The sequence below is a fragment of the Seriola aureovittata genome, chromosome 17 (genome assembly GCF_021018895.1).
Source record: "Seriola aureovittata isolate HTS-2021-v1 ecotype China chromosome 17, ASM2101889v1, whole genome shotgun sequence".
Classification (NCBI taxonomy): domain Eukaryota; kingdom Metazoa; phylum Chordata; class Actinopteri; order Carangiformes; family Carangidae; genus Seriola; species Seriola aureovittata.
In genome coordinates this window covers 15964164-16108342 of record NC_079380.1, presented here as the reverse complement: position 1 = coordinate 16108342, position 144179 = coordinate 15964164, and the positions used below count along the sequence as shown (strand labels likewise).

The 144179-nt window shown below is 39.8% G+C and overlaps 9 protein-coding genes across 25 annotated transcripts; 4 read left to right on the top strand and 5 right to left on the bottom strand.

Moving 5' to 3' along the window:
- Positions 1 to 31385: 31385 nt before the first annotated feature.
- On the bottom strand, positions 31386 to 73728 carry spag9a (sperm associated antigen 9a). Of its 13 annotated transcripts, XM_056401242.1 has the most exons (33): positions 73237 to 73728; positions 69874 to 69994; positions 67510 to 67580; positions 67300 to 67388; positions 66906 to 67056; positions 64651 to 64740; positions 63266 to 63401; positions 62899 to 62992; positions 62696 to 62817; positions 62009 to 62020; positions 61465 to 61479; positions 61140 to 61197; positions 60851 to 61003; positions 60685 to 60736; positions 60408 to 60538; positions 60240 to 60296; positions 58784 to 58948; positions 58438 to 58567; positions 57798 to 57887; positions 57595 to 57702; positions 57249 to 57441; positions 56921 to 57136; positions 56533 to 56743; positions 55921 to 56037; positions 55492 to 55572; positions 55326 to 55393; positions 55074 to 55225; positions 54670 to 54841; positions 54275 to 54388; positions 52097 to 52273; positions 51436 to 51573; positions 51174 to 51271; positions 31386 to 31788 (listed from the first exon to the last, which is right to left on the bottom strand). In XM_056401242.1, the coding sequence occupies exons 1-33, from the start codon at positions 73534 to 73536 to the stop codon at positions 31780 to 31782; spliced, it is 3891 nt and encodes a 1296-aa protein (XP_056257217.1). In that variant the 5' UTR covers positions 73537 to 73728; the 3' UTR covers positions 31386 to 31779. The 13 variants fall into 13 exon arrangements, with proteins under 13 accessions (XP_056257217.1, XP_056257213.1, XP_056257214.1 ...); XM_056401238.1 differs by lacking the exon at positions 31386 to 31788 and having other exon boundaries at positions 48818 to 51271; XM_056401239.1 differs by lacking the exon at positions 31386 to 31788 and having other exon boundaries at positions 48818 to 51271; positions 55074 to 55222.
- Positions 73729 to 74033: 305 nt separating this feature from the next.
- On the bottom strand, positions 74034 to 77353 carry LOC130185198 (interferon-induced protein 44-like). Of its 2 annotated transcripts, XM_056401527.1 has the most exons (8): positions 77170 to 77350; positions 76438 to 76485; positions 76299 to 76332; positions 75842 to 76040; positions 75572 to 75724; positions 75254 to 75425; positions 75058 to 75158; positions 74034 to 74946 (listed from the first exon to the last, which is right to left on the bottom strand). In XM_056401527.1, exons 2-8 carry the CDS (start codon positions 76481 to 76483, stop codon positions 74785 to 74787), a joined length of 867 nt encoding a protein of 288 aa, XP_056257502.1. In that variant the 5' UTR covers positions 76484 to 76485; positions 77170 to 77350; the 3' UTR covers positions 74034 to 74784. The 2 variants fall into 2 exon arrangements, with proteins under 2 accessions (XP_056257502.1, XP_056257503.1); XM_056401528.1 differs by lacking the exon at positions 76438 to 76485 and having other exon boundaries at positions 77170 to 77353.
- An 8490-nt stretch (positions 77354 to 85843) lies between these two features.
- On the bottom strand, positions 85844 to 89003 carry LOC130185282 (interferon-induced protein 44-like). 3 transcript variants are annotated; one of them, XM_056401657.1, is made up of 8 exons: positions 88856 to 88990; positions 88295 to 88342; positions 88156 to 88189; positions 87699 to 87897; positions 87429 to 87581; positions 87112 to 87283; positions 86916 to 87016; positions 85844 to 86804 (listed from the first exon to the last, which is right to left on the bottom strand). In XM_056401657.1, exons 2-8 carry the CDS (start codon positions 88338 to 88340, stop codon positions 86643 to 86645), a joined length of 867 nt encoding a protein of 288 aa, XP_056257632.1. In that variant the 5' UTR covers positions 88341 to 88342; positions 88856 to 88990; the 3' UTR covers positions 85844 to 86642. The 3 variants fall into 3 exon arrangements, with proteins under 3 accessions (XP_056257632.1, XP_056257634.1, XP_056257635.1); XM_056401659.1 differs by having other exon boundaries at positions 88295 to 88390; positions 88856 to 88983; XM_056401660.1 differs by lacking the exon at positions 88295 to 88342 and having other exon boundaries at positions 88856 to 89003.
- Positions 89004 to 91836: 2833 nt separating this feature from the next.
- Positions 91837 to 95732, bottom strand: LOC130185407 (interferon-induced protein 44-like). Its single transcript, XM_056401878.1, has 8 exons — positions 95150 to 95732; positions 94872 to 94942; positions 94664 to 94703; positions 94272 to 94470; positions 93593 to 93742; positions 93104 to 93275; positions 92877 to 92977; positions 91837 to 92723 (listed from the first exon to the last, which is right to left on the bottom strand). Exons 2-8 carry the CDS (start codon positions 94879 to 94881, stop codon positions 92562 to 92564), a joined length of 834 nt encoding a protein of 277 aa, XP_056257853.1. The 5' UTR covers positions 94882 to 94942; positions 95150 to 95732; the 3' UTR covers positions 91837 to 92561.
- A 2641-nt stretch (positions 95733 to 98373) lies between these two features.
- LOC130185904 (cell death-inducing p53-target protein 1 homolog) lies at positions 98374 to 102935 on the bottom strand. 2 transcript variants are annotated; one of them, XM_056402657.1, is made up of 6 exons: positions 102917 to 102935; positions 102296 to 102336; positions 100349 to 100505; positions 100015 to 100056; positions 98939 to 99083; positions 98374 to 98750 (listed from the first exon to the last, which is right to left on the bottom strand). In XM_056402657.1, the coding sequence occupies exons 3-6, from the start codon at positions 100488 to 100490 to the stop codon at positions 98645 to 98647; spliced, it is 435 nt and encodes a 144-aa protein (XP_056258632.1). In that variant the 5' UTR covers positions 100491 to 100505; positions 102296 to 102336; positions 102917 to 102935; the 3' UTR covers positions 98374 to 98644. The 2 variants fall into 2 exon arrangements, with proteins under 2 accessions (XP_056258632.1, XP_056258631.1); XM_056402656.1 differs by lacking the exon at positions 102917 to 102935 and adding an exon at positions 102467 to 102648.
- A 3450-nt stretch (positions 102936 to 106385) lies between these two features.
- On the top strand, positions 106386 to 108686 carry LOC130185699 (myeloid-associated differentiation marker homolog). The gene is made up of 2 exons (XM_056402300.1): positions 106386 to 106628; positions 108028 to 108686. Exons 1-2 carry the CDS (start codon positions 106386 to 106388, stop codon positions 108604 to 108606), a joined length of 822 nt encoding a protein of 273 aa, XP_056258275.1. The 3' UTR covers positions 108607 to 108686.
- Positions 108687 to 112798: 4112 nt separating this feature from the next.
- Positions 112799 to 115995, top strand: LOC130185342 (myeloid-associated differentiation marker homolog). The gene is made up of 2 exons (XM_056401760.1): positions 112799 to 113400; positions 114014 to 115995. The coding sequence occupies exons 1-2, from the start codon at positions 113134 to 113136 to the stop codon at positions 114602 to 114604; spliced, it is 858 nt and encodes a 285-aa protein (XP_056257735.1). The 5' UTR covers positions 112799 to 113133; the 3' UTR covers positions 114605 to 115995.
- Positions 115996 to 116727: 732 nt separating this feature from the next.
- Positions 116728 to 118038, top strand: LOC130185669 (myeloid-associated differentiation marker-like). The gene has a single exon (XM_056402255.1). The coding sequence runs from the start codon at positions 116728 to 116730 to the stop codon at positions 117577 to 117579; it is 852 nt and encodes a 283-aa protein (XP_056258230.1). The 3' UTR covers positions 117580 to 118038.
- An 11438-nt stretch (positions 118039 to 129476) lies between these two features.
- LOC130185783 (somatostatin receptor type 5-like) lies at positions 129477 to 135700 on the top strand. Its single transcript, XM_056402431.1, has 4 exons — positions 129477 to 130004; positions 131557 to 132273; positions 132394 to 132738; positions 133367 to 135700. Exons 2-4 carry the CDS (start codon positions 131578 to 131580, stop codon positions 133439 to 133441), a joined length of 1116 nt encoding a protein of 371 aa, XP_056258406.1. The 5' UTR covers positions 129477 to 130004; positions 131557 to 131577; the 3' UTR covers positions 133442 to 135700.
- The last annotated feature ends 8479 nt before the right edge of the window (positions 135701 to 144179 follow it).

Below are 144179 nucleotides of genomic sequence, written 5' to 3'. Positions count from 1 at the left end.
AGGCATGAAAACGTCATAGTATAGTAACGCACAAAAACTCATAAAAACGACATAGTATAGTAAGGCATAAAAAGTCATAAAAACGACATAGTATAGTGAGGCATAAAAAGTCATAGTATGGTAAGGCATAAAAATGACATATTTTATTAAGGCATAAAAAGTCATAAAAACGTCATAGTATAGTAAGGCATAAAAAGTCATAGTATAGTAAGGCATAAAAACGATTTATTATGTCAAGGCACAAAAAGTCATGAAAACGTCATAGTATAGTAAGGCATAAAAAGTCATAGTATAGTAAGGCATAAAAACGACATATTATGTTAAGGCACAAAAAGTCATAAAAACGACATAGTATAGTGAGGCATAAAAAGTCATAGTATAGTAAGGCATAAATAGTCATAAAAACGACATAGTATAGTAAGGCATAAAAAGTCATAGTATAGTAAGGCATAAAAACGATTTATTATGTTAAGGCATAAAAAGTCATAAAAACTACATAGTATAGCAAGGCATAAAAAGACATAGTACAGTAAGGCATAAAAATGACATATTTTATTAAGGCATAAAAAGTCATAAAAACGTCATAGTATAGTAAGGCATAAAAAGTCATAGTATAGTAAGGCATAAAAACGATTTATTATGTTAAGGCACAAAAAGTCATGAAAACAACATAGTATAGTAAGGCATAAAAAGTCCAAAAATGTCATAGTATAGTAAGGCATAAAAAGTCATAGTATAGTAAGGCATAAAAACGATTTATTATGTTAAGGCACAAAAAGTCATAAAAACGACATAGTATAGTGAGGAATAAAAAGTCATAGTACAGTAAGGCATAAAAACGACATATTTTATTAAGGCATAAAAAGTTAAAAAAACATCATAGTATAGTAAGGCATAAAAAGTCATAAAAATGTCATAGTATAGTAAGGCATAAAAAGATATACTATAGTAAGGCATAAAAATGACATAGTATAGTAAGGCATGAAAACGTCATAGTATAGTAACGCACAAAATCTCATAAAAACGACATAGTATAGTAAGGCATAAAAAGTCATAAAAACGACATAGTATAGCAAGGCATAAAAAGACATAGTACAGTAAGGCATAAAAATGACATATTTTATTAAGGCATAAAAAGTCATAAAAACGTCATAGTATAGTAAGGCATAAAAAGTCATAGTATAGTAAGGCATAAAAACGACATATTATGTTAAGGCACAAAAAGTCATAAAAACGACATAGTATAGTGAGGCATAAAAAGTCATAGTATAGTAAGGCATAAAAAGTCATAAAAACGTCATAGTATAGTAAGGCATAAAAAGACATAGTATAGTAAGGCATAAAAATGACATATTATAGTAAGGCATGAAAACGTCATAATATAGTAACGCACAAAAACTCACAAAAACGACATATTATAGTAAGCCTTAAAAAGTAATAAAAACGACATAGTATAGCAAGGCATAAAAACGACATAATGTAGTAAGGCAAAAAAATGACATATTATAGTAAGGCATAAAAAGTTATAAAAACGACATAGTATAGTGAGGCATAAAAAGTCATGAAAACGACATAGTATAGTAAGGAACAAAAAGTCATAAAAACGTCATAGTATAGTAAAACATAAACACAACATAGTATAGTAAGGCATAAAAACTTAAAATATGAAATAGTATAGTGAGGCATTAAAACGACATATTATAGTAAGTCATAACAAGTTATAAAAAATGTCAAATCATAGTGAGGCACAAAAAGTCATAGTATAGTAGGGCATAAAAACGACATACTATAATGAGGCATAAAAAGTCTTAAAAATGTTATAGTATACTAAGGCATAAAATGTGTTAAAATTGTCATTGTATAAAAAGGCATAAGAAGTCATAAAAAAGGCATAATATTGTAAGGCGTAAAAAGTCATAGAGACATCATAGTATAGTGAGGCACAAAAAGTTACAAAAACGACATAGTATAGTAAGGCACAAAAAGTCATGAAAACGACATAGTATAGTAAGGCATAAAAAGTCATAAAAACGTCATAGTATAGTAAGGCATAAAAAGACATAGTACAATAAGGCATAAAAATGACATATTATAGTAAGGCATAAAAAGTCATAAAAACGACATAGTATAGTGAGGCATAAAAAGTCATAGTATGGTAAGGCATAAAAATGACATATTTTATTAAGGCATAAAAAGTCATAAAAACGACATAGTATAGTGAGGCATAAAAAGTCATAGTATAGTAAGGCATAAATAGTCATAAAAACGACATAGTATAGTAAGGCATAAAAAGATATACTATAGTAAGGCATAAAAATGACATAGTATAGTAAGGCATGAAAACGTCATAGTATAGTAACGCACAAAATCTCATAAAAACGACATAGTATAGTAAGGCATAAAAAGTCATAAAAACGACATAGTATAGCAAGGCATAAAAAGACATAGTACAGTAAGGCATAAAAATGACATATTTTATTAAGGCATAAAAAGTCATAAAAACGTCATAGTATAGTAAGGCATAAAAAGTCATAGTATAGTAAGGCATAAAAACGACATATTATGTTAAGGCACAAAAAGTCATAAAAACGACATAGTATAGTGAGGCATAAAAAGTCATAGTATAGTAAGGCATAAATAGTCATAAAAACGACATAGTATAGTAAGGCATAAAAAGATATACTATAGTAAGGCATAAAAATGACATAGTATAGTAAGGCATGAAAACGTCATAATATAGTAACGCACAAAAACTCACAAAAACGACATATTATAGTAAGCCTTAAAAAGTAATAAAAACGACATAGTATAGCAAGGCATAAAAACGACATAATGTAGTAAGGCAAAAAAATGACATATTATAGTAAGGCATAAAAAGTTATAAAAACGACATAGTATAGTGAGGCATAAAAAGTCATGAAAACGACATAGTATAGTAAGGAACAAAAAGTCATAAAAACGTCATAGTATAGTAAAACATAAACACAACATAGTATAGTAAGGCATAAAAACTTAAAATATGAAATAGTATAGTGAGGCATTAAAACGACATATTATAGTAAGTCATAACAAGTTATAAAAAATGTCAAATCATAGTGAGGCACAAAAAGTCATAGTATAGTAGGGCATAAAAACGACATACTATAATGAGGCATAAAAAGTCTTAAAAATGTTATAGTATACTAAGGCATAAAATGTGTTAAAATTGTCATTGTATAAAAAGGCATAAGAAGTCATAAAAAAGGCATAATATTGTAAGGCGTAAAAAGTCATAGAGACATCATAGTATAGTGAGGCACAAAAAGTTACAAAAACGACATAGTATAGTAAGGCACAAAAAGTCATGAAAACGACATAGTATAGTAAGGCATAAAAAGTCATAAAAACGTCATAGTATAGTAAGGCATAAAAAGACATAGTACAATAAGGCATAAAAATGACATATTATAGTAAGGCATAAAAAGTCATAAAAACGACATAGTATAGTGAGGCATAAAAAGTCATAGTATGGTAAGGCATAAAAATGACATATTTTATTAAGGCATAAAAAGTCATAAAAACGACATAGTATAGTGAGGCATAAAAAGTCATAGTATGGTAAGGCATAAAAATGACATATTTTATTAAGGCATAAAAAGTCATAAAAACGTCATAGTATAGTAAGGCATAAAAAGTCATAGTATAGTAAGGCATAAAAACGATTTATTATGTCAAGGCACAAAAAGTCATGAAAACGTCATAGTATAGTAAGGCATAAAAAGTCATAGTATAGTAAGGCATAAAAACGACATATTATGTTAAGGCACAAAAAGTCATAGTACAGTAAGGCATAAAAAGACATAGTATAGTGAGGCATAAAAAGTCATAGTATAGTAAGGCATAAATAGTCATAAAAACGACATAGTATAGTAAGGCATAAAAAGTCATAGTATAGTAAGGCATAAAAACGATTTATTATGTTAAGGCATAAAAAGTCATAAAAACTACATAGTATAGCAAGGCATAAAAAGACATAGTACAGTAAGGCATAAAAATGACATATTTTATTAAGGCATAAAAAGTCATAAAAACGTCATAGTATAGTAAGGCATAAAAAGTCATAGTATAGTAAGGCATAAAAACGATTTATTATGTTAAGGCACAAAAAGTCATGAAAACAACATAGTATAGTAAGGCATAAAAAGTCCAAAAATGTCATAGTATAGTAAGGCATAAAAAGTCATAGTATAGTAAGGCATAAAAACGATTTATTATGTTAAGGCACAAAAAGTCATAAAAACGACATAGTATAGTGAGGAATAAAAAGTCATAGTACAGTAAGGCATAAAAACGACATATTTTATTAAGGCATAAAAAGTAAAAAAAACATCATAGTATAGTAAGGGATAAAAAGTCATAAAAATGTCATAGTATAGTAAGGCATAAAAAGATATACTATAGTAAGGCATGAAAATGACATAGTATAGTAAGGCATGAAAACGTCATAGTATAGTAACGCACAAAATCTCATAAAAACGACATAGTATAGTAAGGCATAAAAAGTCATAAAAACGACATAGTATAGCAAGGCATAAAAAGACATAGTACAGTAAGGCATAAAAATGACATATTTTATTAAGGCATAAAAAGTCATAAAAACGTCATAGTATAGTAAGGCATAAAAAGTCATAGTATAGTAAGGCATAAAAACGACATATTATGTTAAGGCACAAAAAGTCATAAAAACGACATAGTATTGTGAGGCATAAAAAGTCATAGTATAGTAAGGCATAAATAGTCATAAAAACGACATAGTATAGTAAGGCATAAAAAGATATACTATAGTAAGGCATAAAAAGATATACTATAGTAAGGCATAAAAATGACATAGTATAGTAAGGCATGAAAACGTCATAATATAGTAACGCACAAAAACTCACAAAAACGACATATTATAGTAAGCCTTAAAAAGTAATAAAAACGACATAGTATAGCAAGGCATAAAAACGACATAATGTAGTAAGGCAAAAAAATGACATATTATAGTAAGGCATAAAAAGTTATAAAAACGACATAGTATAGTGAGGCATAAAAAGTCATGAAAACGACATAGTATAGTAAGGCATAAAAAGTCATGAAAACAAAATATTACATTAAGGCATAAAAAGTAATGAAAATGACAGTATAGTAAAGCATAAAAACGACGTAGTATAGGAAGGTATAAAAAGTCATAGTATAGTAAGGTATAAAAAGAACATAGTATAGTAAGCCTTAAAAAGTCACAAAAATGACATATTATAGTAAGGCATAAAAAGTCATTAAAAAGGACATAGTATAGTAAGGCATTAAAACAACATAGTAGAGTAAGCCTTAAAAAGTGTTAAAATCGTCATAGTATAGTAAGGCGCAAAAACTGACAAAACGACATTGTATAGTAAGGCATTAAAACGACATATTACAGTTAGGCATAAAAAGTCATAAAAAGGAAATAGTATAGTAAGGCATAAAAAGTCATAGTATAGTAGGGCATAAAAATGACATAGTGTTGTAAGGTATAAAAAGCTATAAAAACCACAGTATAGTGAAGCATAAAAAGTCATAGTATAGTAAGGCATAAAAAGTCGTAAAAACGACATTACATAGTAAGGCATAAAAAGTCATAGTATAGCAAGGCATAAAAAGTGTTGAAATCGTCATAGTATAGTAAGATACAAAAAGTCATAAAAACGACATAGTATAGTGAGACATAAAAAGTCATAAAAACGACATAGTATAGTGAGGCATAAAAAGTCATAGTACAGTAAGGCATAAAAACGACATATTTTGTTAAGGCATAAAAAGTCATAAAAACGACATAGTATAGTGAGGCATAAAAAGTCATAGTATAGTAAGGCATAAAAAGTCATAAAAACGACATAGTATAGTGAGGCATAAAAAGTCATAGTACAGTAAGGCATAAAAACGACATATTTTGTTAAGGCATAAAAAGTCATAAAAACGACATAGTATAGTGAGGCATAAAAAGTCATAGTATAGTAAGGCATAAAAAGTCATAAAAACGAAATAGTATAGTAAGGCATAAAAAGATATACTATAATAAGGCATAAAAACGACATATTATAGTAAGGCATAAAAGATTATAAAAACGACATACTTAGTGAGGCATAAAAAGTCATAGTACAGTAAGGCATAAAAATGACATATTTTATTATGGCATAAAAAGTCAAAAAATGTCATAGTATAGTAAGGCATAAAAATTCATAGTATAGTAAGGCATAAATAGTCATAAAAATGACATAGTATAGTAAGGCATGAAAACGTCATAGTATAGTAACGCACAAAACCTCATAAAAACGACATAGTATAGTAAGGCATAAAAAGTCATAAAAACGACAGAATAGTAAGGCATAAAAGGTCATAGTATAGTAAAGCATAAAAACGACATATTATAGTGAGCCTTAAAAAGTCATAAAAATGAAATAGTATAAATAGGCATAAAACTACATAATGTAGTAAGGAATAAAAAGTCATAGTATAGTAAGGCATAAACACAACATAGTATAATGAGGCATAAACAGTCCTAAAAACGACATAGTATAGTGAAGCATAAAAAGTCATGAAAACGACATAGTATAACAAGGCATAAAAACAAGATATTATAGTAAGGCATAAAAAGTCATAGTATAGTATGGCAAAAAAACGACAAAGTATAGTAAACCTTAAGAAGTCGTAAAAACGACATAGTATAGTAATGCTTAAAAAGTCATAGTATTTGATGCATAAAAACGACATAGTATATTAAGGCACAAAAACGACATAAATAGTCATAAAAAAGTCATAGTATAGGAAGGCATAAAAACGTCATAGTATAGGAAGGCATTAAAATTCATAAAAACGACAGTATAGTAAGGCACAAAAAGTCTTAAAAACATCATAGTACAGTAATGCATAAAAACTCATAAAAACGACATACTATAGTAAGGCATAAAAAGACATAGTATAGGAAGGCATAAAAATTCACAAAAACGACATAGTATAGTAAGGCATAAAAAGTCTTAAAAACATCATAGTACAGTAACGCATAAAAACTCATAAAAACAAAATAGTATTGTAAGGCATAAAAAGTTATAGAAACAACATAGTATAGTAAGGCATAAAAAGTGTTAAAATCGTCATAGTATAGTAAGGCACAAAAAGTCATAGTATAGTATGGCAAAAAAAACGACAAAGTATAGTAAGGCACAAAAACGACATATTATATTAAGGCATAAAAAGTCATAAAAACGTCATAGTATAGTAAGGCATAAAAATGTCAAAAAACATCATAGTTTAGTAAGGCATAAAAATGTCATAGTATGGTAAGGCATAAAAACATCATTGTATAGTAAGGCATAAAAAGTAATAGTATTGGAAGGCTAAAAATTCATATTATAGTAAGGCATTAAAAGGTCATATTATAGTAAGCTATAAGAACAACATAGTATAGTAAGGCATATAAAAGTCACACTATTTCAAGGAATGAAAAGTCATTGTATAGTAAGGAATAAAAATGGCATAGTATAGTAAAGCATAAAAATGTCAATAGTAACGTAAGGCATAAATAAATCATAATATAGTGAGGCATAAAAATGTCACATTATAGTAATTAGCCTCTTGTAGGGCATCAATATATCTAATCTAATGCTCTAATATGGCTTCACTCCAGACAGTGTGAATGAGTTCACTCAAATATTGGTAGGGACAATTCTATCCTACCAAAATATTGGTAGGGACATGCCCTACTGTCCATAAGCAAACCCACGTTTAATGGGAGAACATTTAAATTCCACATCCAAAGGTTAATCCCTGAGAACAAAATCCTCCACTAAAAATCATAGCTTTCCATTTATAGTATTAAAATGGTTTCTTGTTGTTGTTATTCATTATTTTTACCCTATGTTTACCAAGGATACTTAATTTCTACCATTTTTGAACATCTGAATGAACAATGCTGCTCACAAATCTCCTTAAGAGCCACCTGGAAGGTCTGTCACACAATTGTCAGGTCACATCAACACCCCCGCTACATGTAAAATATATAAATATACATGTAAAAGCAAACTCGAAACTAGCTTTGCCAGGTGAATAGGCACCCAGCAGCGAGGAGAAAATGGCTGCAGTTACAGCCCGTGGGAAAGGGAGCAAAATGAAAAAGAATCAAGGCAGTACATCATCATCACGATTATTGTGCGTGAATGTCCCCTATAGTGCGTTTTTGAGTCGGACTACAAATGTTCCCATGTTAATGCTTTCATGCGTGCGCCATGTGGCATGTTTTCACTGTTTCCACCTGTATCCATACTTGTCCCAGTTCATTAGGTACACCTAGCTAAAACTAATGAAATCTAATACAACAGCCCTGCAATAAAACCTGGCTTCATGAGAGTTGTAATGTTGAGTTTTTAGAGAGAAGTTTAACTTTATGGTCATTTGGGATGTTGTAGTTTGTGCTGCTTCTGAATTATATCATATTGCACAGAAAGGTTTTTCAAATATTTTGTCCACTTTCAATGATATAAATCAAGAGGATAAAATTACAGAAGCACCTCAGTAATGTAGTAAAATAATGCCAGCAGTCTTCCCTGCACTGCCTCTCTCTGTCTGTGTACCTCAAAGTAATAACTCAATTAAAAACGACTGAGCTGACTGGAACATACAATTCACCTCCACACAACCACACTGTGTTACAAGCGTGTTGACGTAACTCAGATCTGTTACAGCAGCTGCCCACGACAGAGCGATGCAGAGGGAGGGGAGAGACAGCAGCAGAGGGAAAAAAAAGCCAAATTTTCCTGATTGTCCTCAGTATTCTGCCACTCTGAGAGCCACATTTCTGTCACTTAAATTTCAAAGTGCCTCCTTCTGTCGTCTCGAGACCGTTGTTTGCCTTCACCTCGACACAAACAAAACTCCCATTGAGGCAGAGCGCACAAGTCTCCGGTGATGTCATGGTCACCATGGCAACTATTCTCACGGTGCCCCCCCTTCCTCCTCCCCTTCCCTTTCACCCTCTTTGATCCTTTAAATCTCGTCTGAGAGTGCTATTCCATTTGTCTGCCGAACTAATACGTTTTCCTGCAAACATATACGACACACTGTGTGACTGTAATGTTGCGAATACATCCAGAGTCAGAGTGACACAGTTTAAGGGACAGGATGAAATAGGCAAAGAGGCCTGGGTCACCGCCATACAGTTCAAAAGCTGAAAAACACTTTTATATCTGTTGCTCACATCCTGTCCAGCCGTGCATCGTGCTCACACAGGTGGCTACTCTACATACCGAAACCTCTTCATCTGAAATTCATTTAAGGGTCCTTTTCAAAATAAAGTGAATAGCAGTAAGAAGAGGGAGGAGGAGCAAAAAAAAGGAAGACAGCTGTTGTTTGGTATGCATTTGTCTTTTGATTTATGAGGGAGAGATGTGGTGGGGGACGTTGGCCTCTGAGATGGATGAGATAGATGAGTAGTGGTGATTGATGAGGGACTCAACAGTGATGAACACTGCACAAAAGCAATGAGAGAGAGAGAAGGGAGGCGGCTTCTACGGAGATATAAAGTTAAAATCTAGATGCACTCATTTTTCTCATGTTCAACATCAGAAACTTGATCCTGATCCACATCACCATTACCCATCCCCTACTGCCTGATCTGGGAGACAGTGACAGTGCACTCTGAGAGGGAAAGACCAGGCAGAGAGAAGGACAGGTAATGTTTTGAGCTGTACTCTACTCTACCCGTTGGATGTCTGCATATATGAATTATACATGATCAAGTTTTCTTTTTGTGCCTCACTTCACACAAAGCTGGAAATAATAAAGATTTACCATGATGACTTTTATTTGAAGTTTGGATATCCTTAAGAAGATATATTTGTGGTTTTAAGTATCAAAAATCATCTCAATGTAGTTTTACATTTCCTCTCTCAGGCTTCTCTCTAGTGCTCTAGTAACATCAGGTCAGTGAGCCAATCAGAAGAGAGGCTCTGAGCCTCTGTGTGTATTTCTCTGTGGACTGAGTGCTATACTTTCACAGTATTAATATAACACATAGATCTGTTTTACAATAAAAAAAAGACAATATATACAATAATACAATATGGGACATTTAAAGGAATAGTTAGACATTTTGGGAAACAAAAACTTTCTGATGAAGAGCTATATTAGAAGAGCAACACCACTGTACATTAAACTAAAACTAAGTTTGCAAAAATACTAGAAAACAAGGGGAAACAGCCAGCACGTCTCTGTCCAAAGGTAACACAATCTGCCTACCAGCAGGAAATAGTAGGGTACATAAGGGTGAATGTCATTCTTACACGTTGATTTTTGAACAGATTAAACAATCAAGTTGTAATGGTTTAATTAGTGAGCTGTGAGGTGCTGGGAGGTGGATTTTGTTGCTGCTGGACAGAGCCAGACTAGCTGTTCCCCTCTGTTTCCAGTGTTTGTGCCAAGCCAAGTTAACTGCTGCTGGCTCTAGCTTCATATTTAATGGACAGATATGAGAGGGGTGGCAGAGGAAGGGCGGCCTCGGGTAACTATGGTCCCAGATATGGTGTAACATCAACATTTGAAATCAATGTTACTTAAGATGTTTTCTGCAATGGCACACTTTCTGTGTTTAATAAAAAGGAGAAGCACTTTGAAAGCAGATTGGTGCAGGAAAAACCGTTCAGATCTTAAATGTCAGCAAAAATATAATAATAATATAATATATAATAAATGCCCTGCATTCACAATCTAATTTAAGTAAAAAATACCTAGGTATTATCAGGAATTAAGTTGAAAAATATTGATATATTGTTATATATTAGGCTATACATCATTAGATTATTGTTAGAGAGGGATTGAATAGAAGTATTCTTTACAACAACTTTTAACAACACTGTTGAGTTGTTTTATCGTAACAATGTGTCATATTTTGTGAGCTGATCAGATTTTTTGTGTACAATTTTAATCAGTAGTGAAACTACAACTGTCAAATAAATGTTGTGGCATAAAATGGGAAGTCTAAATCCACATAAAGTGGAAGCACTCAAGTGAGGTACAAGTACCTCAAATTTGCACTTTAGTACAGTGACGCAGTAAACGTACTAGTTTCCACCAGTGGTACCGATGAACACAAAAATTGGCCTTGTGGCTATTGTGACACGCACTTTTTATTTTATTTTAATGTCAGAAAGTGTTGAAAAGATTGAAGCTAACTTTTAAGAAAATTCACATGCATATGTACATATTAATATTGATAGCAAAACTTGATGTTTATATTGATGTAATGAATACATAAGCATGAACCAGATTTTAAAGAAAGGCTTGATCTAACTTTGATCAGATGGATCAGCTAAGAAAAAGAAAAAAGAATCATTTTTTACTGGCTGCAGTTTTGTTTCATCCAAAAAGTCAGTCAGGTCTCTGACGCTGCTTGTGCATGTCACGTCCCACTGTAGCTGATAGTAAGGACCTGCTGGCATTGATCCGGTTATTATGTAAGGGCACGGGTTTATTTTTAGAGAGCGTTATCAAGGGAACCGCCCACTGCTCTCCCCCACCTCCCCCCTAAGCTTGGGCTCGGTTGTGCTGGTTCCATCATGAGAACATATGGATTACATGCTATGTTGGCTTAAGCAGTGTAAGATATGGGACACTGTATATATATATATATATGTACACCTTTATTTAAGTTGTATCACGTGTTAACAGTCAATAACAGCAGTATGTAAGGGGAGTTGAGTTCTCTGATTCAGATGGATGAAATAACTGATATGTAAGGTGATGAATGCTCATCATTTATCCTTGTTTTGGTTGTTTTTTTTTGTCTTTTGTTTGTTTTGTTACCTGAAGCCTGGGTCATGGTGACTGCAGAGCGGTCATTCAGAGGCCAGGTCTCAGTGGCCGTCGTCAAATCCTGCTCATGTGTTACGTAACATACACTGACCTGGTTAACACTATTGTGCCACAACACACAATTATCCCACTGTACACATACTGTCGGTGCAGTATGTGCATTAAAACAGTTACAGGGGGATCAGAAGGGCAGCAAGAAAAGATTTGAGGAAGGCAGTTAGATGAGCTGTCATAACAGTAGACAGAATGAGAGACAAACGGACAGACTGACAGACAAACAGAGGAACAAATGGGGGGGGGGGCAGCGAAAACGCAGATGGTGAAAACAACACAAAAAGACCAAGCAGCGAAAAGGAACGCACACAGGAGAAATAAAGCATGATATACACAGAGTGAGAGGGAGGAAGGGAATCTGAACACACACAGAGAGGCAGAAAATTGAGGTGGCGGTCAGCCAAGGGTCATGTGAACAGAATTCAAAATCTGGTTATGAAAACCTCTGTTGCATTTTGATGCAGTTACAAAAAACATACAAGTTTATCCCTCACAGCTAAGTGCTTTAAAGCTGTCATAATATGGTGCCTTCGGATTAAACAACAGAGCTCACAACACCTAAGTGGTATGTTGAAGCTGCTCTGCATCCATCAGCTATACATTCCTAATTACAACCACGTTAGAAAACTGGCAATGAGAACAGTTTTGCTCGGTGTCCAAAACAATCCTGAAATTACACATGCCCAGTTGAGTTCAGCCATGCATGTCTCCCATTAGCCCCCCATTCTGCAGCCAGTGTTTCAGACAGAGTCTCGCAGCCTTTGATCAGCCCCCTGTCAAATGCCAGACCGAATGCCAGGACTGCCCAGCTGCCCCTCCTCTCACCACGCCGCTCAATGGTCTCCTTGTTCAGAGCTAGTGCCCTAGAAGTGAGGCTTCGTGGAAGCAGCATTTAAACTTGTTCCTTTGTGCATAAAAACGTGGATGGATGGATGGATGGATGGATGGATGGATGGATGGATGTGGAGGGGTGAGGGAGTGATGAAAGGTAACAAGCAAGCAAGCCAGTGGAGGAGAGGTCACTGGCGGATAGGTCCTTGTGAATAATCAGCGTGCATACAAACACTGCAAAGCACAAGCAGCAGCCACCGGAGATGGGACGAGAAACAGGAGAGGGGGGAGCAAGTGGAAAAATCATTATCTGAGCACCGAGGGCTGTTTCAGGTCAGGTTATTATTACTGGCAATAACAACTGAAAAGGCAGCGTGGAGGAAAGTGGAAATGTGCAGAAAGAAAGGTTGAGCCTTTTTGTTTTGTTTGTTTCTTTAGGAAGGTTTGTTTTGTAGTTCACTGGACTGCCACAAAGTGATTAGCATTTTATGAGTCAGTGCTATCTCTGCCACAGCTGACAAGCAGGAGAAGGGGAAGCGTCAGAATGGAGACGTATGAGACTTCTGTTGCCTATCAAATTGTGGAACAGCTTGGTATGTGAATGGGACAATGACAGGAGGGGGAAGAGGAGGAGAGAGGATGAGGCAAACATGTGGAGGAGGGAAATAGTCTTAGTATCTGTGACGCTGATGATGCCAGATATCTCTGTGCCTTTGGGAGTCAGTTCCGAACATTACGTTGTTTCTATTCTTGCATATCTGCATCCTGTGTGCAGGCTGCTGGATCTTATCATTATACTGCATGTATGTGTGTGTGTGTGTGTGTGTGTGTGTGTGTGTGTGCGTGTGTGTGTGTGTGTGCGTGCGTGTCCTGATCAGCAGGCTGTTTAATGATGCTTTATTGCAGAAATGCTGGAGAGGGATTTACATGAAGTGCACATGCCCAGGCAAACACATACACACACTGAATCTTAATGTTATAATTAAGCAAAAGCGACATGCTGTGCATATCAACATTTCAAGTAGAAAGAAACATCCCTGTTTGGGTAGTTTTGTTATATTTTTTGTTCTTTTTTTCACATCTGTGACATAATGTCTAGCTCAGGCAAAGGGAGTATTGAAGGCTTCAGGCTGGAATATAAGGAGCAATACAATGACAGAGTACCCTCAAGGACAATGGAGGGCCAGGAAAAAAATGTGTCTTACCTCCTAGTTACCCACACAAAAACACAAGAGCAGATACAATCAATACAAAATGGAACTTGGAGCTAAAAATATGTGTGGCCAAGCAGCTGCGAGGTGAAACATGAGCTCTGGAAATTAGAAAGGGGGTAACAATAAAGGTAGCATTTAGGGATCTGACAGCACAATCTCACATTACTGATGAACCAGGGCTCGATTTACACCTTGACATGCAGTACATGAACGAGCCTGATGCACCACTGAAATAAGGAACTCAAATTTCCTCGTAGCACTGTGTCAGATGAACCGGTATATAGACTGTGCTGTTATCAATCTGCTGTCATTGACGACTCAGTTGGGAAGACTATGAAATGTATTTCTATTTCTGTAACAAACATGCAGAGAGCAAAAGAGCAGAGATTCAGAGATTAGATTAAAAAACATATTATAATCTACCTATTTTAATGTAATTGGGGCAGTAAATCTATCCCAGCTTTTCCAGGATTTAATAAAAAAGCCTCCTCATTTATGTGGCACCATCTCTTGTATTTCATGTGCTGCATGCTGTCACATTTATCACTGAAATTGTCTCACTCCTCACTGCTGAAGAAAACAGTATTAGATATGAGCAAGCAGATTAAATTTCGATCTTTTATTACACTTTCCCCAATAATAACAGCAATTGATGTATATTGGACCAAAGATCCACATATGTTTACAGTACTTGGTATAACATGACTCTTTGTTGTACTGATTTATTTGTTATCTTATCAATATTGGATTGACAATGTTCATTGTGGCTGCTACTCTTCTGTAATTTCCATATACAGTAAATGATACATGCATGAATCAAAGCACAATTGTCAATCACATTATTTGCCATCTAATTATTTACCATAATGGTGTCTATTGTAAATTAAGGACTGCTATAATGGCATAAATGAACACACTGCACCGGTGTCAGAAGTACAAACATGTTCCCTCAAGATTAAACCAACTAAGAACTCTAACATTATTCTCCAATGCCGCAACTTTGAACTGGACTTTACTCAGTTATACTGTTTTCCATCAGTGATTTTGCTCCCCGCCTTGCTTCAGCTCTTTCATTTCTTTGGTCTCCCCAGAGTATTGCCCTCAGCCCCCACAGCTCATCCAGGATGCTGCAGCCTGCGTTTCCCTCAAGTGTGCAGGATGAAGTGGACCCTCCTGCACTTCATCCTCTGGCTGCATGATAGAGGCTCATCCCAGATTGTGAATGCTGGTGCGCAGAGGTGTTAGGGGAGCCTAATTTCCATGTAGTCCCTTTGCTCCACAGTCCAACCTTACAGTCCCTGTCCCTGCTCCCAGGCACTTACTTCATCCTCCATTGTGGGGATCTGGCGAGCTGTAACTACAATGCTCTAAATTTCTGGTTGTTATTTCTGCATCAAAAACTAATAACTTGATTCTTGTCCTCTCAGTCTACCTTTTAATGGATTTGTTTTTTGAAAAATAAACAAAAAACAAACAAACCTAAATGAGGCGATAAGAATTAAAGAAAAACTAAACAAAGTCTGCCGAAATTCTTTTATAAAATCACAAAAAATGCATTCGTTTTTAGTTTTAATATTTTGTCAGCTGCCTTATTTTGAAAGGGAAAAGAATCCATTCAGCATGAGCAGCTTGTGATCCACCATCAGTATATTATCAATACACTGATACCTGGCACGCACTTACAGAGAGGGTTTTCTATTGCATACACAACACAACGCCATCATAATCCAAATAAGCAGCACTATCAATATATAAAACAGCATGTACATGTGTCATATAAGATGATTTACCACTTAATTTGTACAAATAATGTTTTTTTCTGAGTGACATTAGCTTTTGATAGTCATGGACTCTATAGATACAGATTGTACTCTGTGAGCGATAATGAAGGATCTGCCTTTTCATTCCCGGGAAAGGAAGAGACTGTGAATAACACTTAAGGTAACCCCGGTTACAGCGACAGGTCTTGTGTTACCTTGTGAAGGGTCACATCAAACGAATCTTTTTCCACAGGGCTTTACGTGTTCAGCCGCTGAATGGTTGGGCTGAACATCACAGATGCTCTCGCAGCAAAAGGCTCAAGGAGAAATAATTCATGCAAAGAGAAGAAAAATCTATTCATTCTTGATGTTTTTCATGAGAAGAGTGGAACTACATGTGAATATATCTCATGCTGTTGATTTCAGGGGTGTAAAAACAACAGATTATATAGTTCTGTCTCTGAAAAACAACATCAAACTAGTGTTCGTTGAAAATGTCTAAAATGTCAACCTACACACCTTTCAAACAGCTGCTTTCAGTCAATTTAATTCAACTCTTTATACACGCACGCACGCACGCACACACACACCATGTATAACATGCCAAATGATAAAAATGAAAGCTGATGAAAGCGATGTTTGATGATGTTTAATACCAACACTCCAGTGTCCAAAGAGGGAGGATACTTGAAGTCCAAATAAGCTGCCCTGTACCATAATGGGTCCACTATGTCATTCATCCTGGAGATTATTTCATTTATCGCCTCAGCCGGGCCAGATCACTTATTACATCACAGTCCACCAAGGACACACTAACGACCCCATTAAATAAGGATGAGAAATCCTGCAGTGTGTTGCTGCTGCCTCCCAAGTGTGTTTCATTACTCCATGAGTACGTGTGTGCCGGCAAAAAGTGTTTGCATGTGCCCCAAGACGTCTCCCACAGCAGCGCTTAAGTCTTTACCGACATTATTACACTTTCCTATCATCCCTTCACTAGAAAAAAAGTATTTTCTATTTACTTTGTTCCCACAGTGAACAGCAGCAGTGTCAACATCCTTTGCACTGAGCAGTGATGATCCCCTGCTGTGGCACAATGTGCTGTGACAAGGCCTGCGTCATCACTATGGCAAGTTTAAAAAAAAAAAAAAAAACAAACACCCACAGTAAGTGTATGAAAAAGCATGCACACAAAAAGCTGTGCATCTCAACTGAATTTGCTATTCAGTGCTGTCATGGGCACAGAGATGCTCCAACATGGCCAGTAGATGTGAGGAAAACGCTGAGTCATTGTTGTCCTCCAGAAATTCTGAACATATAATCAATACCCCGGGGCACTTGAGGCATTAGACGGCACACTGCGATTGGAGGCCATTTTCTTGCTTTGTTAAAGTGCCAACAAGGCACCTGAGGAGTGGCCTCAACTCTGATGCTGCCGCCGTGCCAGGGTTTCTCAAGCAGCCACTGCAATGCACTTCTTGTTTTGGTCAATGTGAAAGAGGAAAGAGACGGGGGGTGGTGGTGGTGGTGGTGGTGGGGGTGGGGGTGGGGGGGGGGGGGGGGGGACTATAATGTTTTGCAGCAGTCTCTTGACAAGTCTATTTACTTAAATTTTTTTTTTTCACAAACTATGTAACCAGGATGTAAACTTAGAATGCACTTTATTTTTCATTAGCACTGTGGCAAAACTGTTTTGATTTGTCTGCTACACCAAAAAATTCGCACATTGCATTTGACTACCATGCCCTCATAACAAGCTGCCATTCGCTACACATTCAAAAGAAGATTTAATCAGCACGTCTGGTTACATAAACCACAGAGATGTACTGAATAGTAAATGAGGCTGTGCTTGCATAAATGGCCAAAACTCCTTTCTTCTTTCCCTGTAACAAAGACGGGCATTCACCATCTTCAGTGACACTGGTTCTTTCAGATAAATTCTGCTCATGTTTCCATTCTTCTACTTTGCATTGTAAAAAGGAATGCACGATTGTGCATGTAAGCAGTAGTACCAGATGTCTCGAATCAAATAGATGTATAACACACAAACACAATACAAATTTTATTGAGTTTAAACCCTGAGGTGCTGTCACTGAATTTGTTTATGATGACATGTCATGCGGTCAAGCTTATTTCATTCTCCTCCTCCAGACATGCTGCAGCTCCAGGATTCAACATTATCCTTCAGTCATTTCTGACCTTCACTGTCAGCTGCATACACTCTTGCTATAGGGCAACACAAAGTACTGGCCTGACTACATACATGCTAATAACAAGTCAGTGAGCATGCCCAGACTTTGCCTCAGCTCCTTTGGGCGTTTGAGAGCTGCTTTCAGTGCTGGAGTCATATGAACCCCCTGGAGAGTCTAATATCTTACCCTTGTTATCTTTAAATGGTCAGTAACGACAGATAATAAAGAAGATGAGACATGTTAAAGAAACACTAAATTGACCTTATTCTTTGTAGTGCCAGATATCTCTGTGGTCTTCTTCTAAGGTCACATTTATAACTTTGAACTGATGCAGGCACAAATCAAGGACACGTCTGTATCTGGACTTGGAGGCATTTTAGGAAGTGACCCTGCACCACACATCCTGTCCACTGAAATATTCTCTGTGTGGACGATCGAGCTGAAGCTCAGGCCTATGCTGTGTTTGGATAAGGAGGAAAAAGCCGCTGGCCTCCCCGTTCACACAATAGAGTCTTTGAAATCATGCAACACCTTAGACAGGGCAGGACCTGTTTTTATTACTGGAATTATGTAACTTTGATTTCCATCCTCACAACCTGATTATAAGCACTATGAACTTCAGAGGTGTTTATATTTAGCCAGCATCTGAGAGAGTCAAACTTACCCTTTTGTCCTAAATAAATAATTGGATGGTACAAGTGTTCTCATTTCCATAAATTAAGGAAGCTTTGGCAAAGACTCCCCTACCACTCAGTCAGACAATGTTGTAGTCCAATTAATGTTGGGCTGCACACAACACTGCTACTGGAAACTTTGAGCTCTCAGGTGGCAGTATGTCTGATATCTGTCTGATATCTTCTCTTATTTCTCATACACAGTCAGTCTGTCAGTCTCTGCTTCTTTTTGACCAGCCAGACTACAGCCCTGCGGCTGCTTTTCTATATTTTCACTGGATGACTTCTTGTAATACTTGCATCCGGATGTTTGACTGATTAATCAAAGGCTACAGTAACACATTTCACTTGGTCTAAAAGTGTTGGTGATAATGTGGCTGAATTTCTTCCCTATTTTTTGTCTTGAATATGGAATGTGCAATTACCCTGTCCATAACACTGCTAACTGGGTTAGGCTTGAGGAGGGTGTAGCAGGTTAGTTTCACAGGCAGTCGCCAGATTATGCTTAGGTGGAGGCTTTCTCCCAAGAACAACAGACTCAGTTGTTTCCGCAAACGCCCCAAAACGAGGCATGTTTATGTATGTGACAAAGCCCTCTAGTGGCTGTAATAATTATGATGGGACCATTTTAAGGAGGAGAGGCACAAGATATCAATATAACATCAGAAAAATGTTGGACTCTGAGTCATAGTGTCGGCGAGATGTAAAATTTTGTTTTGAAATGAAAAGCGGATTGATGTCAAAACCCAAACTTGGCTAATTCATATTGTAACGTTCAGCAGATATTTAGCAGATGTTGAGTTTTGCTCACGATTACAATGTAGTGCTTGTATTTAATTAAGATGGTGTTGGTAGGAGACATTTGGAAGACGTTGTCAAAACCAACATACTGTCAACATAAACTGTCGTCAGTATACTGCGTCAAATTGACATTGGACATTGGCCTGATTTTGAATCTTGGTACCCAATGTCAGGACTTAGACTCAACCAAATATTAACGTCTAGCATTGTTGGTGCCAGCTGCATACTCGCAGGGTTGTTTCCCAATCAATAGTCAATGTTGTCTCTTTTTAAGCATGACCATTTCTTATAACCTTACAGAAGTAGTCATTTTAACCCAAACCACAATCTTTCACTTGACCTAACCAAGGGGTTATTGGGTCTAAATACGACCAAACCTTGACCCTAGCATTGTCAAATCATAGAGTATTTTCTTTTATATAGCCGCTCTTCAGAAATGAAGAGGAAGCACAAAAGTGGGAAACATTATAAATCATTTGAAAGGGAGAACTGTGTCCGTGTTACACCAAATTCCAGTCACAATACAAATCGTCCACATCTTGTGTAGAAAGATACGACAATTTATACGTAGTTCACTGAGTGCCTTAAACTGTCTATACGGGATCAGACTGTGAAAATCAACATAAGCATGGCAAGCTTTAGAAATGTTTCTCCTTGCACCACAGGCACTTCCATTATTCTCAAGCTAGTGTTCCCCACTGAAGAGCAACACAACTACTCTCCTGCTCCCTCCTCTCCTTGTCTTCCTGCTTGTATCTGCTCCAGCAGAGTGTGTCTAAGTGCCATTGATTGATGTAATAGTTACTCTGTGAGGGTACTGACATTTTTGCTGAGACAAGAAAGTGGAGAGAGGTAACTTTGTGGCTACATTAAAACAGATCTGAGTACTGCCCTGACTCAAATGTGGAGTTTCTATTTAGACTAATGATGCTCTGTTAAAAAAAAAATGGTGTTGATAAAGTATGATTGCATTAGTTAGAATTATGCAATCTCATGAAAGATAGAAAAAAAAAAAAAACATAATTTGCAAAATGTATAGTGTGTAGATCGTATATTCTTAGTGTGTGCTCAGCAATCTCTGTTATTGCATGATTGGTAATGTCGCCGCTGTCACGCTCGCTCTGTGATTTACAGTTTCAGCATTAAGAGAGGTGTCAACATCAAAAACAAATGGTCCAGAAGTTAATGTGCTGGTGTGCACAACATACAAGCCGTATTTTCAAGGACAACGTGTTCTGCAAACCCTTTTTAACGTGAGAATGTCTCTCCAAAAAGTGAGCACAGTGGAAAAGTTCAGAGTTATAATTGAAACCCTAAAGCAGTGATAAGATTATACCAAAGGGTGCTTTGGGCTGCCGTGACTCTTGATAAGGGATGTGAAGGAAGACAGGGCGAACTGATGGTGAAAGCAAATAGAAAGATGGTTATTTCTAGATTCCAACACCTTCATTTGTGCATGAATGTGCAGTAGTTGGGCAGCCAGACACACACACAAACACACACACACACACACACACGAACACACACACACACACACACACACACACACACACACACACAGACACAGACACACAGACACACACACATTTTATTTGAGACTGTTGAGATCTCTCCTCGTCTTGGATCCAGATGTAGTTCCTTTGGCAGAAACAAAGGTTGAGGAGTGTTAATGTTTCACTCACTCTGCCAGTCTGTCTGCCAAGTTCCTAAAAATGCACTGTAGGGCCTCCTGGAGAGAAAAAGTGCTTGTGCAAACACAACCTCTCTCTCTCTCTCTCTCTCTCCTTCCTGACATTTTTGATAACTGTCCCTCATGTATTGCAATATGTACTTTTGCTGCCTCATATTCTCCTTCCCCTCTTTGCTGTGTCAACACAGCTAACACAAAGCACACATCAGCCTAATTGAAACAGTTGAAGCCTAATTCAGCAACCACTTTCATACACTAATGCTGCTCCAGTCAAAAACCAAAAGCATTTTTATATGATTCAGGAGGGTTGTTTTTCAAAATGCTTTTTCAGTTTTTTTTTGTTTTTTTTCTTGAGTCTAACGTCACATCATTGAATATGTACAATGACTGATGTGGTGAAACAGGGCCAAACTGAGTTCCTCTAAGACCTAAGGGTGTTCTGTCAACCCACCTGAGTCCAACTGAGCAATGGGAGACCCACTAGGTCTGTTGCTGGGTAGAAGCTCATCTCCACCCCTCGCTGTGATTGGTTGATGCAGTCTTGATGGCCCCACCTCTTGGATCGCTGGTGTCCTCTCTGAGCACAGCCGTCTGTCACAAACAGGCGGTGGAAAACAACCCTAACAACTGCTCTGGGGCCAGGTATTTGCGATCTGTTGGCTGCTAAAGTTAGAGAACAGAGGGTTAGGTAATCTGATCCAACATCTGTCAGTGTAGAGCTCTACCCAACTAAATTTCAGATCTATCCAAGTGTTTCAAAAGCTAACTTTGCCACCCCCCCAGCTCTGTGAAAGTTGACAGATCCTGTAACTATTTTCACCCCTGAGGACAGACACTTGTATGTACCATCAATGTAGCCAGCTAGACAGACAATGTGACCCTCAAAATAAAAGGCACTTGGCAATGAGGGAGAGAACATGGCGCTGTTAGATGAGTTAATCATCCATGGCCTCTTAAATGTCGTTCAACATGTTTGTTTTTCTGTTCTCCCTCAGGGGTTAGATAGAGAGAGGAGGCAGTGTGGATGGGTGGTTAATTTTTACTCTCTATATACACTCTTACAACCAGCCTGATATGGAATAAAATTCTTAGAATTGACAAAACACTGATGATAAATGACACACACACACACACACACACACACACACACACACACACACACACACACACACACACATACACAGTTAAATGGAGGAAAAACTCAGACAGTGGTATTGTGTGGAGGATAAATTTTATCCCTGGTCACTTGCCTTCCATTCCTGGTGGTTGGATAAAAACAAATCCAGCAGGGTGAGAAATGCAACAGCAGCCACAAGCCAAACTGCTGCAGTAATGCAGATATAGAGGTACCTAAATGACAGAGTGACTGGGGCATCAAGGAGTCAAAAAAAGTGATCATAACCTTGGATAAACTATATAGAGATTACAGAGCCAGGTTTTTCAATGTGGTGGAAGAAGTATTCGCGCTTAAAGGAAGTAAAACTTACAAATATTTTAAGTAAAAGTAGAAATACCAATGTCTAAAATTACTCCATCAAAATTTAAAGTGCATTCAAATTATTGCTGTGTTAATATGTCAGTTTTGTGTTCAAAGCTTGTTTCATTTGCCCTCAAAGCCAAAAATTACTGGTTATTACTGGTTAAAAAATCAAACTATTAAAATTTGGCCCTATGTTTATGCCATTTCAATATTATGATAAACTGAATCACTCAATGGAGAAACATCAGGATTTTAAATAAGTAAGTTCCCCCATTACCCAGCATGCACAACAGGGCTCCAGCGCTAGAAAAGCTAATTGGGATGCAGTCATTATTAATGGTATTAGTTACACCAATGTTTGACAGCTCAAAAGATGTATTACTGGACGAAATCAGAGATGTGGGTGGCGATTCAGAGGCCTGGAACCAGGCTATTTGCTCCTTTTCTACCCAACTGCTCTGATGTTCAGCATCAACAGTACAAGCCCGCTTGAACTGGGGTGCAACCGGGTGTGAGATTACATAATGTAATCCTCCCTCAAACTGCAGCTACTCCGGCTGTATGTACAGGACTTCCAGAGAGACTCATTTCTGTGAAAGAGGGATGTTCCTGTTGTAAATCTTGTCCTACTCCCACCTTATGCCATCTGCACCTCCATCACGATAACTGCAACCACCCATTTCACCTCAAATACTCTTTCTTTTATCCTAATCCCTCGTTCTCAATCTCTAATTAGTTGGCATGAGTATCCCAGCAATCTGTGCTGTATCACAGACGAAAATGGACGCTGTATGTTGATGTTGTGCTGAATACTAATCTCTTAAAATCAGGGCAGTGTTGATTCAAACGACTGATAATCATGTTACATCATGCGGTAAATGGATGCAACTCAATTTTTCCCTTCCACGTAAAAAACTATTCTCACAAACAAGTATAATCAAAATAATTTTGGGAACAAACGCTTTATTAGTTGGCTAACCTCCTAATGCTTTTTTGCTTTTTCACATTTACTTTCCTGTCTGCATTTCCCTCCAGGATGCAAACAGTTTTGTTGCATTGTTGTTTACTTTGTTTTAAACATGCTGGCTCAGGTGGGCAGAGAACATGACTTTTGACTACATGTCTGGAAGCAAGAGAAATGCTGAATGAAAAGTGACAATGCTTCTTTTGTTTGTCCTCAAGGAGCGTTTGTATCAGGAGACACAGACACAGGTCCCACATAATCTCCGGTATTCTTTCAAAAAGAGAACCTCTTCATCTTCAACAGGAATTTAGAGGCAAATCTGATATAGTTGTTATATGTATTTGACTCATGTATTGACAAAATGTTACAAAGGTCTATGAAAACAGTGACATTGTGCATGTTAACTTCATCAGCCATAACAGAGCAACAGCTCTGCAAATACTGAATCTGAAAATCAAACATTTGAAATGCTGGGAGGGATGCCTGATTTGTCGAACACACAGGGAGAGGCTGTTTGGAACAAATGTCACAAAGCATGAATTAAAAAAAAACAACATTAGTCATATTTTACGCAGTGGCATGTGCACATGTTGTTTGTGATGAGTCTTTAAAATGGGGAACTGACAGTGCTCAGACTCCTGAACAGCTGATTGGTTCAGGCTGTAATACTTTTTAATCATAAACAAATGCCAAACCTATAATATCACAATATCATATGTTTCCCATTAACAATTTCCACAGAGATAAACATGCTCATATTCAAACTGCCTTTAGGTAAATACCAGAAAGTGGCCCAGTTGGCAAAACAAGTCCATGTACGCAAGTGGAAACTGCTTCCTGCTGATACATGTTCTGTCTGCTTCCAAAGGGCACTGCATTGCTCGACCTGGCACCGGCTTGGTCTTCCCCCTAAACTAACATACACACCCATACAGACACTTGCGTATACTCTCTTTCTCCCTCTCTCACACACACTCACACACACACACACACACACACACCACACACACACACACACACACACACACACACACACACACACACACACACACACACAGAAAGGCTGCCAAAGCCTGAAGCGAGGGTTGAAAGTACGAAAGAAGGAGGAGCTGCATCGCCAGGTTGTGCACAATTGGCAGCCTCTGGAACCATGTTATCCACCTGACTCCTTCCTCACCTCCCTGCACGAGAACAGGGTAAATAAACTCCCCAGGAAGATGACCTTTTATTCACACAAAGTGTAGACTTTAAGCCTTTATACTAAGTTGAGCAAAGCAGCCACTGTAACCTGGAAGAGAGCTTGAGCAAGAAAGGTTTAATGATGCAAACAGGACTCGGTTTTGACAGATATTGTGTGTTTGTATTTGTGTGCTCAAGCTGTCTGCCTGGCTATCTGATGTCCTTCCAAAGACATCCGTTGATCCTAAAAAAGAGCAGAGGAGGAGGGCAGGGGGAGGAGCAGGCAGGGGAGGTGGGCAGTGGAAAATTTTCCTCTTACATTGTCAGTATAGACAGAGGTAGGAGTCTGGACGAAACACTGTCATGTTTAATGGAAAAGCAATGCATTACATGGAGCAGTGTAATGCAGAGTAAAGCATTTGATCTTTGGATCACAGAGAGATAAAGCCAGCAGTCAGAATTAGCTATGACATCCCTCTCATGTTTTATTCATCACGGTGAATGCTGTTGCTTTATGAGATGAGACAAGGGAGAGTTTTGAAAAAGAAACTTTTTCATTTTAGCACTGTGAGAAACAGCTTCCCTTTTTCTTTTAATGGTAGCTTATGAAAGAATAAAAAATTAAGTGTGAGTGTGATGAGAAAAAAGAGGAAAAATGCAGCAAAACATCAGGTGATCCACTGCAAGCAAGGTCAAAGATCTGGAAAAATCCACATCATTTTCCAGGGCAGCCCAGGGAAGGGTCACCGCTGTCTTATCACAGGTCAGAGCAGACTGCACCGCTGTGCCGTGACCGCAGGAGCACACTCTGGTTTCTCCTCTCTCTCTCTCTCGCTCCCTCCGTTCACCCCCCCCCCACCCCCCATTCTGTGTCTATTGCTTGACCACCTGGCATCAGGCAGCACGCACCCCTTCCATCTGCTCTTATTCTCAAGCTGAGGAAAGACTGAGGGACAGACAGGTGGACGAAGGGGTTGGAAAAATCGGAGAAGGAAAAGTAAACAGCCAGGTCAGCAATGAAAGCAGCTGACTATCTTTTATCAGCTTTAGATTAACAGAGAGCCGGAGCACTTCGCGATAGCACACGTGATAAAAATCAGCAATTATTAACTCTTGTTTTGCGCTGAGGGAGGGGAAAAATAATCATGTGAAGTCCTGTTTAAAAGGAAAGTCTGACATTTGTATTTCAACAGCACCACTCTTTATGTCCAAATGAGACTGACCTGAATACCAGTTAACCATTATTATTGGAGAAGTCCTATCTGCTGCATACTTGAGAAATGTCAAGAGAACACTCACAGCTCACCAACATATTGACTGCCTGTGGCTTTTCTTATTGATCCAGATTAAAGCGCCTTTCCTATCGGACGTCCATCTGTCATTTTTTTTTACGATTCAATCTAAGGAAGTGGCTTTTCATTTGAAAATGCCGAGGTCTTGACCAGCATGTTTGTGCCCGTGCGGCTCATGGCCTTGACAGAGCATGCGGATGGGACTGCGTTGGTATAACTGGAAATTATATAAAAATTGATCATAAAGCAAGCGATCAATGTGTGTTTTTGTGTATTTGTATTACGTTGTCAGGCATATGGTGCTTAATTGATGTTTGCTTGATGAATGGGTAATGTGTGGTGGAGTACATGGGGCTGAAGTAACAACACGTTTGAAGGGCACAACATGTACTGACAAGTGTTTACCATAATCACTCAGTGAATGTCAACACAGACCGTGTGTATGTGTGTGTGTGTGTGTGTGTGTGTGTGTGTGTGTGTGTGTGCTTGTCACTGCCAGGCAGAATGAGAGTTAGAGGGTTGTTGCCTGTCTCTGATGTCAGAGACACAACCTGGCAGTTTAATGTCTCAATTAATATGTGCAGCTCAAGTGATCTGTGCAGGAACACTGTGCTGGTCTGTCGCCCTTCACTTTCATATGTCCCAGCAGCCATAGAGATGTAAATCAGCTTAGGTGTAAATACATACGCAGGCTTTGAATGGACTGTCAGAGGTTCAATTTGCCACGTTTGTGATATGATCAAAAGATAACAAGATCCGTGGAGGAAAAGGGGCTTTCGAACTTTGTTTTTGCATAATGAATTCATTTAGAGCAGCTTGTTTGGCGTCTCCTATGCAACCCCCTGTGGTAGCATAGCACTTTAATTGAGTGCAGAGGGAAGAGACCAGGTCAGGCCATTGAAAGTAAAACATAAGCTCACTGCTGAGGACACTCATGCACTGGGTACAATTCAGGTGATTCTCATATTTTCCCATCAAAGCCTCAAGATCTGCATGCCAGAGTCTCTTCAATATTCAAGGTTTCAAGGCTTTGCAGAGCATCTTCAGTCAATTTTTCCCTTCATGGTTTTGCAGAGCCAGATGTGTTTGTGCAACTTTGTAATAAGAACACGTGTCAGGAGACAACTATGGTTATTGTCATGGTCCATAGATGGTGGAGAAATTCACAACTTACAAAGTTATGTGCAAAGGTTTTGTAATATTTGAATAACTCTGTGTATGTGTATGTGTAGGTGTGTGTGTGTGTGTGTGTGTGTGTGTGTGTGTATGTGTATGTGTGTGTGTGTGTGTGTGTGTGTGTGTGTGTGTGTGTGTGTGTGTGTGTGTGTGTGTGTGTGTGTGTGTGTGTGTTGTGTTATATGCTTGTTTTAGTTTTGTGACATCCATGGTGATATGTGGTCATCGCATGCAGTGTTCTGGACAGCGCTTCCCAGTGATCACTTGGCAACAGTGTTACCACAGTGTTGTTTTGATTCACGGGACTGACAGCAGCTCCCCAAACAAACAGCATGCACTGCTTTACTGAGACTGGAAAGACCACAATAAATAATGGAACAGTGAAAGCACTACAAAATAAAGTAACACCTGCACAGTACAAATATATCCAGCAACATTATTTCTCAACTAATAATTACATTATTTTGGTGTAGTGCATTAATTCCTAACCAGGGTTACTTGTACATCAGGGGGTAAATCTGCAGCTGCCAGGGGGTATGTGGAAACTCAAAACAGAAATTGTATAAAACTGAGGAACAGTTGAGACAATATGCTAAAAGTAAACAGCTAACACCTAAAGTGGAATAAAAACTAAATGGTTTAAATAGTTAGGCAAAGATATTGGAAAACAGTAAAAGTAATGAACAGATGATAGTTGGCTAAAACTAATTAAAATAGAAAACTAAAGAAATGGTTGAAACATCCAGCTAGAGGTTGCAAAACGTGGTAGAAGAGGTGCAAATCAACCAACACTGACAATTCAATTATATGAAAAAAATAGTGGAACAATGTCCACTTTTATATAATTAATAGTGTTAAATAACCCTATTAACCCAATTTATCATCCCTTCATAAGAGCATAACTTCAACATAGAGAGTGGTGCAGATGAAGGGTTTAACACGGCTCATCTGATTGAGCTGCAAACGGATGAGTTGGGAAACTACTTTCATAGAGTTTGGCTGTTCTATTGCAGACAAGAAGAAGAGAACTAATAACTAGTACTCAAGTAGATTGACTATTTCATCCAACCTGAGCAAACTATCTGCTCCTTCAGCTGGATTAGGAGCATCAGAGGGGATGCAGCAGGGGTCAGACAAAGCAGCGAACAACCAGGAGGTCATTTCTGGATCAAACAGAGTTTTCATCATCCATCAAATCTACCAACAACAGGGGCCTGTTTTAGGTCATTTCACAGTCAGTAAGCACCAGACAGTCAGTCTGATTGGATGCTGGACAAGTATTGGACAGTTTCCTGTTTCCCTTTCCTGAATTACCCTCAACACGATTGATCCAGGTGGTGACTCACGGTCGGTGGACACCGGAGACGTGGCGGTTCTTTGGCACAGAGCACAGAGAACGCAGCTGTCAAAGCATTTACATACAGGTGCCGGATGAGAGGCAAGTGATTTATATGAATTCACAGTGACTTTTGTGTAGCATAAAAGTGTCTGTTACAGTGACACAATACATTATCACCATCTGCTTAAAAGAAGGCACTCGTATAATAAAGATATGCATCACACACATCCATGGTAATTTTGTATAAACCCATAAACAAAATATGGGCGACACAAATGGCTTAAATATATTCTCAAACTAACATTTTACATTATTTTACTTTACTTTTTTTTTGAATTGTGAATGTTTTCAACATTAGAGTCTGGGCAAAAAAGACAGAACTTGGAAAAATAACTGGAATTGCACATCTTTCTCCTCATTCCTTCTAAATTAGATTAAGCTTGTTATTCTGTTTTATTTGCTGCATTCCTGGAGTCCATGTCAATGAATATCCCTGGACTAGAAATACATTGCATACATAAGGGCCCAAAGTCTGAAAATTTAATAAATGTTCATCGAACAAACTCAAACTGAAAATGCAGCATGGACACCATAACAGCATACCAGCAGCATACCATTTAAACATGATTAATTTCATAGATTATATTATAATGCTATGCAGTTTAAAATCATTAAGCTTAAGTCACTATATGTTCAGTCTCACATTTTTACCATACATAATACACACTAAACCAGTGGTCCCCAAACTAAGGCCCGCGGGCCGGATACGGCCCGGCCCCCTGAACTATTATTATTTATTTCATTAATAGTGTTATTATTTATTTCCTGATTTTTTCTTCTGTGAAGAACCCGGAAAGGGTTATTTGGTTATGTGTGGCTTTCTAGAAAACAATAAATTTTTACGTTTAGGCACCCCTGCGATCGTCACACTTTTTCTGTTACAAACTGAACCCGGCCCCCCATCAGAGAAGGGAAAAGTTATGTGGCCCTCACAGGAAAAAGTTTGGGGACCCCTGCACTAAACTCTAAACTGGAACCTCCCGTAGAGGCAGAGGGATGGGCTTGCTGGAGGTGAACTAGTGGACACATATTACACTCCCTATGCTCTCTGCACTCCAACTCTGATTTGTATTAGTGCCATAAAGCACAGGGCAAGGGCACTTTTTGACAGGGGTGGCATAAATCCCACAGTACAGAGCAGATGAAAAAAAAAAAAAAAAACGCTGCTCACTCAAACAGAATCCACTTGAACTGAAAGCAGGCTTGGTTTTGCTGTTTCTTTCTTGTGCTACATACGATGGCCAAAGATTCAGGCACTAATCAATCTGAATTATATTTTTCTATAGATATAGAGTATATTCAAGTAGAGTGTAATGCAGGTAGAGTCTAATGCCTGTTTTACAATGACACAAAGCCAACATGGTGACCTTCAAGGTATTAGGGCGTGTTCATCCAATCTTTCAGTCTCCCCCTAAGACCGTCATAAAGCACATAGCGCTCTGACACCTCAGGGTGCAATGTGTAGGGGCCAGAGTTATGGTGATCTAAAGATGACTGACTGTACACTGAGCAGAGTGTGTATGTTTATGTTCTGTTTCATGCAAGCTTCACCCCCTTACGTTATCACATCTACGTGCACAGAAATTTACAATCAATTTAAATTCAGTTAAAACCACGTCGTAGTATATCACTAAAATTTGATAATGGACCCAAAACTAATGAACTCAGCCCCTTTGGATACCTCTTTAAATCATTGCATGATAGTATACACTATTTTGAATGTGCCCCCTTTAAGTGAGACACTGCTTGTGTATCTCCAGCTTTGGCCAGCAGTTAATGTGAGAGAAGCCAGTTCTCTAGTCAAACATGTTGTTTGAAGGAGTGTTAGATAGGACCTGCTTCCTCTATCAAGATATCTTCCAATGTTTACCCAGTAAAGTCAGTCAAATTTTAATTCATATTGCTAATGTTAGCACTGTGCCCAGTGTCACTCAGAGTAAATATATCAATCCATGTTCATATTAGGAGTGACAGTGTCCGCAAAGTGGTGAAGCCCTGTATTAAATATTCTCTTTAAAAAAATAAATGGCTGTGTTCTTGACATGTCAAGGCTATAGCCTTCCTATGTGTCTCTATGTGTTAAAAGATTTAAAAAAACTACATATCAATAATGCACAGATGTTTGTAGGCACCAAGCCACATACTGTACTCTAATTTCCCAAAGTCATTCAGTCAAATCATTTTAAATGGGCTATTTTTAAGTTTTGCCATTGCATGAACAGCTGTTTACTTACCAGTCTTGACAAGATAGCCAACATTGCATTTACAATATAACAACAAATGAACAGCACTACTTCTCCAGGGCAGACTGGATCCTATAGTGATTCGGTATCGGAAAGTGATTGGCTGGGGCTAGCTGGTTAGCATGCTAACTTCAGTAGAGGAAGAGAGGTGATAGAAATAGAAGCATAACAAGAGAGTTGCTTTCCAACACTGGAGACACCTCTTGGTGAGTAAAGGAATGAAGTTTGATGCAGAATTCGCAACGTTTCTTGGTAGGTAAACAGCTATTAATGCTAACACTGGCTATGTAGCAATAGCAAAACTTACAAACAGCACCTTTAAAAATACCTCATGTTTTTCCACCCCCCTTTATACTATTGTATTTTGGGCATGAAGTTACTCACAGGCTGAAAGATTCAGGCTTATTTTGGATCAGTGCAGGCATAATCACAGCTAATGTGGACAGAATCAAGAGGGCAACTTGGTCGCGCCATTTACTGATGCGGTAGCTATAGCCTCCCCTCTTGTGTTTACCTTGTCAACACTGCACGCAACTGCCGACTATCTGCAGGAAAGAAAATAAGTACACAGTGCTGCAGAAACAAATGTTCTTTATGGTGATTAATCAACAGGCATTTTACTGAAAATGTCAAATGTGTACAGTACAGTCTGGATGGATGGTTATGGCTTTGCAGCATTTGTATTTCATGCTTGTATGGTGTTTTACAAGTTTGCTCATGGCTGATAAAATTATCCTCACATTCCCACTTATTTTCCTGTCACCTCACAGAACTGCTGGCGGTGAAGTAGTAAAAGATGTCCTTACAGTAAGCACAACTGTGATAAAGAGGGGAAAGAGAGAACAAGAGAGAGTGTTTCCCAGTCAAACTGTGTCCCGTTCTTCTCTGCATTCCTCAAGTTCACTTCCATGAGGTGAGGATTGGCTTTTTTGAGAGCCGGGGCAGCCTGCAGCTTTCCCTTAAAAGGTTTATAGTGTCTGAAAAGGAAATGAGAAGCGTATGAAGAGACACACAGAGGAAAAAAGGAAACAGTAACAGCGATTTTGACATAAAGCTGAAAATAAAATGGAGGATATGTGAAAGAGAAATAGAGGAAGGTAAGATGCTGGAGAGAGGAGAGAGTGAGAGAGGATTAGGAACAGAGAGAAAGGAAGATAGAAGCCAAGAGAAGACGGAGAAAGAGAGAAATAAATATAATGCAGCTGTCAGAGAGAAAGCCACCACTCCTCCCTGCTGTTGATTATTTCACAAGCACCCTAGCACACTGCTAAACGGAGGAGCTTAGTTAGTCGTTAATAGCTCTGCTGACGCCCACGAGTGTGTAGTGACCCGGCACATTCACAGGTCAAACCTTCGGCCAACAACCAGCATCGCTATCCTCACAAATTAACCAGTGATTTCTTATTATGTGAGCAATAATGTTTCATTGTTTTGCAAACAAGCGTGATCGGCAATCTTCTACAGCAGAGCCGGAAGTAATTTTTATTTCCTTTTTTTTTTTGTTTTTTTTTGCACAGGCTGCATTGGCTGCATATGAAACGTAGAAAGCAAACGAGTTAGTGGCAGAGCGGAGAAAAACTAGCAGGAGGGCTTCTTCTTTCCACTGTAAACTTGGCTTCTTTTTCGCTTGTTTTTCTTTTTTTTTTTCTCCTCCACTCTGTCATTTCAATTCAGGTCATTTCTCAGATCCATGCACAACCTCAGAAGAAGAAGAAGCAGTAGCCAGATTTTTTTTGCCAAGAGGTGTCTCTCATTAATACTTTAGCAACATTTCATGTTTCACAAAATTTGCTGAACATAAATTGATGAAGCTCTAGTTGCCTAATATTGTGTACGCTTGGTCGATATGCTGCCAAAAAAAAAAATCACCTCTGATTTTAAAGAATTTCTGCAGGCTTCATGAGACTGGTGCTCATTTCGGCTTCTCTATGACCTACTACGCACCCGTACCCTTCATGAATTTTAACAGCCCCTTTACGTATCAGAAATATTGACAGGAAGAGTCAATACAGAATGAAAAATTTATGGACAGTGACTGGGTAGAAGGGTTGAGATGCAGCGCCTTCATATCAGGTGCAGAATGACAGGATTCAATTAGACCCAACATGTTTCTCAAGTTGGGAGGTGATCATTGAAGGTCAGAGGCTGTTAGGATTTCTTCGATCCTGAAGGAACTGAGCCCCGCTGTGTAATGATTTTCTTACTGCGGGTATTGATATTCAGTAGTGGTTCATCAAGAGGGAGACTATTCACTTTGTGGCTCTTCGAGGATCATATTTTGTGCAGGTTTTTAAGCTTGAAATGCATCCCTTTTGATACAACAGCCAACCAGAGTCACGAGACATGATGCTCACCGTGAGAGACTGAAGCAATCCGAACTCTAACTTACTAGCACTGGATACTGTCATTAATATGAAATACCGTATCCTAAACACAGCATATGCATTATTAATATACTGCTGTGTGTTTCTGAATGCAGAGGCATTGGAAACAATTTCAGCAAGGCAATGTTGTTAATACTAATCCAATCGATGTTTAAGTGCTGTTCCTAGTCCACAGTGTGGACTTAGCCATTAGGCTATATAAAGTTCTCTTTCTATAAACTCACAAAAGGCTACTTGAATAACTCTCTCTCCCTTTCTTTTACCCATCTGCCTGGTACATACACTAAAATAACCTCCAATGCTCCTTATTCCTCTTGTATAAGCTTGAGCTAGCTTTGGAGGCAGAAAGTGTCAAGCTGACCTCAATCCGCTCCCAGTGTGGGTCACCGTCTTGCCCGGCAGAGCGGCTCTCTGGCTGTCACACGAAGCAGCAATCCGGCATATTCTTAGCCCTGCAGCTAGCTGGTTCCCATGGCCCGGGGCGATTAGCCTTGCTATTCATACCCAAGCAAAGCTACTCTCTCAAACTCTCAGTCTCCTCAGCTGCTCTTCTCAAGGATGTGACTGGTCAAATACTCTGGACTGCAAATCTACCTTAGCTAAGCGGCTGATTAGCACGCATCTGTCAGACAACTGTTTGTATGTGAGTGAGTGTGTATCCCTATGCATGTGCACAAACCATGAACAAGCTAATGAGGGTCAAGAATCAGTGGCCACACAACACACACTCAACACACACACACAAAGAGTAAATAAAGCCAGCCGATAACCCGGTTCTGCTCCAAACTAACATCACACTTTGACTTTCAGCCGCATCCCTGTGACTGCTGCACTTTCACAGTGAGTGAGTGAGGTGTTTCTCTCCAGCTTCTGCCACCCACAGATCTGGCATTTAAATTTCAGATAGCTGAACCCCCCCTGCCTGATACTTCACAGCAGCCACGTCTGAGTCTGAACAGTTGAAAACAATCTTTTACCATGGGAATTAATTAAGACAGTCTAAATCTAGACTAGAGTCCCTTTAAAACACACAGAGCAGGAAGACTATGGCTGTGAAAGAAGAGGTGTGGACTAGAACTAAAATGTGGAAATATGTGAGGATATACACAGTTAGAAAAAGATGGAAAGAGTTGTAGATGGATGGGGAGGAGAGAAACAAATAAACATTTCTGCAGGGAATGAACAATGAACAAACCCAAAGGTCCTGTTCTTTAGCAGATGATCAGAGACAGAAAAAGGGACCTCGAAAACCTGTGTTGACAACAGCTCACTGCATGTAATGAGCTACGTATACAGGAGACCATTGGTAGAAAGTACATTCACTCTGTATTTAAGCACAGTTCCACTTTACTTAAGTAACTCCATTTTATGCCACTTCATACTTCTACTCCACTTCATTTCAGAGGTAAATATTGTCCTATTTACTCCACTACATTGAAAGTTTTGTTCTGACAGTTGTAGTTACAAGTTATTTTTCAGACCAACTTTGCACATTAAAACCATAGGTAACCAAGCCATAGGTTGGGAATCACTACACTGCACCTAACTGTGTCTATAGAAAGTTAAACTAGCTCCACCTCAACCATCTACAACAGTAAAATGCCACTTACTTTCATATTGTTGCATCAATATTAAAAATCTAATGTCATATCACATGGAGGCTTTTCTGGTTGTTTTACCTTTTATACTTTGTACAAATACACTAAGTACATTTTGCAGTTAATACTTCTGTACTTTTACTTTTGGACTCTCAGGACTCTTATACATTTTTTTATACTTATTGGTTGTTATTGGATCTGAGTATTTCCATCACTGCTGGGGACATTGTTGATTGTGAGGCTTGAGAAAAGAGTTGTCAGCCATTTGGATCAGGACCTAAAATGCGCCATAGCCAAAAATAAAACAAGTTCGTTTTTAAAAAAAAAAAAATCTAGGTTCACAGGGAAGCTTTGCTCCATATCAAATCAAGTTTACACAACCAGATAGTGATAAGGCATACAGCTGTGGGAGGACAAGCATGGTGACATAATGACCCTGCGGCGATTGCCTAGAAACAGATCCAAGCACACACAAACACACACACGTTTCAACACAGCACACACCCCAAATATAAAGGTCACGCCTCGTCTTTTGATTGATAATGCGATACTGGCTTTGATATCGTCACACTGGTGCTCAGTCAAGGCGGCATTCATTGAGACAGGAGCAGGATACTGAAGCACCGCTCTGCACAAACTGACTGGAGCCTTTCCTGTGAAGAACAAGAGAAAGGATGCTGTCAGAAAGCTAAAATCACTGCTTCAGCATTGTGAAGAGCGGCCACATTCGAAGCTCAGGGTTAGAAGTGAGAATAGTGCCCACATTCCTAAAAAGGTAAACTGCCCCTCAGGCTTGGAAGTGTTCCCTACACCTCAGTGCACAAGACGTTTCACAAACATTGCCATTTTCACACCCAGGCAGCTCTCCTCCACTAAAAGGACATTGTGCAATATGCTAGCAGGACACAGAAGGAATGGGCAAACACTCAAGCCCCTACAGAGAGACAGGAGGGACAAACTACTGTGATGTCTCCACCGCAAAACAATACAGTCGTGTACAAGGAGCCTGTGTTGGCTATGGAAGATTCATAATATGGTCATGAAAAAGCGATAACCTCCAATTTCCTGAGTGTGAGCCCAGAGAGTTTGGCATGATTTTACACAAAAATATTTAATGTTCCCAGGATCAAATATGAAACATGTATCAGTCTATCACATTTCTAACATAATCTAATTTCTAAGTTTCAATTTTTTTTCTTAAAATCACACCACATGAAACTGAATCAGACTATTCAAACACCCTAGCAACCGGTTCTGACACTACGCTGTACTGATTTCCAATCTATCATCAATCTGTTCCTTTGTCACATAAAAAAAAAAAAAGGTGGGGTGCTTGCACACTCAGAAATGCTATTCTCCCCTTCGGCTAAGATGTACTAGTTCTTCACTGCAACTTGTCATGCAGGAGACTGATGCTCCTGTGAGGCATCCCAGAGGTCAGACAGCCACCACTGCCACCCAACCTTGGCAGATAAATTAGAAAATTTAATTCCCCCCTGCCCTGCTGTATGTCTTTTAGTTGTGCAGTTGTGTGCATGTGTGTCGCGTCCAGTAAACGCCAAAACGCTGCTGTATTTCATACGTGTCGGGGATAAAAAGAGGTAGGCGCGGGCGAAGAAAGAGAGCACAGATATTCATTAAGTTTGACATGTATGAAATACAGGTTCACATCCCTGAAGGGAAGGTTTTTAAATTGGAGTTTCGGCAAGATCGTATCTCAAAATTGCAACTCTGAAGATGTGCTTGGTCTTGCAAGAGTGGTGTGTAAAATACTTTCAAGGTGTTTTTGTGGGCTGAATGTCAAAGAATAACAACGACACATATGGAAAAAGATTCTGCTCTTCCATGTAACTGAAATGTGAGGACAGGGAGGAGCAGCAAGAGAAGAATGCATGAGAGAGTTAAAAGATAGAGAGAAGGGGAAAGTGAAGAGTGGGATTGAAACAACACCCACAGTAAAGGAGAAAATGACAAAAAAAAAAAAAAAAGATAGGAAAATCGTTGGGAAGTGAAGGAGTACACTGTGAGGGACTTCCTCAGGCCACGAGCTGACAGGTGCCAGAGACATGTCACAACAAGAAGACACATTATCACCAACCATGACCCATTTTCCAGCTGTTTTGATAATTGTTTGAACTCAAGATAAACCCAGTGATGCTAACAGTAATGTCAGTAGTCAGTTGTGTAAAAACTTGTGTAAAATGTCTATTTTATTCACCATTATGACTTCTGATAATAGTTTCAAGCATTCATGTGACATAGCAACACTCGTAGAAGTCCTTCAAGGCTGAATTGGACATGACGTAAACGACACGACAACAACAACAACAACAACACAACAACAACAACAACAACAACAACAACAACAAACACATTCAGCGCAGCCTGTCTGCTGGGATCTCAGCCTGCCACAATGGGTGTGTGAGCATGAGTGTTTTTGCATGCAAGTTTCCATAAATGTAAATGCATCTGAAGGTGGGGCGTTTGCAAAGGTTAGACAAAAGTTGGTTGGGGCAGTGAACGCACATTAATATGAGTTTGTGTATTTTTCAGTTCACTAACTGGATGTAAAAAAAAAAAAAAAAAAAAAGCAACTACACTGGCCATATCCATATCAGTGGTCACCTTTCACCCACACATGTACTTCACATTTATGTCCAAGTTTCAAATTGCTTCACTTGCTTCCACCCACATCAACAGTCTATTTCTCTCACTCTCGCTCTACAAAAACACACACACACAAACACACACACACATCTTACATACTTAGATACTCCCTGACACCTCATGTTGCTAATGCTGGATGGAGGTTGTCATGGGAACACATCTTTGACAGTTTTCTCAACTCACTCGCAGCAATGACACTCATTCAGAAGGCTGAGTAAGTGCAAGCAGTGCAAACTGAGTGTAACAGGGCAGCGAGGTTCAGCAGGAGCCATCAGTGCAGGCAGGTGACTGCATCAAGATTCTGTAGCCTACAGAGTTTTGATTTACCTGATTTCACAAGTTAAAAGAAACATTTTCATTTAATATATGCACATTTCAAATGACACTCTGACTGGAAACAGGGAGACAACTACCCTGGTTCTGTCCAAAATTAACCAAATGTTTTGGGGTTTTTTTTCTATTTTTTTTCCATTTACTTGTTAGCTGGGACCAGATTCTGATGTTACACTGATGTCCTACTTTGGTCTTTGTGCAAATTAAACAAACAAGATATACAGTAACTAATGAGCTTTAGAGGTGCTGGTAGCTAGATTTTGTTACCTTTGGACAGGCTAGCTGTCTCCTGCTGTCCCTGGTCTTTATGCTAAGATAAGCTAACTGTGCATGTGGTTGCTTTGCATTTGCTGGACATCAGTCAGCGGTATCAGTCTTCTCATCTAACCAGAAAGCAAATAAGCACATTTCCCTTAACACTGACAAAGTACTCAAAATGCTAATGCTCCAACTCGAAATCCCTAAACATTTTGTCAAACCAAAAATCTCCGGAGCCATTTGAAAAGTGAATGGAAAATGACCTCCAGGTTGTTGTAATTACAAAGATCGACTTAGCTAAGCTTGCATAGCTAAGTGAAAAAGACAAATCGTCCCACCACCAAAGACATGTGGTGCTCTTCCAGTAAAAGAATGGCAGACTAGTCTCCCTGCTCCGATATGTCTGGTTGTCTCTCTCTCTCTCTGTCTGTCTCCCTGTCAGAGATTTATGACTCTGTCTCACCACACGCCTGCCACTGCACCCAAAGATGCTCAGTAATCACATCATGGTGCAAGACAGCGAAACATTTGCATATGCATGTGTGCTGTGTTTATGTATATGCGTGTGTGTGTGTGTGTGTGTGTGTCTGAGCGATGTAAATATACATTTCCATCCACATCCCTGTTTACATGGAAGAGGATAAGCACACCTTCATTTCCAATTCCATGTGTTATTTATGTAAACCAGGAGTAGGTATAATGGAGCTACCTATGGCAAGTTATTTTTCTAGTCTCACTTCATTATCTTTTTACAGCACATACAGTGTGTTGAATTGCTTTTTCAGTGAAATATGAACCTCTTAATTTTTCTTTTCTATAAAACATGTAGTCAGCAATGTTCAGGCAGCTTTATAGAAATACAATATAGGATACAATGAGGTGTGGATTTCTTTACACTATGTTTTTTCTTCTGCTTTTTATTCCATTTGGTCCCGAGGCGTCTGACGCACACACACTGTTATAATCTAGTTTTCTCAGCCATCCCAGAGTTCATGCACACTACCATCTGTAGATCAGCGTATCTGTGCCTGCGGCCTTCAGGTAAAGACAAACCACAATATACAGGAGGATGCCAGAAATATAAAGAGAGAGAGATAGTGGGGGAAACACAGTGTATTGGTATGTGTGAGAGTATAGAGAGCTGTGAGAGGCTAGAGGAAGGTAGAACCCAGAGAAATGATACAACGTGCTGCAACACAAAATTCTAATTTCTACACAGCATCACGTGGAGACTTCTGACAGAACACCACAATAATGTGTATTAGCAAATGTTAAGTGGCCTGTATTAATCATGGTGCAAAGGCTTTCCAACTTCTAAACACACACTCATGTGAATAACTTTTTCCAGTGATAATGAACACCATGGCTGTACTCTAGGTCCGTGACACAAAACAAGACCAGTTACCAGGCAACCCGGGGAGACTCCAGGAAGATACCTGCCAAGGACTAAGCCCAGAATATAACCCCTCGTAAAATGGCAAATTGTTTGTTTGTTTTTTTGTTTTACACAGATTAAACAAACAAACTATAAAGAGCACTGGTAGGCTGATTGTGTTACCTTTGGACAGAGTCACTCCAGTCTTTATGCTAAGCTGAACTTATTATACAAGGCACATTACTCAATGGGAGATCTAAAAACGTAAACATCTTAGCACACGACAACCCCTGAAAAAAGTCCAATCACAATATAATACCAACAAACTTTTTATCATGGAAACAGACAGTTTAAAATATATAAGGCACTGGTCTCCTCATAATTCACAAGCACGCATTTATCTTTTTATGCCTTTAAGTTACCTTGACATCATAGTAACAACTAACCTTGCAACATCAGTCTGCAGGTTCACTTATCTCCCTGTGGTCTGGCAAGGACATGGATAAATTTTCTGGGGAACACACATGATTTGCAGAGGGCCGAGCACAAGATGATTGACCGTTCTCTCCTTCGCTCAGACGTCAACATGACCCCTTTTGATTGAATAAACATACCACTGAGCGGTGAAAAGCAAAGGACAGTTCTGTAAACCAGAATCAACAAAGTCTCAATTGTTATTACTGAAACTGCAGCTTAGCATGATGCACAGCACCTCAGTGGTCTAGTCATACATACATTTTAAAAATAAAACAGCAGCGAAAAAAGCTATGGACATGAAAGGGTCAATGACAGAAGTCACATTCAAGGACAGACATTATATTAGTTCTTATAAATGAACAAATTTGCATTTTAATGGGCCATCTCATAACTGTGACTCATGAAACAGTTCTCGTGGAAGAATATAGACGTCTATCATGTTGCATTTCTCATGTGGCCCTCAGAAATACTTGTGAGTGGGGTAATTGTAAAAGATGGTTAAATGAGTAGCACTTCATTATATTCAGTAAGAGCGTGCCATTTTTTAAATCTGCTTATGTTCACTGCTGACCTATAAATCCCAGCCTTCATACATACACTTTAGGGCTGTGTCCGTCTCCATTAATATGTTTTGAATAACAAACATGATTGCGATTGAGGTACTCGGCTGAGAAAATGTGTGAATAATTTTTGTGCAGTTTTTGGACTAGATTTTAACTCACTGCTTATTGGAGAACATGAAATGCATTTGCTTTTTGTTGCTTTTTGCACTCGCTTGTTGATTCTTCTGCAGTCCTGTGTATAGCAACTGACTTTGCATCTTTGTGAGTTAGCGAGCTGAGGCTCATATACCAATAATTAATCAGAAAAATATAAATAGTACATTTTATTGAGCCAATTAAGACATTTTAGCCCTACATAGGTTAGTCATATTAATTATATGCCCTCTCAGAGAGATGATGAAGCCTCTAGAGTTCAAAGCCTTCTAGAGTAATCAGTATTAATCAGCCATGTGTGACTTCAAAAAAATCTGAACCGAAATAAAATGGCAGGACAAAGACACACACACACACACACACACACTGCACACACACTGCACACAGATGTCAGCTTGTTGCCGTTTTTGATGATGGAAAAAGTCAATATTTCCACCAGCCTCTCTCCAGGGGTTTTCAGATGAACGTGACATGGGCAGGCCCCTGGGAAAGGTCAGCACAGCTCAGAGCCCCCGAGGGGCCACAACAGATCCAACACTGAGGGATCAAAAGCTAGGATGTTGCCCACCAGTATAACTTCGCAGAGGGGGCGTTAAGGAGGACTTAGCCTGGAGAGGTGGAGGAGATGGAGGACGAGGAGAGACAACAAGGAGAAAACAAAATAGCGAGTGGCGTGGTAGGAGAGGTTGAAAGGGAAGAGAAGGAGATGGGTGGATATGCAATGTGAGTCACCTGTAAGTCAGCACCTTCATTATTGTGGCCCATGCAACCTTTACAGATCTCCTCTTTTCCTCTTTCGGCAAATTGTGTTTGACATAAGGTGAAACAAAATCATAACCCATGTTCCCTATTTCCATTTCACAGCAAATTCTCTTGGTTTAATGTGTTTCGATTTTTCAGTGAACTTTATTTGGAGTTGACAAGTGCTGATGAGATAATTGTGTGTCCAGTAAACAGAACTGATGCAGCCTCAGTGAGGCTGTCTAAACTAGCGCAAGTGTGAAATGAACTCTGAAGGGTGTGGACTCAACTGTCACACCACTACATCCAAAGCAGAGACACACGTGCTTGTAGCTAATGAAGCTGCACCTACGTGTGCACAGTAACTCACACACAGACACAATCAGACTGCGACAGCTGATCAGACTTCGGGAATGAAAAGGGTGAGGGGTGTCGGTGGACATGTAGTCCGAGGTGGCGAGAGTAAATAAGGAAAGAAATTAGACAATTGTGTGTTTGTTGTTGTGATATTGACAGTTTCGATATGGGAAAGACATGGCTGTAAAACAAGATGCTGAAAAACAGGGGAAGAAACAGAGCATGTGCTCTAGGTTTTAATCACAGACTAGCTTCACTTTCATTGAACAAAAAAGGCAAATTGAAAATGTATTTTGTCAGTAAGATTGTGCGTCAGTAACTTCAGCACTCTATACCAGATAAAGCCATACAGTGAGTCCTTAAAGGAGCTATTTTTAAGTTAAGCTATGCCATAGCTAATGTTAGCATTAACAGCTGTTTTACTTACTACTCTAGAAGAAATGTTGCAATTTCAGCATCAAACTTCATTCCTTCAGTCACCAAGAGCTGTCTCCAGCAATGGAGACTCTTGTTTTGCCTCTATTTCTATCACCTCTGTCCCCGGCCCATTCGGGCTGTTTCGTCACTTTCCGATATGGAGTCACTCTTGCATCCAATCTGCCCTGAAGAGGTAGTGTTGCTCAGACGGCGTATTATAACCTCTTGTCTTGTGATGCAACAACAGCTGAAGCTCTGGTAAGTAAACGGCTGTGAAAGGTAATAAGCCTACTATAGCCTATGTAGCATTTAGGAATGAAAATCCCTAAAACATTTTTGATTCACGATGCAATGTAGACAAGATTTTCTCACTAGCAGCTGCTAGGCTCTCTTGTTTACATGTGTCCGTGATTACAGAAGTTATGAAGCAGTAGAATGATTGTCAGAGAGCGTACAGAGCGCCTGAAAGCCTTAAGTGCCTCTTCAGAGAGAAAACCACTGCCAGCCCCATGAATCATAAAATTCAAAAGGGAGAAAAGAGAGTGACTCATAAGACTAAAATCATCCAGTTGCTGCCTGTGTGCAACACACACAACGGTGAAAAAAGACAGAGAGAAAGAGGAGAGAGGAGAGCAATAGCAGCAGCATGCCTACGTCACTGATGAAAGAGTAACCAGACCCTTGGGGCAGAGGGGATAAATAAAGGCGCGAGGAGCGTGGGTAATATTACCCACATCTCCCTGGTGCTTGTGGCCTTGCTGCCTGTCATGCTCTGCTGTGCAGTGATGTCACTCAGACTGCAGAGAGGCTGGCTCACCCTGCCCCTCACCGACATACACAAACACATACACTGCAGATGCTTAATTATTAAATGCACCGCATATATATTAATACACAGACACACAAACACATGATTCCTCATCAATATCTATCCGGTCAATAATTCATAGTACACTGTCAGTGCAGTCTGCCACTAACTGCCTTTCATATACACTAGATATCCTAAGATAAACTCTTGCTCTGCTCCACGTTTTTCTTCTTCTTCTGCATCTTTGGCTGCGTTGTCATCCACTTGTCTATGATCAAAAACCTTTTTCTAACATTTAGAGCCTCACTTCAGCACATGCAGAATGAGACAGAGGGCAGCATGGTGGATAGGTAAGGATTCAGGTCTCCTCCTATTCCACAAACAAGGTTAAACCACACACTTGTGTACTTCAAAAGCTCTCCCTAAATATAGCACGAGAGGAGGAGAGAGAGAAAGAGGATGAGGAGCTGCCTGGTTTGCACCCATATATAACCTCTGCCTCACTGCCAGGCAGCACATGGTGTCACACTAAACTGTGTCCCTGCTTTCAACCCCAGTTCAGCCCCCTCAGCACTTTAGTCATCTGCTATAAATAGGCATACACACAGACACAAACACCACAGCCACTAATTCATATTGTCTATCTACTTTTATTTTCTTCACTTGAAGAGGTTTCAGCGGTTTTGAGGCTTCACCTGCAGGCTTGTGTTTTGTTCATGGTGTGCTCCCGACCAATGCTGTGTTGCTTTGCTTTAATGGCTCAGAAAATGCTTAGCCCAGCCCATCACAGTGAAATACTGCGTACCTCCACGGGAGGCCAAGGGCACTCTCACCAGGACAGAAGAGGGCTTTTAAATCACTTTTGATCACAGTTGCACACATGCAATCAGACAGACACGCGCACACAGAGCGCAAGCGGACAGGGGCGACGGGAAGCACGTGCTGTATTTACACAACCCTTCAGTCAGGGGGACACACTGAATTTATAGATTAATATCGTGTGTGTGAAACTGCATTAGCTTTTGTATGATTCATTCCTGGAACTTCACTCCTGATCATTTTATCCCTTCAAACTGAAGATTTTTATTGTCAGATACAAGGTTCTGAATTAAAAAGCATCTTTCTGTTTGTGGAAATGTAATGTGATGGTGTGGTGATCAAACTGCTGCAGCTGCTATAAACAGCAGAGGGCTGCATCTGAATGTACACACAGAAGTAAAAGCCACGACTCTGGCCAAACCAAACAGTGTGTGTATGACGGTTTAGACTCCAGGTGTGTGTGGGACTGACTGACTGTGTGTGTGTGTGTGTGTGTATGTGTGTGCGTGCGTGCGTGTGTATTTGTTTTCATGTACACATCAATTAGGAATTTTATTTGTATTTACTAGTAGCATCTAAAACTCTAGTTTTTGTGGAAATCTTCCCACGGTTTTTAACTATCCTATGAAATTTTGGAAGAACACAAACACTCTTTGTCTCCACGTCATGTTGTCTGGAGATAAAGAGTGTTCATGTTCTTCCAACCAGATGGAGACAAACAGCTGTTTTTGATGCCTGAATTACCATATTTCATTACATTTTTTGGTAAATTAACTTCTTTTTAAGCCATTATGGCAGACTCATTTTGAGAGTCACGTTCATTTAAATGTAGTTACCAGATATTTGTTATGGTGGCTGTGTTAGCTTTGTGTTTAATTCTGTCTAGGGCTTATTTTTTCTTTCCTTCTAAGACAAACATGTATGAACACAGACACCCAGAGAGTGCAGACCTCCACCAAGGCCAATGTCAAACAATATATACCAGGCTCCAGAGTTCTTACCCGCCCTATGTCCTGTCCCTCCACCAAGTCTGGTGCAAATCAGTTCTGTACTTTTTGCGTAATCCTGCTGACAAATAAACAGACACGAGTGAAAACATAAACACCTTGGTGGAGTAATGAGCCCCACTGTCACTTCTGAGCAGAAAGCTGCCCACAGAAATCCAAAGACCCTGTTATGGGGCGGTTGGGTTTAATGTACTCTGATTTGACTCCATGTGAGATTCATGAGGGGAATGGTTCAAAAAAACAGAATGGATAAATAAAAAGTATTATTGGCTGTGGCTACACTCTGACAGCATTTCTATAATAGGCATGCAAATCCAAAATATCGGTATGAAAAAATTAGGCAACAGTGAGGGGCATCAGTTGAATCAACAGAGTTTGGCTGAGCTGTGCAGATCAACACGCCTACAATAATTTAAAGGAGTAGTTCGGATTATTTTATGTGGGGTTGTATGAGGTACTCATGCATAGTCAGAGTGTTACCTGCACTAGATTCAGATTAGCGCGCTGCCAGTTAAGAGAGCCGATTGGGAGCACCGGCACACCAGCAGAGCTAGGTGTTGCTGTGCACAGGGCCAGCAGAAAATACGTGCTTTAGACACTTTTAAAAACACCCAACGAAACAATCCAATATCTGTTTAAATGTACGCTTTGTGAAGAATATTTTCAGCGATTTATCCTCCCATCCAAACAGCACTTTTCGCTCTGACTACCCCATACAACCCCACGTAAAATAACCTGAACTATCCCTTTAAATTGTAGACTACAGGATAAGGCATATAGACATTAAGTGTGTACATATTGTCTTAAATAGTCATGTGCTCACAATTCGCTGCTTACAGAGGAGCAATAAATTCAGAAGCTGTTTTTTTTGCTTGTGCGAACTTTAACTTTGGATGTGGGTGTGTCCGGTTGCAGCCTGCAAGTCAAAAATGATTGACAAGCGACCTCTTTGCTCGGAGGCTGCCAAAGAAGCTGGAGAAAATTAAGAGAGCAGAACACAGAAACGAGGGCACTCTTCAAATGTTGACTTTGCAGACTGAGTGGCGCTCAGGATTTGTTTTGTGCACCTCGAATCTTTTGACACCACCATTCTTCCACAGAGGAATTGTTTGGTACAGAGCAAGTAATTGATTTGTTAAATTCTGGCATGCAGCAGCATCAGGTGCTGTTTGAAATGAAGAGAAGAAGATTTTGCAGTTCAAATGACAAATGAATCATGATGGTATAAACAGACAAAAAATAAAAATAAAAAAAAGAGCAGCAGTACCAGCACACACAACACAAAAAAAATCCAGACAGTCACAATGGCGTTCAAGGAGATCTAATGTTTGAACCTCAAAGAATTGACTGCCTCAGATCAGCTATTTGAGTATTCATACTGTATCTTCTCTCTCCGTCCAGGGGAGCCGAACCACATGCTTTGGGATTGCAAGTTTGAGGGAAAACACACAAACAGACACCTCTCATCTTGTTTCAGTGGAACTGAAAGCTGGAAGCTGGGGGAGTCCTGATAGTATGTAGCAGATCTCTTTCTCTCTCTCCTCACCACCGCCACATGTTTCACACCACTGTCATCTGGGGAGCCTCTCCTCTTTCCTCTGTCTCTGTTCTCTCTCTCTCTCTCCCCCACCCACCCCCTCTGTTTTTCTAGACTTCTTGGATTTCTCACCTTCCTCTCTTTGCTTTCATCCAGCCCACTTCAACACTAGCCAAGAATGACTAATTCTGAAATGTCTCCTAAATAAATCAACACACTGCTCCACCGCTGTGTTGACATACCACAGGCATCCTTGATAGTGTTGCAGCTATCACATCTATGCATTTCACCTGATGAAAGCTTTCATGAGGCTACAATGTGTGGTGAAGCTGTTATAAAAGCAGTGACATTGGCCTTTTTATCCTTTTCTTCCCACTCTGAAGGTCATTCGCTGAAGTTCTTACGGGCTTAATCTCGCAGCTTGATCACACCATTGATTTCGCAGCCTGCATCGCATGTCTTAGACAAGCACAGTTGTCGACGTTCACATCAAACTGCATCCAAAACAGAAAAAAAACTAAGGAAGAACACAATAAGGGGGCTTCTAGCTTTTACTGAAGGATGTATTTTCTGGGATCATCGATTACTAACAGAGAACAAAGCGCATCAAAATGTTTGACTTTTGACGGCGGGTTGACTTTCACAAGGCAGAGAAGGACAGAGAGAGGCACAGAGTAGGCAGCTGGGGATGTTACATAACAGATGAATCGTGCATTCACATACTGGGGCCTACTGGGTTTAATTTACCGTCTTAAATGACCAAGTCAAGCTCCATAATAAACAATGAGCAGAGTCGAGCACACTTTGAATTGCAGGTGCAGTTTCACATACATATGCCCCTCATCTATTCTTTTCTCAGAACCTGTAACTCGTTGAAAGCAATTTTTGCCCCAACCCCCATCTGTAGGATAAAGCTCTGACAAACAGGAAGATGGGATCACTTCTCCTTTTGCAGAATCCCAGCTGTAATGCAGCACATCGGACCTGGCATGTTACAGTCTCAGAATCCCCCGTCTGGGCTACATCACACTCTGTGACGTCAGAAACCTCTTTGTATGTGTGTGCAGACCTCGCTGTCTGCCCCCGCACGGCTTAGGAGGAGGAGGAGGGGTGGATGAGCTGGGATGGAGGAAGAGACGGAGAAAGGCAGAGAGGTGGGAGGTGGGCTTTACGCTGTGATGTAATTTCATGGAAATTGTTATGTGTGGTGATGCTGCATCCTACAGAAGCTTTTGAACAGCACAGCCTCCTACTGGCCGAGGAAAATACCACATGAACTCTTTGCCTCATTGCCAAGTTTCTGACTGTAAAAATATGATCTTTATGTTGACACCTCACATTTAGCAGCTGCGTTTCCTCATATTGCGCATCAACAAGCCTTGGTTCTTTGAGGAAATGCAGGTACTGACACTATTATATGCCATACTGGAGCCATACTGTGGCCTGAATATATATGAATATATTTTCATTATAATTATGCTTTGGTTTTTCTGCAACCTAAAAACGTACCAGCTGTGTTTGCACCAGCTGTAGACAAGTCGATGGGAGAAAGTAAAGATTAAAACAGCTTGGTCTTTAATTAAGTGTCAATATTCAATTATGGTGACATGTAGCGCAGATGTGTTATGCAAGAGGCTTCATGTCTTTTGAAACTACAGATACAAATCATTTTTGAATATGTCGCTGTGGAGCTAAGAGGATGATTCAGTTTTTTTTGTTTGTTTTTTTTTTAAATAGACATGCGGCACCATCTGGTGGTAATGTGGCTCAGTTAATTTGAAAGAGTCAGTTGTTTTATGTGTTGCTTATCATGTAATAAAACTTGAATATCATCAAATCTAAATAGTATTTGTCATTTGATTTGTTAAATATTGTATGCAATGGTATGGATTTTACTTATTGCATCATGGTAACATTTGTGTAGACATGCACATGGGATGTAAAGTGATATATGTATCAGTTATAGTTCACAGAGGATGCAGTGAATAAAGGAAAGTAATGGTGCAAGTTCTGGTTCTTAAGCATTTGACACTGTTTGTATGTTAATATTTAAAATTGTGATTACATGTCATCAGTGGATTATGGCATTTGTCATTTGTTTGTAGTATTTCTCTACAATATCTTGATATTTAATATCACAACTAAAAAAAAAAAAAAGTTATAATCTACTTCATCAGGACTGTGGCTGTGTTTTTTATCAGACTTGATTGACTGTGAGAAGAACAACAACCCAACAACTGTCATGAGATTCAGATTCAAATTCAAATGTTGCTGAATCCTGATTAGTGCGCAGAAGTATGTGACATCATACAAAATCTTGAATGTACCATAACCAAAATGGTTTCAATTTTGGCATAAAATAGTGTGTTCATGTCAAAACCCATTCCTCATAGTGAGAGGCTGATTAAGAAATAAAGTTTTGAGTGACCTAGACATACGTAGCCACACTTTTCAATTGGGAAAGAATTACATAAATGAATTTAACAACAATGAGACACATGATAACAGGAACTTCTCCATGAAACTGATTTAATAGATTGTTAAAAATAAGGCTATGATGCTGTTTTAGCAAACACTGACCAGAGGAACCACCGTCATGGCAGTACAACGGGTAAATGTGACCAGTCTCTGGGTTTTACAGATGGACATACAGTGAGCACACATACACCGCACATTTGCAAAATCAAACACACTATGACACACTGTGTCTTGGGTTGAAACTCTATATGTGCACACACATGTACTGTACACACACACACACACACACACACACGCAACACACACGCACACACACACTATAGACATCCATCCCACCCAAAACGGTGGCAATAAACAGAGATTTAGCTGATAACATAGCAGTGTTCTCTTAAAAAAACATGCATAGCTTAGTACATGAATGTGTTGTTTGAAAACCACCGAGTTACTGTTTGCACACTTTGATCTTAGGGTTGGTCAGAAATTTCCAACATGATGACATTGATTTCTTTTATTTAACCATTATTAACAATCATGTAAACTCATTTGACTATTTTGTTTACAATAGCCTCCTATTATATTTTGCTCATGTAGAAAGTTACATTCTGAACCAAGATAGGCTCGATAACAAAGGAAATAAATACTGGAATGGCAAAAACACAATATAAAGTTATTTTGAAATGGACTGAAGACCAATCTTGGCCCAACTTTTCAGATATAAAAACAAATTAAAACACCTATTGGTATCCTTCATCATGTTACAGTCAAGAAAATACTCATTACTTAATAAAAGTGTCTCATGGATGAATACAAAACACGCACAATGCCCAAAGCAAGAAAAAATAATGACAATATTTGCCTTCCAGGCCTCCAAACATATCTGTAACAACAACACAAGGAATGATGAGGCAGTCATGAGAGACTCTCTTTAGTGCTGTGTGCATGTTCATTAGAAGGTGCCACACAAAAATGTTACTTTTAGTCAGATTCCCTTATTCAAGTTTATTCCCAATAAGATATAAATGTATAACCTTCAAATTATTAGACTCATACGACTTTTAAAGTTGGGGGAAAAAAAAAAAATAGTCAGTTTCACGGTGCTTCTTCTTTCATCCTTTGGTTATTGGGGTGCCACCTCGCTACAAATATGTGTACATTTTGTTCCCTTCACACAATTAGCACACACGGGAGTGTGGTGTACATTACCATGGGTGTTCTTCCAAACCTCAAGCGACTAACATCTAACATTTTAAAGTGCCAATGAGCTGAAGCAGATAGGAAGCACCAAGCTGGTGGCACAGGCAGAGTCTCCTCACACGACGGACGAGGGTTTAGCTTTGAAACGGCCGAGCAATCGCACGCACACACACACACACACACACACACACATATTTCCCCATGCAGGCTAATGCTAACCTACAGTACAGTAAGCTGGGCCTTCTACTCACAGGTAACCCTAAAGTACCCAGACTGCTTAGACATTATTCAGATCACAAAACATAATCCTGTGGCAAATAGGTTTCGGTGTCATTCCATATTAATACAACCTCTCCGATAATGTTTTATCCTACAACTTTTGCTCAATAAAAGCACATTTAATTATGAGTAAATGTTTTTTTGTTTTTTTTGTGGACCACTTGTACGTGCTAATAATCAGATGGTACAGTAGAGTAATCAGCCTCAGAAAACACATTCAAACAATTGATCCTTTTGATATTCTGTTTGCATTTTGACTTGCGGGTACCTTATCTTGACACCCAGCCCTAATGGTAAAGATAATAAAAATGCTAAACACAGGAAAAAAAAAAAATATCAGTGAATGCATTCACACACCGGTTGCTCGCACATACACAGACATGTGGTTTACAAATGTAAAAGTCTTACTTGAGTAATAGAAAATATTCTTTACTTCAAATCAAAACTTCCTGCTCCCTTTTTTAATGAAATCCTTCAAGTGCTTTTCCCTTTTGTCTTGTCACATCTAAACCATTTTTAACATTTGGGAGACAAACAATGTGTGTACATTACCTGATCAAACTTTGCCCACAGCTCTAGATAAGCTGACTAGGCCTTTTTCCTGTGTGCACCTGCTCTTCCAACATGCAACCCAGCAGAGGGGAACACTTGGACTGTGGACGTTTTCTTTAAGTTAACATAAACCTCACCTTACCTATTTTAAATTCATAAAGAATAAACTGTACAAAACATGGACTAAAAATAATTGTTTTTTGTTTTTACAAAGTATTCAACTACTCAGGCATTAAGAACAATCAGTAATATCAAATTAAAAACTTAGAGGAGGGCATGCGGGGGTTGGAGGGTGGCCCTGGCATTGACACAACAGTCTGTGATTTTTTAAATTTTTTTTTTTTTCAATCATGAGAAGTTGTGACCTGCCAGACGATGAGGTGGCTCCGCTCGGCCTTGGTGGGTGCTGACTGCTGGCTAGCTGTTGGCTCTGATAAACCGTCCAACTCACCGCCCTCATCGCCTGAGGAGGAAGATGACGAGTCAAACAAACAGCCGACCAGCTGGGTCGCAGCGGAGATATTGGTTGTTTTTGCAGCATTTTAATAGTCACACAGTGTAGAATCGGCTACGTTACTTTTCAAATGCAACCTTAAATATTTTGTAGGAGACACATGGTGCACTCACCCATTCTGAAGTCAATGTAGCCCTCGCCTCCACTCATGACCAGGTATGTTTTGGGCTCAGAAGTTGCTGTGTCAGAGGATTCAGATGGAGGGTCATCAGAGCCTGAGTCTGCACTACCTGGAGGAGGCATTGCCTGTCCTGTGACCAACCAAGAGTAAAAAAAAAAAAATAAATAAAACATTTTCAGTTTACAGTAATGAGAAGAAGAGCAAAACAACAAAGCTTTTGAAAAGCTGTAATCAGGAAGCTGCTGCCATTATTTTTTAATAATAAACAAGAAATTACCTGATTGTCAAAGATGAGTTTACTTTCTTTCCACTATTATTGAAATTGTTCACATTAAAATTCATTATTATTTAATCTTCTGATTATTTTATCAACTGATCATTTAGTATATGAAACGTCAAAAAGTAGCAAAATGTCACATCTGAGAAGCTGCAACCAACATTTCAAAGTAGTTGCAGATTACTTTTAATTTTTCAATCGACCAGCTGATTCATCGGTGAAGCTCAACCTAAAAATAACATAAAAATGGTGCTCCTGCCTGTTTATCAGATACAAAATACGACTCATACACACGGCTGGTGATTCTCACTGATTAATATCTATTCATTTTGCAGCATTTGTCTGTTCCGGTTTCTGGTCTGCACTGGTTGCTTACCTGGCACGGTAACAAAAAACTTGACTGCATCTCGATGTCCATGGAAACACAGCTGGGCGTGGGCCATGGAGCAGTATGGCACGAAGCTGCCTGGCATGGCACAGTCTGAACCGTCATCACCGTAAACCCGTATAGCACTGCCGGGCCGATTTGGCACGATTCCCGTTGTCTTGTTGGCTGCAAGATAAGAGAGAAATAAATAAATAAAAGTTGCTGTTGTCAAAAGGCAAATGTTATGGTGATTTTGTGCAAAAAAAAAAAAGAAAAAGAAAAAAAAAAAAGGGTTGGGTTTCATGTTGTTTGTTTGAATATTTTCTGGTGGTGTATTAAAGCAGTGAAGGCAGAGACTTCAATACAGGTCTTATGTGAAAAAGGGGACAAAAGACAAACTGTAAGGGCACTGGTGAGACGATCAAATCTCACATTGAGAGAGGGAAATGTATCAAGACAGATCAGTGTTGATCGCTCACTGACACACACACACACACACACACACACACACACACACACACACACACACACACACACACACACACCACACACACACACACACACACACACACACACACACACACACACACACACACACACACAACAGAGTGTTGAACTGATTCCCCATCCAGAAAATTAAGACAAAGCAGGGTTATGAGCAGAGCCCGAGCACAGCGTCTGTCAGACAGACAGCGAAGCGGTCTGTGGTTCATGTCAGCAGATGAGCCTGTTTGAACTCATTGTTTCTGAAAGCATAGACAAAGTGAGACGCCCATGCCCAAGGAGTAGAGGAGTACAGTAGGAGAGAATCTACAGGTTGGACAAAAGGGGACCTAAGCTGTCCTCCGTTTCCACTGACAGCAGAGCTGCGCAGCATAAACCTGCCAAACGGATTTCGTGTGAGCTACGCAGCGACTGTGAGACCTGTATCCATGGCAACCCAGTTGTCTTTTATTCAACAAGTAGCGCCTGGGTTTCGCAGCCTGAAAGGAAATGTAGGAACGCAGACGCACAGCGAGAAGAGAAAGAGTGGATGTAGGGCAGCCAGGATTTAGGGAGAGGTTAAAAAGCCAAAGAGAGAAGAGGTGAGGCTGTGAGGCCGTGTACAGTCTGATGTTGAATCATCCCTGAGGCACCGCAGAGCGTCCACGCTGAGGGTCTGTGGCTTCCTGAAGCAGAGGTGGAATATGAAAGAGTAAGTGGAGGCGGGAGTCGAAGAGGACAGCAGAGGGGGATATGAGTTTGATAAGAGCAAGCAACTTGTCTCCACTACTTCAGTTCCACTGTGCTTCAGTTCAAGCAAACGCCAGAGTGAGCATTCATTTTAAACCACACACACTGATAATGAACTCAACACTTTCACAGCAACGCACATAAAGCATTCAAAAAATATACTGTATGTGAGAAATACTCTAAACTTACTTAACTTTACTATCAGTCGCTGACCTATGAAACATTGTACGTGTATTTATCTGTTCCCAGCTTGATTATCGTAATGTACTTTATTTGGGTATCAGCCAGGCCTCCATGCACCATCTTCAGCGAATAAAAAATGCCTCTGCTTGTTTTATTACAGCGACAAACAGGTACAATCACATTACTCCGGTGCCCGCCTCCCTTCATTTGCTCCCTCTTAGATTTTGGATTGATTTTAAAATTTTATTGCTGACTTTTAAGGCCTTAAATGGCCTTCCCCTCAATTACATCTCAGATTTATTGACAGGGTATGTGCCCCACCTGTGAATTGAGATCTGCGGATGGAGGCCTGCTGGTCAACCCAAGGTCAAGGTTTGTGACTAACAGTGACCAAGCTTTTGCTATTAAAGCCCCCACACTCAGGAGCACATTTTTTTGTCTCAGCCTTTGGTAATGTTTGATAAATGTTTTAAAATGTGTTATTCCTAATTATTGTTCTAACATATTTTATTGCCTCTCTTCACTTACTGTCAGATCCTTTAGCATAATGTTTGATATATGTTTTTATTTAAGCTTTTTGCTATGCTCAGGCTGTTTGACCTTCTCTTTTATCTGGTTTTATTTTTCTGTGAAGCACTTTAAGAAAATACAAATAAAGAAACAAATTTATTATTATTACAGAGCTTTTCAATAAATACACACAGTTAAAGTAAATGGAGTAAGCTAGAGCACATCTGAGTGGGCTGTTGATGCCGTGCATGAGTGCAATACCTTCAGACAGCGGGATGGAGATGATGACGCCGTTTCCTGTCCCCACCCAGAGACGGCTGCAGGACACCACGAGAGCTGTGATTCTCACGAACGAGAAGCCCAGTTTACCCGTACCTGCACCACACACAGAGCAGACAGAGTGCACATTTGTTCACTGTGTCAATCCCACGATCAAAAGATAGAATTTTTACCAACGATACACAGGTGCTGCTTTCAAATCTTTATATACTGAACTGTACTTGTGACACTTTGACTCACAAGAAGCTTTTTTAATTTCTTACTCCTGCAACGTCAAAATGAAAACAAATCCCACTAAATAACTTCAGATTCAGAAGATCTAACTTTATTCTTTACTTTACTGACTCAAATAACTTTAGCCAGTGATTAATATATACCGAGCATCTTGCTGACGTAGGGCTCGATGTCCACATCCTGGAGGTGCTGGTAGGTGTGGGCGTGAAACAAGCGTAGGGTTGAATCCAGTCGGATGGAAACCCAGATACCGTCTCCAACCCAGGCCAGCTGCCGCACCTGGCTCTCCTTGCGCGGATGAGCGTCAAATGACTTCTGCTCATGCACGGCATGTCGAGATGCGATGTTGGGACATTGTGGAAATGTTCAATGTGAAAGTTGTAAATGTGACGTGTTTTAGATAAAGGCAAGTTTACACAGTATTTTGTTGTTTTGAGCTTTGCTGAAAGACAGGATTACCCTTTCCCCCCAGTAAAGTTTAATAAGTTGAGGCAGACTAGAAAAGAAAACTACAATGACTGTTAATTGTCTGTCGTGACTGCTGTACCTCTATCCTCATGGCCTTGGGCTGGATGATGTAGATCTTGTTCCTGTAACCACACCACACCTTGTCATGGACAACAGTCATACAGCGGATAGAGTGGTGGGGCCGGCCAAGATCCAGCAGATGGTAATTGGTTAGGTCCCATTGACCGTCTGCTGGCGAGAAACGAATAGACTTGAGAACCGAGGTCTTTGTGGCATGAAATGGGTCTCAGATTTGCGTCTTACTACGAGGAGTGCTATGCTACAGACTTACCAATGCTTCGGTGGAAAATTGCTAATGTCCCATCAGCCAACGCCACGAGGACTCTCCCTTTGACATGTCTGTAACACATGAGGAAGACACCGTTTCAGACATTTTTTTTTTTACCTTGAAGGTAAAATGGTGTGTTCAGTAACTACACAACCGACTTTGTACTCACACTATGCTGAGGATGGCGTCTTTCAGCTTGATGGCGTGGAGACACTTCCTCCATCGCGCCACGGATGAGTGGACATACAGACTTGAAAATGAGGAGACAGGGAGGTAAGGAATGGCTGAACAGAGTGCAGTGCAATACTGGCTTATGAGGAATGGATTTCAAAATAAATGAGAAAAATAAAGCAGGTGAAAGTGTGAGTGAAAGGATTTGCTCAACAACAGAAACACTATTAGGTTAAAACATAATGTCTCTTAATGAATTTTGGTCACCACTTATCAGTCATTTAGGCCTCATATTGAAAAGCACATTTAGTCCATTAAGCCTACTTTCTCAATGAAGTTATAACTGTGCAGTATTCACTCTGTCGAGGCCAACCCTTATTTTTTTCCTGCACCAATAGCTCCCTCTAGTGGCCATTGTCCTGCTCACCAGCCATTCTGAGCTCCCAGCCACATGGTGGGGAGGGCGCTGCTCATCCTCAGGACTTCCCCCTCTGAAGGATCTGAGTCTTCTGGCAAGGAGGCCACTCCATCTTGCCCAGAGCCCCTAGATCACAGAAGACAGACGTTTCACCAGGCAGCAGTCTTTCAGATACATGGCTACATTATGTTGCTTTTATTTTATTGGGACTACCAGGGGGAGAAGTATGATTACTTAAGTGCTAAAATTTTCAAATCAAAATGGGAGTTTTGTTGCCTCCTTTTAATGTGAAAAGAACCAAAAAAAACCCACATACAGTTCATCACTTGTATTGACCAAGTGTTGGTCCTCAAACCTTAATCAGGTTCTTAATCTTACTAAACATTTTATCATCATCGGGGTAGAAAACAGAGTAATTTTACCTAATTAAGATCTGAGGACCTAAACGATGTTCTGGGATTTTTGGTTCTTTCACAGTCAGTTTGTGATCTGACTCACCCGACTATAGGACTTTCTGGAGTGCAAGAACTCTGTGGAGCTTGTCGCCTCTTTTTAATAAAATATTTCTCCTAAAAATTTGCTATTGTGATTTGCACCTTGAAAACTTAAATCATTCCTCACCTCTGTGTGTTAGTAGGAGAAGAGTCAGTGGGTCCCACCCCCAGTGGGTCGGTGAACACATGTTCTGTGTAGATTCCTGGCTGGTTTTGATCCCCTCCCTGGTCCTCCTCTCCTTCTTCGCCTACACCAGCGTTAGCCTCCGTTGCTTCCGTTGCCTCTTCCGCAGTAGGAACCCCGTCCTCTGCCGGACTGGTCTCTCTGGACAGCTCGACTGTGGGCGATGTGCAGACAACAGGGAGAATGAATGATAAAGTAAAGGTTTTGGGTGGGGATTCAAACAAACAATGAAAAAGGTAGATGGTCATGTATTCTTGGGTGGGGAGGAGTGAATGTGGCTTCATTGACCTTATCACTGGCAAACATGGATAACAGGGCGGCAGATAACTACCTGAGCCAGAGATGACGGTATGCTCAGCAGGCTGGTCTGTGACACCCGCGCTGGCCGTCTGGGGGATGGCAGTGGTCCCCTCAGCGGCCATGGCACCATCGCTGCCTGTAGAGCCCACACTGGCTACGCTGCCGGCCAGTGACACCCCGTCACCTTGGCTAGCCTCCGGGTCTTGGGGTACCTCCTCACCTGCCGGATAATCAGTCTCCAACACCCCTGAAGAAAAAAACAAAAAACAAACACAGAATGATCTTACAGTCAAAATTCAGAGCAGACTGAATCAGAAAGGAATGAAGAAGTTACAGATGATGAATGAAGATCAACCTACCTGGCACACTGGCAATGCAGACGACGTGGGTGTTGCAGGCGTAGAAGCTGTCAAGTAGGTCGGAGGGCTGACTGGCATCCAGCACCATAACCTTGGTAGAGGAGTGGGTGCTGGTGCACACCCACACCCTACTGGACACCTCATCCTGAAGTATCAGCTCTTTCTCCTTCTCCTGCTCCACTTTGTCCTGATCCTTGTGGACAATACAAAAATCAGCCAACAGCCTCAACTCAGAACTTAAAGTTTGAAGAACTCATCAGACACACAGTGTAGCTCCAGTTCAAACATCATAATAATACAAAAACACCCAGAATAAGAGCAGCCTCTTCCTTAAGCTTCCTCTCACCTTACTCTCTTGCTCCAGCTGGTCCAGGCTACTCTGAGAACCTTTCGTCTGCTTAGTAAGCTCTGATATCCTCCCCCCACACAGGTTGACCCCTGCAGCACACCACAGCTGGGAGACACAGAGGGAATACATAATGAATATCTCATTTTCTTCAAAATTCAAGAGTGTTTTGTGGAATTAAGTATTTTCTTTAAATGAAGTACCTTCATAGAAGCATCTTTCTGATCCAGAGGTCTCAAGTATACTGGTACAGGTAAGTTCATTTTGTTCTCCACCTGTCCACCATTTGCCACCTGTGAGGGTAAATGCAGCAAATGTAAAGGCTTTTAGAAAAGATTTTCACAGAAGTTTTAACAAATAGGCGACATAATCAACACTGCTTAAAGCCAGAAACTTAAGAAAACAATTTGGGAATGTAGTGAAGTTTCTTTGAATGGTCGACAATCATTTGAATCAGCAAAATATGGAGTGAAACTACTGCGATAATGCTTGATTTTGGTGTGTTCGTCTGTTGTGAAGAGATGCAGTAATGCAGCAGGAAGTAAATTACATTTTCCCACTGTTCCACAACACAGATGGAGCAGAGGTAGCCTAAACATGGTGTCCATTTAAGCACGGCTGAAAGAAATATCAGCTACATTCATAAGTAAATGAAATAAAAGCAAAATATTCTTCAGTCATTCCCACAATGTCGAGCTCGATCTGGTGAGAATTTTAATAAATGTCTTCTTAATGAGAGAGCAGCAGAGTTAACTGAACCAAATTACTATCGACAGTCTTGATCAATATCACTGATCTAATATTTTCTTCTACTTAATTCCTATTCAAACCTTCACTTCCCACCTTGTATTTGCTGGGCAGGCTCCAGCCGTGTGCAGTGACTCGTCCGTCCTCCTTCTGCATGTGGGCCTTCACCTGTCTGTACTGGGCCCTTTTCTGCTCTTTACGCGAGGGCGAACTGCACTGGTCCTTTCTACAAGTAGAGCGAAGACAGAGAAAATGTCATCAGCTAACGTATGGGACATTATAAACATGTCCATCATCACAGGGCATTAAGTGAAAATATTCCAACAAATATTATAGGAGTAAGTCATAAGTTTCACCTTCTGTGCCCTTTTCAGAATTTTTCTAAACATGTTCACCTTGATAAAATGCCCCAAACTCACAGTCACATGACTCCATTACTCACTCTTCATTGAGGAAGTCGAAGGTCTTGGACTTCTCCGTGGGGAACTGGGAGAAGGTGCTACTCCTCTTTACCATGCCGCCCGGGGTGTTGTATTTCACGTTGGACTGGGAGTCCACCTTCTTTATAGCCGGGGAACTGGAGGAGGAGCTAAACAGTCTGCTGAAGCTGCAGGTGGTGAAGTTACAGAAAGCCAAGAGGGAAACAAGAGCCGACAGGAGTGCGGGGAAAAAGCAAGGTAGTAGGGGTCACCAACCAACCAGACAACTGAGGAACAACCACCAACATTTACTGTACAGTGACATAAAGCATGCTGGGAGTTGTGGTATAGCTGAGCACTTCCTATTAACTTCTATTTGTGTCTTTACCACCAAGTATCAATGGTATCTAACTAGATAGTTTCACACTTTCATAAGGGAGTGTTGCACAGGGGTAGTGAGACTTACTGTCGATGTCATTGGCACCAGAGTTTAAAAAAAATAAATACAATACCCAGGGCAAAGTCTCTGTGAAAAGCAGCATATATCCATGTATAAATTATACATAACTTAGCATGTGTAGATAAAAGTGTTGCCAGTTTGAATAAACAGATAAAAAAAAAAAAAAAAAATCACAGTTCAAAAAAAAAAAGAAAGAAATATCTTCCAACATCTGTCTAATTCATTGTTTCAGAATGATGTTCAGTCATGCTGTCCTGTACAATTTATAGTTTCCTTATTAACTATACATTAGAAACTGATAAGCAGAAAATATGGGGGAGAAATGGGCACAATATGTTAACATATTTCAATAAAAAAATATCAGACTGAAAACTGATGCAGTGACTAATACGTTGTTATTTCCCACCCAGGACCATCTGTGGTTAAAGTGAAATCAAACAACATATGAGGTTCTAGCTTGCTGCCTAATTTTTAAGACAACCACTTAAATCTGTTTGATATTTCTTACAATTAAAAAAAAAATTGATTTGCATAGAACTTAAGACAGAACCTGAACATGTATTTAGGCTGCTGGGGGAACTCTGTCCCTCTTTAGCGCCTTTGAGCAGACAGAGTGGAAAAACATCAAAAAGGCACACAGCAGGCAGGAGACAGGAAAGCCCGGGGGGCACAGGGAGAGTCATGTCTGAGCAGTTTGTGATAACAACGACTGATGCACTGCACGGAGAGCAAAGATTATGGATAGAGACACATCAAAGTTGGATTCATTTGTGATGGAGGAGCAGTTTTGTGTCAATGGAGGGCAAGAGCGAGGTTTGGCAGGGAGAAGGTTTATTAAACCATCTTTACCTAATGCTGCCAATTCAACAGAACATCGCGGAAGAGATAAGGAAAAAAAAAATATTTGAATAACTTGGGAGAAAATGTCACAAGAGTTAACTTGGGAGACTGTCAAAACTAAAGCCCTGACAAAAGGTGGATAAATATTGTAGTGTTTTTCAAAAACAGAGAGGACTCACAACTGCCAGATGCTGGATTTCTTTTTTTCTGTCAGTGTTGGATTTTCCCTTGAGGCCCTAAAGAAGATGATGAAGGTCATGTTAACTGTCGTTTTAGGACACACACAAGTACAGGCACAAAAACAGGGATTATGTACATGTGTAACTTTGCAGCCCCGTGTTCTGTACCTGATCATCTCCGTCCACCGCACAGCTTCCTGAAGCTCCATCAGTCTCTCTTTGTACTGGTTTCTCTCCATCAGCACCCTGGCCATTTCCACTCTGGTGAAACGCTTCCTCTGGGCCGTAGGCACATCACTCTGTGGCAGCACACAATTAAACCCACATGTGACCACACAGAAATACATTTCGTATTTTAGGAATGAGCTACATCTTGACGGAGACAGAACAAACATGTTATATATGCATAGAAAAGCTGGGAATAGTTCAGTTGCGGAAGACTCACATCTTCTTCATCTTTAGTTTTCTGTTTCATGTCCTCCACCTCCAGTCGCACTCTGAAAAAGACCATTTATTTTATATACGCGAGATACATAGTACAAGTTCTGTCGTTATTTTTGCAGTTCACAAGCACTGTAGTAATGAATTGCCAAGTTGCTACTGTGTCTTACTTCTTGAGCTCATCCTCCAGCTCTCTGGTCTTGTCCTCCAGCTTGGTCTTGGCCTGCAGCACGGCCTCCATCTCTCCCTGCAACATCTCCTTCTCACAGGTCAACTCATCCACCTTCAATATCAAGTCTTTATTCACTACGTTCAGGGCATTCCTGGAGGGACAGGGAGCAATAATTATTCAGTATTTTTTCTATTTATATTTCCTCTGGGGCCAATGTACATTGATAGTCCAGTTAAGGAATATCAAATGTAAAAGTCATTAAAGAAAACATTAAGCTTTGCACTTACTTTGTCTCAAGCAGTTGTGAATTCTCCTGAATGAGATTTTCAACTTCCCGGCCCATACCTGAACAGAAGTTTTAATGATGTTAGACTTTTATCACATGAAAAAAAATCTGGAGCAGTGACTACAGAGGCACTACATATTAAAATGAACCACTGTATCCATACTAAGAGAATCCAACAATATACTACATAAGATGTGAAATATCTCCTAGTGAGATATTTGTTACTGTAAGTTTCACAGCACACAAAACTACCACAAACACACAAACCCACAGCACACGTCACATCACTGACAGGAGAAGGATGGATAGAGTGGGTGAGGTCTTACCAATCAAACTAAGGTCTGAGAAAACCATGCAATCCAAGTCAGGCGGAAAGAGTAAGGAAGAGAGAGAAAGAGAGAGAAATGCCGAAAATAGTTTGAGCCAGTGGAATGACCAAAATGATGGAGGAGCCAGAGCTGAGCATGTAGCTGTTGACTCCACAAGCAAACAGGAAGAGATGCTGCCGAATATCTAAGGCTAGTTACATACAACAATCACAGCAGTAGAGAGAAGGAAAAGAGGAAAAAATACGAGGGCAAAAAAAATATTTCAAGCTGTAAAAAGAACAGTTAGGCCAACAAAGGAAGCATTAAACTCCTTCATCCATGCACCAAACTTTGTCAAAAGTAGTCAAAAGTCAAAAGTAGGCAGCTGAAATGCAGTTAACTGTGCATTAGTGAACCTACTGAAACTGTTATCAAACATAATGAAGAAGAAGCTGTGAGCTGTAACAAATGGCGGATATGGCAGAAAGTGACTAATGAGTATGGGTCAAAGGGACATTACAGAAGAATGTTAAGCTAAGGAAAGGCTTGAGGTCATACACACCAGAGTACTCCACTGGGATTATGGATAAAAGCCAGAGGATGAGACACGGGGAGAGAGAGAGGTGATGTTAGCATGGGTAGATGGCTAACACGGCGTAATATAACAGCAGGTGGTGTAGCTTCAGAGCAAACAGCAGGGGTTGGAGTAACAGTGAGTTTGAAACTAGTGCTATCAGTAGGACGACAGCTATTAGCCAAACGTAGCAGCATAAGCTTCAGCCAAAACTTCTCTGATATCACAAAATCTTTTTAGTAAAAGAACAATGCAACCTGAAGTGGACTCAAGTTTGCTCCACAGAGTCTATTGTTTTCTGAATCAGGACACTTCAAATTGTATGTTTACCTGTATTATTACTATACCACAGCCACTTACAAAATAAAAAAATAAAAAAACAGGCTTCATAAAAACTGGCATCCATTTTTAAATGTAACCCTTAAATGTAATCAGCAGGGAACCATCAGTACTAAATCAAAGTCAGATTGTAAAAAGTATTGCATCTCATTTCATATCTATTTATTTTCTTAAGATCATTTACCCTAAAATCAAAGTATTTCTAGACATTTCAGTTTCATTACAGAACATTACAACAACCCAGATGAAATTAATCCAGAGGATCTGACAGGATTTCTGCCACATTATTCCATTTCAGTGCTACATTGGTCCAATGAAGATAGAGCTCTTACTCACCCAGCAGGTCTGCCCCTTCATCCACATCCCCTATGAGGCCAGTGCCTGCAGACGACAGCTCCTCAAACAGAGAGTCCATATTGCGGTCAAATGCCATGTTCTCAATACCTTTGGTTGGGGTACTGAAAGAGCAATAAACAACAGGAGGTGATGTTTCGCTACCCTGTTTAAAACTGGCCCAACAGCAAGTTTTTTTGTACTACCTGCAGATCTTGTATCCACCCAGATCCATGTCCAGCTCAGGAGTGGACTCAATAATGTCCTGCACATCTGAGCTGTCCTCATTCTCTGGCAAACCTTCAGAAGACATAAAACACGCCAAATTACCCAAGAGAACGATGAATGCGTGACTGAAAATCTGCAAAGACTGTCTGTATTTGTGGTATTTTTAGACTAAAGTAAAACAAAAAGATTCTTCTGTGACACCTGTGAAGCATAAACACAGTCCGTCAAAACGTGTGTCATATATGGTAAATGACAAAAAAGAGAAATGCATGAAAGCCACCAAAACTAACGGATGACTAATGATTGTGAGTCCGTAGATAACAGTTTCATGATGTTTGATCCTACCCACTGATATGGATCTGGTCCCTGGTGCAGCCTGCACCTCAGTGCTCTTACTGTTCCCGTCTTCCCTCTCCATGTCGGAGGCAGTGGTGGACATCGGTGTGGCCGACTTGGAGCCGTTGAAGTCTGACAACTCATCCTGTAAACACAGGGACTAGTTTATGGCAACGATTACAGAGAGCTGCTTAGAGTCAAGGGCCAAGACGAAATGAATCGTTTCAAAATGAAGGAATAAAAACATATTGGACATATTCTGACCACAAACAAAACAACAACATAACAACACAGGTCAACGTGGAAAGCTGTAGGGACAGACAAGGTGCTAATCACAAACGTTGGGGATTCACTACATGCAGTACAACAGAAGACACAAGAGTCTAATTTTCCTCAGCTCTTAGATTGTGGAGAGCAAGAGCACAGTACGTGATGATTTCTTCTAAAACTAAAACTTTATTTTTAGCTCTCTGTCAAAAAAAAAAGAAAGAAAGACAGAAAGAAAGAAGGAAAAATATTCCTTAAACACACAAATCTGAAATACTAAATACTAAAATTGGAACTCAAGAAAACATCAGGACACGTGATAGAAATAGTGTTATTACACAAAAAAGAAAGAACCTTGAAACACTAAAGAAGCTGTATGTCTTTCAGATGCACAGAGGGATACATGAGCAACATAAACACAGACACAAAGTCCACAGAGAGCTACACAGGCTGCAGGGGGGTGGGAGGGTTCACACACAATCAACTGAACATATATTATGAGGGCACAATGAGAGCTGCCATTCTACCTCTAATACACAACACAACTGACACAGGGCTCAAAAACAAAAAACGGTTTAGACTAAAATGATAAATCTACTGGACTAAAACTAATGTTACACAACTACAGCAATAAGAGACAGCATACTGTTTAAATGTATAATGTTATGTTGTTGTACGATGAGTGATCAGTAAAGAACATGAATGAAGCAAAAATACAAAAAAACCATGTGAACTATAAAACTCATGCATTTTTTACTGAAATGAAAAGCAAATCAGAGGCCAGATGCAACCACACTGTTATTGAATATGACAGATTAATAATTAACCGATCCCATCTGTGACACAGCTGATTGGTGCGTGCACTTATTTTGAAAGACCCCAGTGTAGCCTACAGACAGGATATGGTTGCATTTAGCTCAATGTAGCACAGGTGGTCTGTGAAGTGAGGGTCTATAAATGCACAAAGCGAGAGGCGACGCTTTTGAAAGAGAAAAGATGAAACAGCAGAGTGGAGGAGACTACTGAAGCCCGCACGCACACACACACACAAACACTGTGCTGTCCACAGCCAATGCGGGCGTGCTGCTGCTGCTGGCACTTCCGCTAGCCGCCACTCATCCAACTACCTTGCAGTCGTCTGCCAGTGAATTCCCCCAAGTAGAGTCCTGCGCACTCTTACCCTCCCTTTCCTTTGGGGGGTCAGCAAAGTCCAACTGCTTGGGGGGGAAGAGTAAGAATGAAGCTCATATGTGCAGAAGCAGATTAGGAGAAATGCATACACCTCCAAATGTGCATGTCTGTGAAGTGAATGGAAAAGTACTACTGTGTGTGGCAAAATATACAGCTGCGCGTGAGTGTCAACTGTCTGGTCCACACTACAAGCAATAGATCCTTTTTTTAAAATCACATTAATTAATCTTTTTTGTTACTCATCTTACTATATCTAGAAAATAATAAATCTGAATCTGAATCTGACTAACGCTACCAACTGTAGAGCTGAAACAGTTAGTTAATTGATTGATTTGTCAATCGAAAGAAAATAATCTGCTACTACCATTAAGAAAAAAAACTCCCCAGTTCCAGCTTCTCAGTTGTGAATATTTGCTGCTTTTTGCCTTATGTGATAGTAAAGTGACCATGTTTGGATTTTGGACTGTTGGCCAGACGAAACAAGACATTAATTGACGTCATCTTGTGCTGGAAGAAATTGTGATGGAAATGTATCACTATTTTCCTGATAGTAATCAGTAGTTCACTTCCCGCCCAAACCGAATTGCTTCTTTCATCTAACCTACAGCCAAAATACTTTGCAATTTGCATACTGATATGAAATGGAGAAATCCAAGCAGGTTTTTGCATGTGGAAACAAATATTGGATGTTTTCACTTCATAAATAAGTAAAACTATTACTTCAGTGAAAATGATGGGTAATAAAAATCCACAGTCCTCTTTCTGTGTGAAAATCCATTCCTGTGTTTTTAGTTTAAAATTCCCTCTTTTTGTTGAGATAGTGTTTTCCTGCTGAGCTATGGCAGAGGGACAGAAACACCAAGAGGGAATCTGGTACTAAACAGATTGTAACTTGTGCATGTCATTAACCTGTCGTTCCTTTTCACTCGCCAAGGTAACACCTACCGCTCCCATAAATAAATATGACGTTTCTCTTCAACTCTCAGAGCCTTTCTGCATATCAAAGCCACTCGCGTTCAAAAGGCCATGGCCCAACAATAACCGTCCTGTAGCACCGATTACATAAGAACCAATCACATTCCAGCTAGCCTTTTTCTCCCTCAGCGACTGGCTGCGAGCCATACAGCGGCATCACTCCCATCATGCACCGCGCCGCAGAGCTGATGTCCCAGTTTAAACAAAAAAACGCAGCAGTGGGATGAAATAACACTGTCACCCTCCAGGTCCTAACTGCCACAGATACAAACATAGTCCACACTGCAAAACCGTTTTGGAGAGTGCAAATTATTGTTCTGCATAGAGAACAGCTTAACTGCAGCTGACAGAGCATAACCATTATAATGTGCGAGAGGACTGAGTTTAACATGATCTGAAATCACTGCAAATACACATCACATGACAAAGCTAAATATCATAATTTGTGCCTGCATCAAAAAGGAGATTGTTGTTGTTGCACTCATATTCATGAGATATATCTAATGACCTCCTCTGACTGCTGCACTAGGGGAAGTTTGCATATTCATCAGTGGCTAAAGAGGAGGTTAAGGAGGATGTCGGAAAACAGAGATCGCCTTGTCAGATGCCTACTAAAATACGCTTAAGCACGCCCCAGCCCTATCAAAGGCCCTCTATTTTTAAATGGACCCGAAGCCAAAAGTGCAAAACTCCTCTAGCAGTAGGAAATGTGATTAACGGTGATCATATTTTTATGTTTGTTAACTATCGACACCTATTTTTAAATCACCATTTGAAACAAGTGTTTTGACGACTTGCTCTTAACAGTTTATTGAACCGAGTAATAATCGGATCAGACTAAAAAAATTTTTTTCATCATTTTACGATCATCAGAATTCAGATCGAACAATCAGCATCCGACACATCGCAAAATAAGACGCACAACTGAGACTCTGGACCAAATATAATGGGGGTCTTTGAGTCACAAACATAGCGTTGTTTGTCTTTCACTATGCTGCACTAACTGATGCTGATTTCCAAACTCCCCATAAGAGTCATAAAGCTGATATCATGTAGTCTGACCCTGACCTGAGTTTATTCTCTGCAAAAAGGAAATATCACACTGGAATAAGTCCTTATTTTGCACCAGCTGTGATCATATGGAGGAGGTGGCGTCCACACACAAACACACACACACACACACAACACACACACACACACACACACACACACACACCTTGAGGCTAGTGTTGGACCGTGGCTGTGCTGGATCGGTGAACCTCCAGCCCTCTGTGCCCGGTGTCTCTGCTTTGGCCTGGGGGTCTGGGATTAGCAGAGACGCCCCACCAGATGAAGGGAAAATCCCCAAAGAAAGAGGCCGCTCTCTCCTGCATTGGTAAGAGGGATAAGAACAAAGATTGCTGGTCATGTTTTCTCATTGGCTCAATCTCAATCTATCATCTCAGTTGAGCCCTTGTTAACCGCTAGGTGTTTCATTTATAGGTAAAAGATAGATCAGTCAAGTTCACATAAACGTGTTCACAAGTTTGGTGCAAGAGTGTTATTTTGCCATGAAAGATATTGTTCTTCACATTAGTTTCTTAACACAAATTTATCCTGTGTGATCTTACCTGACTCGGCTGCCCGTGCTCGACTCTGAAGTCTCACTAATCTGCTGCATTTTGATCCTCTCTACATGCTCCATATAATTATGGATCATCTGCAAAAGTCAAAGCAAAATACCCAGAGGAAACCAGTCATGTATGTCATTAACGATTACAACTGCATAACATTTCCTTCCTTTCTTCCTTCCTTCCTTCCGTCCTTCCTCGCCCACTTACCTCTGTGTGTCTCAGATGGAGGGAGTTGTATTCCTTCTTGAGCTCCAGCTCTCGTTCTTCTAACCTGCCGACTGAAACAGACGACAACAGTGCTCAGTTGAAGGCAGCCACTTTACGAGGTGCAAGACAAAATGGAAATTAAAAATACTAAATATTGCAACTAGAATCTGGACCATAATACAGTGACCAGCAACACAATACTTCCATAGAAAGGCTATAGATTATAGATCATATATCATTAACCCATTAAGATCCTGCATTGCACCTGACAAGAAAAGAACAGCACCATTACAATTTTTTTTTTTTTTTCCATTTTTGACTGTTCAGGTGCAAACTGTAGCACAGTCATATATGTAAAAGTGTGTGCATAATTTTGCTCTACCAGGCAGGCAAAGGGGATAATCTGACTCAAATGGGTTTCAATGTAGGCCAATTTAAGAAGTGACAAAAACACCTAATCCGCTATTAGTGTGTCAGCTTTAGCCTAAGCAACACCGAGAGCTGCTGTGGCAGACAGATGTATAAAGCATGGATACTATCAATTACGGCAGCTAAAGCTTCTACATGTTGTGTGAGCATGTCTTGCTTATGTGTGTATTTTGACACTGCCGAGGGATTTCATTCTGCTATCGTGAGTCATCAAATTCACAGAAACATGTAATGAAGTCAAGGCCTAACAGGCTACACACAGGGGAGATAGTTGTAGTCTGAAGTAATCCCTCCTGTGTGTTCGTATTAGTGATGTGCGAGAATGACAAATCACTGAGTGTGGAGTGTGAGGCTGAACATTAAGGCTGTAACACTGATTGAATTTACAATTTACTGCTCAGGAAATCTGGTTAGCACGGGTCAATAAAATTACTTTCTTTCTGTATTATTCGTTCTAACAGGATGTTAGAAACAACACAACAGAAATGAAAACACTGTAATTTCACCTGATCTCTGTGGGAGTGTAATCGTCCACCGAGGTCCATTCAATATTATAACATATTTCTGCTGAGAAGCCTAGAGAGTGAGATGTGTGTCTATGGAGAAATCTTCATGAGATTGTCGGATGCCTTTCGCTTGACCAATGCAAGTTCAATGGGCTGAGGCCTTACATTAATACAATACTTAAAAATAGCAGCGTATCTCATAATCACTCATCAAATTCAGCCTGGATCTCAGCGTGATGGTGCAGATGAGAGTTTCAAGTGTCCCTAATGAGAGTTCAAGACAGTGACAAATAAAACTAGACAACTATAAAGTAAAACTGACAAGATTATTGTTGTATTCAGTGCCACGCAAGTTAAATTAAAGCCATGAGAATGGCTTCAAAAATCTAAGCTGTGCCGTCAGCACCTATTAGCTGCCACTAGCTGCAGCCTTGTTAACTTTGCAGTAGCTGTGGACTCTGTCCTAGAGGCCTCGGGACGCAGCCAGCTCAGGTGCTGCCACGTACAGTAATGAATAAATGATTTACCATTCAGTGGGAGCGGCAGAGGGATGATCAGACCACCAAATTTTCCCAAAGAGGGGAAACAGTTAATTATGACTGACAATGGAACAAAATCACGAAATAATTTACATTTGATTTTCCAGAATAAACCAAACACTGAGCTTCTTCTGTTTGCTTTGTTAAAACCTGGGCCAAAAATTAAAATATGTAAGAATTTCATGTTTTCTTCCCCATCACAGTTTTGTGTGAATTAATGATATTGCTGTCTTGCTTTGCCATTTTTATACTGGACCAGTCACTGTGTGAATCCACTATATCCAGCACAACAGAGCATCTGAGCCAATTGCTTTGCCTCCATTCCTTAATCCACCAATACGATGGGCGGTAATGCACTGCCGCATTAGGAGTACGGGAATAACAGAAATCCTATAATCCCATTACTGTTACCCCCGCGAATAGTGAAAAAGAGAGTATGTGGGTGTGTATGGTTATATGTGTGTGTGTGTGTGTGTGTGTGTGTGTGCGCGCGCACATAACGAGCCATGACAGAGACATCAAAGTAGTGAGGAAGGTGGCATGACGAGAATAAAAAAATGGCAAAAGCAGAGGGAGAAATGAGTCCATAACACAGTGACTGTAAGAGGAATGACAAGATGTAATAAATTATCAAATTTTGCTTACATGGGTGCATGTGTGTATGTGTTTTTTTTTGTTTTTTTAATTGCTTTACCAGATTCATGGGGTCTAAAAACCGGGAGCCCGCTATACTTTTGGGTCCCTACAGCTTTGCAGGACCCACAAGTTTAAATGGCTGTTAGGGTTAGAATTGGGTTTAGCTTAGGCATTTAGATGCGATGGTTGAGTTAGGGTAAGGGGCTTGGGAACGCATTATGTCAATGACAGTGTGTGTCTGTGTGTGTGCTTACTCTGGTCTGCGTAGTTCTTGATCTTGAGCTCCAGTTGCCGGGAGTGAGACTCCATTCGGTCCACATGGTTCTGCAGGTCCTTCTTCTCCTGTTCATGAGTGTCCTCAAACTCAATGAACTTCTGCTCAGACACACAGACACACATACACACACACACAAAGAGCTTGGTCAGACTTTTTGGCAATCAATGTATAACCTATCATTTGCCGTCAATCATGTGATGCTGTTTAAAGTGACAGAGTTTTTTTCTTGTCATATTGTTAACTGAACCTTGATCTACAGCAGCAAATCTATCACCAAGATGCATCTAAACATGAGTGTGCTACTGATGTCACTAAATTAATGAAACCATTAATGCATCGCCGAACATTTTTTTACTATATTTATATTCAAGAAACAGGCAGCATTGGTATAATGAATTTTATATTACACGGAGCTAAAATATTTAGTCTAACAACAGCTGTTGGATGGACAAAACTTTTTTTGGCAATGTTTAATATAATAGCATAGGCCACATGAACCACTGTGACAACATAACTTTCCACAACCATGACAATGGATATATAAATATGTCTGAATCAGTGCAAGACAGTGCTTAATCTTATTGATTCATATGGAAATTCCAGTTCTTCCTAGTTTTCTTCTAGCCAGACCTCTAAGAGGGAGAGTATATGTGTATATATGTGTGTGTGTGTGTGTGTGTGTGTGTGTGTGTGTGTGTGTGTGTGTGTGTCAGCGTCCACATCCTGTCCAGCTGAGCAAGCCAAGGCCCCATTGTGGCTGCCCTGCTTCCTCTGAACACATGAATCCCACTGTATTTTAACATATAAACACATTACAGACTGCCTGGCACTAAATGTCCAGACCCAATGACAAATGATCACAAGATCACATTAATTTTTTTTTTGCAACTATAGAATTTTGTTTATTGCAGATATGAAGGGGCCACTGCAGAGTTTTCATTCAGGTTTACCAAATTCATATGATCAGCAACTTTTGTGTAGAAATGATCAAAGTTTGTGTAAAATCTAATTAAATATCACAGATTTACAACTTTCAGCTTCTTAAAAGTGAATATTTTCTGGTTTTCTTGGTCTTTTATGATAGAACATTGAGTATTGTTTTGGGTATTGGGTTTTACAGTGTTGGTCTCTTGGAAGTTTTGATGGACATTTTTGCAGAGAAACTGGAGAAAAAAAACACAGATTACTTTTAATGGACTGAACAGCTGGCTAGATGCCTCAGGTTTTAACCAAAATCAATGATTTCCGCAGTCATCAATATCATAAGTAATTTGTGCTGTTTAATTTTATGCCTACGTCTTCAAATTACATTAGAGATTAGAGGAAACAGGGCAGCAAAAATATGGGTTTTACACCTGTACCCAGCCACAGAGTGACCTGCTGTAAAATGTATCATCTGAAAAGATATGAATGGGCAACCCAGGGAGTAAAAGGTCTAAAAAGGGGGGTCTTTAAAAGAAAAAAGTCAATACATGTGAAGGCTCCAACTGATCATCTCATCTGGAACCAGCCTCCCAACCAGAAACATGACACCCTTTGTGTCATATGATACAATGTGGGGTGGGGGGTGGGTCAGTCTGAGATGCCAGAATTTTGACACTAAAATACAAAAAAAAAAAAAAAAAAAAAAAAAAAAAAAAAAGGCAAGCTGGGGAACGCTCTCTTTCTGCTAGTTTCTGACAAAGCAGCACATGACCTGGAAGTAATACTGAGCCTCTCCAACAGGCTCAGCGTACCACTGCTCACTCCTCCTCAGTCAAGACAATCCAGTTTAACCATACCATGTGCATTTCTCTACTCTAACAGTGCGGGATGAACCGTGTCAGTGTGTTTGTGTGCATGAGAGTTTGTGTGTCTGGTTGTCACTCTGCTTCAGTGTCACTGTGTGCATGGAAGGGTCTACATGTCCACATCATATCGGGCGTCCCAATGCCCTGAGTCAAAAAGGCAAGCTGGGACAGACGGCCTGAGTCACATCACATCGCCCTTAATACAGAGGCTCCCGGCCAGGAGGCAGAAGATTCACACATAAAAACCACACACATCTTACACATTGTCCCAGCCAAAAATATAAGATCCATAAAACACACATACACACATACACACATACACACAGACACACAGACACACACAAACACACATCTGGGTGTTTTTTTTTGGCAATGTCTGGCACTCTTTACTCTATTCCATTTATTTGACAACTGTAGTTTCTAGTTTTCAGATTAAGAATTCAGATGAAACATACAATAAGCTTAGAAAATACAACACACATTAAGATTAAATCAGTGGTTCAAGTTATCAGTTCCACCAAAGCGCCATCTCCCCTCTAAACTTCTCAGATGGTTCCATTTAAATAACTGTTGTAGGCCCAAAGACGTCAAGATTAAAAAAAAGTAGATCCGTGTGATTTATTTTATTTTCCTTCCTCTCATTAATTATATCATGACCCTTCAGATTTAACTTGTAACACTGAGAAGGAAGCCTGACCAAAGACCAGACAAACCAACAGTATATGCAGTAGCTAAAACTAGCTTGACCTCAACCAGATTCAACAGTAAAATTCTGCTTACACACTGGTGCATCAGTACTAACAACTTACTTGCATACTTACATACTTTGAGCGCATTTTCTTATACTTATATATATTCTCTTATACTTTTACTTAAGCAGACATTTGAATGAATGAGTTTTACTCATAACAGGCAGTGCACGGTGGTGGACTATATACATGATATGATCATCATAATATATGGTTTGGGTAAAGCTGTGGTGGGATGTTTTTGTGACATTTATGCCTTGAGCAGCTATTTAACAAGCAAATCTGCCATCCCTCTTTCTGCCTGCCTGTCTCCATCTTCTCTGCCCAGTTTTGTTTTACACTTATGTTACAGTGATGGTTCAAAATGCTGAGTCACTTCACCTGCTGTTTCTTCAGTCAGGGTCTCACAGAGGCTCAGACGTGACTTCACTATCTGACGCAATAGGCCAGCTGATAGATTATAGGTGTAGCTATATCTGATGCGTTTTGTTGAGGCATTGGTGAAGACCTCTCATCCTTGGAGCAGAGATGCAGTCAGTGTGTTATGTCACTGGCCGTCCTGCAAGAAACACACAGCTAATACAAAGAGATGGCCCTTTCAGCCTGACGTTAGCCATGACACTGCCTTGTTTACATCTCCAATGAACACCATGGATGCTGCCCGGCCACGTGTATAGGTTAATACATCGCTCAGAGATGCTGGGAGGAGAAAGCACCTGAAGCAGCCTTCACCTCCCTCTCTAAAACTAAAATATACTGGCCGTCAAAGTGTGGTTTATTAACCAGCTCAATTGAACTCACCTCCTCTGCATGTTTCCTCAGCGCTTTCTCCCGCTCGTACTGGGTGATGAGCTGCTCGTTGTCCTCCTTCAGCAGCTCCAGCTCCACTTCGTGCTCCTGGTTCTCTGCGAACACCGAGTCCAGGTTCTCCAGCACGGCTACGACGAGCGGCATCAGCTCCTTCACCACATCCTCGTCGTATTTACCGATGAGCCTTTCGAACTCGCGGTAGATGGAGTTGGCCAGGCCCGACACCCGCTCAGACATCATCGCTGATGTCCCCGGGTCGTCCTGGTACACAACTCCGTCTTCCAGCTCCATTTTTAGTCCTCTCCCTTTCAGCAAACAGGACCAATGTGGGTTATCCCGCGTTACCCCGCCACTATGTACACCGTTATCCGGGTAATTGAGAGCAGCGTTTCTTTATATGTACGTACACATTGAAGACATTACACGGCTGCACTATTACGATGCAAGATAGGCTACGTGGATTTCTTCCTCTTTTTTCCTTACTTGTCCCATGCTACCTTCAAATGCTCTTTCAAAGCTTCGACTTCCCAGTTTCACTGTTTGACCAAAACCACACGGTTTAGTAGTCAATCAAAAATAAGATAATAAGGTCGATGAACACCATAACATCTTGTTCACACACACTAAAACATCTATACGGAGAGTTTCACAGTCGTCGGTGTTATTCATTATTCATTCATAAAATTTTAAAAGCTAGTGAGTGTGGTCCCTGGAACAATTTGTTTGGTGGCTGTGTCCAGCCCACTTTAGTTTCTGAGAGCTACACCAACACAATCAAACAGAGAATATGCCATGGATACATAGTTTATTTATATAATTTGTAGATTTAGGAATATATCAATTATTATACATAGTGTGACAATGACATGCAAATCCCCTCAGCTGGGAGGTGATAAACAATCAAAAGCCTTTGAGCTGTTTTTTTTTTCTATCCAGGTTGCCTTGGAATACCAAAATTTCCGATGGTTGTGAAGGCACCATCACAACAGCTGAGTTGTTGACTAGATCACGTGATGACGTCACAACAAGCTAACAGCGTAAGATTATTTGCACAGTATATTGTACACAAACTCTCACTGAAATATTTCCAGGCTCAATGACAGACAAATATCTCAATAAGGAAACTTTACGTTCCCGCAAGTAAAGTGCTTTTTGCAAAAAGCAAAGTTTTCCACATTTGGTCAATGAAAATGATTCATGATTACTGGGAAACTACAACATCACAAATGACCACCTGAATCAAAAAAGAATAGCAAACAACATAATACTGCAAAAGCTCAAAATGCACAGAGTGGTACTGCTGCTCTAATTCAGCAAGGTAACGTGGTTCTATGATAACTTCTAGTAGATACAATACTGGCTACTTTACATTACATGCTTGTATATGAAAAACAAAAGGACAAATTGCCCATTTTGTGTCATTATCATGCACATAACTGTTTGAAAGTACATTTCAAATCATGAAATTAAACGACTTGAATATTATGAAATGCCATTTTTCTTTCTGTGATAAACTAAATTTGCTTTAGCACTGTAGATCTACAGGCTATTGACAAAGTCTTCTCCATAGTTAATCATCTGTCTCAGTGAGCTCAGAATCAGCGCATCAATGTCATCATCAATGTCAATTTCCTTGTGGTAGTTCTTCACAGAAAAGATGCAGTTCAGTGGAACACCCAGCTTCACATTCAATTTCTCCATCTGAATTTGAACAAAGGAGATTTCTGTGTTAGAATATTAATATGTAAAGCTAAATTATATTCCAATTTTAAAAGCAAATCACAAGCTTAGAAAATAACCAATAGAACTTACCAGTTCCTTCAGGTACTTGCTCTTATACACGTCCCTTATATTTTTTTTGACTTCAGGACAGGCTTCATCAATTTTGGTGAGAATAGCCAGTTGGGGAATCCCTGTCGATACAGAGCAGAATCCAAGTCAGTCAAGACAATGTTGTCAGATTATTTGAATCAAACTCAAAAACACAATAACAAACTCTAACCCTTACCCATGTCACTGGCAGCAAGTCTGACCTCCCTCATCTTTTTCATTGTTTCTTCATCCAGTATACTAAATGTGTCAGCGGCAATCACACAAACCAGAACATGAAATTTGTCACTTAAACTGGGGTAGCTGTTGTAGTTCTGATCGGCCTCAGATAATGGAGTAACAGGATTGAACTGGAAAAAAAGTCAAATTAAAGAATGACTTGTGTATGTAAATAGTTGCTTATATGTATGTAAATTAAATGGGATATAGAAAACATAAAGCTAGATTTTATCACTGAAATATGTCCAACAAAGTTCAATGAATTCAATAATTGTACTTTGTAACCATCTTTTATGTGTCCCTTCATAGCCAGTATGATGTCCTGTACTCCAACCCCTCTGTTTGAGTCCTTCTCAAGGCCCATGATGTCAGTGAAGACAAAAGGGTAAACGGTCCCTGGTTCTTCTTTTTGGATCTTGTAAGTTATGTACTGTAAATCAGAACGGGTTTAAGAAAACAGTGCCACCTACTGAATGATGATTGTAAGGCAGTTTGTATGTTGCTCACATAGTTTCATCACAAATAGTTGCTAAACTAATAGCCATACTGTTTTGGTGAAGCTCTCCTTAGAGGTTGCGTCTGTCAAAGCTCGACCAGCCATTCTGCCTTGTAAAACACTGTCGACTGAGTTGATGAAACTGGACTTTCCAGCACCAGCTGGTCCATGAAGAAGAATTCTCAGATGTTGGAGCTCATTGTTATGGGGTTGATAATTCTTCACTTCCAGCAGATATCTCTCTTTGTTGCTGTTCAGTAAAGAAAGTTTAGAGTAAGTTGTAGATGAAAATGTATTTGTTTTAACCAATTTTGCATAGCATGCATAAATTGGTTGATGTGTCATCCATGATGTTAAATCACAGTGTCACTGAGATATCAACAGATAAGAAAGATAACAACAAAAGACAGTCTCAACACATACATTTAGGAAGTTTTGGTATTAAAAATATTTATCTAAAGAAAAAAATTGAACAATACAGCCACCACATATTGAACACATCACTCACCCCCATTGTATTTTCCTCCATGGTTCATCAAAAGCTGACAAGTAAAGTTCACATGGTAAGAAAACATCAGCAAAATCAGAAAATGTGTCATTATCTGTTATTTAGGTTAAACAATGTTCTGTAAACTAAAGTATCTTACTCGGAGGAGATGTGGGGGGCTCAGGTTTGGACGAACTTTTTCCCATGGCTGCAATACATTATTGAGGTAACATGTAAAGAAAAAACACTCTCTATATGTGAACTTCATTAACTAAACCAAAACAATTGTCACCAGTCAATTCAATTCATGTAGAATATTCAGTAAATTAAATATTTTCAAAAAAAGACACTGCAAGTACTTATGGCAAAGTGAACGAATACTTCAATTTGAATACTTAAATGAATCTGTTAAACTGGGGGAGGAGAGACTGAGATTTATGCACAGTAGTAAAACACCCAATCTATTCCTGATGCCCTTTGCACAGAAGAGAAAAATCTTACAGCTACATCCATGTTGAAAAGCAAAACTAGGGGCGTCGAGTAGCTCGGTTGGTTGAGCATCCGCCCCATGTGCAGAGGCTACAGTGCTCGCTGCAGTTGGCCCCGGTTTAAGTTCCGCATCGGACAGCCGTTAGCTGCATGTCATTCCCCCTCTCTCTGCCTCCCCATTTCCTGTCTCTCTCTACTGCACTATCAATAACTTTAAGCAAAATAAATTGAGGCAAACCATAAACTACAGTAGACTACTAACATGTCAAGTGTTACTAAATTCTTACATTGTTCATCTGTTATTCATTGCTTTTAACAGTGCAGTAAAATAAACATTTCAGTTTTACAATGCCAAAATTCACTACTACAACATTTTAGTATAGCTGACATAAATGATTCTTACCTCAAAGCTGCAGCTCTGAAAACAAAGTGGTGTTAAAGGCAATGATGGGGATGTTCAGCTTTGAATGCCTCTTCTCCTATTTCTAGCTGCGTTTAACTATATGGGTTGCCGAGTTATTCTCATCCTTTCTTTCACTTTCACTTTCACTCTCCCTTTGACCCTTCATATTTTTTCAGTATTTTCTTAGAGCTGTCTCTCTCTTCCTGGACAGCAGTGTTTGGGTGTGCTGTGCCTGGGGGGAGGAGCAGAGAGAGAATAGCTAGTTTTCAGCCGTGACTTTAAGATCCTGGAATATACTGGCCACCACAGGTGTTCCAGATATACCAATCGGCTTCCCTAACAGATATAGGTTGTGTCCGAAATCACTCACTCATTCACTACTCCCTACTCACTATCCAGGGAGTTCAATGTAGAGGATTATATGGTGAACTCATCGGTAAAATGAAAAACACTTGGAGACACTAGTCCGGTACCGTTTTTCTGTCTTTCAGCCTGAGTGGTGATGGTCTATATTGGTCAGTGACCATCAGTTGTACACTACTCTTAATGTTTTGGATTGCATTGTGGGATACAATGAGTCTGCTATATAGGGCATCATAATTCTCGCTTTACATTCAGACAGCACAAAAAAATGTCAAACTCCCTATATATTGGACAAAATAATATACCTGTAAATACTTAATTATTATAAACATGTATATTGATCCTGGTGTTGTTTGTTGAATTCTGTATTTAGTATTTTTGGAAAATGTATTTTGATGCTTTGGCAATGCCAATAAAACACCATTACATTGAACTGAATTTAATTATTATTATACTCTCTAATTGTTCCTCAGTGATTACACTACTGACATCTTTTACAGTTATTCACTTCAACTGACAAAAGGCTACAGTTACTGAGATTTCAACTCTTCAGCATGTTTATTAAATTAAAAAACAAACACAATTTAGGAAGAATCTTAAACCCAGGGCTTGATTCAAATGCAGGTATAACACAGGAGATCTGATAAGAGTTAAAAAATCAGAGTCTCTCTTGCAAAGCCAGAGGTCATGTGCAGCATATCAGTCAGAGTGTCAAACAAAGCAGACAGGAACAGGCAAAAATTCATACATGAAGAATATTCAAATATACACTGGAACAGCTGGAAAGCTTGATGAACTAGAGTGCAAGACAATCTAGTAACTGAAAGGAGGGAGATTTTGCCTCTTCTTTTTATTTTTCTTATGTCCAAAAGGAGTCACTTTAGATTCATATTCATAACATTCATATTATACCGTATAATTCAGTATAGCACAAGAAACTCAAAATATCCTTCCCAATTAACTAACAGTTATTCCCATTTGAACATAAACCATCTGCATGTTTTTGTATCATTTTTAAACAGCTTGCTAGGCCACAATGACATGGTCATGTAACAGGCGGAAACTGCCTGTGTCAATTCTATCCCAAGCGCTACTCAGAGGAGTAAACCACACCCACCCAAATATGCCAACACGCCAAAATTAAAAGGTTAAAACAGTCTCTTTTTATTTATATCAAAAGAGGGTTTTAAAAAGTCTAGTTTGGAGAAGGGGGGGGGTAGATGGGCACAGGTGCGTTCAACCATCCAGGCAGGAAGGGGGGATCGTTGGTTAGAAGGGCTCCAGCACAGACGGTCGTCTCTCTCTCTCTCTCTCTCTCTCTCTCTCTCCAAGTCTCTGTTGACAAATACAAGTCCAGTCCACTGACTCTCAGTGGCTGCTCTAGGCTCCGGCCCGCCTATCCGACTGTCGAGTCCTCAGCACACAAAAGGAAAAGAATAGGTCGCACTCCACACAATGATAAAGAGAGAAAAAAAATATTAATATAGCATGCTTTCCAGGGCTGAGTCTCACAGCACTCCACTGGTCCGCCGGTTTAGCTGATCAACAGGAAGTTTATCCGAACAAGTAGAGAAAAATGTGGCTGAGAGAGAGAGTCACTTAGCTTTGGTTTCCTCCAGATTCCTGCCAGCCTGGGTCCCCTCCACGGCCGTTTCTTTTTTTTTTCCCTTCTGTTCAGCGGCCTCCTTGCTCCTTCTGCAATCTCTCCGTCCCCACATCGTCTGATACCTGCAGTTATATATATATATATATACACACCCACACATCTTGTGGCCCAATCACCACATACTCTCTGCCTAGACACACCTGCTTTGATGGGTGAGTCAATAAGTGGCTGATTGGTTGCAGCTGGAGGCAGCCATCTTGGTGCACCCAGTAAATCCTCCCATGTCACCTTGTGACACCTTCCCCCACCAATTGGTTCTAGTCCCTAGAACTATCGTTTAAGAGGCCCAGTTGCCATACCTCTCCGGGGGCCTACCTTGGGTGTCTCGTTGGGAGCGTCGGGGCGGTAGTGGGGGGTCTCTCCCTTCGGCAGCAGGTTCAGGGCCCACAGGGACTACTGCCCACCCCATCAAAAGTCCTGATGGGGCTTCTGGGTTGGCCTGTCTCCCTCCTGCAGCCACCGGGTAGTTAGGGCAAGGTCGTAGCAGGTTGCGATGCAGTACGCGGTCTGGACCTGGCTTCCCTTCAGGTCGTACCGTGTAAACAGGTAAGTCAGGTCCCCGACGACTCACCACCACATAGGGGGTAGGTTCCCACCGGTCGCTCAGCTTGCCTCTTCCCCTTCGCCGATTTTCCCAGACCAATACCCGCTCTCCAGGTAGCAGCGGACAATCGTGGGCTGTTCGATCATACAGGCGCTTGTTCCTAGCAGCAGCCACGGCTACATGCTCAGTTACCAGTTGATAGGCAGAGTGAAGTCGTTGATGGTGTTGGTTCACCCACTCCGACGTGCTCTGGACTCCATCCGACTGTCCTGTGCCTAGAAGCAGATCAACGGGTAGACGCACATGTCTCCCAAACATGAGGTAAGTGGGGGCATAGCCTGTGGTGCTATGAATGGTGTTGTTATAAGCTTGCAATAAGGGGGGGAGATGTTCCACCCACCTGTTCTGTTGCTCAGCCTCCAAGGTTCCCAACAGACTCAACAGGGTCTGGTTGAACCTCTCACATCCTCCGTTCCCCTGTGGATGGTATGGCGTGGTGTGAGTCTTCCGGCACCCATAGAGCTGGCACAGCTCCCGGATCACCTGCGATTCAAAGTTCGGGCCCTGGTCCGAATGAAGAATCTCAGGGCATCCAAATGGTTGGAACACAGCACCCCACAAGGCCCTGGCAGTAGTGGAGGCAGTCTGGTCAATTGTGGGGATGGCCCAAGCATATTTGGTGAATAAGTCTGTAACTACCAGAATGTTCTGGTAGCGGTCAGTCGGTCGACTCAGGGTCAAAAAGTCCATGGCAACGATATGGAGGGGAGCCTTGGGCAGCACAGGGACCAAGGGGGCTTTACCATTCTGTCTTGCTTTAAAGAGCATGCATCGTGTGCAGCTCTGAATATATGTGTTCACTGATACCTCCATCTTTGGCCAATAGAAGTTCCTCCTCACCAGAGATAGTGTCCTCTCCTGGCCTTGGTGGCCCATCTGCGTATGGTAGGCCCCTAGGAGAAACTGGATCTGAGATTGTGGCACAACAACCTGGAACACAACATCGTGAGTAACTGCATCATGTACAGAACGACAAAGTACCCCCTCACGCAGACTCAGCCTACCCCACTGGCTCAGTAGGTTCTTCACAGTTGGTGTCTGTGTCCTCCTCTCTGCTGCTGGGGGTAGGGCACCACGTTCCAGGTAAGTTGAAACTGTCACCAGGTTGTCGTCACTCTTCTGCAACTCCCTCCAACGGTGTGGGTCCCACCCCCAGCTGGCGGGGACAACGTTGTCTGACCCTGGTGCTTCCACCACCCCTACCAGCAGCTCGTCAGGCCCAGTAGATGGAGTCGGAGCTTGAGCGGCTGTGTTGGCAACAGGAAGCCGGGAAAGCACATCCGCATTAGTATGTTCCCTCCCTGGACGATAGCGTATCTGGTAGTCGTAGTTGGCCAGCTGTGCCACCCATCGCTGCTCTACAGCTCCCAGTTTTGCTGTCTGCAAGTGGACCAGAGGATTATTATCAGTCACCACAATTACCTTATTACCCCATAGGTAGTCTTTAAATTTTTCGCTCATGGCCCACTTCATGGCCAGAAGTTCCAGTTTAAAGGAACTATAGTTGGAATCGTTCCTCTCCGCTGGGTGAAGGCTGCGGCTTGCATAGGCTATGACTCTTTCCTCTCCATGTTGTCGCTGGGCCAGTACTGCACCCAACCCAGAGTTGCTTGCATCAGTGTATAAGACAAAGGGTTGGGAAAAATCGGCATAGGCAAGAATTGGAGCCTGCAGCAGCTCCTGTTTAAGCCGTTGGAAAGCTGCATCACATTCAGGGCTCCATGCCACTGGGGGAGACCCCCGGCCACGAGGACGACCATTGCCCACCAGGAGTGCATTCAAGGGCCTGGCAATTTTTGAAAAGTCCTTGATAAAACGCCTGTAGTAACCCACAAATCCCAAAAAAGCTCGCACTTGCCTGACCGTTTGGGGGGGCTGCCACTCTTGAACTGCCACCACCTTGGCTGGATCTGGGGAGACACCCTGGTGGCTGACACAGTGTCCCAGAAACTTTACCTCCTTCCGAAACAGCTGACACTTTTCTGGTCGCAGCTTCAAACCATATTTCTCCATGGCCTGAAACACTTCCTCGAGGTGCTTGAGGTGGGAGGAAAAATCTGGTGAGAAAACAATCACATCATCAAGATACACCAAGGTAGAATCAACCAGTTGCCCCCCTAGGCACCTCTGCATCAATCTCTGGAAGGTGGCTGGAGCATTGCAGAGGCCAAAGGGCATCCTGTCCCACTCGAAGAGCCCAAAAGGGGTGGTGAACGCTGTTTTCTCCCTGTCTCTCTCCTCCATCTGGACCTGCCAATAACCACTGGCCAGGTCTAAGGTGGAATACCAGGCAGCCTGCGTCAAGGTGGTAAGGGAGTCTTCTATCCGTGGGAGGGGAAAGGCGTCCTTCTTGGTTACGTTGTTGAGCTTTCGATAATCGACGCAAAACCTCCAAGCTCCATTCTTCTTCCGCACCAGCACTATTGGAGCTGCCCAGGGACTGCTGCTTTCCCGAATGATACCTCCATCCAACATGCCCTGCAACAATGTCCGAACCTCCTGGTAGAGGGTGGGGGGTACAGGTCTGTACCGTTCACGGATGGGGGCTGCATCACTTGTGGGGATCTGATGTCGAACAATGTCTGTGCACCCATAGTCCTCATCATGGGTGGAAAAGACGTGTTGCCACTTAGCCAGAAAACATTGGAGCTGTTGTTGCTGGTTTTGTTCCAAGCCATCCCCCTGTAGGGACTCACAGCAGAGGTGTTCAGGCATTTCCTCATTTATTTTACAATCCCCTTGGTCAACCCGCATAATGCCCACCTCAACCACCCCTGGACTTACTTGGTTGAAGCAGACGTCCCCATTTTCTTGCAGTTGCTGGGGTCCTACAGCCGTAACAAGGGCCAGACGTTGGTGACGGTGAAGGTTGACGGGGTAGGGTTTGGTGTTGCGAACCCTCACAGGCACACGGCCCCTGTGCACGGTGGCGAGAGCTCGGGCCACCTCAATTCCCTGGCACTCGCTGTGTGACTCCACCATCACCCAGTTATTTGGTCCGTAAGGCCGGGCAGGCACCTTCGCCCAAACAACTGCTTCACTCTGGGCGGGGATGGTGAGGGCATAGCGGCAGGCAACCCGGGCAGTGTCCTCTTGTATTTCTGAAAACTGGGCCGCTTCAATCCTCTGGCAGTCTGCAATGATCTGCTCCCATTCTCGACTTGCAGTGGTCTGCATGATTTGGGTCTTCCGGTTTTCAAGCAGCGCCTCCCAGCAGGCGGAGATGACGTTCATGCCTAGCAGGGCTCGGTGGGCACCCAGGCAGTGGTCTTTGACAATAACAACCCCCTTCTCTGGCACCGGGACACCTTGCACCTGGAAGTCTGCCACTACATATCCAATGTATGGGATGTCCAGTCCGTTTGCACCCCGCAAGGTCAGCCACGGTGCCTCCAACCCCTGTAATTGTTGGACACCAAAAAGTTCATTACACAAGCCTTGTGAAAACAGAGTAACTTGAGAACCAGTATCAACTAGGCATCTGACCTTCTTTCCATTGACGTGTACCTCCACAATAGGGCACTGGCCAACTAAAATGTCTCTGGGAGAAGGTGAGGGGTCAGTAAGGGGGGTCCCAGCCACTTGACCCACAGTGGCTGGTGAAGCTAAAAACCCTCTTGAGAGGTGCGTCGAGGTGTACACTGCCTGCTAATGTGCCCTGCTACACCACACCGATTGCAAATAGGCCTACCCTGGTCATCCCACTGGAACCTTGAACCAGGGGGTCGGCCTGAGCGTCGCCCCTGCTCTCTTGTACCTTCCGAGTAGGATCTCTCATGTGGAACGGGGGGGCCAGGCAGTCGACTTCGGCGAAGTTCTTCCAAGAGAGTCTTGGAAAACCCAGCCATCTGCTCTTGCACATCTTTCATTATCTCGGACCGGAGTTCCTGCTTCCAGTGGACTGCAAGTGGAGGGGTGGGGGCACTGGCACTGCTTGTGGCCATACATGTGGACTGCTCGGCCATCTCTAGCTGGTCCAGCTCCAAGGCCAAGGCCTCCTTCCGGACGTCCGTGAAGGTCAAATCTGGACTTTGACGAAGCTGTAGCTTAAGGCCCTGGCGAATTGGGCCATCACGGAGCCCCAAGAGGAACTGGTCTCGCAATAATGCGTCTCCATCACCGAGACCATGGTCCTCTCTCCCCTTCAGTCGGAGGAACAGCTCTCGTATCTGCAATGAGAAGGAACGGAGAGATTGCTTTGGCCCCTGTCTACAGTTAAAGTACTGTGCCCTCAAAGAGGCGGTTGGGGTGTTATCTCCGTAAAGCTCAGCCAAAAACTCAAAAACAGCAGCGGGGGTATGGCGCTTGTCTTCTGGTGCAGCCTGGACCTCCCTCTTTGCTTCACCCTCTAGTGACCCAAGGACAAACTGCAGTCTCTGTGTCTCACTCAGTCCCTGCAAACCAGCCAGATAATTTGTTTGGTTTTTCCACTCCTGCAGGCTGAGCTCAGACCCTGGACCTCCAAACCTCTGGGCCCACGGGGCCCCCATGAAAACAGGCATCACTTGGGGGCGTGCTACTGGTGCCTCGTCAGACATATTGAGGGGTTCTGGTCACTCAAACTCTGAGTAGCAATCCTGCCAACAACGCCACTTGTAACAGGCGGAAACTGCCTGTGTCAATTCTATCCCAAGCGCTACTCAGAGGAGTAAACCACACCCACCCAAATATGCCAACACGCCAAAATTAAAAGGTTAAAACAGTCTCTTTTTATTTATATCAAAAGAGGGTTTTAAAAAGTCTAGTTTGGAGAAGGGGGGGGGTAGATGGGCACAGGTGCGTTCAACCATCCAGGCAGGAAGGGGGGATCGTTGGTTAGAAGGGCTCCAGCACAGACGGTCGTCTCTCTCTCTCTCTCTCTCTCTCTCTCTCTCCAAGTCTCTGTTGACAAATACAAGTCCAGTCCACTGACTCTCAGTGGCTGCTCTAGGCTCCGGCCCGCCTATCCGACTGTCGAGTCCTCAGCACACAAAAGGAAAAGAATAGGTCGCACTCCACACAATGATAAAGAGAGAAAAAAAATATTAATATAGCATGCTTTCCAGGGCTGAGTCTCACAGCACTCCACTGGTCCGCCGGTTTAGCTGATCAACAGGAAGTTTATCCGAACAAGTAGAGAAAAATGTGGCTGAGAGAGAGAGTCACTTAGCTTTGGTTTCCTCCAGATTCCTGCCAGCCTGGGTCCCCTCCACGGCCGTTTCTTTTTTTTTTCCCTTCTGTTCAGCGGCCTCCTTGCTCCTTCTGCAATCTCTCCGTCCCCACATCGTCTGATACCTGCAGTTATATATATATATACACACCCACACATCTTGTGGCCCAATCACCACATACTCTCTGCCTAGACACACCTGCTTTGATGGGTGAGTCAATAAGTGGCTGATTGGTTGCAGCTGGAGGCAGCCATCTTGGTGCACCCAGTAAATCCTCCCATGTCACCTTGTGACAGTCATAAACTGGTAATGATAAATTCATCTCTTCTTTTAGAGATAAAACATAACAGCATAGCCTTAATCTACTTTTTGGCTTGCAAGAGACTAGCTATTTTATCTGCAACTCCATTAACCTGTATTCCCAAAATGTCTGGTACCCCAAAAAAATCCAACACTACATCCCAGGTTCTCTGTTGGGTATTAACAACACAAGATGTCCAATATGAGGTCGGGGTGAGCCCTTGGTGTCCCATTTGATCCAACAGAAATGTATGTGGTTTCCTTTATCCACCACATGGCCCGCAGGATTGCCATCAATATACCATCAATATACCATACACAGGCACCAGACTTGGCAGAAATTTAGATACTGTAACCAAAGCCTATGTATAGACTAAATTTTCTCTGCTGTGACCCCCAAACTTTGGTATTCATAATGTTTGGAATTATTGCATGTGGACTCTGGGCACCAAGATTATGTCAGATGTCAGTGATAACAGGTAATCTTTATCAGTGAGATCATACATGGAAATGTTAAGAGCTGTGTAGATATTTGCAATGTGGCCCAATTTTGTCACCTGATTTTTACAAAAGTTCCTCATCACATTCAGATGTTCAGTGGGAGCATTTTATTTTTTTGTCAGGGACAATGCAAGAAACATTGTAACAGGCTACAATAACATGCGTAGACATACAGATGTCTATGTGTTGCATATAAGATTTCTAGCCAAGGCTAATTTGCAACCCCTTGTCTATGGCAAGGGATTCCTAAGGTCACACCTTCACTACCAAGACTGCATTAGTTAAATTTAGCAAATTCTCATACATGAGACATGATCATATAAAATTTACATTTATGTTAAGCAAATTATCAATTAACTCAGGAACACCATCTGAAAATTCACAAGAGTAGGATATTAATTCTTGCAGAAAGGGAACAAGTTACACACCAGAGCTTACAGTGCAAATGTTCAAAGGATGCAAGATTCACACAGAATTTATACACAGAATATGTGAGAGTGACCTTACATTGTTGCTGAAATGAGACAAACACAATAGAGACTCGATTCATGCCCTTTCATAGCTAATGTTTTGGTGTAGTGGCTCTCTGACAACACCTGTCTTTAAAGTAGACACAATAATGGAAAGTTCTATACAGGATAATACAATTTCCCTTTAAGATGGTTATGTTTATCATAAAGTATCACAATTTTTCCAACAATTTACATCATTTTACAATTATTTGACATGTATACATGTATGTGTGCATGTAAGGTCTCTAATTGATGGCAGTATATGTGTACAGTGTGTAGGCTCATTAATAATAGGTGTGTGTGTCTATGTGCATGCATATTCATCATGTCATATAAATGTTTTGCAGACCTGCAATTTCAACAACAGCACTGTAGATCTACAGGCTATTGACAAAGTCTTCTCCATAGTTAATCATCTGTCTCAGTGAGCTCAGAATCAGCGCATCAATGTTATCATCAATGTCGATTTCCTTGTGGTAGTTCTTCACAGGAAAGATGCAGTTCAGTGGAACACCCAGCCTCACATTCAATTCCTCCATCTGAATTTGAACAAAGGAGATTTCTGTGTTAGAATATTAATATGTAAAGCTAAATTATATTCCAATTTTAAAAGCAAATCACAAGCTTAGAAAATAACCAATAGAACTTACCAGTTGCTTCAGGTACTTGCTCTTATACACGTCCCTTATATTTTTTTTGACTTCAGGACAGGCTTCATCAATTTTGGTGAGAATAGCCAGTTGGGGAATCCCTGTCGATACAGAGCAGAATCCAAGTCAGTCAAGACAATGTTGTCAGATTATTTGAATCAAACTCAAAAACACAATAACAAACTCTAACCCTTACCCATGTCACTGGCAGCAAGTCTGACCTCCCTCATCTTTTTCATTGTTTCTTCATCCAGTATACTAAATGTGTCAGCGGCAATCACACAAACCAGAACATGAACTTTGTCACTTAGACTGGGGGAGCTGTTGTAGTTTTGATCGTCCTCAGATAATGGAGTAACAGGATTGAACTGGAAAAAAAGTCAAATTAAAGAATGACTTGTGTATATAAATAGTTGCTTATATGTATGTAAATGAAATGGGATATAGAAAACACAAAGCTGGATTTTATCACTGAAAATGTCCAACAAAGTTCAATGAATTCAATAATTGTACTTTGTAACCCTCTTTTACGTGTCCCTTCATAGCCAGTATGATGTCCTGTACTCCAACCCCTTTGTTTGAGTCCTTCTCAAGGCCCATGATGTCAGTGAAGACAAAAGGGTAAAGGGTCCCTGGTTCTTCTTTTTGGATCTTGTAAGTTCTGTACTGTAAATCAGAAGGGGTTTATGAAAACAGTGCCACCTACTGAATGATAATTGTAAGTCAGTTTGTATGTTGCTCACATAGTTTCATCACAAATAGTTGCTAAACTAATAGTCATACTGTTTTGGTGAAGCTCTCCTTAGAGGTTGCGTCTGTCAAAGCTCGACCAGCCATTCTGCCTTGTAAAACACTGTCGACTGAGTTGATGAAACTGGACTTTCCAGCACCAGCTGGTCCATGAAGAAGAATTCTCAGATGTTGGAGCTCATTGTTATGGGGTTGATAATTCTTCACTTCCAGCAGATATCTCTCTTTGTTGCTGTTCAGTAAAGAAAGTTTAGAGTAGGTTGTAGATGAAAATGTATTTGTTGTAACCAATTTTGCATAGCATGCATAAATTGGTTGCTGTGTCATCCATGATGTTAAATCACAGTGTCACTGAGATATCAACAGATAAGAAAGATAACAACAAAAGACAGTCTCAACACATGAATTTGGCAATTTTTGGTATTAAAAATATTTATCTAAAGAAAAAAATTGAACAATACAGCCACCACATATTGAACACATCACTCACCCCCATTGTATTTTCCTCCATGGTTCATCAAAAGCTGACAAGTAAAGTTCACATGGTAAGAAAACATCAGCAAAATCGGAAAATGTGTCATTATCTGTTATTTAGTTTAAACAATGTTCTGTAAACTAAAGTATCTTACTCGGAGGAGATGTGGGGGGCTCAGGTTTGGACGAACTTTTTCCCATGGCTGCAATACATTATTGAGGTAACACTCTCTATATGTGAACTTCATTAACTAAACCAAAACAGTTGTCACCAGTCAATTCAATTCATGTAGAATATTCAGTAAATTAAATATTTTCAAAAACAGACACTGCAAGTACTTATTGTAAAGTGAATGAATACTTCAATTTGAATACTTAAATGAATCTGTTAAACTGGGGGAGGAGAGACTGAGATTTATGCACAGTAGTAAAACACCCACTCTATTCCTGATGCCCTTTGCACAGAAGAGAAAAATCTTACAGCTACATCCATGTTGAAAAGCAAAACTAAGACTCAAAACTTAATTTAAGCAAAATAAATTGAGGCAAACCATAAACTACAGTAGACTACTAACATGCCAAGTGTTACTAAATTCTTACATTGTTCATCTGTTATTCATTGCTTTTAACAGTTCAGTAAAATAAACATTTCGGTTTTACAATGCCAAAATTCACTACTACAACATTTTAGGATAGATGACATAAATGATTCTTACCTCAAAGCTGCAGCTCTGAAAACAAAGTGGTGTTAAAGGCAATGATGGGGATGTTCAGCTTTGAATGCCTCTTCTCCTATTTCTAGCTGCGTTTAACTATATGGGTTGCAGAGTCATTCTCATCCTTTCTTTCACTTTCACTTTCACTCTCCCTTTGACCCTTCATATTTTTTCAGTATTTTCTTAGAGCTGTCTCTCTCTTCCTGGACAGCAGTGTTTGGGTGTGCTGTGCCTGGGGGGAGGAGCAGAGAGAGAATAGCTAGTTTTCAGCCGTGACTTTAAGATCCTGGAATATACTGGCCACCACAGGTGTTCCAGATATACCAATCGGCTTCCCTAACAGACATAGGTTGTGTCCGAAATCACTCACTCATTCACTACTCCCTACTCACTATCCAGGGAGTTCAATGTAGAGGATTATATGGTTAACTCATCGGAAAAATGAAAAACACTTGGAGACACTAGTCCGGTACCGTTTTCTGTCTTTCAGCCTGAGTGGTGATGGTCTATATTGGTTAGTGACCATCAGTTGTACACTATTCTTTATGATTTGGGTTGCATTGTGGGATACAATGAGTCTGCTATATAGGGTATCATAATTCTCCCTTTACATTCGGACAGCACAAAAAAATGTCAAACTCCCTATATATTGGACAAAATAATATACCTGTAAATACCTGATTATTATAAACATGTATATCGATCCTGGTGTTGTTTGTTGAATTCTGTATTTAGTATTTTTGGAAAATGTATTTTGATGCTTTGGCAATATTGTTTTTCTCAAACTGTCATGCCAATAAAGCACCATTGCATTGAAATGAATTAAATTGAATTGAATTCAGGATGGATCAACCAGCCATTCTGCATTGTAAAACACGTTCGATTGAGTTGATGAAACTGGACTTTCCCGCATCAGCTGGTCCATGAAGAAGAATTTATTTTGCTGTTGCAGTGCTGCACTGTGCTGCACAATGGCGAGACTTTCCAGAATGCTGGCTACCAACATGAGGCTACCAAGAACTCGAATATAAATAAAATAAAAAAAGGAATTATCACCACATGAATTTGTGAAGATTTGGTTTTAAAAATATTTAGTTGGAGAACAAATATATTTCAACACAGCCATCACATATTGAACAGATCACTCACCCCCATGGTATGTTCCTCCATGGTTCATGAAAAGCTGATAAGTAAAGTTCACATGTTGATGTATATATGAGTCACATTAAAAGGAAATAACATGAGCACAAATGGATAATATGTCATGATCTGTTATGCTTCAATGTACAGTAGTCTTAAAGTATCTTACTCTTAGCAGTAAGATACTCTTTTGACAAATTATATTATTAAAGAACTGAAAAATAGTTTCTTTTGAACAAATTAAAGCAGTTACAATAATCATGAACTGATGTTCTTCCTAAACTGGTGACTTACAAAGGCAAGAGTCTCCTGTAGTGGTTGTCGATAACTATTTGGTGTTGTCTAGGTTGATGTCTATTGTGTTGAGCGACACATCTTCAGACATAGATTATTTCACTTTCATGTCCATCATGTTTTTCTTCTTTAAAATAATTTGTACACTGATGACAATCTGGTCAAGGGGACACTGGAGATAAAGCTGCAGTCAGATATGACACAAAAACAACCCACACCCTAAATTCCGTTCTGTAAATATTCTGCTGAGCGATAACATACAGTTTCTAAAAGTAGGGGTTGCATAATTATAAAGTGAAAGAAAAACTATGTCTATGAACATGGTTATGTCATGGTTCAGACCATCTGTACTGGTAATACAACAAGATGGAACAATGGCTGAAATGTCAGTTCCCTTGATTACTAAATATACCACTGTGTAGTGCCAAGAAAAAAACTACTAAAGAACAAAACGTTTAATTACAAGGCATAGGGTTAATTATGAACGCTCATGTCCAAACTCAGAACCGTCAAATAGTACACAAATAAAATGAAATTCATGGTCATTCCCATATCATGCATATCATGCTGCTACCCAGCTCCCCAGCTGAAAGTTTGGTGGTTCTTGGCCAATACAGGCCCACTACAATGGTAAGGAACTGCTTAGGAGATGGTCTGTCTTGTAGATATCTCTTTGGTTTGCTTACAATTGTTGCAGTAGCTGGTGCAGTACAAAGCTGGCATAATGTCCATCAGATGTCTGAATTCTACAGATTTTTCATATGTTTTTATACCTATCATCTGACACAGCCCCATGCAGTAGCTGAGTTTAGGTTACATGCCACCAGCACAAAGCCTGCTGGTATAATCAGATTCAAGCGATGATTAATTGGCAACTTTAAAAGGCCTGTAGGTGTGAATGTGAGCATGAATGGTCTGCCTCTGCACTGTATCTCACACCCTTATAGCCACAACATCAGGGGTGGTTTTGAGTAGTTCAGCCAGTGCTTATATGTCTGTGGACAGATTTTATCAATGCAATAGTGACACAAGTTGTTGAGTTCAAGTGAAGGCAGAGTTTGAAGATGGCTGTGATCCAACCCATGATCACTGAATACTTATACAATAATGTAGTAATGAACACTGAGAACTCATGGGTGGGAAAGTCAACATGCTGGTCCCTAGTTTATTACAGCTTCTCATAGCCCAAGCCACGGTTCGGTGCTGTCTGCACCGACATGTGAGGCCACGGCTCATTGGCCATTCTAACATCACTTGGTCACATGATTTCAAAGAATTTCCTTCTCTGAAGGCAGACTAATCCAGGTGCAGTCAGGTGTACCACACATTTATTTAGCCTTATGTTAAATTTCAAAAAGCATTGTGGAAAATCCCATGATGACACCACACCCCCCACCCAAACTTCCACGGGTCCTAAAGAAAGCAGTGGAGATGTTGATGAAACCTGCCGATGACATTGCTTATTTTCTCCATCACTTGATATAACCCCACCCATATCTGACAAAATCAACAAATACATAAATTAAAGACAAAGAACTAAGTGGGGATTTCAGATTTACTTTATTTTTTCAGGATTTTGCCTTTATTACAGTCATAATGAGAGAGAGAGAGAGAGCGAGAGAGAGAGAGAGAGGATGACATGCAGCAAAAGACCACAGGCCGACTCAAACCCAGACCGCCGGGGCAAGGACTAAGCCCAGTTGGCACATGCTTGCACCAAGGTGTTCCTACACTGACTGTATTTTTTATTTTGACTCTCACACACAGCACAGCCTCCATCTGGGATCCACAATGATTTAGCCATTATTTACTTTCAACTCCAGAACCTAACAGACAGTTATTAGAGGAAGGTCTTTATGTCCAACTCACTTGGTTTGAATTGGTCGTAGTTGTTTGTACGAAGCCTCTTTAACGATGACTCCTCTCTCACCCTCCCTCTCTCATTCTCTCTCTGCTTGATGGGTCTTATGTGTAGTTATTCCTCTGCCTCATTTAGTAACCATTCCATGCATATATATACAGTATATATACGAGTATAGTGTATGCGTGTGTATATATACAGTATACATATATATATATATGTGTGTGTGTGTGTGTGTGTGTGTGTGTGTGTGTGTGTGTGTATGTATGACACAAATTTAACACATACAATGAATATTATAAATATAGCATGCTTGAAAATTAAAATTAAAATCAGTGCATATTACTTTAACTGTTGGAACATTCGCAAGAAAACCAGATTCCGAAAAATTGGCCTCAGCAGTTTGCAGGTCTACAGGTTGTTGATGAAGTCTTCTCCAAAGGAAAGCATCTTTCTCAGCACGCACAGCGTCAGAGCACTAACATCATCATTTACATTGATTTCTGAACAGTAGTTCTTCACAAGAAAGATGGAGTTCAGCGAAATGCCCAGCAAATTGTGGATCTTGTCAACCTAAGTTTTGAATTAACAACATTTTTGTAGATTAGTAATTGTACAGTGATTATCAAAGGAGATTGTCATGCTGGAATACTGAACTTGGACAAGATTTGAACAAGATCAAATCAAACAACTTTTTCGAAAAAATCACCAATATTATTTTATTACCTGTTCCTTCAGGTATATGCTCTTATAGACATTCTTTATATCTTTTCTGACCTCAGGACATGCTTCATCAACTTTGGTGATAATAACCAGTTGGGGAATCCCTGTTAATACAGGAAACGTATCAGTATATTAAGAATTTTCTTATGCTGTTATTTTGATTCATAAAATCCAATATATGGCGCCATTAGTCCACACAGTGTAATAATTATTGTGATGCCTGCTCTTACCCACGTCACTGGCTGCCAGTCTGACTTCTCTCATCTTCTTCACAACATCGTCACTTATTATAGACACTGAGGCTGCAGGAATAACACAAACCAGAACGTGAACTCTGTCATCCAGTGTGGGAGATGAGTTGTAGTCTAGGTCACCCTCTTTCAGTGGGCGTCCAGGAATGAACTAGAAAATAATGAAATACAAATCAATTATATTTAATGCAGAATAGTAAAAACAAGCAGCTAACTTGAAGGTTCCCTGTAGTTTTTGACCTCTAGTAGTGCTATGGAACAGGTTTTCTACAAGTGGTCAGTGTTTTGCTTTTTTGTTGCATGTTCACGTGGTTGAAATGTGTTACACAATGTGCTCGTCATAGTTGTTAAACCTCAAACATCCCTACAATAGATTTCGGTGAGTAACACTGACAGCAAATAAATTTTTGTTTACAAGAAAGCGCCACATGGCGCCTTTAAATAATGTCAAAATTCAAAGTGCTGTACCTCATAATGTTCTTTCACGTGTCCTCTCAGGGCCAGCTTGACGTCTTCCACATGGACTCCCCTGTTAGCGTGTTGCTCATAACCCATGATGTCATTGAAAGTGAATGAGTAATGGCCCATCGGTTCTTTCCTGATTTTGTAACCTGTATACTGTAAAGCAGGAGGTGCAATTATTTGCATCACTTCAGCAAATTCCAAATGATTATGCAATTCTTAAATCAGCATAAATATGTATCTATATTTGTTTGATAACATCTGTGAGCCAATCAGGACTGTGCGCCAAACAATGCAAACGCAAACCCGGACACAAGGCACCTTTTTGGCCTCGTGCACTTAGTGAACAAATTTCACTCAAATAAATGGAAACCATCTCTCACCATCCAGTTCTTAAAACACATCAGTGATACACATTAACCTAAAATTTAACTGGATGCAAAACTATATAAAATAAATAAATTATAGCTTGTGCTGAATATTATTCTTACCTCCAATGTAACTCAAAAACACAAAGCCAATGTTTGTAAAAAAAAGACAAAATCAAAACAAAACAAAAAAAGCAGTATCATTAGTAGTAATTTTAGAACTTATTTGAATATGTGAACTATAATTAAAATTTGAAATTAATTATGTGGTCATTTCATTTTTGCTAAGAATCACCACAATCAACAGTTATTCATACTTTTCGGGTAAAGCTGGTCCCAGAGATTGCATCTGCCATAACTCGAGCGGTCACTCTGCCTTGTAAAACACTGTCAACGGAGTTGATGAAACTGGACTTGCCAGCACCAACTGGCCCATGAAGCAGAATTCTGAGATGTTTGACTTCTTTGTTTCGAGGTTGATAAGATTTCACGAAATCGAGACTGGCCTTGTTGTTCCTGTTAATTAAAGACATTAGATTTAAAATATTATGTGATTTTCATTATGCACAACATTGTGACGGATGGTTTGTTGCCACACACAACAATCAGGCCAAACAACAACAGGCCATTTGAGGTATGTGTTAAGGAGCAGAACCACGCACCAAGTGTACAATGGCACCACACTGACTTTATGTTTACTCATACTTACTGTGGCAGCTGCCTCCATGGCTCACTAAGGACTGAAGATGCTGAAGGACAAGTAACATACATTCACATACAATAAGTCAAAGGTATATTTTTAAACATTCCCACAGTCGTGCTGTTTCCTGAATGTTGTCATTATTGAAATTTGAATATTTTTTATAATATTTGGAACATCTTACAGGATGGAGTAAGAGTGACAGGTCAAGACTTACCTGCTCCCATAGCTGCTGGATTTCTTTATGAAATGCCCCAAGCCAAAAATGTTGGTTATCACTGGTTTAATCTGTAAAGGTAAAAATTAATGATTTGTATTTCATAATGTTACATGAGCAACTTGCAAGAATGAAGTCAAGACAGAATTGTGAGATCTATATTTTTCTAGATGTAATTAGCCTTAAAGGATAGGTTCACATTTTGTGTCTTAAAACAATTTTTAGCTTCACAATCACAATAGTATATTTTACTTCCATATCAGACAAAAAGTCATTACCTTTGCTTATGTGGCGCTGGACAGTGACCCTCCAATGTTGACAGGAGAAGGTGTTTTTATAGGTGTACCTACACTTTCACTTTCTTTTTCCAGTGTCAGTTTATAGCCAAGAAGTCCACACCAAAGACCCACACTCTAATTTTAACTCACTGACATCTGCAGAGATCCCGGTCAATACAATATGCAAAGGATCAAAAGTATCAAAATGTAAAAGGCACCACCTCTCTACCATTAACTGCCTGTCAGTGTCCAATTCATCGTTGCAGCAGTATAGTGAAATGTAATTAGTTACTTCCCACCACTGATTTACCTCAATATCAAATGTCAATGTCAACTCTTTCTTATTGACAATCTGGCTAACATCCTCAAAACTTTGCACTAAGAATAAAACCTTGTTATCTCATTATCAGTGGATTCTGAGTATAAAATCCCAGAATTAACAGCGACTATAGTTTAAGTATGTCAAAGTGTGCTACATTTGAATAACAGTCAGGTCAATTTTCACTTGACATAAGAAAGTGTTTTTTATAGGTGTAGGCCTACCAACCCTTTCACTTTCTTTTTTCAGTGCCAGTTTATAGCCAACTGTGTGACTTAAAAGAAGTCCACACCAGAGACCCACATTTCTAATTTTGACTCACTGACATTTTTATGGACCCAGGTCATTAAGATATGCACAGGATCAAAATGAAGCAAACAGTTCCTTAACTGACTGTAAGTCTCTAATTTATCAATATACAAATTATAGACTGATAAATAATGTTAAACAGTGAGAGGAACCATTTGATTTCGATATAAGGATGAATTAAAAGGATGAATTTCTTGTCAGTGCAAGTGACACTAAAGTTAAAGCTATCTTTTTAATTGTAATGTCCAAAAGTTAGTAGCTAATGTCACTTGTACTTACATTTATATTTATTATGTGTTTCAGAGTGTGTATGTTTATACAGCAATTGTGAGAACACAGATCTTGTGCTCTGTTTAGCCAGATTTCCATCTTAATCTTTAGCACTGGAAACGCAGGTTTGTTTGTGGTTAGCATTGTGTTTTGTTGCAGTTACCATCACTATTTTTGATTTAAGGAAATAATTCTACCATACTTAACTGGTTTAATCTGAGCAACTTGATCCTCCACACTCACCATGGGCCCCTGGAGTTAAAAAAAAAAATCAGTGTGGACGCCAAACACTTGCTTTTGCATGATGTCACAGGTTATACCATGACTGTGGGGGTGGGCAGAAGTTTAATATTTCATGTTGATAAGTACAAGTCTGACTTGGATTTATTAAACAGATTGTTTACAAAATTATATAATTTGTGTCTTTCTTGTGTATATTGCTGATGTTTACTGAAAGTAATTTCTTGTCAATCAATCTTATTAGATGAGATGGACTTAGACCCCTTAATGAAATTTAGTTGGGCTCAGGCTGATTGTTCATTAGACAAACAGACTATGTAACAGTTGTTATTTGTCTTTCTTTCAGAGAATGTTGTCTGTGTAGGTGAGAACTCTGTGGCTGTCTTGCAATGCTTCAGCAACTGACTTTAGCTTTATTTTGACATTAACTCTGTCTCCCAAAATTAGCAGGTCATTATGTTGAAGCAATTTAGCATCTAAGATTACTGGCATTTTATCACTTTGGATTCACTTTTGAACCATTATATTCCCTTTCTTTATTTTTTTATTTTACCTCACTACCAACTGTTTAGTAGCAACGCTGGCAGGAAAAGAAACGTTCACTGTTTCATTCCATATTATTATTATATATTACATTTGTAATGGTACGGACAGAATTAGCAGCTAATGTTACTTTCACTTTTTCATTTTCTCTTGATATTTGAAGTTACAGCTTAAGTCATTAAAATGTTTTCATTTACACATGATGTTAAATGGTGAAACCTAACAGGTAATATTAATGATTTCTTTCCAAATTCACCGTACTATTAGACTATATAGATGATAGTATGCAGGTGAATACCAATATCTCATGGTTATCTTCACCCTTTTATCATCTTAATGTTTGCTCAAAATTCATTTCACAAGACGATAGTTTCTGCAAGCAATATTTCACAACACAAAAAACTCTCAAACTCTACAGTCCTGAGTTTTTATCAGCCACAATGTATCAGCTCGGAGAGGAATAACCTGATTGGATTGTTTACAATTACTTAGGATATTCAAGATACCAGGAAGATATTGTAGTGAGTTTGATGATCCTCTCACTTTTCCTTTAGTGTCACCAGCAGGTCAGATTTTTCACTTATTCAGTGAAACATCTGGATGTACAGACATGCACAGAGGTTGACACCATGAGATTTTTGAAATCTCTCTGCAACAATGAGATGGATGACAATTGAATTTGGTGGAGAGATTCAATGCCCCCAGACATGACATGATAACTTAGATCGCTGACCTTTCATCTAGCAACACCATTATATGTTTTTTTTCCTGTCTTTTTTTACTTTGCCCAATACTTTAGTTTATGACAAAGCTCAAAGCACCACTGTGATCTGCTAGTGTGGTGTAATCCCAGTTTTGTTTATCTTCTTCTGACAGAGGATATATCAGATGCCTTTTCTTTCAAAAGAAAAAAATTACAGAGGAATAATGTCATGGGTTGCCATGACGGTGATTTTATGTTTGAGCTTTTATGTTATGTTTGCTTTATGAGTTTGGTCTGTTTTAATATTGTAGTTACTTTCCTTGTGTCTCTTGATGTTTTTACTTGCTGTCTTTGTCCTGTTTCCCTCCGTGTTTATTGTCTTCCCCGCCCTAATGTGTTTCACCTGTGTTCAATCCTCCCTGCCTTCCTTTCTTTTTAGTCTCTTTGCTCCCCCTTTGTCTGTGTCAGTTCGTCTGTTGAAGCTCCCTGTGTTTCCTTGGGCTTCTGCTATCTGTTGAAGTCCCCGGTGTTCTCTTCGTGCCTTTGCTTCCTGTTCGGCTCATCCTGTTTGACCCTGTTTGGATTTTTTGGAATTTCCTTATTCCCTTACTCCTGTGTCCCTTGTTTTTCTTGGAAGTAAAATCATATCCTTTTCCACCTACTCCCTTGTTTTGATCTGCATTTGGGTTCAGTCTTTAACTTAATTCATGACAAATAGTATAAACTCAGTGAGTGCAATAATAAAAAACGAATGACAAACCATGAAGCACAATTAGATAAGGAAAGAAGAAAATGTCAGACATAGTGACAGGGCAGATAATAAGACATTCAGAAACCAAGTGGATTCACCACTGGACAAATAAGAGCAACTTTTATTGGCATATTGTTTGGTTTATATTCCTTCCTAATAAATGTTCCACTGTTTGCTAAATATAACTTCCCACAATATGAGGCCTCATCATATATATCATTGCAATTCATATTACGTAAGTAGGAAAGAGTAGCAGCTGCTGTCAATATACGTTTATATTTTTGATTAGTTTTGAATCAATGTTGCAGAGCAAGAAAGTAAGCACTGCGTTCCTCTCCCCAATTCACAGTCAGGATAGTTTCACATTCGTTTGTATACGTAAATTACTCTGTGGCAGGACGGACAGTGATGCTCCACATCTTGACAGGAATCAATGCAGAATGGGATACAACAGCAAAGAAAACACCTGTGGGAGTAAAACAAAGACAATTATAACTTTCTAGTTTTATTCCTAAAATAATGATTGAAATAATGATGATAATGATTTTACTTGTTTTTACAGGATCTTTTGTACTTTTTCTTATTTTTTCAGGAAGATAGAAACTACGAGCAACAAGACGTGCAGCAAGTTTCTACCCAAAAGGTTGTTTTTACCCAAATAGAGTGAGGCCGGCACAAATGGCCCACGTCATCAGGCCCGCTGTGTGCCCTGTCTTGGTGATCACAGTCTGTTGGCAGTGAGGACACACAGTTTGTCCTGGGACATCCTGCAGTGCAGGTGTTACAACCATGTGAGTTACTGAGGATGAGAAATGCACAGCACATAAAATAAAGGACGTGCAAGCTCAAAATGATCAATGATCAAAATGATCGCAGAGCACCCTTTCAAGACACATCTCTCAGTGCAGCATATGATCACTGAAACTGGAAGCTACTCTACACACTTTTTTAATCCTTGTCAGAATTTATCTGTGACCAATGTAAAATATATAGACATGTTAAAAGGGGTGCAACTAATGCATTTTTTTCATAATTAGTAACTATAACATGTGTAACTGTTGTGGAGAGCTAGTCGGACATTTCTGTTGTTACTGTCGACTAAAAAGGACAAAATGCACTGACTGCACTGACTCAACAAGACCAGCAGGGGTGGCACAGAGACTGTGATTTGACAATGGCATGGTCTTCTGTTTTGTAATGAGTGCTCTGTTGGTTCATTCGCCTTTCTGAGCTGACACTACTGAGCCATCCAACTGGCAAATAAAGAGTGTTTTATCCTCTGTGACTCAGATTGAAATAATGTTCATTTTCACATGTGGGGATCATGTGAAGAAGTAATATACCTGTGATAAAAATCCTTACTCATCTGTTACAAAAAGTCACACTCAAAATCTGACTGTACACAGCACAAACACCGAACAATAGCTTTTTGTTATGCACAGAGGCGACAATGGGCAATTCTTCAGATTCAGTTTGGCAGGAAGCTGAGGACCTCACCCACAGAATTTGGCTAGCTGGTCTATGTGCAGATGTATGTTCACAGATGCGTGCTCACAGATTTGTCTTATCAGATGTGTTTTCACAGATGTGTGCACTATGCAAATGAACCTTTCATATATGCATCTGTGTGCATGCACATGTTCTTAGAAATGGGACAATCATGCTGTATGCATGGATCTCTATTGTGTTTTACATGGGACAGTGATCTTGGATCAGATGCATCTCCTCACCTTGTGTGACAGGTGCAACCGGGACTGGAGCAAAAGGAGCACCTGGCAGATGAAACACACAGTTTACCAAAACAGGAAGGGACGGTTCAGATACAGATATTTCCATAAATCACCTACCAAAACATAAGTCTTTGATTAAAATAAATACATAACATATGTTATAATAGGTACGGGAGTGGTAATCTTTTTCTTTTTGGACTTTGATAGTTACTGTCATTTAACATTCTTTGCCTAAAGGGGGGGGTTATGTGTTCTTCACAGAAAAAAGGTGTGAAATAATCATGTAAAGCCCCAGGAGGGCAAAAATTAACCCACTTAAGCCTCAGATACAGACCTCCGTGGTATCCAGCAGGTGGAGCTGCTGCAGGTAAGTAGCCCGGCTGAGGGTACATCTCTGGCTGAGGTCCTGGGCCATAGTTCATAGGTGGTCCAGGGTAAGGTGGCGCAGATTCCTGTGGTGGGTATCCTTTTTCCATCTTCAGAAATCCTGACTGGATATGGGAAAAGTGTTATTCATTTTTATGTTGATCAACCGGCTTTCAAGATAATAAGTATGACCTTAACAACAATGTATGTTTGGCACAGTTAAGCATGAGTTTTAGGATTTTAGTCTAAAACATTGCCCATGAAAACATGTAGGCCTCTTCATCAATGGTTAGTTAGCATTACTATAAGTGTTCTACTGAACATAAATGATAAACACTGGTTTTCTTCCCTGAATATCATTTAATGTAATGTATTGCTGACACATCAAATACATACAGTATGCCAAAACTTCACTTTCATAACATAACAATAGCTATGTGGCAAAGGTAGTGAAAGTGTATACTATATATAAACTGAAGTCAAATATCCAGGGGCCAACAATGCATTTGTTACCATGTTGAAGCATTGGTTGCATAGGTTTGGTTTCTTAAGAAATGCAAAGACAATAAAACGTCACAAATATTTAAAGTGAACTGTATTTAGGTCAGAGAAACAGAGTCTCTACTGTGGTGGAAACTAATTTAGAGTTCCAGGGGATATACTCAAACCACACACATACCTGACATTTCTAAACCACAATCACATTTTCTATAGTTACTGTGACATTTAGACAGTATCAGACAATTATAACAATGACTCAGATCAATCATAAAACCTTTTATGATGGAAGCTACATTAAACAGCATGTGGAAAATGACAGAATGCCTGTGAGTGTCACCAGTCAAAAGCATCATGGCAGGATTTTCTTTGAGACACTGTGCTGTACAAAAAAACCACTGGTGGACAAGTATTTAGGTCCTTTAAAATATTCAATTTTAAATGAAATTGTTGCACTTGAAATGATGAGAAAAAAGTTTTAGCTGTGATATGAAAGTACTAATGTATAAAAATGGTCCCTGTGAGTATTATGATATGTGATTATTATCATTGATGCATTAATGAATGAGCAGCGTTTTACTGTTGTAGTTGGTCAACATGAGGCTCATTATAACTCTTAACCTGTAAAATAACTATCAACTAAAAGGTGTCAACTAAAGGTAGGGGAGTAAAATGTATAATGTTTGCCTCTGAAATGTAGTGAAGTAGAAGTGGCATGAAATGGAAATACTTCAGTAAAGTACACATCCCCTGTGCCTCAAAACTGGACTTAACTACAACAGTAAAACTAACTGTAACTTTAAAGAAATGTCAGCGAATTACTAAAGTAGCTCTTTTTCCAAGGCAGCCATATGTCAGCAGTGAAGAGCAGCAATATTTACTCACTGGGAGAGGCATGGAATAATATATCTATGCACTGATGATAAGGTTGCCCAATACCCTTCCAGATCCTCTTTAATCATACATTAGTCCAACCAAAACCAGCATTAGTGGACTGGTGCTTCCTTAGTCTCTGTTTTGATAAAAACAGAAGAATGTAGTGCCAAAGTGTATGCTGCCAAGTCTATAGTTCTTAGTGAGCAAATCCAGTCAGTGTCAATCTTGAATCAATTAGAGCAACATGCGCTGTATGCACACAGAAAGCACTCTAGAGTCGCCATTTTATTATGTGCCTCGCCCTGCTTTGTTTGGACAAGGCTTACAACCCAATCCAACAACAAAAATACTGAATATAAATGCTTCTTACATAAAAAAAAAACTTGATTTAGACAATTGCATCTGTCCCACAGTGGTGGAAAATATCAGCTACATAAGGTATATGAATAATCATACCTTACACAAACACAGGACTTTGACACACTGGTAACAGCAGATGATCATTATATAACTACAAATGTCTAGAATAAGATTTACCTACCTGTGATTTTCCATCAACAGAAAGATCTCTCCGGGAGGTGCCTGGTCCCGAGTGAGGCAAGAAGAAGGTCAGTAAAACCAAGAGAGCACCGACAGAAGGATAGTGAGGATAATACACGGTACAATTAGAGAACAATTGCTACAATGATTGTAAAACGAATAGAAGAACCACCATCTGCATTTCCTCTCGTATGAAGAAGTTATACAACTTGATGATGCCCCTCCTCTTCTCTCCTCCCACTTCAGAAGAAACAGAGTAGCACTACAGTGTTTGTTTAAATTTATAATAATGACCACTGTGGGATATAGCTAAGAACAAGTGTTCTTTGTTGACCTAACATAATGCCTCATAACACCGGTGCATCACAGTTTCAGTCAGCAACCTTGGAAAAAGCACAATACAAAGTACAAAAGTATTACTAAACACTGTGACCAAGGAAAGTATTCTGACATCAGAGTCCTATCAATGCTACATCTGTTTATGCTTTGTCTGGGCAGACTACGCCTTCCTTAGAAATTTCCTGAAATTTCACCCTAACAAGAGGCATTGGAAAATTACTGAAAAAGCTTCCATGCTTAGTTGTTACATACCTATAAAAGACCACATGTACAAACCACTTACGACAATGAAAAAGTTGACAGCATAGCCAGGAAAGTGGCACACATCATGAATAATGTGTTGTTAGTCAGTCATCGATATCTCTGCCTGCCTTGGATAGCCCATCCCCTGCAGTGATGCCACTTCATTACCCATCCTGCAATTTTAACATTGCACACATAGCCTCGTTATAAGTCACACACCTACACGGTTGCAACACACTGATGCATAATTCGTCCATGATGCAGAAGGAACAACCTGTGAGAGGTTATTGCCTATTAAAATGGTTATGGTTACAAAAAATTGTTACAAAAATTTGCCTTTTATCTGTCAGACAAAGCAAAATTACTATGCCCTCTGACACGTTTGGTCTTTTTTTCTCTCCTCAGCAGTGTCATTAACTGGCAGTAAACATATACAAACCACAAAACCAAATAAATTAGATGAATGTGGCAGTTGCTCTAAATTTGAGATGTAGTGGAATAAAAGAAGAACTACATTGCAGTACTAAAATGGAAATAAGTAGATAAGTACATGACTCTAACCAAGCAGCGTTTCTCTGGAGCATGTTATTTCTCAGTCATGAGTCCTTGAATCTTTTGCTGCTCTCTGGTGTTTTTTAAGGAACCATGCCACACTCTACACTCTACACAACTCTAACTATTTATAGTAATTTTATTAACATTTCAATATATATTTTTCAGTGTCAGTACAATCCAGACATTCTCTTCCTCACACTAAGTGAGTGTGAATGATCCAAATCTAAACACATGACTTTGACACATGAAGGCCTGGTCAGGACAGGACAGTCAGGAAGGGGCTGGGGATAGTGAGAGGTCACATGACTATCACAGGAACATTACACATCACCTCTGGAATGCACTATGTTACAGGCCCACTGATAATTTCAGGCCGCGCAGAGTAGGAAAGTGCTGCTCTGACTTCAAATCCAGAAAAAGTAATTGTCTATTCTTCACATGCGGCCACTAGAGGTCAGAATCATTCCAACATAATGTACATTACTGCATATTCCTGTTTCTGCTGTTGGTGTTTCTCTTGTGTAACTATAAAACAGTGATTTGATTAATAGTCCTCATACAGCAGCCCCGGAATCACTGTTTGCCTCAATCAGATAACTATTTTATACTTGTGCAGTCAACCAAAAACAAAAACAGGAAACAATGTTGTTGACAAGACTATGATTGTGTGCAATGAAACAGGAAATAGGCTACAGTATCACAAGGAATCAGAAGAGACAGAGAGAAGAGGGCATCACCAGCTCGATTCATTGTGCTCCAGTAGTTCAATTCAGTTCAATTTCCGGACCCTGGAAGAAACAAAATCAAACACTACACAACAATAAATAAAACATTAATTTAGGAGTCACCCAAAATACAGATGGGTGATAAATCAAAGTAAAAACCTGAATAAATGTGTGAAGAAACGTGCAGGATGCATATGCTTCCACAGCACTGCATAGTGCAATTAAACAATTAACATCCAGTCATGCTCTGTGGCATGTATAAAAGTGTTGATCAGGCCCAGTTAATTCTGAAGATCTAAGACAAGATCTAAGTGACTGTAGGAAGTTTCATTGTTGGGGCATGGATGGCAAGAGCTTCAGTCACTAAGACTCAACTAGTGAGTATTACAACCCGAACAGTGAGTAAAGTGACATCTGCATTTAGATCTATGGGAAAGACATCAGTAAATACGGTTGATAATAGTGGTCGACAGCACATTTCATGACTGTGATGTTCATGCATTTTTGTGATATGTAAGGAAAAACAGAATGGCAACTCTTCCTCAGGTGCATCCTGTGTATGAAAATGATGCAAATCATATGCTATGGCCATCGCTGACAAAATATCACATAAGAATTTATAGAATAGAAAATCTTTTCACTAAAGAAATTAACAGTAGAAAACCCAGCACTCCTCTCACCTGGATAGACAGCACTCAAGTTCTCTGCTCTCATATCTAGCACTCTCACATCCAACTTTTAATTTATTTTACTTTCATACACTTTTATTTACATTTATGTAACATGTACATGTACTGTGCCCCCCACAAATCACTTCCCTCAAGAACACAGCCAGGTGGCCCCTCTGCCTGTCTACACCTTGTTATTTGTGTTCTTTGTGTCTTCAGTCTTTCATGTCACTTTCGTTTCACAGTGTACTTTCAATATGAGTGTTGGTATAATAAACGGTGTGCTGAGAGGAAAAGATAAGCTGGTAGTGATCATAAAGGAGAGACAAAGGACGTATAGAGGCGGGGAGGGGGGCTGAATAGCCAGACCATCAGTCACAATCCATTCTGAGGTTCAAATACAGGTGATGAGGATGACAAAAAATTGTGTTTTTTCAGTATTAATGTGTGTAATGTCTTTTCAAAATACAAATCACTTCATTTTGGCCCCAGTTTTGAAAAAAAAAAAAAAAGGGGGAAAAAAAGGAAAAAAAACAGAAGTAATTCATTGACACATTTTGTACACACTGAATAACTGCGCAGTAATGTGTGGGCTGTAAGATAAAGCATTACCAAAATTTGGAGCAAGAATGAAACAGCCACACTTCTAATGACCTAACACCTTTGGACAAGAGATTTTTTTCCCCCGATAAGAACATATGGGTGGGGTTGGGTGAGCAGACAGAAGGGAGCTAGTAAAACAGTGAGTGTAGTTTCTCTTATATTAAAGGGAAGATCAAGCCATCAAGATACAAAAAATGTTGCTGTGTGCGTATACTTGACAATGATAAGCACACATGTCAAGTTCATTCATACTATCTTTTATACAGCATGCGTCATACAGTACAGGGACAACAGTTAAGTCATGCTCTGTCTCTTTCAGGTTTTCCAATTACTTGTTATATTTGTTGGCAATTAAAGAGATCATGTAGGACTTGTTTAATCTTGAAGTCTCCATTTTATCCTTTGAAACAAGCCAATTATTCTGTCTGAGATAAAGGCCTGACCCTTAATGGATTTGTTTCACATTGAGAAGTTTAATAGGTCATTCAAAGGTAAGCAAGAGAAAATTTGGTGCTGTGTGTATAAAATTAGCAGTTGGCAGTCAGTAGCAGTTGGAAAGACCAGAATTGTCTCCAAATACTTCCTTACTCTTTTCCCTCCATTCCCTCCCATATACAGTGTGTCACTCTCCTCTTTTTATTGCAGGAGTTCGGCCTAATTCCTCCCGCGCTTCTTGTAACATATTTACAGGTTTAAACTATTGATGAATGGACAATAGAGTGTTTTGAGTCCTGTGTTGAAAGTAATAAAATCACAATTCTTTTATTAACCTCTTAAAACCCAAGCCTTTTGCAACTGATAAGCTAATAGAAAGTGAAAACAGACTCCTGCCCCCCCTTCACAAACCCTATATATAACTGTTACGTACTTGTGCATTAAACACACTAGTGAAGAGGTGCAAGATCAGTTGACCATCTATCCAGGACCACAGTCAACTGACCACAGGGTTACGAGCACCATGGGTAAGCCGGACATCATCATGCGTATACTGGAGATGATCTTCACCTGTATCTCCTTCAGCTTGTTGGCGTCGTTGGGTCACAGCACTGACTCCTTCTGGACGTGGTGCATGTTCACCTGGTGCTTCTGCTTCAGCGTCACCCTCTGCAGATTCTGCATGGGATTCACCAGTCTCAGAGAAACGCTGCCCGACTTCTGGAATGACCTCTCTGCCGCTTGTGCCATGTTGTCTACTCTAATGGTGTGTGACATTTTTCACTGTTGTTTTTGTCTTTGTGTGCAGATATTGTCAGGATAGACTTCTTGCAGCTTGTTGGTCAAGTACATTAGTGATTAGCCACTGTTACTGAACACTTCTGTCACTGGCAATATTAAAGTCTACATTTTGCAGAAGAAAATAAATTTATGAGGAACCAAAATGAATGAGCTAATACAGTTTTTGAGCTTTGATACACAGTAACAGCACCACAAAATTCAATGATCTAGTTGTTAACAAAAACAGTGGATATATGTCTATATGCCTGGAATTGTAAGAGTTTTCATTGGGTTCATGCTGCTCATCACACACATAGAATTGGATAAAAAATACTATAAGAAAATCTTTCCACCACAAACATTTCAACAACATCTTGTTGGGCCTTGGTACTCAACTTCACATGCGTGCACATAATGTTGGGGCATCAATGGTTTATCAGTTTATTGGCTATCATAAATTAAGAAAATATTAATATTAAAAAAATGATTAAGCTATAATAACTTTAAAATGAAAGTCCTCGGTGCACCAGCCTGAAACGGGCAAGGATGGCCAATATTTTGTCTCAAAATGTTACTATTAATCTGGAACTCTGATTAATAATTAACTTTATAACTATAACCAAATTACCATGTGTTAGTGTGTGTCTGTGGGGACACAGACAAAGGCAACATGGCTGATTCAAAATGATGGCTCTGACCACATGGCCTGAACATGAAAGACTAAAAACGGTTGCATGTAAGTTGGCGGCAAAAAAAGAAACTACTCAAAATGGCCACTGAGACCACATGGTGTGTGTAGGAGGGAAGGTGCCAGCTACTATTGTCTAAGGTGACCGGTTAGAAAAGGGTTAGCTGCATTCAGGCCCTAGAACTGAGATTTACTAAAGGTATGTATGTGAACATACAAGGACCAAATTAACTGTGACTAACCAACAACCTAAGCAAACATTACAACAAAGCTAATGGGACATCATAACCAAACATGTACACTGAACAGGGTTAAGAGTTCTGATCCTTAGCTGTTGGGTGCTATGCTTTGCTAGGTTAGGTTAGGCCCAGTCAATTAACGTTACCCAGTCCTAGGAACAAAAGAAAGAGGTCCTCTCCAGTGTTGCTTGTAAAATCCAGTGAGTTTGTGTTGCTGCTGATGAAGTGAAGTCCTGTTTGGCTGTGTGGCTTCTGTTTGACTGAATTTGACATTAGGACAGTCTCATATGCATATATACTATTTACTGCTGCTCAAAGATTTATACAAATGGTTCTCAAATGTATCCATAACATGTGTCATTTGTGACTGCTGCACAAGAAAAAAGTAAAATGAACTGTTACTTTACAGGATTTAGAATTTAAGATTCATTTCAGACGTGATGTTTTCTCTCATACAGCTACTGGCAACATCCATCATCTATCCGATCTTCTTCACTTGCCCTAGCTGCGGTAGACAAATTGGTGCCAGTGTTACTTCCTGTCTGGCCTTCATCCTGCACGCTATTGAGGTTTGTCTGATGAAAGCTGAAAAGAACAGTCGATTTCTGTACACAGTCCCAGGTTTCCTCAAGATACTGGAGGCCTTCGTGGCTTGCATCATCTTCACTTGCTTGGACTACACTTCGATATTAAGGTTTCCAGGACTCCAATGGTGTGTCGCTGTTTACTCTATCTGCTCCATTTTTACAGTCCTTGTCATTATTTCTACCATCTGCCAACTTCTGTGTCCATGCCCAGAAGCTGTTGGACAGAACAAAGTTCTAACAGTCTGCAACGTGTTGGCAGTGTTAATGTACATCACAGCTGTGGTTATCTGGCCGTTGTACAGCTTCAAGAACAACCCCAGACCCAGCTACTGCTCAGAATTGGTTACTTGTCCATGGGATAATTTAGTGGTCATCTCTTTCATGACCTGTGTTAACCTCGTTGCTTACATTGTGGATACAGTTTACTCTTTTAGACTGGTCTTCTCCTAAAGCTGAACATAGGTTGCAAATGTTCCTCATATAAGAATACTCTCTATTTCAGTTATCGACAGTCTTCATGAAAGAACTATCGCTGTGTCCAGTTTTTTCCTTCTACTTTCATGGCTGATATGTAATCCTTATCAATGCTCTTATTTTGATTCTGTATTGATGTGACAGAGTGAGACTGTTAGAAACTCATTTGGTGTGTGTTTCTGTCGATTTCAGCATTTGAAATATGAATAAAATATAACAAAAGTGTGAAGTTATTGTGTATCAGTATCAGTGTATCTCAGTAATAAATTACAATGAATGAATATATTTAATGGTTAAAAATTCTGGTTAATGGTTAAATAGGTACAGTGGGACCCACCCTGTCCCTCTCAAAGGAGGTTGTGAAGGTGTGTCTGTGTATACCCTGACACACTCACAGCAGCTATAGGTTTAAGTCTCAACTCCCATTTTTCTATTATGGGCAGCGAGAGAGAAAAAAAAAGAAAAAAGAGGAAGGAATCACACCTGCTATTTTCCTGCTAGTAAAACACATGGTCATGATTTGGGAGCTGAAATGATTAGTATTTTAATCAAGCAGATAATAGAGAAAATATAATATAAATTATCAGCAACTTTTTCGATAATTGATTCATTGTTTGTTGTTTTTTCAAGGAAAAATATGGATGGAGGTTTGCTATGTTTCTTTGTCATTTATCACTGAATATCCTTGGATTTAGATTTTTCTTTTTTACACTTCGTACATGACATAATTAACTGAATAAATAAAAAAAATAATGGTCAGGCCATAATGATAAAAATGTATAATTCTGCTGCAGTCCTAGAATTAAGTAACATTAGCTCTGATATTATTCAAAAAGGTTTAAATGTTTAACAAACCTCATACTGTCAGAAAGTGTATTGCCTCTACATTGCCACATGGAGTAATGAAAGGGAAAAAAAACAGTAAAGGTGGTTTGCACATCTGTATGTTCAGTCTTTTTTAACAATATAACAAAAGAACAATTCTCAGGATTAAAATCTGCTTTTCTTATCATAAAGATATAATGATGTCAGTGATAACCATGTGCATACTTAGGAGTTACATTACCTTTGACTGGTCCAGGAATTCCTGCTCTGCACAAAAGTCAAAATGGGAAGAACCAAGAACTAAGGAGTGGATATTAAAACAATTCTTTAAAAACAAATAAAGAGGGAAAAATAAAGGACAGAAGAGAGGGAAGAAGAGGAAGAGATGTGAGATTTAAGTGAAGAACAAATTCACAATTCTGCATTACTTTTTCTCTTTTTTTAAACTCATTGTTGCTCTCTGTACAAAAAGGGAGGGATCATAATACATAAACTTTGCTTTTGGTTGTGTGCAGTATTAACACTACATGTAATGACATACTATTTGTTCACAATGCTAAAGTAAATACACTGCAACATCTTGCTCTACTTCTTTTTCTGTTTTTTTATGAAGGCAGATTATAAAAATGGCCTGATAAAGATGTTCACTATGCAACTTCACTCCATAAAATGCCTAAAAATAATCCAAACGCTCCCATTTCTCCCACCAGAAACAATAAATCAAGTGATCTCAAGGACAGGATAAGATCAGAGAATATTCCTTAGGATGTGACGCACCCCCGTCATTATTAGAGATTAGCTTCTGAACTGGGCTTGCACTGAGGACCAGAGTCCAGTGTGTGGCGTGAGATGATTATGATAACACCCAACCACTATCCAATAGGTAGAGAAAAACAGATGCCATAAACTACACCGATAAGCTCGGGATGCTCTGTTTGAATATACCTCACCATTCTTTCGTTTCAGTTTCAAAGAACACACCTGCCCAGGCTCTTGTCTGCATGGATTTCTTCAAAATGATCTGATTTAGAAGCTAAGGCCTTGCTGCACTGAGGGATGGACAGCGCAGAATAAACTGAAGTGAAAAGAAAACAACACAATTTTTTTTTTTTTAGATCAAAGAGACTCATCCAGTCCAGCCATGGCCCATTTGTATTTGTGGTCACTCACCCAGCCTGTGGGCATCATTCGAATATTGGCAGCCATCCTCACTTGTATGTGCTTTAGCCTTGTGGCATGGTGCATGTTCACCTGGGTCTTCTGCTTCTTCTTCACCCTTCTAATTCTCATCCTGAAGTTTACAACTGTCAGCGCCAAGTTACCTTTCGCCTGGGATGACTCCACCGCTGCCTTTGCTATGCTAGCAACTCTTCCTCAGGTAACTGAGAATGTCATTGCAAGACATGATCAGACTGTGTCAGCAATGGTCTGTCGTCAGTTACATAGAAAGGCGTGTTGTATTTGCAGTGCATAAAACCCTCATTACACAGATGAATGCACATTTGAGAGTTCAGCGGAGCAAAGACCACAGGCACTGATCTACAGAGTGGTGGAAAAAAGTGACATGGTCAGATGAGTCATGCTTCACCATATTTTCGTCAAGTGCATGTGAGGTGTGACACAGGCCTCAATGTTTGACCTCTACGATGAGGAGATCCGGCGGCTCTGTTTTGATGCCATGCTTTGGGTCGACTTGATCACCTTTATCCTGTGATGAAACATTTCTGTCCTGATGAGAGTTACAGTGCCTCCATCCATAGGAAATCGGAGGTGTCACTGAATGGTTTGATGTGTATGAAAATTATGCAAATCATATGCTATGGCCCTTGCTGACAAAATATCACATAAGAATTTATAGAATAGAAAATCTTCACTAAAGAAATTAACAGTAGAAAACCCAACACTCCTCTCACCTGGATAGACAGCACTCAAGTTCTCTGCTCTCATATCTAGCACTCTCACATGCAACTTACTGATACATCTTCATTTAAATTTTTATAGATATGTACCGTGCCCCCCACAAACCACTTCCCTGTCTATACCTTGTTATATGTGTTCTTTGTGTCTTCAGTCTTTCATTTCACAGTGTACTTTCAATATGAGTGTTGGTATAATAAACGGTGTGCTGAGAGGAAAAGATAAGCTGGTAGTGATCATAAAGGAGAGACAAAGGAGGTATAGAGGCGGGGAGGGGGGCTGAATAGCCAGACCATCAGTCACAATCCATTCTGAGGTTCAAATACAGGTGATGAGGATGACAAAAATTTGTCTTTGTCAGTATGAATGTATTTTCTTTTTAATATACAAATCACTTCATTTTGGCCCCAGTTTTGCCCCCCCCAAAAAAAGAAAAAAAAACAGAAGTAATTCATTGACACGTGTTGTACACACTGATTAACTGCGCAGTAATGTGTGGGCTGTAAGATAAAGCATTACCAGTTGGAGTGAAAATGGAGCAATAATGAAACAGCCACACTTCTAATGACCTAACACCCTTGGACAAGAGATTTTTTTCCCCCGATAAGAACATATGGGTGGGGTTGGGTGAGCAGACAGAGGGGAGCTAGTAAAACAGTGAGTGTAGTTTCTCTTATATTAAAGGGAAGGATCAAGCCATCAAGATACAAAAAATGTTGCTGTGTGCATATACTTGACAATGATAAGCACACATGTCAAGTTCATTCATACTATCTTTTATACAGTATGTGTCATACAGTACAGGGGCAACAGTTAAGTCATGCTCTGTCTCTTTCAAGTTTTCCAATTACTTGTTATATTTGTTGGCAATTAAAGAGATCATGTAGGACTTGTTTAATCTTGAAGTCTCCATTTTATCCTTTGACACAAGCCAATTATTCTGTCTGAGATAAAGGCCTGACCCTTATTGGACATATTTCACATTGAGAAGTTTAATAGGTCATTCAAAGTTAAGCAAGAGGAAATTTGGTGCTGTGTGTGTAAAATTAGCAGTTGGCAGTCAGTAGCAGTGGGCAGTATAGACCGCTTTTAATTTGAAACAGTAACTTATAGCCCTTAGTTGACGAGTCTATGTCATAAAGCCAATATCTTTATGCATTTTTTCTATCCAGTGTTCAGAATTGTCTCCAAATGCTCCCTCACTCCTTTCTCTCCATTCCCTCACTTATACAGTGTCACTTTCCTCTTTTTACTGCAGTAGTTCAGCCTAATTCCTCCTACGCTTCTTGTAACACATTTACATGTTTAAACTACTGATGTGTGGGCAAGCCGTGAACTAACCAAACATAATCGATGAGAAATAGAGTGAAGTGAGTCCTTTGTCAAAAGGTGTGGTTCCTGTTTTACACAACTGCTTTAATAACATCACAATTCTTTTAGAAAGGCAAATGGAAGTGAAAAACAGGCCGCTGCCTCCCTTGACAAACACTCCATATAACTGGTGGCCATTTGAGGAAGAAGGACTGATAAGGCAAGGGAGTGACCAGAGGTATCAAATTCCCCTCTTTTTTGTCCGTCACATGCAGGAAGAACTAACAGGATGAGGGGCTAGGAAGGAGATTATCACTTATTACTATTACATTATATACAAGAAAAAATATCAAATCAGTAAGGACAGGGAGACACACTGGTGAAGAGGTGAGAGATCAGTTGACCATCTATCCAGGAGCACAGTGAACTGACCACAGGGTTACAAGCACCATGGTTACGCTGGACTTCAGGACACTGACGGTGCCTGTGGGCATCGTGCGGATACTGGAGGTGATCTTCACCTGTATCTCCTTCAGCTTGGTGGCATCGGTGGGTCACAGCACTGACTCCTTCTGGACGTGGTGCATGTTCACCTGGTGCTTCTGCTTCTGCGTCACCCTCCTCATACTCTTCATGGAATTCACCAGTCTCAACGCAAAGCTGCCTATCTCCTGGGATGACTTCACCACAGCTTTTGCCATGTTGGCTACTCTAATGGTATGTGATATTTTTCAGTTTTTTGTCTTTATCTGCAGATATTGTCACGATACACTTGTCGCAGCTTGTTGGTCAAGTACATTAGTGACTAGTCACTGAACATCACTGTCACTGGCAATATCAAAGTCTAGATATTGCAGAAGTAAATAAACATATGAGGAACCAAAATGAATGAGCGAATAGTTTGTCAGTTTTGATTAAAAAAAAGTACCGAAGGCAACCAACTCCACAACACTACAAAATTCAATGATGTAGTTGTTATGCTGATATGCTTGAAATTGTAAGAGGTTTCATTGGGTCCATGATTTTTTTTCACAACCATAGAATTTGATGAAAAAATAGAAAATAGAAAATTTATTTTCCATCATAAACATTTCAACAACATCTTAAATTGATAGCCACATACATGTTTGAGTGACTTTGATATTAGGACATTATCTATATGCATATTTACTATTTACTGGTGCTAAAAGATTAATACAATATGGTTCTCAAATGTATCCATAACATGGTTCATATGTGACTGCTGCACAGGAAAAAAGTAAAATTAACTGTTACTTTACAGGATTTAGAATTTAGGATTCATTTCAGACGTGATGTTTCTCTTATACAGGTACTGGCAGCATCCATCATCTATCCGATCTTCTTCACTTGCCCTAGCTGCGGTAGACAAATTGGTGCCACTGTTACTTCCTGTCTGGCCTTCATCCTGTACGCCATTGAGGTTGGTATGACCCGGGCCAAAACTGGTGAGATCAGTGGTTTTCTATCCACAGTCCCAGGCCTCCTCAAGGTACTGGAGGCCTTCGTGGCTTGCATCATCTTCATTTGCTTGGACTACACCACATTCTCAAGGTTTCCCGGACTCCAATGGTGTGTCGCCGTCTACTCTATCTGCTTCATTTTTGCAACCCTTGTCATTATTTTTACTATCTGCCGCCTTCTGTCTCTCTTCCCGGCACCGTTTGACAAAGTTCTGATAGTCTGCAACGTGTTGGCAGTGTTAATGTACATGACAGCTGTGGTTATCTGGCCGTTGTACAGCTTCAAGAACAACCCCAGACCGAGCTACTGCTCAAAAGTGGTTACTTGTCCATGGAATAATTTAGTGGTCATCTCTTTCATGACCTGTGTTAACCTCGTTGCTTACATTGTGGATACAGTTTACTCTTTTAGACTGGTCTTCTTCGTCAGCAGAACATAGGTTACAAATGTTCCTCCGTGTTTGGCAGTCTTACATCTCGAAGATTGAACATGAGTATTTTTATAACAAATTTTATTTCAATTTTGTTTTTGTACCAACCATGAGAGCAACTTCTTTCTGTCATGATGATGACATGAAAAAACTATCGCTGTGTCCAGTTTTTACCATCTACCTTCATGACCGATATGCAATCCTTGCACTTAATGCACTTATTTTGATCATTGATGTGGCAGAGTGAGACTCTGTTACAAACTCATTTTGTGTGTGTTTTTGTCAATTTCAGCATTTGAAATTTGGTATATTTCATTCATAAGTTTGAGGTTATGGCGTTACAGGATCTCAGTAACATATTAAATTAATATGTTTAATGGTTAAGAATTCTGGTTAATGGTTAATTAGGTACAGTGGGACCCACCCTGTGCGTCTCAAAGGATGTTGTAAAGGTGTGTCATAGTGTGCATACCCTGACACACAGAGAGGGAGGGAAACATACCTGCTATCTATATTTTCTGTCAATAGCAACTGCAAAACCACAGTAAGAACACATGCGCATGACAGAGCTGAAAAGATTAGTGTTTTAATCAAGCATATAAGAGAATAAATATAATTATCAGAAACTATTTTGATAATTCATTTTTTCATTTTTCATTCATTTTATTGTTTTTTTCAGGCAAAATGTGAGAAGACTTGCTATTTATCTTTGTCATTTATCACTACACACTGTATATCCTTGGATTTCTTATTTTTGGTGGAACAAAACAGGACATTCCAAGATCTCATCTTGGGCTCTGGGAAGCTTTTTTTTTTTACACTTCATACACAAGATAATTAACTGAATAAATGGAAAAGAACGAGTAGAGGTGGTTCACACATTTATATGTTTATATGTTACGTCTTTTTCAAACAATATAACAAAACCGAACAATCTGTCAGGATTTAAATCTGCTTTCCTTATCCTAATGATATCATGATGTCAGTGATAACCATGTGCATTCTTGGGAGTTACATAACCTTTGACCGGTCCAGGAATTCCTGCCCTGCACAAAAGTGAAAAATGGGAAGAACCAAGAACTAAGGAGTGGATATTAAAACAATTCTTTAAAAACAAATAAAGAGACAAAAAGAGAAGGAAGAGGAGGAAGAGACTGAAAAGTGAAGAACAAATTGCTTTTGGTTGTGTGCAGTGTAAACACTATATGTAATGACATACTGTTTGTTCACAATGCAAGAGTAAATAAATACATTTTGCTCATGTTTGTCTGTTTTTTGTGAATGCAGATTATAAAAATGGTTTGAGATTGATAGATAGATAGATAGATAGATAGATAGATAGATAGATAGATAGATAGATAGATAGATAGATAGATAGATAGATACTTTATTTATCCCCTAGGGTACATTCATGTGTCCAGACGCCTGCCAAGCACAGACCCAGACCTTTTGACCAGCTTGTCCAGTCTCTTTGTGTTCATGTCGGACATGTTGCGGCCAAGCAAAACTGCAGCATAAAAGAGTACACTGGCCAACACTGACTGATAAAAAAAATAAGCAGCATTTCACTGCAAATGTCAAAGAGCTGGTAGATGGCATATGGTCCCTGAAGACGGATGCCATCTAGAAGGGGTAGAGCTGGCTCACTATGCAACTTTACTCCATAAGATGCCTATAAATAATCCAAACGCTCCCATTTCTCCCACCAGAAACAATAAATCAAGTGATCTCAAGGACAGGATAAGAGCAATATTCCTTAAGATGTGACGCACCCACGTCATTATTGGAGATTAGCTTCTGAACTGGGCTTGCACTGAGGACCAGAGTCCAGTGTGTGGCGTGAGCTGATCATGATAACACCCAACCACTATCCAATAGGTAGAGAGAAACAGATGCCATAAACTACACCGATAAGCTCGGGATGCTCTGTTTGAATATACCTCACCATTCTTGAATTTCAGTTTCAAAGAACACACCTGCCCAGGCTCTTGTCTGCATGGATTTCTTCAAAAGGATCTGGTTTAGAAGCTAAGGCCTTGCTGCACTGAGGGATGGACAGCGCAGAATAAACTGAAGTGAAAAGAAAACAACACAACTTTTTTTTAGGTCAAAGGGACTCATCCAGTCCAGCCATGGCCCATTTGAATTTGTGGTCACTCACCCAGCCTGTGGGCATCATTCGAATATTGGCAGCCATCCTCACTTGCATCTGCTTTAGCCTTGTGGCGACGGTGGGCTACAGCTCATCTCCCTACTGGGCGTGGTGCATGTTCACCTGGGTCTTCTGCTTCTTCTTCACCCTTCTCATTCTCATCCTGGAGTTTACAACTGTCAGTGCCAAGTTACCTTTCGCCTGGGATGACTCCACCGCTGCCTTTGCTATACTGGCGAGCCTCATGTGCTTGGCCACCTCCATCATCTACCCCACCTTTTTCACCTGCAACACCTGCCACCGCGAGATCGGTGCATCTGTGATATCCTGGCTCTGTTTCGGGGTGTATGCAGGTGAGGTGGCCCTGACACGCCTTCGCCCGAGTGGACAGAACAGTGGGTTTCTCTCCACATTGCCCGGTATAATGAAGATACTGGAGACCTTCCTCGCCTGTCTCATCTTCATGTCCCTGGAGAGACAGCAGTATGTCGGCTCCCCGGGACTGCAGTGGTGCGTGGCTGTGTACTCCTTGTGTTTCATTTTTTGCATCATTATAATCCTGCTCACCATTGGACAGCTGACCTCTATTCCATTCTCCTTTGACAAACTGGTTATTGTTTATAACATTTTGGCAGCAGTGATGTATTCGACAGCTATGGTGATATGGCCACTGTACAGTTTCTCCAACAATAAGAGACCTAATAACTGTGGCCACCTTTGTCCCTGGGATAAATTAGTGATGGTCACCTTCATGACCATCTTCAACTTCATTGTTTACACTCTGGACTCTGTCTACTCCATACACCTTGTGTTCTTTGTCAGTAACCAGTGAAAATACTGCTTATCAAACATGAACTGAAAACAAAATGTGTTTGAATCAAAGTGAACAGGCTGGTTTTGGACAGGGTCTCTGTTTTATATTGTGCCTATAGGCCATTCTGTAAACTTTAAGCCTTTTCTTTAGTGATTTATTTTGTTGTTGTTTTAGACATGATGCTGACTCCAAAATATTTTCTGCAAATGTTTCTCATCAAACATGAATACTTACAATATTGAAATGTTGGGTGCCCAATATAATATGTACAAAGAAGTAGAGTTAGTTAATGATTAAAGCTGTAGTATCACTCTCATAAAAATAAAAAATTGCCTGGTAGAACTTTGGATCCTGATACACTGAGTGATCAAACAGTGCGGGTAATAATACTGAGCTCATACTTTAGTTTATTACAGTGTGACAGTCAAATTATGCCACAAGTGAATCCAAGTGTGTTTCCACATTCATGCGTCTCATCTTTTCACTTGTGGGTGCTCCAACTTGCTAAATAAAGCAATACTTCAACATTTTGGGACATACACTTTTTTCAATTTCTTGCTGAGGAATATGTAAAGATTGATGCCTCGCTCATGTTTGTATGGGAAATATATGGATGGAGCCAGCAGCTGGTTAGCTTAGCATAGCACAAAGACTGGAAACAGGGGGAAGAGGCTAGCCTGACTCAGTCCAAAGAAAACTAAATCTGCCAACAAGGACCCCTAAAGTACGTTAGTTAAGGCATTATATGATGTTGTACAAAAAAAAAGCACATTGTTGTTTTATGGGGGTTACAGAATAATTTCTTGGCCTGGAACAGTGAACTTTAGAGATGCTGGTAGCTGGATGTTTGTTACCTTTGGAAAGAGCCAGGCTAGCTGTATCCCCCTTTTTCCAGTGTTTATGCTAAGCTAAGATAACCAGCTGCTGGCTGCAGCTTCATGTTTACAGTCATGAGAGTAGTATCAATCTCCTCATGTAACTCTCTGCAAGAAAGTAAATGAGAAGATTTCCCAAAATGTCAAACTATTCCTTTGCACTCTTGTGTAACACAGATGTGTTAAAAACATCACATGTTAAATTTGAACACTTGGTGCATCAGCTCAGGGATAACACGTGTTTTTGTTTTTTTGACACAAAGATATGTTAAAATGTGCTTCATTCACTTCATGATTAAAAACATGTACGTTTCAATTTGTGGAAACAAGAGAGAAACATGTACTTTGGTTAATGTAAATTTGTTACAAATTACATTTTACATTTTCACACCCAAAAATTATGTAATTCAATCATAGTAGCCTATTTTGGCAATGAAAAACATAAAACAGCTAATTGGCAATAATTGTCATTGTCACATCTAAAGGACAAAGTATGTTTACAGTGTAGTTCTTTACCTTGGGTTCAAAACAGCTCACTGGTGTCATAATAGCTAAAGGCTGAAAATCAGACATTTCAGCCTGTCAAGGGTTTTGAGATAAGTAGGACCCAAATGCAGCCAAAACGTGGGGAACGGTGCAGACAGGTTTATTAACCAAAATAATAGACATGAACAGACGACGTGAACAAACCCTGAACTAAACAGACGAACCAACACAGACAAAGGGAAGCACAAAGACTATATAGACAAGGGAGGCAAGGATGATTGAACACAGGTGAAACACATTAGGGCGGGGCAGACAATCACCACACAGACACAGGATCAAGACAGGAAGCAAAAACACTGAAACACAAGGAAACCAATTACAAAATAAAATAGGAAGCGCAAAAACTCCAAAACAAAACTAACAAAAAGTCATTGTTATCAGTTAGTATTGTTTTGTCCTTGTACTGCATAGGCAGAAAAATTGTGACTACTCAAAAAACTACTCAGTTTTTAGGACCCTCACAAACAAGAGAAGTGACTCATTTACTGCCTGTGGCAAGATATGAAAGACTAAACAGAACAAAGGCTCTTCTAGTAGCATAAAAGTCCTCTACTGCATTTTGTGATAAGTTCAATCAGTGTAAGGCACTGACAACAGATAAATGTTGTGAATGCAGAGCAGTGACAGGCAAACAGAGGAGCCAATGAAAGATTAGATGTCATGGTAGAGGGAACAAGAGGGAGAAGTGCAAGTGAAAGAGAGAAGAAAAAGGAGGACAGGGAGATTGATGAGATAGAGGCAGAAACAGGGAGAGAGGAGAGACAGCCAGAGATTTTCACACTTTGGAAGGATGTGTGGGAAAAGTGAAAAAGCAAATCCTTTAATCAACAAGCAGCTGCTGTTTATGAAGTTGAAAAGGAGAAAAAGGATGTCACCAAAGTCTCACTTGTAATCCTACAGCTATTGTGCTACCTGGTACACCAATCTGTGTGAGTGAACTAGGGTCAAATAGAGTAAGTGAAGCGTGGAAATTTTGCTTTTCTTCTCATGTCAGTCTGTCAGAAAGCAGGACCAGGTTTAAGTAAGGAGTCCGTATGTGTCAGAGGAGGGCAGCAAATTGAAGACAACAGGGTCTGCTTTGATTTGGATTACAGTTGGTGTACTTGACATTGAATCGTCCAGTGGTGAAAGGTGAAAAATTCTACATAAAACTAAACTATATAGTCCATGGAAATAGTGCCATGTCAAACAAAGATTTTTTTTAAGCTTTGCACACAGTACATTATACTTATATTATACATACTTTACATATTATACATATTAACCATATAAATTTTTTACTTTTTTGCTGTCACTATTATATTCCAGACTCAAATCCACTGTAACCAAGGCTATCCTAGACCAACAGTGGGAAGTGCTGTCTATGGAAAAAGGTGCAGCATGTTAATCACATCAATGTCATTTCTCCAGCCTCTGCTGACTGCGTTATCTGAACAGTGACTAACGGAAAACTAGTGGGGGCGCTGGCTGACAAGGACAATCATGAAATACTATCAATGGAGACAAGCAGCTCTGGGTCTATCATTAAGTGTAGTTTAAATTTAATAAATAATGTAAAGCAGCACTTTCTTGGCAACACTTCACTTTTACAACTTTTCTTTTGAATGTTTTAAGACAAATCAAGTTAAAGGTATTTCATCAATCTCTAAATTTGTTTTACCTCTAACTTGATCTTGATTGTCAAAATTCACATTGTTTTACATGTCAAAAGTTTTGAAACCTTAGCATCTCAAATTCAATAATGCAGTTAAAACCAAGTTAAAACCAAGGACAGATAAGATCTAAGATTTAGATTTCCAGCTGAATCAATGACATTACTGATTAAATAAAAAGTAACAAACATTCCTCAATTCCTTCAGTTTATACCAATTTATCATACTGAATTTACATAGTTGATTTTTACAAAGTAGAAACCTGAGTGAATTACTTTGTGTTATGTTATCAGCAACAAACATAACAACTTGCTTTAAATATAGATTTTTAACTTCATGGTTTTTATTACCAAAAATCCTCTGACTCATTTTAAAAGTCTCCTCAGGTCTTTGTGACCAAACGCAATAAGCACTTCATCCTCATCCTCCAAAAATAATGCAGAGACCCTTTTGGAACAACCAGTGACAAGATGCATCATCCCTCAGGTTCCTGCAAAATTGGGCTCTCTGTGTTGTAATTATGTTCTTTTAAGGTTATAAAATGTGATCTTCAATTATAGCTCCCCATTGGACTAATCTAGTCAGGGTTTTTAAACACCAGAGCACAGTGACAAAAGGTTTCATAAGTGCAAATCCATTTAAATTTTTGCTGAAATCACCCTCTAAACTGAATCTTTGCTCGTTCTTAACATATTTTTTAATCATGCTGTAATTCCTGTGAGTACATGTGTATATGTGTGTGTGAGCAAGCCCTGTATGAAAATCACCGACACTGACACATAAGGACCAGGGTTTAATGACATACATGTCCCTGAAGTCTGAGCCGTCTTTCAATATCCTTGTCCAGCCGCATGCTGTGATCCACTGAGGTGAGCCCAACAGATAACCAGAGTTGTAAGAGGTAACAGTGTATGAGTCACTCAGATTCACACCTACTCTGTTTCCTTTTTTGTTGTCATTATCTCCAATTAAACTTCTACTCTGATTAGTGGCCTTTGATTCAACTGTGTAGCAATCAGAGAGTCTCAACCCCTTCTGGGGCTGGAGGAGGACATCGTGAGAATGAATCACCATGAATTAGACAGAATTACTTCACGTGTGTCAGAGGAAAAGAATCAATATGTCTTATATATTTGAAAAATATTTGCGTGCCTGTATGTTTGCACTGTGCATGTTAAGTTCATTTACAATATAGTTTATTGTCCAAATAGCCTAACTTTTTTTAATTAGCTGCCTTAAGGCTCATTCATTACAGCAAAAAAAAAAACAAAAAAAAAAAACAATTGTCTTGTTCCACGTTGGTCAGCGCATCATTTACCACTGCAGAACTCAGATAACGTGAATACATCTGTTTTTTGTTTTATCTGACTATTCTGTTGGACTTTATTTACTGTGTGATTGTGTAAAACCCCAACAGTGCCATTTTATTATATTTTTATTTTCACTAAGTATTGTTATTTTTAATCTTTATAGTGAACCTTTATTTGCCATAATTACTCAAGAAGAAACTAGTTCTTAATAAGCTACAGGTTCTCTTAAAACAATTATTACAACTCTCTTAGGGAAAGCACTACTATATATGAAAACTAGTTAATTGATGGGGTTGACCATGAAAAGTCTTTGTCATGTAACACCCAAGTGTAAACAAGGTTGTACTTTAGGTTTAAGTTCAGGATTTCTGCTCTGAGAGCAGCCCGCCACAGACTTTTTGAGCTGGCTTTGAAGAACAGAAAAACCCAGGCCTGTGTCAAACCATCAACAATCAAATCAAGCTAATTCTGTTATCCTTATATATGGCCCAGCGTCACATTAACAGTGGGCTTTATTTGGATACAGCTACGTGGCCATCATCTCTCACAATAATTAGTTTACAATGACAAGAAAAAGTAGGTGAACCCTCTGGAAGGACCAGGTTTTGTTTGATTGATGATTGGTCAAAGCATGTGATCTGATCTTCATCTAAGTCACAAATATAGACAAACACTGTGTCCCTAAGCAACAATTACAATCTTTTGTGTCTCTATTAAACACACTACTAAACACACTATTGAGCTTCAACAGGTGAAAAGACACCCTGACATTATGTAAAACAGTCATATCATAGATCATGTCACCAGATGTAACATGTGACATAACACATTGGACCAAATGGTCATCTTGATTAAGAACAAATCATTAAATCTTAAATCCCCATTCACTTTAACTATGCTTATAAAATACTAATACTAGGGGACCCACTTTTCCTTTCATCAGCACAGACATCCAACTGAACTGTTCAAATGTTTTAATTAAAAACACATTTACAGTGATGCCTCCTGCCTGGAATGAGACTGTAGTGACTTTACTGACTCATAATGAGTCAGTCAGAACAATTTTTATGTAAATCTACAAATTATGACTCAGGTTTGATTATATGTACATAGTCTCTGTATGATATTCACACTGTATTTTAATTTCCGCACTTTGAAAAATAGAACCTGACCAGTGTCACAGCCTCAATTATTCATTGTCACTTCAACTGAGCTGTTTAATTTTCTCAGCCTCCCTCTAAATGAAAGATGATTTATAAAGCAAGGCTTATTCACAAAGTTATTTTTAGTCATTTTACGTTTGTGCTTCTCCACAGAAACATTTTCCACCGATTTCACTGTGTTTTTGCTGTACAAGAAATATATCAAGGAAGGAGAAATGAATACATTCTTGTATCCCGCAGGTTTGGTGCCAGCATAGTACAATACAGCACTTTTTAAAACCAAAATTATTAAAAAAAAGCTTTACAAAGAATATGACGGCAACAACAAATGTACAGGTGACATTTACAGATTGTTGCAGAAATCATTGATAGTTCACTTATAGCTACTGTTGCAAGACCTGTGTATCCTAACATGGTACATATGCACTTTACAATGATAAAAGTCACAGATGTGAAATTCTTGGTAATTTTCTAAACAGCAGGGCCCTGATTCTTACACACATAAACAATAGCAGCCTTTTCATTTTTAGTCGTAAAGCACAGATATTGTCAGATGAAATAATTTTTCTTTTTGCTAGCTAATGTGAGTTGACACTTTTAATCAGTTAGATAAAAAGTATCCAGCTGATATTTTAATGTTTCCTACTGGTTCAATTTAAAATGATTATGGCTGACTGAGGCTAATGCTACGTGTTCAGGGACAAAATGCAGAAGAGGCTTAGTATCATAGTACAGTATTATGATGCTCAGTATATGTGCTCACAGTACTTGGACAGGCAACCAAGAAAAAACCAAGAAATATCTGACTTTCTGGAAAGTAAACCAAGTAAAGATCAGGAAACTGCAACCGTTACTCTTATCCCTGATATCACAGCTCACATAAGGTGGATGCTCCAGTCTTGAACTGTTTTTTTTCCTGTTGAAACCTTTAACCTCACTAGATTGTTTGGAAATAGGTTTCTACTGTGGGCCACATACTAAACTAGTTAGCAGGTCATGCTAATGTTTATATATAATATTAAAGCAGAGAAACAAACTGTTTAATCTATTCCTTACACGTTTGCGCTGTTTTTGGTTTTGGAAAGGCTAAAAAAAAAAAAAAGGACCATTCTACAAACGCCTGAGATATGAAGCATCTCTTTCATTAGAGTCCCATGTCATTTGTAGAGAAACCCAAAGCTTGACTGGTCTACCAAGAGTTATGATTATTAAGCTTGATTGCACAATTTCTGTTAGGAGTTCAGCAACGATCAATTCCAGCTCTCAAGTGCTACTTCTGCTGCTCTCCCATCCTACCTGCTTGTATACGACACTAACCTCTGTATCTTAGGTCTAAATCAGACAAACCTTTAAGGACATGACTTCTTCTGACAGTAGATTTAAGGACAGCAGTATTTACCCCAGCTCTCTGAGATGTTTACTCACCTTAGGGGCAAAGGTTTGTATATACCATTTTACAAGTTCCATTATACTCAGTTTTATAATAATCATCATTCATATTTATTTATGTTTATTTTTTATAAATTTGATCTAAACAGGGTGGCACGCAAAACAACTCACAAACAGGACAAGACTTCCGCTACGCCACTGATTTCTTTTAACAGTTTTCTCTCAAATACACTTGACTTCAGGAGTGGTCAGCCTATTTTGAGCTCCTTCCACTTTGTTTGAATACGGGCTGACACTGTTTCGTCCATAACAGCTAAATGTTGGATAAATGCTAAATAATTGTAGCACTCCCCTCAATAGACCTTTTACTAAGGGCAGGCTTCTGGGTTCATTAATTGTATTTTAACCCTAATTTTTAAAGTAATTTCTCTGAAGTAATTTGGATTACGTTTTTTTATACACAATCAACTGATACACTTAGATGAATTCACCCTTTTAATCTTAGAACTCTGAATAAAGTGTTTTTTACCTGGCTGTCTGTCTCTTAAAACATGAAATATAGTAACTTTGAATTATTTTGTGTTGCTTCACACTCTCCAAATAACAATAGTTAAAGGATAACTCACCTTTAAGCAGTCACTATGCTCACTTTTATCTCTAGGGAAGGAAATATCACGAGTCTCTTTTTAGAAAAATAAACAAATCAATGATTTACTTCAATTTTTAAATGCATTAAACAAACCACCAATACATTTTAACTGACAATATGTTTAAAGTAAATTCTTTGTTGTCTTGTTTTTTTATCACAACACCTAGGCTAGATCATGAAATGAAAAAGAATACCTTTTCAGTGAAATACAACACTTTTAAGTTCCCCACAATGTATAGCGTACTCCTTTAAGTTTCAATAACACTACTCTTTATGTTTCAAAAAGACCTTCTAAGATGCAGAATTACTTTCAAGTTACTCAAATTACATTCAAATCCCAAATATTTAGATTTTAGTTACTTTCAGTAGTAAACTCAAACAACTCAGTGGGCCCACACTCACACACACATATACACACAGCCGGCAAAACAAAATAACCCCGTTGCAGGCCTGATATGGTGACTGTTGAGTGCGAGGAAATCCAACTTTATTCCCAACGATCCAGGAACAGTAAAGGAAAAGTGTTACCTCCAATCCAAAGAACAGCAGTTTACCCGGTCCGAGTCCTGAAGACGACACTGCAGATGGATTGAAGACTGGCCGGTGAGCAGGCGATGGAGCCTCCCTGGCAGTCCGGGACGACGACCACCGACGACGAGTCACACACACTGGCAGCGGCCGATCCGAATCCTCGTGCTCCCGTGCTGAGACCGCAGGCACAGCCGATAGCAGAAGCTGGTTTAGCTCCTCACGGCTAAGTCCGTTCGCTTTGATAGCGAATGCTAACAACACACTACGAGTTAGCTCAGTAGCTGGGCTAAGCTAATAACAGTGCAGCTTCGACAGGAGTTCCGAGCTGAAACTTCTCAAGCTGTACACTAAATAGCAGTAGCTTCTATGTCCTGGTTCCGAGAGGCGAGCAGACAGTCTCTTGGACACCGAAACTACACTTAACTGTTATCTCTGTAGACTTTCACACTCGCGGCCATGCGCGTCCGTTGTGCATTGTCGTGTCGTCGTCCCGCTTTTTTTTTCTGTCAAGTTTTCCCCAAAAAACACATGCTCACACTTCCGGTCTCAACCTGTCAATCACACCTTAACCAAACAAATGACCTAGATCACAGTTCTTCTCAATCTGTACTTCCTATCTCCCCATGAATTACCTCAAAATAAAATGAAATATTTAACATTTAGTACATTTGTGTCATTTTAATCTTATTTATTACACCTTACTCTTCTATCAAACTATTTTAAACTTTATGAATTATTCATTTCACATTTTAATACACTTTTAATAACAGTTTTAACCCAATATGAACTTTTTTAACCCATAAATTATTCATTATTTATTTTATGAGTCAGGATTCTTAACAGGGTTACATAATGTTTGTTTTTTTTTGGAAAATCTGTGGTTCATTCATCCAGTAACCACTCTAAAAGATTGTGTTAATTATGATTGTCAAATTGGTTTACTTTGACAATAAAATATAGCCTCAGTCTTCCTTAATTAACTCCTCTGATTTGCCCATAGGGAAAAAGGAACCAACAGTGTGCAGGGTGATGGGAATAGTGGGGGACTTACACTGGAGAAAGAAATACAGTACTTCTAAAGTTTTAGACACTTACGATTCTTATCCATCATACAACACACTCAGGGTGGCATCTGATCAAATTCATACAGCTAGAGTCATAAAGAACTATCTTCAGCTACATGAAGAACAAGGAGTGCTGCAACAGATGGTCTGGACCCCACAGTGCCTCCCTGCGTGTAAAGTCCAGCACAGTCAATAGCTCCATCTGATGTCTGTGTGGAGACTAACCCAAGCACAGTTTACTGTAAACCCGGCTAAGTTGAATTAGGAAACACACACACACACACACACACACACAAACAGACAGACTGATTGATTGTTAATATTCTGTCCGTGACCACTTTTAAGATTATTTTATCTTCTGACTTCAACACACAGCGTCAGCCACTGAGTCGCCACTTTGGACTTCAACTCATTAATTTCTTTCTTTTTTCTTTCTCTTTCAATCAACCCTCCCCTCCACACACACACACACACACACACACACACACACATAATACACTTTTCTGTATCTTCTTGATGATCAGAGGTGTATTGATTCAGCTTGGTTGAGCGCTCCTCTGGGCCACAACCACCACACACATATAAGTTGCATTCCTGTTACCTATTACCGGACGAAATCGGTGACTGACACCACTCTGATATGATCTCAGCGCACGTGCCCACAGAGAGGAGACTTGATATAGAAAGGCAGGAGATGCATGCAAACCGCTTGAAGCCAGAATGACTCATCCAAGCAAGAGAGAGATAGAGAGCGGGGAGAAAGAACAGGGCTGTCTAGAGAAAAAAGAAGTCGTTGCTGTCTGATTCTCTCAGAAATATTTGAAAAGCTGGCAGATAGAATACTGAAACCAAAATTAAAACAATAACAAAATCATGAAATGCAAAGGAGAATAATAGTTTTCCAAGATTTTGCAATACAGAATTACAAACAAAGTAATAGAGCCTGAAGATACAGGGTATTAGGCATGCACTGTATCATATATTCTCTGTGTACAACCACATATGCATTGTAGAAGCTGCATGTGTGTTCCTGCAGTATGTGTTTATTCAGCTGATGGAGTTATTACATTCCCGTCCATAGCAATATATCAGGTTGAACATGGTGGAGTGCTTTATTCGTTAGATTAGTTTGGATGAGACTAATCTATGCGAGGAAATTAGATCACAGTAGCAAATGTAATAAACACACTAACAGAATATGAAATGAGCAATACAAGACAAAGGGCATTTAAGGACAACCTGGCAGACACAAAAAAAAATTGGAACTAGAGCATGAGCTGCTGTATCCTGCATCTTGTGGCATCTTGACTGAACTGTGGCAGGTCCGTGGATTATCAAATATTCTTGTGCAATAAGTTGCCTGTTGTTCTGCAGTTTATCTGATACACTTAATACAGTTCAATACTGAGGTACTAAGTAATATAATACCAGAGTTATGTTTTGAATCATCTCCACCAATTTTATATCAGTGAGAGTGGACTAAAAACAGGATTTAGTGGGTGGCAGGTGTATTAGACTGCGTCTGTCATCAGACTTCACACAGCTCCCTGTGGCAGGCACAAGACTTCATGCAACTTTTCTCCCACATGCATCACTACTCATCAAGTCCTGTAAACTACTGATGCCAAATCAGTGGCGGTGTCCCCTTTAATAAACTTGCAGCTGAGTGTAATTCAATAGCTCTCTTCTGCTTACTGTGCCTTTTAGTCCAGTTTAACACCTTAATGTGTGGAACATTTTCTTTAATGCCAACAGCCTTTGTTGACCTCTTCATGTTTCCTAAAGAGATTTAATATTTTTACAATTATTGACAAATGGGTTGAAAATTTGGTGTGGTTAGAAAGTGTGTTTGTTGACACAGTCATTGTACCCGCACTGGAGAAAACACAGTGTAAATGAGCCATATCATTATCTTGGCATGCTGAGTACCTCTACACACTACTGTCCCCGCAGGGCTAGCCTCTATACACAGCTGTGTATGTGTGTGTGTGTGTGTTTGTGTGTGTGTGTGTGTGTGTGTGTGTGTGTGTGTGTGTGTGTGTGTGTGCGTGTGTGTGTGTGTGCGTGTGTGTGTGTGTGTGTGTGTGTGTGTGGTGTGTGTGTGTGTAGGTGTGTAGGTGTGTGTGTGTGTGTGTGTGTGTTGGAGTGTGTGTGAAAGTGTTTACTTACATACTCATAAGTCTGCCCATTTGGTCTGGTTAGGACCGGTCAAACGGGGCCCATAAGACGTCATCAACTTTGCGCTGTCCCTTATCCGCTGTCCCTTTGCGCTGTCCCTTATCCTTTGATGCTTTAGACTGATGGAAAATGCAGAAGCAGAGTACATACTGTATACATGTACACAGACAGACAGGCAAATACACAAACACACACACACACACACATCTCCTGTACCTGTTCCCTAGACTGTCCATAAACAGGCACAAGTGGGGCATTTGTTTCGTATGTGTGAGTGTGTCTGTATGTGAGGCTGTTGTTAACGCTGCACTGACCTGGATGACAACAACATGACGCTAATGGCTTAAAAGTAGGCAGCTTTCCCAGGCAATTACCATCAAATCTCTCCCTCAGCGTGCAATCTCATCCTCTTGCCACTGTTTTTCCATTTCACCCTAATTTCTCTCCCTCCTTCTCAGGTGCCTCTGGCCACCATCAAGGTGATTTATTCCCCAGGCTGGATCTGGGCATTGCTCCATTTCCTCTCTCTGTCTTTCTGTGTCTCGCACACCCACAGCAGAGAAAAAAAGTTAGGATCCCTTTGACTGGAAAGCTAGCTATTCGTGTCTCCACTGTGCAGGAAAAGAAAAGAAAAGGTGTAAGCTTTTACACCAAAACCTGGTTTTGGCTATGAGGTGGTTACAGCCACCAGTGGGTGGGACGTTCACGCATAAAGGCGGGGTGATGTTCGCCACATAAAAGGTGCACGCAGACATTACATGACACTGTGGGTGACTTGTCTGCAGCTGAGGAACGCATTCCACCGTGCAACAGGATTTACTTCAGAGGTGAACTGTGAGGAAAACTAAAGATGTTAGTCTTTGCGCCTGTTACTGTGGAGATTTGAGCGTGCTGACATCAAGACAATGCCTCAAGATGAGAAGTCAAGTGTGAGGTGGTTTCTCTTACTAGCGACGTGGGGAAGGCGTGAGACAGTTGATTTTAACTTCAGAGAAAGCGCACGTTTCCACAACCGCATGAATAGTGCAGGAGACGCGCATCACGCCACAGGATAGTGGAGAGGACAAGGCGCACAGGAGCGCACAGGTAGGTTGTATCCCATCAACGAAGGTCACAGCATTTACAAGAAAAATGTGTGTGAAATGACATTTAAACTCTTGTTTTTTTAGAGAAAGATATGGCCGTGAAATATATTTTTACCATGGTTTATTTTAGTCAATTATATTAAATTATTTGGAAAAAATGTCAGATTTATTAACCTCAGATGTAATGAGCCAGGCACGTGAACCATTCAAATGGCTCTTATGACTGTGGGCTACAGCTATAATAGTTTGGTTGGACAAAAATGTCAAGCGCGACGCAGTCTGAAGGGGACAGGGGGCTTTGGGTGTTTGTTTTCTCAACAACACGCTGCGGGCTGCGAGTCACTCCCGTGTTTTGGAGCGCGGCTCAGTGAGTCTGCACGTCACACCATTTATTTTTGCAACACATTTTCACAGCCTCGGGTTGCAACGTCTGACAGATGGCAGTTGTAAGATTATTATTATTTTAGGTCACCCGCAAGGCACCAGGTGAGGACATGTAAAGGCCATTCTCTCAATTGATGACTTAATTTTTAGATTGTGGGAAGGCAGTTCGTCAATGCTCCCATCTGTTAATGCCTAGTATAATACATTTATGTTTATTTGGGATACTTACACAATCTTGAGGTTCCATACTAAACATGAAACAAGGTTCACAGTTTCATCCACTTACAACAAACAGACAATTAAACCTCTTACAGGTGAATAAAATAAAGTGAAAAACAAAAATGTTTAGTCGACTGCCCTCATTAAGATCAAGAGTAAAACATTCTCCAAACACTGGCCATCAAAAACAAAGCAAATGTGATTGATGCTATTTGCAGTCACATTACAGTAAAAGGTATGGAGAGAAATGATTTGCAAAAGGAGACAGATCCAGAGGCATTTTACTGAAGTTGACATTTTTTCAGCTTGAGCTAAAATTAGCCGTTTTTCCAAGTTCTTGGAAGGATTTGCATGAATGAACATGAGCAAAGTCAGAGCAGACATCTGTACTGTCAATCGGTAAAGTCACCCTCTTAACTCCTGTTGAATCATGATGCACAGTGGGATGGAGCTTTATGTCGTGCAGCCTTTCTTTCCACGGGATTCTGCTCTCTTGTTTTACCACACACGTGTCCAGTTTGGGAGACAAGTGACGAGAATAACTTCCTATTGTGAATCAATTTGAATCCCAGCAGAAAATTGATATCCAAAAATTGTTACCTGTTGCAAAATTTGTTTGGCCCAAAAACCCCCCTTCAACAGCGTTAATGTTAACATCATGTATATTTGTCACTGTTGCACTCTGGCTCTTAAAAGGTGTGGGCTGCTTGGCACTTGACTCCAGGCAATTCAGTGGAAAGTTTCTCATCTCTCCTGGTAAATATGGGCATCTTGCCCAGAGAGCACCTACGGATGTGTTGTTGAGAGTGTGTATGGTGCAAAGGGTAGACTTTAATTCTCTTAAGCAGAAATCCAGAGAACCTTGGAACACCCAAAATACAAAACTTTTTTCTTTTTTATATATAATAGAATATATAATAATTGTACATGTCTGTCTTTTCTCTCATGAGCTATTTCCTACTGTAATCCAAATGGACATCAGCAACATGGACGGCTACAACTGGACGTCAGTATCAGAGAATTTCACCATGTCTTCCTCAGAGCCCTACCCCAGCTCCACTACCACTATGTACTCAGACCCGCCCGCGCCAATGCCCTTCAGTGTGGTCACCGCAGTCATCTACACCATCGTCTTCATCATTGGTTTTCTGGGTAACACGCTGGTCATCTATGTGGTGGTCCGCTACGCCAAGATGAAGACGGTAACAAACATGTACATCCTCAACTTAGTCTTGGCGGATGAAATCTACATCCTGGGAATTCCCTTCCTTGGCACAAATAGTGTGCTTTCCTACTGGCCATATGGGGATTTCTTCTGCAAGGTGTGCATGACTGCTGACGCCATGAGCCAGTTCTCCTCCACCTTTTGCCTGACAGTGATGAGCATTGATCGCTACCTGGCTGTGGTTTATCCTATTCGCAGTGCCAAATGGCGGAAGCCCAAGGTGGCCAAGGTTTTCAATGGCATGGTGTGGGTTGTGTCCTTCCTGATTGTGCTGCCGGTCACCATCTACTCACATGTACAGGAGGAGTTCAACACCTGCAACATAACCTGGCCTGATCCACATAATTTGTGGTCCATTGTCTTCATCCTCTACACATCCATTCTGGGTTTCTTTGGTCCCCTCGTTGTCATCAGCCTCTGCTACCTGCTCATTGTCATCAAGGTAAATGGGCAGATAAACTTGTCCTATGGCTTTTATTGGTGTCTATCTCCATTTTTGAAATTTCTTGTGAAGTTTGGCTTAATCTCATAAAGCCTTTTCAATCAACTATGTCATTTTCAGGTGAGGTCAGCAGGTGCTCGTGCAGGCCTGACTAAGCGGCGGAAGTCGGAGCGTAAGGTGACACGCATGGTGGTGATCATCGTGTTGGTGTTTGTACTTTGTTGGCTGCCCTTCTTCATTGCCAACATTGTCAATCTGATTTATATCATCCCTGAAAGCAAAACCACCGCTGCAGTCTACTTCTTCCTGGTCATCCTTACCTATGTCAACTCCTGCGCCAATCCAATCCTATATGGCTTCCTCTCTGACAACTTCAGGCAGAGCTTCCAGAAGGTGCTCTGCTTCCACAAACCAAATGGTGTTGGCACTATTGACCAGATGGGAGGTAGACAGACTGCACCCAAGGTAAACCACAATCCTATTTTCTCATTCAGAAATCAGAAAGAATGTAAGACAGACATTTTCCAGCAGGTATACTATATACTATAAAATTTTGAATTGAGCCCGACCCAGAGTAAGTGCATTAAGCCCGGGCCAGATAATTGACACAATTTTTGTCCCAACCCAGTCCTGAACCCAGAGGGTGATATTTTAAAGATGCAACTTAAAAAAGAAATGTGTAAACAGAGGGAGACATAATAATTCTGCATTTTCACTGAAATTCTAAAAGTCATTCCAGGTAACGTGTTTCATAGTTAAATTTATACTTCAGCACCATACCCTAAAAAAATCTTCACTGCATATGTGCTCAAGTGCCATCAGCAGCCCCCATTGTCAGAGCAATTCTTTTCTTCAGTGTGAAAATGTGACCTCCAGTGATGAAGCCCACATTAGATAACAGACGGGAAAGAACTGAACCCCAGGTTATATCCCTCAACATTAACATTTTCAGGGTTTTCTTCACTGAAAATTGAAGAAATCAGCAGCTCAAGTCAACGTTTTCTGTTGTTAAGAACATCAATGATAGCCTACTGTTTCTCATTATGTCTGTCTCCTTAATCCCTGTGTAACCTATGTGGCATTGTCTCACCAGTCTCTGCAGATGGAGGTTGTTGGGAACCTTGACAGTGAGCCTTTGGCTTCAAAAAAAACAGTGAATGGCCAGTGATCGCTATAACCCACCATGTACCAGTGCACAAGCTACCATATGGAATTTGAACAATTTACCCCGGGACCTTTTATTGATTGGTATGTCCTGTCTTTATTACTGATCCTCCCTCTCTGATTGGGACATTTCTGGAGAGGATCAGAGGAGTAATGCTGGAGAGAAAACTACTTACAGTACTCATTATCAGAGCTCTGCATTTTTGGTTGTAGGCTACTTTATGTCTTTGTACTGTTACACAGTTGACTGCAATGTACATTAGCATTTGTTTCTGTAATGATGCATGATCTCAGCACACTATGAATATAGTCATGAGAGTTTTAAATACTGTAAATTCTCATATAGCTCTAGAGAAAAACAGGCTTTTATTGCAGTGTAGTACTAGAGATAAGTATTTTTGGTTTCTGAATCCTTTTTTCTTTTTTCTTTATTTGATCGCGTTTTAGTAAGAATCATTGTGTTCTGATCTGCTTTTGGTATGCTGCTGTTACTATATATTCAAAACTTCCTATATGTTTACCTGTTTGCCTTGAGAAATTCACTATAATGCAAATTTCATAGCACTAAGAGACGTCTGTGCAGGAGGTATTGAGTTGAGTGCAAGATAACTAAACAACAAATGGCCAGAATTAACTGGGGAGTGAGAACAATATTTCTGTTAAAGCAACAGTTTAATGTTTTGATAAATAGTATTATAATCATTCTGTTGATGAATTAGATGAGAAGACTGATATTACATTCATGTCCGCCTGCTATATATAAGGCTACAACCAGCAGGAGGTTAGCTAAGTTAAAACTGGAAACGTGGGAAAAACTAGCCCAGCTTTGTGCAGCAATAACCTTCAAAGCTGGATAATTAAGATCTATATCTCATATGTTGAAGTGATAAGAAAGACAAAGGATAGGCTAAAAGTCTTTCTTGGCTTTGCCCAGTAAATTTCTGGAATCCATGCTGGTTTCCTGACAACTACTCGCAGCCAAAAAATAGTCTGACACATAACCCCTTTAAAATGGCAAATTGTTGTAGAGCTATAATGTGTCCATTATTTAGCTCTAGGTAGGAGGATTTTATTTGCGATGGACAGAGGTTAGTGCTATACCCCTGTTTCCACTCATTATGCTAAGCTAAGCTAATTGTCTTCTGGCAGTAGCCTTATAGCTAAATAAACAATGAGATGAAAAATACATTTCCAAGCTTTAATCAAGTGTCCCTGTGTTGGTTATTCATCTATTGCTCATTATATATTACAAATGTGAACAAAAAATAACTTTTTAGTATTCTTTAGAAGTTAACTCCTGAGTAGCTTGCAGATACGTCACATTACTGAAGTTAAGAACTTCTGTTTCATTTCGACTTTAACAGGAGTGGTATCAATCTTCTCATCTAAGTCTCTGCTAGAAAGAAATCAAGCATATTTCCCAAAAAGTCGTACTAGTTTTTAAGACTCAGAGTAGTACACATCATAGTAGTGGTGATTTCAACTTGATCAGTGATTTTTTTTCTTCTAGCAGACCGTAATTAAACATTGTGTTTTTATTCACGCCAGGTACGACCCCAGCTATTATTTCATTTTAATCTCAGCTGTTGTTCTTTTTTAATTTGAGAATTTACAGTATTTGATTTGAACTCATATAACCAGAGTGATAACTGTAAAGCTGGTTGAAATATTTTTGATGGTCATGATTATATGTCAGTTATGAGTTGTTTGCTTTTATTGGGCTTTCTGTGACATTTTTACCTTAATGTTACAAAGCTGTGAAAAATGCCTTGAAATAGCACAGCCAAGTATTGTCCTCTAGTGGATTTTATATCACCCTGCTAAAAGAACATCTGCTGGAGTGGATAACTTGGTGGAGTGACAGAGCATATCATTGTCCAACCTCAGCAGCATACTTTATCATATCCGTACTCGCTGTTTAGCTGCTGCACTGTGAGCTTTGACATGTGATACCAAGATCATTTGGAAGCTGCTGGACAACACTGTAGCATCTCCATAGTTGTAACTTGAGTCACACAATGACCATGTTAACAATGTTTGGTGAGTTTGAGTTCATTTGAAAAGCTACCCTGTAAGATGGAGCTGTGGAAACATGGACACCTTACAGCAGACGCAGGATTTATTCTTAATTGTAAACAATGTGACTTTTAATATGATTGGTAATGTTGAATATGGGGTTTTGAGTTCCATGACATCCTTACACACAATAAAAATGCTAACATGGTTATGTTATTATGAATATAATAAACGATCGATTCTGTTATGCATGCTCGCCTTGCATTAATCCAACACAGTACAATGTAGGCTGCTGACATGTGCCTGCATGAAACAAAGCTCTTTTATGTGTATCCTACATTTATCTCATGAACAGACAGTTGATGTTTATTGTCGCTGTGATCTATAAATGTTATGACAGGTTTATGTTTCAGACTGAAGCACTTTATCATTATTTCCAGTCGAAACAGGAAAGTGGCAGCTTTACACTTGAATGTTAATGTCTCTCAACATAAACCAATTTAGTTTCATTTTTCTGATTTTTGTAAATGAAGTTAAATAAGTATTTGGCTGTATTCTGTGTTATGGCTCTGGAACATAGGTTTGCCACAGAAATAAAACATTTACATAAAAAAAAAAATCAGAAAAGCTGATGGCAGCAAAGTTTAGTGAGACAGTTCAACGTTTCCCTGTGAGCTGACTTTTTATTTGTTGTTAGTGGTGGGTTTTTGTTTGTTTGTTTTTCCGCAGATTAAAGTTCTAGCAACACTTTCACTGTTACTTTAATAAATGTAACCATATACAACCAGTGTGGAGTGCACGTTGTTTAAACGATAGTAGTGTTGAAACAATAAGTCAATTAATCGATTTGTCAATCAACAGAAAATTATTTGGAAACAATTTTTATAATTGAACAATTGTTCCATCCAATGCCTTAAATGGAAGGATTTGCTGATTTTTCAGTTTTATATGACTGTAAATTAAATAAATTAAAACGAGACATTTGAAGACGTCAACTTGAGCTCTGGGAAACTGGGAAATGTATAAACAAAATGAACTGACAAAATAATCTGTGAATTTATCACTAAAGAAAATTATTGTTATTGCAGCCTTAAAGGATAGATTTGGATTCTTTGAAGTCTATATTTATGCATTGCCATATTGGTCAATGGGATTTTGGCCACTGTAATCTCATCTCCTTAGTGGTTATTAAATGATCTTTTGCTAATGAAACTACACTTTCAAAGATGGGGAAGAAAATCCACAAAATCCACAAAAATGCATTCTAAAGTTTCACCAGAGCTAGTATCAGACAATGTTTCTTTGCTAAGACACAGCAGAGAGATACATCCTGGCAGTAACTTATAGTTTCGCTGGAAAGACAAAGCAACAACATCTAACCTACACACAGACACCACTTGATTTGGCTAAATGAGACATACTGAGGCCTCATATGAGGCAAGGCTGAACTACAAGAATTTATTTTTGCAAAGAATGCAGTCTGTCGATTTAGTCTGTGTTAACAATGAAGTCTGACTGGGAGAGTGTCATTTATCACTAAATATATAACACAAATGAGCATACAGCATATATACCTTATTTTAAGAAAGTTACCAACTTTGAACTTGCTGAGCATTCACATATGGAAGACACACAGTAAAAAAAATACATCCAACTGAAAACTAGAAATAGACAAGAAATAAGACAAAGGAGAAAAAAGTGATTAATAAATCAATCTGCAGCAGGGCTGCCCAAAGCCTGTCATGGACCCTAAGCAAAGTTACCCCTCATTGCTCATCCTAAATGTATATTATTGCAAGATGAGTTAAATGTTTAATGTGCAAATGTGCAAAATGACAAATACAGTTCAAATTAAGCAAAAGAAAATAAATTTTTTTCCAAACAAAAGTTGACTTAAATACAAAACCTCCACTGTCATTATTGCCCAGTGTAACCAAAAATGAACAGCTACTATAATAAGTGAAGTGTGCTTTCACAGGCATAATAATCAGGGGGTAAACAATTTGTTGGTACTGGATGCTTTTTAAAGGAGGAGCAATTCAATCTACATCTTCTGCATCATTAAAGCGTTGGACACTCTGTGAATTGGTAACGATGTCAAGGCCAGTACATGGTGTAAATCTTTGTCCATAGACTTATTATCACTTTACATCTGGAAGAAAAAAAACCTCATTGCTGAATGCTGATTTCTTGTTGCCATTTCCATCGATCTCATTAAATCACATCTTGATTAAACTGTGAAATGACTAAGTATATTTAAACTATATTCCTGTTATACTCACACTACATAAGTATTCCTCTTACTGCTTTATCATTAGAGCAATAGAAGTAGCTCCCATGTTTCCTGAATTTGGCACATCTGGACAGCCTGTATGCTCAGGAACTGCTGCTCTTGTCACTGCTAACTGCTGGCCTGGGGAAGATGTAGATGAGTGCATGCAGTCTCCATGACACCTGCTGCTCCTTTTCAAATACGAGTGACAAGCTTCACTAGAAGGATGTAACATGCAGGAACATGTGTAAAGGTGTATTTCATAATCGCCGCACGAGCACGACAAACAAGTAACGACTCACTCATCGACACGTTGTTCCACAGCCACACAAAAGGTCAAAAACGCCTTTAAAAGCTTTCACTTTTAAAGCTATAATCAACTTAGGTTGATGAGAGCAGTAAGATTCAACCAAGCAGCAAATGTGCGAGCTACAAACCCAAAATGAAGAATCAAAATGGGAACATGTGGTACATTTCAGCCAGGTGTATTTCCCATAATGCTAGATGCTCCTATGGGTCATGCTGACTTTTCACTCGCCACCTCCACCGCTGTGCAAAACAATGTATATCGGAGCAATCTGCGCTAACCACCTGCAACTTTCCTGTTCAAACACAGAGAGTAGCCGCCTGTAACAGCCATTACGGGATCCACATCCACATCAGCTTGCCGGCTTTTTCTCTCAACTAACATAACCATTATACTATCAGATCATTGTGTGTCGAGGAAAATTGTGTGTCACACATATTGCAATCCCCCACAGAGTTGTCATCACTTTTTTTCTGACCACATGGAGAGCTTAGGAGGGTTGAGATGACAAAACATGAGCACTGAATAGCTTTTCTGAGGGTTCTTTGTGGCCAAAGGGCCTTAAGCAGCTATAGTAAATCTAATGTATGCCTTGGGCCAACTACACATTTTTGATTACACATGTGGTGCCATTAGCGTAATTTGGTAATATAACAGAGTCCATTGTTGCATTGAAGGTTATAATACATTAATTTAAACCAATACAAATATACCACCAATACAAATTAATTTAATCCAAGTTTCTATAAAGATTAATATTTTCTTCTCCCCTGCAGGTTTTCTTCTTCTACTGCTATGGTCTCTCTTTTCCAGTGGTCCTTTTCCAGTCGCCTTAATGTCTTCCTTCATTTCTCTCTATAGCAGCTTCTGTATTTTCTTTCTTAGCCCTTATTCCAAGTGTGTTTACTGACAACCTGTTTTTGTGGCAGGGTGTGGGGGTAGAAACACACCATGTGCCTTCTGCAGCTTCTGGTTACCTTGGCGTTTGCGGTCATGCGTCTTTTGTTCCATCGACCTCAATGTCAAGTGAAAGAACCAGTATTATTATCAAACAGAGGAAAGAGCACATTGCTGTAGAACTGTTCTGTGACTCTGAGGCAATTCTGAGAAAAATCAGCCATGAAAGGGTAACATACACGTTAACGTTTTTTTTAGTGAATGAAATAATGAATGCAGTACCTACATACACATAAACACACATACATCCACTTGTTTTACATTTTCCTTGTTGACTCCCATTGTATGTAAGACAAACCTAGGTGTTTCTATATATGGGTGGAAATGGCACTGATTTACCCATCTCATTCATTTATAATACTAAAAGAGAAAACAGTTACACTACGGCACAATTCTGCTCTGCTAATGATCAGGCCAGGTCTCTCTCTAATTGTCTCCATCACAATAAAGGCAAAAACGTTCTGCGGTTTAGAGACAACAAAGTGGGGCTAGTTTTTATTAGCCTTGCTTGCTGGTTTATTTGTACTGTAGGAGAAGGTAAGAGATGACGAGGTACACAATAATAACTGTTCCTGGAAAATTAATACAATTCAAATAACTGACTCTATTAAGTCAAATAAAGTCTCATACAAACATCACTGACAAACCAACAGTCAGTGTGATCATTCAGATATTATTGGAACATCCAATAATCATAATCAAACAGTAAACATGCTTTAAGATTAGCCTGCTAGCAATAGCAGTAGCTCGGCTACTCCCATCCTTTATGTGACCCTCTCCTTGCAGGTCATCGAGAGTCTCCCAGGGTTTGAGTGATTTATTTCTGGAAAATAATTATTTTAAACCCACATTCCTCCCTACTTTATGTATCAGTTCAAAAATCAAACTAAGGTCCTCATTTGCTGCTGAAGGCAAGTCAACATCCGCAGTGCTCTTCCTGCAGATTTAACATCAAAACAACATTAAAAAATGAGTAGATAACTGTATGGCCTGCAAGCATGACAAAAGCAGCACTTTCGTCCAAAGTGAGTCCGTTTAAGTACAAACAAATGTTTTGCTCATGGAAATACAATGTACAGCTTGTTAGTTGATGGCAGAAATGGGTAAATTCATTTCTCTATTTTAGTACTAAAGAACGCATACTGCAGTTCAGTGATTTCCCCATTGAGCACAAGCCCAGAGGTCCAAGAGCCCAGTTTGATGAGACTGATAACATTTATTGATGGAAAGTCAATGAAATGACTAGTGACACAAAATGAGTGACAGACTTATTTGCCTCTGTGGCATGGTAAAAGCCAAAAATCCCCACTGCTAAAATGTCTTCCCTATTTTCAGTTAAGTCGGTTAATTTTAACCCATAATGTATCCATTGTCACTTTTGTGAAACATAATCTTGCGAGTCGATTACTGCATAAACCACATACTCTTCCATATCAGCAGTTTTATCTGTCTCGAGTGGACACTATGACCACTCAGCGCACACACACATGCAAACTGTATCATTCCCTGTCATAATTATCATGCAAGATATTCTTTAAAAACCATGAAATGTGTGATTTATGATGTATGTGCAGTTTTAATGAGATTCATTCTCATGAAAAAGACAATGCTGACGCAATGTTTTGCAAATGTGGTGTTGTGTTTATTTTTATGAGGTGAGGGACTTACTCTCTCTCTCTACTATGAAGCTAGCACATAAATTATCTGTAAAGAGTGCAAGCAGTAAATAAACAAACCTAGAAGTGAATGGGGGTTTTAAAATAAAAGCAGCACAAGGATATCAGTTTGAAAACTATTCTCGGTACCTCGTGATGTTTCCTCACTTTAACACATTATGAGACAATCGTAAATACTGATTTGATTATTTAGGGAAGCTGTTATCAGCTGTTCATTTTCATACAATGCATTCTCCGTGATCAGTATCAATTCTAGGAAATCAGCCTGACTCATTTTAAAAGTAACATAATACTGAGCGAGGGACACAACCTCTCATTCATATTCTAGTGCTCTCTGGGAAAACATTTATCAGACAGGATACTGACAACACTGACTTTTATTATATGACACATACGATGTGTTTGTTGACACTGTGAAGTCAGTGAGATCCATGTGAAGTCACTGAGACACACAAGGAGGAGGGCGAGTATTCGTCTCAGTAAATAAACTACAGGTCAGTTTGTGTGGTGACAGTGAGGAAAAGAATTTAAGCATTTATTTTGGCGGAGGTGAAAGAGGTGTTGTGAGTCGCTGACGCCTGAAGAGCATCAAGTGAATTGTAAAAGTGAAATTCTGTATTCAAAGAGGGCACATTTTAAAAGTTATGTTAGGTTATGTTACCAACACTAATATGAACCATGACAGATCACAGTTTCAAAAATGAACTGTTTTCTGATCTGACACCAGACTTAGGGAAAAATGTTGAAATGCTTCTTGTTAACTTTATATATGTTCTGATTTATCCATTTTTGTATAGTGATTATAATGACTTTTGGACTGATCCTCACATCAATGGTTAATCCAAATTCTCACTGGAATATAAATTAACATGTACTATATGATATGTACTATGTGTTATATAAATTCTGTATGTGTCTAGACTTTTTGCAAAAGCCTTTTGGGAATTTTTCTTTTACTTTTGTTACCCAACTGTGTACTCCATAGGTAACTATATTGCTTACAAAAAATACTGTTATTCTCTTGTTCCCCATGGTCTTATTTTATTCCACTGTGACCACATTTCAGTACCAGTAGTAACTGTTAAGCATTTTATTGGTGCATGATTTGTACAATAAAATTACACTGTAAATTGTGGGCTGTCTTATAAAGTGTTATCCAAAAGCTCTCACAGATGCCACAGCGGCCACAACGAGACAGTTCTGATTCTACAGGGGACAGCTGTTGAAACTAGTGGACAGAGTCATGCTTTTAATGAAATCCACATAAATAGCCTGAAACCCACACAAAGCTGCAATGTTTAATGTTTTACTACTGTACAGCAAATAGCAAAGAGTGTCAGGAGTTTGATGACACTGTGGGATTGTTGTGACTGAACAGTATGTCACTGTCACTTGAAATTTTCAAAATAAAAACCTCTTGAATATTTGTAGATGTTTTGCAACTCCTAATTGCACATCAATTACTTTCATTGAACATCTACTAATGTGCTGAAACATGAGAAAATAAGTAACACAAGACAGTAAATAAAGACTGAATATCCACTAAGACTCATTATTGATGAGGTTATTACTATAAAATTAAAGGGAATAGTAAGTTGTAGTTGAGTGTAGACACAGAAATGTATATGATTTTAGAATTAACTTCACATGAATGAAGACTAATCTTTGTGTGCAGACATTTAAGGCTGAGTCAGTATTAATTACTGTTATTATCATGCACGGTCCACAGCCTTGAGCAGCTCAATCAATTGACACTTGCCATTTAATAACAACACACAATCCTGTGTATTGTTTTTGTAATTCAAATGAAAGTCAGAAAACATGGATTCTTTTCCTTGCAGTTCACAAAGTGTTTTAGCTGCAGATGACTGAGCAAAGAGGAGCGAAGAGCAGTGAGAGGATAAGAAGGAAGAGAAGGAGGAGTGGGTTGCCCTGTGTGGTTAATTAAAGCTGAGAGCTGTGCCCTTCTCCACCATACAGTGTGTTTTCTCCCTCTACAAGGGGGTGAGGCAGGATGCCTCTGTCCATTTCAATAATGTATACGAGACAGTTGCTCCAGTAGAAAAAACCTGAGATATACGCATGCTGCCACTTAGTGTGTCACAACATACTGAAAGTAAGATGTATTTGCAATCCAAAGAACATGTACAGCTATCTTCTCTCTCTTTGCTCATGCCTTAATGTCATTCAGTATCACTAGACCACCCTCACAGTCTCAATATCTGTTTTTGGAGGAAGAAATTTGGAAAGGTGCAGTGAAAAGTGCGTGCAGCACTACAAACCTCATATAATAGCAGGTTACAGTTACAGATTTTAGAGTGGTCCAGTGATGATGGCTTTAAGACTATAAACTGTCATTATCTATTATTCATTTGTTCACAGAGTATCAGTGAACATCATAGCATGATGCACGCTGGAGCTTTCAGTGGCATTTTCCTCACACAGTTTTCTTTCTCACCTACGCCCATTTGATATTTTGGTGAAAATGGAAGGAGAGGTGCAGCAGGGAGTGCGTCAGTGTGTCAGTAGCAATTAAACCAGGTCCAAAGTATGTGGTTGAGAGCCTGTTCATGCTTTTCTTTTAACACAAGACATGAAAAAAATTCAATATAAATAAAGATCATTGGTTTTAGAGCTGTCAGTATTAGTAGTAGTGATCACATCCTCTACAGATGTCAGAGATTGTTGGTTGCAACTTTGATATTGGTTGTAGGTAATGCTTTATACGTTGTTTACATCAACAATCAGCTAAATTGAGCAGTTAGAGACTGCAGAGCTTTGACTCCAATTTGTTTGGTCATAAGCCTGAAAAACCTGGAGCTTGTACATAATGTTGTCTGATGTGGACGCTGTGTGTGTCCTGTGTGTTTGCTGACTTATGGAGCCGTTTAGGTGAAGCTGTGACAGCTGCAACAAAGACTAAAGTTGGATTCTCCCCCGGGGATTCTCCCCACTGCCTCCTTTAATATAAACAGAGGATAATTGAGCCAAATACCTAGCCTAATGTGTGTGTGAGAGAGAGTGACAATCGAGTGACAAACGCATCTCTTTCCTATTGCTAAAAGGTCAGAGTATCAGCACAGTTCAACTGTTTTTCTAAACATTTGCAGGCGTTTTTAACCTTGCAAGGGTAAAGAGGTCAGGTCGGAGTCCGCATTGCTCTTCCTGGATCTGGGTTTCGACAGTCAGTCAGAGTCTCCTTTCCAGCTCCCTGGAACAAGCTTTCTCAGGGAGGCTGAGCAGCGCGATACCCCAATAACTGGAGAACACCCTCCGGCCCCCCTTTTGAAATATGGAAACCACCACCCCAGTCTGCCAGTTCACTGGTGTTGTTTGTCACATTTTCATCAACAAACACCAAGAGAGATTTGTTTGTTCCTCAGGACATGTTAACATCAATGTAAAAATAAAGTAAACCTCCAAGAAGAAACATAACAACATAAAACACTGTTTATGGTACTGTGTTGTCTCTGCTGTAAGTGAATTCACCAAAGTGCCCCCATGAAAAGGATGA

What these genes read in the sequence shown, in the direction of transcription:
- spag9a (XM_056401238.1), bottom strand. Translation starts at nt 73,536, where the DNA reads ATGGAGCTGGAAGACGGAGTTGTGTACCAGGACGACCCGGGGACATCA. An exon ending in AATTTTCCACCGAAGCATTG is followed by an intron (nt 55,226 to 55,325) that starts GTAAGTCTGTAG and finishes GTTTCTCGCCAG; the next exon opens with CAGACGGTCAATGGGACCTA. An exon ending in GTTTTTTGTTACCGTGCCAG is followed by an intron (nt 51,574 to 52,096) that starts GTAAGCAACCAG and finishes GGTTGGTCACAG; the next exon opens with GACAGGCAATGCCTCCTCCA.
- LOC130185198 (XM_056401527.1), bottom strand. Translation starts at nt 76,483, where the DNA reads ATGGGAAAAAGTTCGTCCAAACCTGAGCCCCCCACATCTCCTCCGA. An exon ending in AGGAGAGCTTCACCAAAACA is followed by an intron (nt 75,725 to 75,841) that starts GTATGGCTATTA and finishes TCTGATTTACAG; the next exon opens with TACATAACTTACAAGATCCA. An exon ending in ACATAAAAGATGGTTACAAA is followed by an intron (nt 75,426 to 75,571) that starts GTACAATTATTG and finishes CTTTTTTTCCAG; the next exon opens with TTCAATCCTGTTACTCCATT.
- LOC130185282 (XM_056401657.1), bottom strand. Translation starts at nt 88,340, where the DNA reads ATGGGAAAAAGTTCGTCCAAACCTGAGCCCCCCACATCTCCTCCGA. An exon ending in AGGAGAGCTTCACCAAAACA is followed by an intron (nt 87,582 to 87,698) that starts GTATGACTATTA and finishes TCTGATTTACAG; the next exon opens with TACAGAACTTACAAGATCCA. An exon ending in GCAAGTACCTGAAGCAACTG is followed by an intron (nt 86,805 to 86,915) that starts GTAAGTTCTATT and finishes GTTCAAATTCAG; the next exon opens with ATGGAGGAATTGAATGTGAG.
- LOC130185407 (XM_056401878.1), bottom strand. An exon ending in GGACCAGCTTTACCCGAAAA is followed by an intron (nt 93,743 to 94,271) that starts GTATGAATAACT and finishes CCTGCTTTACAG; the next exon opens with TATACAGGTTACAAAATCAG. An exon ending in GCATATACCTGAAGGAACAG is followed by an intron (nt 92,724 to 92,876) that starts GTAATAAAATAA and finishes TTCAAAACTTAG; the next exon opens with GTTGACAAGATCCACAATTT.
- LOC130185904 (XM_056402657.1), bottom strand. Translation starts at nt 100,490, where the DNA reads ATGGAAAAAGGATACCCACCACAGGAATCTGCGCCACCTTACCCTGGA. An exon ending in ACCTGCTGGATACCACGGAG is followed by an intron (nt 100,057 to 100,348) that starts GTCTGTATCTGA and finishes TTCATCTGCCAG; the next exon opens with GTGCTCCTTTTGCTCCAGTC. An exon ending in GCCGGCCTCACTCTATTTGG is followed by an intron (nt 98,751 to 98,938) that starts GTAAAAACAACC and finishes TTACTCCCACAG; the next exon opens with GTGTTTTCTTTGCTGTTGTA.
- LOC130185699 (XM_056402300.1), top strand. Translation starts at nt 106,386, where the DNA reads ATGGGTAAGCCGGACATCATCATGCGTATACTGGAGATGATCTTCACC. An exon ending in CCATGTTGTCTACTCTAATG is followed by an intron (nt 106,629 to 108,027) that starts GTGTGTGACATT and finishes TCTCTCATACAG; the next exon opens with CTACTGGCAACATCCATCAT.
- LOC130185342 (XM_056401760.1), top strand. Translation starts at nt 113,134, where the DNA reads ATGGTTACGCTGGACTTCAGGACACTGACGGTGCCTGTGGGCATCGTG. An exon ending in CCATGTTGGCTACTCTAATG is followed by an intron (nt 113,401 to 114,013) that starts GTATGTGATATT and finishes TCTCTTATACAG; the next exon opens with GTACTGGCAGCATCCATCAT.
- LOC130185669 (XM_056402255.1), top strand. Translation starts at nt 116,728, where the DNA reads ATGGCCCATTTGAATTTGTGGTCACTCACCCAGCCTGTGGGCATCATT.
- LOC130185783 (XM_056402431.1), top strand. Translation starts at nt 131,578, where the DNA reads ATGGACATCAGCAACATGGACGGCTACAACTGGACGTCAGTATCAGAG. An exon ending in ACCTGCTCATTGTCATCAAG is followed by an intron (nt 132,274 to 132,393) that starts GTAAATGGGCAG and finishes TGTCATTTTCAG; the next exon opens with GTGAGGTCAGCAGGTGCTCG. An exon ending in GTAGACAGACTGCACCCAAG is followed by an intron (nt 132,739 to 133,366) that starts GTAAACCACAAT and finishes TTGTCTCACCAG; the next exon opens with TCTCTGCAGATGGAGGTTGT.